This window comes from Hyperoodon ampullatus, assembly GCF_949752795.1.
Source record: "Hyperoodon ampullatus genome assembly, chromosome: 15".
Classification (NCBI taxonomy): Eukaryota; Metazoa; Chordata; class Mammalia; order Artiodactyla; family Ziphiidae; genus Hyperoodon; species Hyperoodon ampullatus.
Genome location: NC_136928.1, coordinates 1,126,520 through 1,250,214, shown reverse-complemented (window position 1 = coordinate 1,250,214; position 123,695 = coordinate 1,126,520). Strand labels below are relative to the sequence as shown.

General features: G+C 45.4%; 8 protein-coding genes across 15 annotated transcripts; 3 read left to right on the top strand and 5 right to left on the bottom strand.

The window, feature by feature from the left end:
• Positions 1-6,093: 6,093 nt before the first annotated feature.
• TLX2 (T cell leukemia homeobox 2) lies at positions 6,094-7,496 on the top strand (the record flags this gene model as incomplete). The annotated part of the gene is made up of 3 exons (XM_079721098.1): positions 6,094-6,493; positions 6,940-7,177; positions 7,280-7,496. The coding sequence occupies 3 exons, from the start codon at positions 6,094-6,096 to the stop codon at positions 7,494-7,496; spliced, it is 855 nt and encodes a 284-aa protein (XP_079577224.1).
• Positions 7,497-9,328: 1,832 nt separating this feature from the next.
• DQX1 (DEAQ-box RNA dependent ATPase 1) lies at positions 9,329-15,749 on the bottom strand. The gene is made up of 11 exons (XM_079720941.1): positions 15,420-15,749; positions 14,974-15,167; positions 14,174-14,558; positions 13,589-13,822; positions 13,396-13,495; positions 13,152-13,310; positions 12,883-13,074; positions 10,981-11,100; positions 10,615-10,805; positions 9,863-10,053; positions 9,329-9,647 (listed from the first exon to the last, which is right to left on the bottom strand). The coding sequence occupies exons 1-11, from the start codon at positions 15,654-15,656 to the stop codon at positions 9,491-9,493; spliced, it is 2,160 nt and encodes a 719-aa protein (XP_079577067.1). The 5' UTR covers positions 15,657-15,749; the 3' UTR covers positions 9,329-9,490.
• Positions 15,750-16,803: 1,054 nt separating this feature from the next.
• On the bottom strand, positions 16,804-19,773 carry AUP1 (AUP1 lipid droplet regulating VLDL assembly factor). 4 transcript variants are annotated; one of them, XM_079720893.1, is made up of 12 exons: positions 19,670-19,773; positions 19,451-19,588; positions 19,221-19,371; positions 18,836-19,020; positions 18,516-18,588; positions 18,351-18,424; positions 18,056-18,122; positions 17,858-17,960; positions 17,605-17,724; positions 17,373-17,488; positions 17,067-17,185; positions 16,804-16,981 (listed from the first exon to the last, which is right to left on the bottom strand). In XM_079720893.1, exons 1-12 carry the CDS (start codon positions 19,717-19,719, stop codon positions 16,945-16,947), a joined length of 1,233 nt encoding a protein of 410 aa, XP_079577019.1. In that variant the 5' UTR covers positions 19,720-19,773; the 3' UTR covers positions 16,804-16,944. The 4 variants fall into 4 exon arrangements, 1 of the variants encoding a protein (XP_079577019.1); XR_013811289.1 differs by having other exon boundaries at positions 16,951-16,981; positions 17,067-17,247; positions 17,583-17,724; positions 19,670-19,759; XR_013811290.1 differs by having other exon boundaries at positions 16,951-16,981; positions 17,067-17,247; positions 19,670-19,759.
• Positions 19,774-20,094: 321 nt separating this feature from the next.
• Positions 20,095-23,232, top strand: HTRA2 (HtrA serine peptidase 2; the record flags this gene model as incomplete). 4 transcript variants are annotated; one of them, XM_079720811.1, is made up of 8 exons in its annotated part: positions 20,095-20,600; positions 20,716-20,920; positions 21,010-21,204; positions 21,442-21,474; positions 21,706-21,811; positions 21,955-22,024; positions 22,712-22,807; positions 22,915-23,232. In XM_079720811.1, 8 exons carry the CDS (start codon positions 20,095-20,097, stop codon positions 23,078-23,080), a joined length of 1,377 nt encoding a protein of 458 aa, XP_079576937.1. In that variant the 3' UTR covers positions 23,081-23,232. The 4 variants fall into 4 exon arrangements, with proteins under 4 accessions (XP_079576937.1, XP_079576939.1, XP_079576938.1 ...); XM_079720813.1 differs by lacking the exon at positions 22,712-22,807; XM_079720812.1 differs by lacking the exon at positions 22,712-22,807 and having other exon boundaries at positions 21,688-21,811.
• LOXL3 (lysyl oxidase like 3) lies at positions 23,229-39,228 on the bottom strand (the record flags this gene model as incomplete). The annotated part of the gene is given in 16 exon segments (XM_079720810.1): positions 23,229-23,781; positions 23,943-24,054; positions 24,162-24,298; positions 24,379-24,494; positions 24,587-24,830; positions 25,074-25,236; positions 25,362-25,529; positions 25,760-25,914; positions 26,047-26,227; positions 26,447-26,663; positions 26,852-26,896; positions 28,877-28,936; positions 29,573-29,629; positions 36,154-36,362; positions 37,016-37,182; positions 38,916-39,228. Coding segments are annotated over 16 exon segments (2,418 nt in total). The 3' UTR covers positions 23,229-23,707.
• Positions 39,229-41,510: 2,282 nt separating this feature from the next.
• DOK1 (docking protein 1) lies at positions 41,511-44,349 on the top strand (the record flags this gene model as incomplete). 2 transcript variants are annotated; one of them, XM_079720761.1, is made up of 5 exons in its annotated part: positions 41,511-41,606; positions 41,957-42,256; positions 42,425-42,518; positions 42,688-42,872; positions 43,106-44,349. In XM_079720761.1, the coding sequence occupies 5 exons, from the start codon at positions 41,547-41,549 to the stop codon at positions 43,922-43,924; spliced, it is 1,458 nt and encodes a 485-aa protein (XP_079576887.1). The 2 variants fall into 2 exon arrangements, with proteins under 2 accessions (XP_079576887.1, XP_079576888.1); XM_079720762.1 differs by lacking the exon at positions 42,688-42,872 and having other exon boundaries at positions 41,547-41,606; positions 43,106-43,122.
• A 1,073-nt stretch (positions 44,350-45,422) lies between these two features.
• M1AP (meiosis 1 associated protein) lies at positions 45,423-119,944 on the bottom strand (the record flags this gene model as incomplete). Its single annotated transcript, XM_079721472.1, has 9 exons — positions 45,423-45,608; positions 46,937-47,077; positions 48,141-48,347; positions 63,992-64,133; positions 65,082-65,244; positions 69,078-69,251; positions 99,164-99,332; positions 100,263-100,448; positions 119,705-119,944. 9 exons carry the CDS (start codon positions 119,942-119,944, stop codon positions 45,423-45,425), a joined length of 1,608 nt encoding a protein of 535 aa, XP_079577598.1.
• LOC307064282 (polyadenylate-binding protein 2-like) lies at positions 49,688-50,044 on the bottom strand (the record flags this gene model as incomplete). The annotated part of the gene is made up of 1 exon (XM_079720763.1): positions 49,688-50,044. The coding sequence occupies one exon, from the start codon at positions 50,042-50,044 to the stop codon at positions 49,688-49,690; it is 357 nt and encodes a 118-aa protein (XP_079576889.1).
• Positions 119,945-123,695: the final 3,751 nt, after the last annotated feature.

The following is a 123,695-nucleotide window of genomic DNA, read 5'->3' as shown; positions in this document are numbered from 1 at the left end:
GCCAGCCACCGCCCGTCCTGTAGCCGGCCGCAGTTCGCACCGCTAGCCGACCACAGTGGTAACCTTGCCGCCCTTGCACCTCGTTCCGTAGCGGGTCCATCTTGTACACTGACTGGAGCTGGTTCCGAAGCCTCATCGCGATCGCAATCTGGCCCCCCTGAGGAGACGCCATCTTAAAGGCTGATCCCGGCCGGCCACTTCCGGTGCCGCCTGCGGGGCGGGACTTGTCGCCTCGCAACGAAGGCTTAGGTCTTTTCGGATTCGCTGACCCTCTGTAAGGCCCCGCCCATGTCCCTTTCTCCCCGTGTGCTCACCTGAGCCCCACTGGCCCCTCCCCCTCCTCAATCTGTAATTAGGGAGTCGGGGGGTGCCTGGGAAGGGGTCCTATCTCTTTGAGCTCCTGTAGTAATCATCATAATAGACCCTACACGACCTCGGGACTAACTTTTGGAGCCTGCAAAAGACGGCCGCCTTCAACTCCCAAAGGCCCGGCGGTCTCCTCCCGCCACCGCTCAGGGTCGTCGATCTCCTGTGATGATGTCCCTGCTAAAGAAGCCCCTCCAGGGCCCTCTACTTGTGTCGCCCTCCGCGGCTGACTCGTCCGCGTTACGGAGCTTCATCCCGATGGTGGGCCTTGTCCCGGCTCCACAGCGGGGGTTTCTCGGAGCTTTGCGGAATCTCGTAGAGGGTGGAAGGGAAGGAGGGACCCCCAGGGACGTGGTAGTGATCGTACCCCCGCCCCCACACTCCCCCCTGCCGCCGAGGATGGGGGAGCAGGCCCTGGTTAATGATGATGATTCAATCATCGGCGCCTGCGGAGGCCTGGGACAGACTAATGCAGAGCAGATGCCCAAGAAGGAGGGGAGGACGGCTAGGACACTACCACACACGGACACGCTGAGGCAGCGAACTCCTGCGGTAGCACAGGCCCAGTTCCGTACTTGGGGAGGACGCAGGGGCCCTAGAGCTGGTACACCGACGTCCCTAGGTACTTTTTAAAAAGTGGGATTAAAATAAATAAATAAAATTACTGTGGAATATTAACATCAGGTGCAATCGGAGACTCAAGAAGGGAGAGATACCAGTGGAGACCCCGAAAGACTTTCTGGAGGAATTGGGTCTTTGTGTGGCCACAAGTTAGAGACGGGGGTGGGGGTGGGGAAAGGAGTGTGGTGGAAATAGAAGAGAAAGGCAAAGGGGAGGGGAGTGAACGGAGAGGGACTGGACTGAGGCCCAGGTGTAGACCTGAGAGTAGTGATAGAAGCAGCAGAGCCTTGTGGAGTTGGGACTTTAGCCTGAGGGCAATAGGGAGCTAAAAGACGTTTTGGAAGAGAGGGAGTGATCCTATGAAAGAAACATATTTGTTCATTTATCTTCAGAGTGAATTAGCGGTAAGGAGTTATGAGATCAGTGATATTTTAATCAACTACTTTTCGCTACAGCCACTGCTTGCCTCTCTGTTCCAAGATGCCATTATCTCTTCTCTGGATGATTGCAGTGGCTTTTTGCCTGCTTTCCTTGCTTTTACCTTTACCCCTCTTTAGCCTATTCTAAACATAGCAGCTCACAGTGATTCCGGTAAAACATGAATAAAAAAGAATACATGGGAAGTTTTTTTGAGTTGATGGATGTTTATTATCTTGATGGTGTTGATGGTTTCATGTGTGTATACATATGTCAGTGTATCAAATTGTACACTTTAAATATGTACAATTTATTGTATGTCAGTTTTGCCTTAAGAAAGTTGCTTAAAATAAAATTTAAAAATGAGGTTTCTTACTTTTCTGTTTAAAACCTTCCAATAGCTTCTCTTTTCAATTAGAATAAAAGTACAAGTCTTACAATGGCCTTCAAGGCCTTGCATGGTCTTCCTCAGTCCCTCAGTCTCTCCAGACACGCTGGACCCCCTCACTGTTTGTTCCACAGATACACCAGGATGTACTCTTGTCTCCCCAACTTGAAATGCTCAGCTATCCAAACGGCCCTTTCCTTCCTTCAGGTCTTTACTCCGTGAGGTCTTCTGTGATCAATCTAGATAAATCATAATCCCCCACTCTTACACTTCTTCTTCCCCCTTCCTTGCTTTATTTTTCTTCTTAGCATTGTTATTATTAAGTTTATTGTATATATTTCCTTTTTCACCTGTCTTCCCCACTAGAATGTAAGCTGCTCAATGGCAGGAATTTTTGTTGTATTCACAACTATATTTCCAGTGCCAGGATCAAAATTTTCTGGATGAACACATGAATGTACGTGGTGGTGATGATGGCCTAGACTAGGCTTTTATCTGTGGAAATGGAAAGGAAGGACTGTGTATGAAACATTTCAAAGAAAAGAATAATAGGAGGAAGTGGATAAGGAGCTTGAGGGGAAGAATTTCCTCCAGCCTGTTGGACTTAAGGTGGCTAGAGTGAAAGCAGGCGGAGCTCGCCGGAAAACTAGAATGGTGGGGTGGAACACAGCAAGTGTCAGAACCAGGGACTGAGGTCTCAGCGTTTTCTGGGTGGCTGTAATAGATGGAACTATTGGAATGGATGAAACCTGAGCAGAGGTAGAGATGGGTAAAGCTGAAGTCTGAGCTCTGAAGAATGCTCACAGTCTTTGGTGGAAGAAGAAAAGTCAGTGGAGGAAAAACATAAGCAGTGACTGTGAATGTTCCAAAGATGTAGAATAATATGATATTATGGAAGCCAAAAGAATGGACATTTCAAGAAATAGTTGATGGTCAACAAAGTAAAACATGTCAGAGAAGTCCTGGATAACAGACACTGGACACGGGAGCTTTCTGAGAAAGGGTCCATGTAGTGAAGCCAGCTTGCGGTGGGTTAAAAGAATAAATAACGGGGAAATGGAGGCAATGGGTATGGGCAGTAAAAGGGGAAAAGAAACGCATACTTTCTCTTGAGGAGTTGGGCAAAGACTTTGTCCAGATAGTAGAGACCTAAGACAGTTGGGGGTAGGAAGGACTAAATTGATAAGAAAAATGATGATACAGGAGTGGGGACATGGCACCAACAGCAGGACGGAAGACAAGATGCAGGAGGATGGGCTGGGAATGTGGCCTCTCCCTTTGAAGCTGCAGGTTTGAAGGCCTGAACACTTGAAGAGTTGGGCAGCCACACGCATGTAAAATATGGTGAGATGGACCCAAGGCAGTGTGTATGAGAGGCGGGGGTGCTGACTCCAGAGCCTCTCTTCAACAGAAACTAGCAGGAACCATCCTGCTAGAGAATCAGGGAACTAGCAAGGTGGAGGCAAGCCGAGAAATTCCTAGGACTGTGGCTGACAGAATTCGATGCCGTTGGTTCTTGAAGCCGAGCACTGAAATCTTTTTCTTTTTTTAATCCTCAGAAGATGTGTATATACTACCAGGTTTGTGACCATTCTCCTCCAAGGATCAGTTGGGTAATCTCTGGGTGGCCGTGCCATCTGTGCTGACCTCAAAAGGCAGGATGTAAAAAAAAAAAAAAAAAAAAAAAAAAAAAAAAGCCAGGATGTAGAGTAAGCAGGTATACAGGTCTGCACGATGCTACCTTTGTCACTTGCATTGATTCACTCATTGATTCATTCAAGAAGGATTTATTCTGCTTGATTGGAGACACACTAGTGCTCACTGTCTCCTGAGGTCCACCCCTGGAGTGGGAACGGGGACTGACAAACTCCTAACCTGCAGGCCAGTCCCCTTGAGAGACTTTATTTACTTTACTGTCTCCCTAGGCTCTGTGTTCTCATCCAGGGAAATCCAGCCCGTTGCTATCTCTGAAGGGTTTGCCTGAACAGTAGAGGTTTCATGCTCTACAGCAGCCCCAACCCCTCTACTGCTGAGAAAAGATGCTTGGAGTTCTGAGAAGGCTTAGGGGAGGTGGTGATATCTGTCTCCTTCACCAAGACAAAAACAGCTGCCAAAGTAGCAGTACCCGCCCTCCCACCCCCCAGCCCTGGCAACCCTTTCAGAAGGGATTGTTGGCAGAGTGGGGGAATAGCTGGAGAAATGGATGATGGAGGTGGACGAGACTGGGGGAGGATGTCACATATTATTGATGCCCACGGCCTCCCTCCCCCATCGTTCACCCCCTTCAGATTGAGGTTTTCTGAGAACACTGAGGGGCTGGTGGCTTTGTGTGAGGAGAAAGCCTCCTCCCTTTTCCTCTTCCTTATCTTCCTGCCCAGATGCCCAAATATCATTCCTGGTTCCCTGGAGAGAGAAGACCCCTTACCCTGCCGTAGGCGCCAGGCTGCCAGCCCATCTGCTAGGGAGAAAGGAGGGGCGGAGTCTTCCCCAGGAGATCCTGGAGAATCAACTGGAAGATCCGTGCTCCCAGGGAGACCCACCTACTAGACTTAGAAGGCATTTCGGCTCACACGGGTAACTGGCAGCCTGTAGGGGAGCACCGGAGTGGGCTGCAGTGGAGGGGTTAGGGCAGGCACGGTGGGGCGGGGTACTTTGGCCACCACGTGCCGAGGCAGGCCAAGCTGCTCGTCGGTGCCCACCCTCCGAGGGACGGTAAGAACATCCCCCTCCAGGCGCCCAGTCTCACCGGCTCAGAGGCGCCAGGAACCAGCCCCCCCAACCCCGGGGTCCGGGGCGGGCCGGGGAAGGTAATGTAATTCCGACCCAGCTAACCCGATTATGGCGGCCTGCACCGGGCTGGGTGGCGGCAGGGGCGGGTCTAAGGCCCAGGGGCCCGGCCGGCCCCGGGTCCCATCCCGGGGAAGGATGCAGAGTTCACACGCTCCCAGCTCCTGGGTCCTCGGCAAGAGGTCACAAGGTCACCGAGCGGCTTCTGTCTTTCCCCACCTCCCTTCTCTGACACGCTCCAGGCACAGTTTCCTGGGCTTGGGTGGAGTGAAGCAGCTATGCGAAGTGAGGCGGTTAGGATCCTCCGAAGACTTCTGTGAGGTCCCAAGTGTCGCCTGTGGCGATCTCGTCCTCCCGCCTTTGGGGGGTGGGGTGGGCGGGAGTGTGTGAGAATAGACTTCCTAGGCGCAGAGTGGAGGCGCACAGTCCCGCGTTGGTGGTTCCCTGTCGGGGGCAGAACGCCAGCCCCAAGTCCCCACCGACCTGAGTGAGCTCGGGTGGAACCACGGGTCCGCTTTACACCGATTTCAGGAAATCAAAATTCTAAGCAACACTGGGCACCCATTACGGGCGCTCCCGAATGCAGCTGGGGCCCCTATGGGAGAGGCCGGGAGGAGCACCAGGATCACTGGCCCAGAGCAGTTGTTCCCCGCCCTAGCCCACCGGACGCCCTGCCACCGCCTTCCCACACCTGTCCTCTTCCCGGGCCTCCAACTCGCCGGCCCCGTTCCCCAGCCGCTTCCCATCTCAGCCAGAAAGCCACAACGAGATTTGGTCTTCGAGAGCATTTAGGCGGGGGCCACAACGAATTCGGGAGTCGTCAGGCAGGACCCATCGGGAGGCGAAGAGTAGGGGCTGTGGGAGGAGGCACCTGCCAGGAAGCCGGCGAGGCCGAGGAAACCCCAAAGGCGGAGGCCAGCGAGGATGGAGTTGCCTTGCGCATCTCGGCTGACTCAGCGCGCAGCGGCCCAAGCACCGGCCCCTCCCGTGCAAGTTCATAACACCCTCGCCGCCTTCCCCCCTCCAACACCCCCACCATTCCCGCCGGCCAGTCTTCCCCGCGCTCAGAGCAAACAGGCGTCTCTTCCCCTTTAACAGGCCCGGCCCCGCCCCTGCCCTACCCCCAGCCCCCACTGCCCACCCGAGGCTGATCTGTCAGTCACTGCCCCAGCCCGAGCCGGCCAGCCCTCTCCACCCCGGACTCGGGCAGAGGCCCCGGCAGTCCAGCGTCCATCTGCTCTTCAGAGTCAGCAAGGGCGCTCCTGGGGCCCCAGTCGGTCGTGCTCCCCCGGGATGCGAGTCCCTGCGCCGACGCCCGGCAGAGGCCGGCACGGGCGCGGTTACTCCCCGTACACAGGGATGAAGATGTCCTGGGGGGCCCGGCGCCTCTCCATGGCCAGCCCCGCAGGTCCCTGAGGCCACCGCCCCAAACGCTCCGCTGCTGGGCTCCCAGAGCTGTTTGGGGCGCGCTCCCCAACTGCCAAGCCTCCTGCGGTCCTCCCCGACCCGGACCCATGGAGCCGGCGGTGCTGGCCTCGCACAGCCTCCCGCACCACGAGCCAATCAGCTTCGGAATCGATCAGATCCTGAGCTGCCCGGAACCCCCCGGGAGCGGCCTAGGCCCGGGTCGAGCGGGCCAGGGCCATGGGGAGAGTGTGGCGTTCTCGGGTGGATTTCACGGAGCCTCAAGCTACGGCCCCGCGGGCTCGCTGGCCCCGCTACCAGGCAGCTCTGGTGTGGGCCCGGGCGGTGTGATCCGCGTCCCGGCGCACCGCCCGCTGCCAGTGCAGCCGCCCGCGGCAGGCGCGCCTGCTGTTCCTGGACCCTCGGGTTTGGGCGGCGCCGGGGGCCTAGCGGGACTCACCTTCCCTTGGATGGACAGCGGCCGCCGCTATGCCAAGGACCGGCTCACTGGTGAGGTTGCCCCATCCCTCCAGCGTCATGCCCCACACTGACCCGGTTTCCTCATCTTTGATCCTTCTGCTCCAACTCAAGGTCCCCTTTCGTACCCTCCGCCCCTAATCCCAGGGGATCCTCCCTCAATTGTATCTCTTGGTCCCGCTGCTGAGAGGCGCTGGGGAGGTAGCTGCCGTCGATGCCCGCGCCCTCCTCTGCAGTTCACTGTCCACACCGCGGGAAGGGCAGGGTGAAGCTGCGGGGGACGCCTCTCCCTCACCCGAGTGGGAGGGCCATTTCCGAGGCCTTTTCTTGTCTAGAAGCCTCTACTGGTGCGGGGTCGAGCTTGGGGCACCGCAGGGACCGGGCGCGGGAGCTCTGCAGCCTCGGCAGCCGCGCTCCCTTCTCAGTGACACCTCGGGCCGCCCCGAAAACCCTGCCTTGCTCTTTCTTCCTCCCTGTAGCGGCGCTCTCGCCCTTCTCCGGGACGCGCCGTATAGGTCACCCCTACCAAAACCGGACCCCCCCAAAGCGGAAGAAGCCGCGCACATCCTTCTCCCGCTCGCAGGTGCTGGAGCTGGAGCGGCGCTTCCTGCGCCAGAAGTACCTGGCCTCGGCCGAGAGGGCGGCGCTGGCCAAGGCCCTGCGCATGACCGACGCGCAGGTCAAGACGTGGTTCCAGAACCGGCGCACCAAGTGGCGGTGAGGCGCGGGGCGGGCGAGGGACCGGGCCGGGCCAAGTGGCGGTGAGGCGTGGGGCGCGCGAGGGCCGGCCTCGCTGACCCCGCGTCTCCGCCCGCCCAGGCGCCAGACGGCCGAGGAGCGCGAGGCAGAGCGGCACCGTGCGGGCCGACTGCTTCTGCACCTCCAGCAGGACGCACTACCGCGGCCGCTACGGCCGCCGCTGCCCCCGGACCCGCTCTGCCTGCACAACTCGTCGCTCTTCGCGCTGCAGAACCTGCAGCCCTGGGCCGAGGACAACAAGGTGGCTTCCGTGTCCGGGCTCGCCTCAGTGGTGTGAGCGACGCCTGCCCGACCGGCCGAGCGCTCTTTTCCGGACCGAGGCGCCGCGTGGAGCTCCGGGCCCGGGGCCTTGGAGCGCACGGCCGCCCACCCCGTGGTTCCGTAGCAGTGGAGCGTGCGAGGAGGAGGTGGCCTTGAGGCTATCGTCGAGGGCTCCTCGGCCACTGCCGGCTCCCAGGCCAGCGTTGTGCTGTTGCCCTGCGCGCTTGATCGTGACCTTTCCCGCCATTTTTCACTCAGACAGTTGCACCGCGGCTGGAACCCGAGGCGCTGAGGGGGCGGGACCTGCAGTATGATAGCCAATGTGGTGCGGGGAGGGGGGCGGGCTGGCCAATGGCTGCTCTCTTGAGGGACTCCGGATTCTTCCGTGGGTGTGTTAGAGCTGGGGTTCTGTGTGGCTGGAGTAGGTTTACAGACCCGGCTGGAATCAGGAGGCTGCAGCCCGCACGGGCTGGGTCTGTAGCAAAGGTGTGAAGGAAGGAAGGAAGACGTCAACGACAGAGGAGTAATGGAGGAGGTGCTGGAAAGCGAGTCTGACTGACCGCGATGGGAGCCAGAGGGTTATCTACGCTGGGCGTCTCATCCTTCAACTGTAAAATAATCGCTAAGGACTTTGAGCCCCATGTTGTCTGTGTGTTTAACCTGCTGACTACATCCTCTCACTTGAGCCTCGCAAGTGGGTGGCAGGCGAGACGGATACTTACACACTCGATGGAAGAGAAAATCTGGGAACACTAATCTGGCTCTGGTGTCCCTCGGGGACAGAGAGGGAAGAGGAGGAAGCAATGGACGAAGTTAATGGGCCCAGTGGAGTTCGGGTGAGCAGAATTTGGCAAATAATTAGGAAGTGATAGGCCTAAAAATAATCAAAGATAATTCCCAGGTTGGAAATGTAAAGGATCAAGAAATCAATGGTGTTGTGGATGATGGAAGGGAAATTGGGAAGATAGAACCAAGATTAACTCTGCAGGCACAACTAAATGCTAGACCTAGAGAGAATAAATTCTGGAAAAATGCCTTTTGGGGGAGGTCAGTAGACATCCACACAGAGGTAGGAAATAGATGGAATGATGAGAACAGACAGAATCTCCAAGGGAGGAAACTCTGAGGCGAAAAGCAAAGTTCTAAGGATTAAAGGTTCCTTTCCATCAATTTCTATAAATACATTTACAGTGTGCAAGATGATTGAGGATATCAAAATTAATAGTCCAAAGGAAGAAAAGGGAACGTAGTACCAGCTGGAAAGAGAAAAGCATGATGTCCCTGAAGTTGTTGGAAAAACTTGTGAGTGGGCTAGGGGCTGCTGGGAAGCTTATTGATGGAAAGCTAAGAGTGTGGGTTTGGCTGCAGTAGCCTTGAGGTTTAAGAAGGAGCAGGATTTAAGTGGTATGAGAACAAAAGGGAAGACTTTGTGGGATTCTTACAGCACCACCTTTCTTTCTCCCCTGGAGGCCAGAGCAGTGTGATAGAGGGAGGTAAGCTTTAGGCAGGGTTAGAGGCCAACTGTAGCCAAACTACTCATGTTCCATGTTAGAGACAGCTAGGTTAGTCACAGTACAAGTCTTGACTAGAGGTGGGAACCAGGCAAGAGGATATCACTGTTGGAGTTGACTCTGATTCTTTCATACTAACCCATCTCTAACTCATGGATATTGCAAATGCTGCCGCAGAACCAAACTCAAATTTGACACCGTATAAAAAGAACTTTTATAGACCGAAAGGGAACACAAGGATGGGTTTGGCATAAGTTGGGTATATGAAAGGCATGTTAGTTCCTCTTCAATAAATAGAAGAAAGCTAAGGAAAGGGTCCTACTCTGTTTAGACTGTGCCTTACCCAATTCGCTCCACTCCCAGCCCACCATTTCTTGGGACTCAGGTTCCAGTATTTGACCCTTAACGTTGGGCTTCTAAATCTGGCTGGCTGCCTAGGTGCTAGCCTGAGGGAAGGTCTAATGTGATGAGATGAGCTCAGCTTCACTCCGCAGGCAGGTCACTGCAGGACACAGGCAACTCCAAGCTCTTGGGTGGAGGAAGATTCACTCCCTGTTGAAGAATCTGCCATTTCTTCCCTCAGCTGGTTCAGGAAGTCCCTGCTCTCACTAGGGGGCAGGTTACTCAGGAAGTATGGAGGGGCCAATTCCACCAGCCTGACAGAGACAGTCATAATTAGATGATTTCTGTATCCTCTTTTATAAGCTGTGAAACTTCTTATTACCCCTCCCACAAACCCTGTCTCCTCAAATCATATATTACTACAAACCACTAAGACCCCCTCCTCTTCTTAGGGTCTCTAAATCCCTAGCTTTAATTTTGGCCCCAGGAAGAGGAATGGGTAGTGTAAGAGGGTTGTCAGGGAACTCACATCTGTGGTTGAATCTCAGAAACAATGGAAAGGCAGTTGTCTTTGGAAATGGAGAAATTGTGGTAAAGCACCCAGGGTGGGGGTCTGGCAGGAGCCCTGCGGCTTCTGTAGCAGCAGTATGGGGAGAGGTGGGCCACATGCTTATGGGTTAGGAGCAGGTAATTTCCAGTTCCATCTGTGTCTCGGGCCACCTCATGGAAAGACAAAGATATCGAAGGAATAAGTGAGAGTGAAGTGTCAGTCAGTAGAAGAAAGAAAAGGGGGTTGAGAAAGAATTATTAGCAAGGGTGGTGAGAGTATTAAAAGTAAAGCATAGGGCTTCCCTGGTGGCGCAGTGGTTGAGAGTCCGCCTGCCGATGCAGGGGACACGGGTTCGTGCCCCGGTCCGGGAGGATCCCGCATGCCGCGGAGCGGCTGGGCCCGTGAGCCATGGCCGCTGAGCCTGCGCGTCCGGAGCCTGTGCTCCGCAACGGGAGAGGCCACAACAGTGAGAGGCCCGCGTACCGCAAAAAAAAAAAAAAAAAAAAAAAGGAGAGCATACCTCTAGGTGTTACAGCCCTACCATACTACCACACTGTATGGCATCTCCATAGCCCCTTGTACCCAAAACCTCAAAGGAAAAGTTTCTCCTGGTTCTAAAGAATCCTTTGTATGGCCACCGGGACCCCAATTGCAGAGGTGACATACACCGATCCTTGCTTCCTCTACCTTCTGCTCCTTTTATGACCCTCACCCCAACTCTTTCCCCTAACCTTAAGGAAGTATCCTGACACCAGTGCTTTCTGAAGGTCTCTGCGATTCTGCTCAGAGCCAAAGGCTGGTTGAGACAAGGGAAGTTCAATCCGTTGCATGAGTTCTAGGAGTTCTCCCCGAAGTTTATGGGCTTGGCACAGTGCTGCCCAGTTTAGACCCCGAGCCTGGCACCAAGCCTTGTCTGCTCCACCTAGGAATAGAAAGGGACCAGCTATAGCTAAAGCCCTTGAGACCCCCAGAAGAACCCAACCCTTGGCCAAAGGGCTTCCTTTTCCTGGGAAGAGAGATCTGTCAGCTGGTTGCACACCACTTCCTCTCTTTGGAAAATCTGGATTCTGTAAGAGGATGCAGATTGGACCACTCACTCTGTATAAAGGCTTCATACACCTGGATCAGAGAGCTGTGATCACCATCCACGTGTTCTAGTGCCCGACGCAGGGCAGCTTCTTCTGCACAGAGCGGAGGACGAGTAAACCCAGGGGCAGCTGGAAGCAGAAGAGAGGAAGTTCATTTTGGGGAATGAGAAAGGACAGCAGTGCACTGAAGAGGGAGAAGTGTCACTTTGGGAACTTTATTCAAAAGACTTCTAGAGGCGATGCAGTTTATTAGACATTGAAGATAAATAAACGAAAAACAGTCCCTGCCCTCAACAAGCTTGGGAGAGACCAACAAGTAGGCAAACTTGATAAGCCCAATCGGTGTGCAGGCCAGTACCTGAAGTCTGAGTAGGAATCAGTTCAGTGGAGAAGGGGCGGAGTGGGTATTCTAGACCACGGGAATAGCATGTTGGAGAACTGCAAGCACCTAGTATATGAGTGGGGGGGACGGCGTGTGTGGCAGGGTGGCAGGAGAGTAAGCTGGAGAGGTCGGTGTGGGCTAGGTTACGAGAGGCCGGATGTGCTGTGCAAACGAGTTTACATTCTGTGTGGAAGGTGGAGAATAGCTGATGAAGACGAGTTTTTAAGAGTCCACGTGTTTGGAAGGAGTTCACATGGTTAGTTAGGAGGCTACGAAAGGAATCCAGCTGAGTAGTGATGAGGTAACGCTGGCACTGACTGTGAGTGTGGAGACGAACAGGTAACTTGTTTAAAAATTAGGAAAAGTGAAAAATAAAAATGAAAAAACCTGGAGAAAGTTTAGTCTAGAAGGATGATAGTGGAGCTGCAGAGATGATTGTATGATTTTGTGGTGGTGGTGGTGGTGGTGAGGGGGTAGTTTAAAAAAGTGCTCAGGCTTGGGCTTCCCTGGTGGCGCAGTGGTTAAGAATCCGCCTGCCAATGCAGGGGACACGGGTTCAAGCCCTGGTCTGGGAAGATCCCACATGCCACGGAGCAGCTAAGCCCGTGCGCCACAGCTACTAAGCCTGCGCTCTGGAGCCCGCGAGCCACAACTACTGAGGCCGCACGCCTAGAGCCTGTGCTCCGCAACGAGAAGCCACCGCAATGAGAAGCCCACACACCGTGACGAAGCCCGCGCGCAGCAACCAAGACCTGACACAGCCAATAAATAAATAAGTAAAATAAATTTATTTTAAAAAAAGTGCTCAGGCTCAACAAAAACAACGACAACAAAAGCGCTTGAGTTCAGTTCTGGGTTGAAGTATTATGGACAATTCTGATAGAAACGTCCATCAGGAGTTAGATGTATAAATCCAAGATTCAGAAGAATGATACTGTGGCATTTCAGACGATGGGGGTGAATGAACTTGCTCAGAGAGTTCAGGGAACGGGCAGACAAGAGGCAAGGACAGAAGCCTGAGGTAACCGCGGAGGAGCGGAGGAGGAAGAGCTCAAGTACGAGATTAGGGAGCGGCCAGAGGGGCCACAGAGGCGCAGGGAGGGGCCCTTTTCAGGTGGGAAGGGTTGGTGGTGCTCAAGTGTCAAACGTGTTCATTGCGTTGGGTCTCTAGGAGGCCACCGGTGAGCTGAAGGCTGTGTCAGTGTTGTGGTGGGCCTGAGCTGGAATGCAGCGGGCGAGGAATACCCTAGACTGAACAGGATAGAGATTATTCTGTGTAGCCGAAGGCGAGTGTAGGGCTGAGGAAGAGGGGTGCAGTTTTAGTAACACAAGGTAGGAGAGATTTAAACATATTGAGGGACGAGAGACAGCAGCGAGATCGGAGTGGGAGAAGTGAGGAAGCCTAGCTCCTCGGGCCCTGGGAGCGCTGGGAGCCCGAGCAAAGGGGGCCGGGCTGGCTTTAGGAGCACCGGAACGCCAGAGGGAAGGCGGAAGTGGCCGTAAGAGCCAGAGAGAAGAGCGATTTATACCAGTGAGCATGGCGGCCAGGGTGAGCATCTCATCCACACAGTCAAACTCGCACGAGGCCAGCAGGGCTTTGGCCAGATCAGGGGCCAGGGGAAATTCGGATAGGATGACTCCCAGGTCTGACAGGTCCCCATTATCATCCAGGGCTGCCAGATAGTCTAAATCTTCCAGGGCCTGCATCAGTGCTTCTGGAGCTGGAGAGGGAACAAGGCTTACAGGGCAGGGGGTCTCAGAGGCTGGACAGCAGGACTTGGGCAGGAGGGGTGCTCACCAGGCCGGTCCAGGAAGTGACACTCCCCTGGCTCTGCAATCTGTCTCCTCTTTAGTAGTAATATCAGGGGGCTCAGATTCTCCTCACACACCCTGGGCTGGGGCCGCAGGGGAGCCTCTAGTTCTAGGAAGGACTTAGGGTACAGGCAGAGGCAGGATCCTGAGGGGAGAAGGACCTGGGAAAGAAGACCACTGCAGACCTCGCAGGGCGCATGTCTGTGCTCATTGAGGGCAAAGGCTCTTACCTGGCAGGATCCCTGCTGCCCGCAGTCGTCTGGCCTCTGCCTGACACTTGCTGATCGGTCTCAGCACTTGGGATTCTGCTCGGATCTGAGGACTGTAAACCTGTCACCGCCCCCCAACCAAGGCCAAGACACATGAGAGAAGGCTATTTCTATCTTTAGCCCCCACGCGTCCCCCCACCTCTCTTTCACTCACACTTCGAAGCTCCAGTCCTGAGTCAATGACATGTCGGATGGAAGGGAGGGAGAAGGAGAAGTCGGCCAGCCAGTGAGTGACCACAACCTTTCGGGCCCCCGATTCTACGTCCTCATACACAGCCTGAGCAGCCTGTCCACAGCCCGGGTGGAGGGGCAGCACCCGTGGTGGAGGCCCGTGGTTCTCCAAGGACCCCCCGTCCCTGGACAAGGACGCACAGCACAGGGAAATCTCCTGAGGAGAGGGGTGGGGTATTAGGGCAGTTCTCACCTGTGTGGGTCACAGACCCCTTTGAAAAGCTGAGGAAACACTATGGCCCTTGACTCTGAAAACATGCACATACTCAGAAAGTTGGGGTGTTATCATTTCAGGAGCTCACTGAACCACAAGCCCCTGCATCGTATGGAATCAAAGAGAGTGTGGTAGACCTTTTCACCCCGAAACCCCCGAGTTTTTCCTCAGGACTCCAATGGAGAGTAAGTACTAGAACTCCAATGTTCCTAACAAGCATTGCTCACATCCCCCCCGGGACAGGAAGGGACGGACATGAGACACGAGTACCGCCTTTGGCATCCCAGTTTTTACCTCCTCACTGGGCAGGTACACTAGCACATCTCCTGGAGCCTCCTTCCGACACAATTCAAGCACAGCTTGGCAGGCAGCTTCCACTCTATCAGTAGGGACAGTGTCCCTGTAGACGGGAGTGGGACACCTGCCAGTCTCTCCAAGTACATGTACAATAGGAGGATTGTCCCAGAAGGCCTGGAGCTTAGGTTCGAGGGCTGGGTCAGTAACTACAACCACTCTGGGGTCCCCTGGCAGGTTTCCCAGCCTGGCATCTCGCAGGAGCCCCTGGAGCAAATCTGAGGCCACTGACCGCTCCTGAGCCTCATCCAGCACCAGCACACCCCACGCTCCAGTGCCCCGGGTCGAGGCCATCTCCTGCAGAAGCAGCCTGTCCCAGCAGAACCTGTTGACATTGGTAGTGGGCAGAGGAGTCAGTGTAGACACTGACCAGCCCCAGAAGTCCAGAGGAGCTTCTCCCCAGGGGGCCTAGATTCTGATAGTAAAGATCAGAAAAAGACCCTGTGACTGACTTCCTGAGCCCATGGACCTTTACCTGTGACCCACAACCCCACTGGTCACTGGTGACACTGTTCACAAGCTGTACTCCAGTTAGGAAAGTGAGACTTTCATGATGAGGGTGAGGTTGAATGTCTGAGGTCCCTGGCTGGGGTTAAAGGGCTGAATTCAGCAGTTGCATCATGCATGATTTAAAGGGTGAGCTAGGCTGAGGGAGGGAATGGTGAGATATCAGAAGACTGGGCTTGTTTCTACTAGATGAGGGGAAGGAGATCTGGGGTCAGGCCTGCAGGGGGCCACACCTGAGCAGGGTGTCAGGCCCAGTGCAGTCCTCTTGGGGGATGCTGTATCCAACCTCATGACCCAGGGTCAGGTCCATTTCATCAGCAACTTGCAGGGCCAAGCTCAGGGCTGCCAGAGGGTAGGGCTGAGTCACAGTTACCCGGCCCTTCTGGAAACCCCTGGCCAGCACAAACTCTGCACACCACTGTGGGATCTGGGGTAGGGTAGGGAAGGACAATCAGTCAGCGAGATACAGAACTCCAGTCAAAAGTGCTGGGGGAGCTGTGGCCAGTTTAATCTCCTATTTGGGGAGTCCCCTGGTCCTTCACCAGCTACCCTGGGGCCAGCCTGTCTCCTTTTACCCACCTCCCTTATTACTCCACACAGCTCCGCCCCCCGCACCTTGTCCCGGGAAGAGCCAGTTCCCTAGCCGCCCCGTTTGTCCACTCCCAGAACCTTCCCCAACCTGGGTGCTCTTGCCAGAGCCAGGCTCTCCAGACACCAGCACCACTCCACTGGGGCTACTCTCCAACTGTTCCAAGAAGATAAAGCGAGCAGCCCAGATAGGCAAGGATCGGCGCTGCTCAAGCAGCTCGTAGTAGCGGGAAGAGAAAGGGAGCCCGTCAAAGGGGTTCACAGCCAGTTCAGAATCCCCAGGGTTTGGGCCAGACTCTTCTTCCAGCCCGTGAACCTGAGAGGCCATGGTGGCTGTCTAGCAGGACCTACAGAAGGCAGGGCAGACATCAAGGCCTCGTATTTGGTGACTGACACCATCTGCCCACCTCAGCCCTGATCCCTAACCTGTACCCTCAAGTGATAATGCCCCGAGGTCCACCCTTCCCAGTATTTCTTGCCTGCCAGGAAACAGTGGAGAGGTGAGTCTCCAAGTAAGGGACTATCAAAAGTGGACTATTGGGCTTCCCTGGTGGCGCAGTGGTTGAGAGTCCGCCTGCCGATGCAGGGGACACAGGTTCGTGCCCCGGTCCGCGAAGATCCCACATGCCGCGGAGTGGCTGGGCCCGTGAGCCATGGCCGCTGAGCCTGCGCATCCGGAGCCTGCGCGTCCGGAGCCTGTGCTCCACAACGGGAGAGGCCACAGCAGTGATAGGCCCGCGTACCGCAAAAAAAAAAAAAAGTGGACTATTACCCTGTAGTCAGATAGTAAAAATCCTTTGACTAACACAGGGGTCCTCAGGGGCAGCAGGAATTCTATGAGACATGGTAATCTGTGGGAAGGTCCCCAAGGGAACAGAATGAAGAATCGGAGGAGGAACGGGGTAAGAATCAGGGACCAGGGCCACAAGGATCCTGGATTCAAACCTGCTTGCAGCTCTGAGACGTGTCAGGACGGCAGCCAGTTCCAGACCCACACAGCAAGTCACCAATAACCCTGACCTGCTGTGAAGTACAAAGGTAAATTCCGGCTCCACCCTGGGGTGTGCCTCAACAGTCCTAAAGGCTGTTTTGGGGTGGGGCCATGTGCTCCACCTTATTTAATCTGGTCAGTGCCCTGTGGAAAATAGGCTCAAGCCACCACACTGAGCATGTGTGAACTCTGCAGACTTCGTGTACAGTGCTCCTTAGTGAAAGGCATCCTGGGACTTGCAGTTTTGCAGCTTTTTCCTCACATACCTGGGCTGAACACCCAAGCTAGGGTCCAGTTGCTTCTGGGCCTTGAGCTCAGTTACATTTCCTTAATATCACGCATCTCTTGACATGAGGAGGTGACTGCAGACAGCTCCATTCTGACCCCCACAAACCCACAAGGAAGCCCTCATCCCTGATCCCTACAACCAAGGGAAAAGGAACTTGCTACGGGGCTTCTGAGACCCAGAGAGGCAACAGAGACCTTGAGTGAAAACCCTGAATTTAATGTGATATTGGGGGGAGCCCCATCCCTCCCTTTTTACCACCCACCCATCCGGCCTGTTGTGAGTCGGGTGAGGGCTGCCCCCAGTCTCCGTCCTGCGGCTCTGGGCGCCATCCTGTACTCAGTCAGCCTCCTGGGCCTGCCTCTCTGTGAACCTCCTGCGGGACATAAGGAGAAGACGTTGCATGGGTTTTGCCGTATACAATCTGCCCGGTCCTACCCGCTGTTCTCTAAGCCCCTCACCTTCTTGCGTATTCATACAGCGCCTGCTTGCGCTCCTGCAGACTCTCCTGCCGGGCCCAGGAGGACTTGGCAAATGTTAGGGCTGTGGGCTGAGGGGTCGCCGGGCCAGAGCTGGGGAACTGAGGTGATCACAATGTCAGAGGGCTTGCGAAGTCATCATCATTAAACACGCATCGAATGCCTACTTTGCAAGAGAGGCACTGGGCTAGGGTCTCAGGATCAAAAAAACAGACGTCAGGGACAGGGGATATGCAGACCGTCCCATCCCACCCCAAGTCTCGGACCTGCCCATTTCCTGGGTCTCACCTTGGGCGTGGAGGCTGTGGGAAGGGCCTGGGTCCTCTCAGTGATGTCTTCAGGCATGAAAGTTACAGCTCCCTCAAGCAGATTAGTGATAGTCAGGTCTACACAGCCAGTCCTGGCTGGGCAGGAGGGAAGAGAGGACAGGAGAGTGTGCTTCTCTGTTCACCTTCTCCCTTCGCCACCCATTCTCCCTCTCTATGCCTGTCTCCTTACGTGAGGCTACCCTTTCTCATACCCAGGTCTCTCTGGATGACACCCAGTGGCACATGGGGTAAAACCTCCTTCACCCTCTGAGCCAGAGTTGCCAACTGCACATCAGGAGAAGGGCCAGGGGAGGGAGGGAAGGACGACTGGGCTGCAAAAAAGAAACCCGAAATAAGGTGAGTGGAGAACTAGGAGGACAGAGAGGCTGGCTAGTACAGGCGTAAGGAAGAAAGCACAACAGGCGGAAACAAAGCTAAAAAGCGTTGTGTCCAGGGACCACACACCTGACTGGGGGCGCAATCTGGGGTGTCTCTGTCGCTTCATGTGCTCTGCTTTGTCTGCTGGAGTGAGTTGTGTCCCTGTCTGGCCCAACTCTTTGGCCACCAGCTAGGGAGAATTGGAAGATTGGAAGTTTCTTAAGCCTTCCTCTCCTTCCCCATAAGGAGAGGACCCACCTCCACCCTGCCTGTGTCCCCTACCACCTGTTGTACACGGAGGGAGAACTCCTCACTGCCCTCCCCCAGCTGTCGATGAACAGGACGAAGCCACCTGCAAAAGACAACCCAGGACCGTGTTGGGGGCACCCACTCTCCACTCTGATACCTCTTTTCCTGGAACAGTGGTGGTGAGGATAGGGGAGATAGTAAATACTTTATATTGCCTCTGCGGTAGGACCTTGATATTAAAAGATCTGCAAATGGACAGGGCAGAGGCAGCTACTTCCTTGACCTTGAGACGAGTTTCTCCCAGCCACCAAAAAGTAAGGACAGTTAATACCTTACTTGATACACCGTGAAAGGGACGAAAAGTGACCACAGCAGTTCTGAGACCCAGGAGGCATCTGACACCGTCTGAGGGGAGGGCATGAGTGAGGTCTAAGCCAGGGCCAGGAGTGGGAAACTTCCCCTCCAAACCCAGAGCTTCCCTGTTGAACGCACTCACCACAGAAACGAGAGGTCTCTGGACTCGCAGGGTAAGAGGCTGTACCACATCCTGGATAGAAAATGGCCAGGAACTAGAAGAGGGAAGAGATAGTAGGATGGGATTCCAGCCAACCCAGTCAGCAGCTCATACCCGACTTAAAAATGGGTAACTGTCAAACTGGACAAGTAGAACTATGGGGAATAAAGGGATTCAGGGGAAAGAACTAAGAGTGGACAGAAAGGAAATGAACTAGGAAGGGAGGGGGCAGGGCTGGAAAAGGCTGTGAAAACCCAAGGGCTCCCAGGCCTGACCGCCTACAGAGTTGGAGACACACCCACCTGAAGCGCAGGAGCCCCTCCCGGCCATTGGTGGCCTCTTCCTCGGGGAATAGCAGCAGAGGGGTGGGGGGAAGCCTCGCTGAAGCACAGAATCTCCTGAGTGACTCCACCAACTCCCCGCCCCCATCCATCTCCAGGAAGCCCCGAGACCAGCACACAAAGCTGGGGGGACTATTGAGTAGAGGCTGGGAATGGGAAGGAGAGAAAGCAAGAAGAAAAGAATGTTGGGAAATGAGAAAAACGGACAAATGGGGAGAACAGCGGGGTCAGAGGTAAGGGTCAGTATCTTGTGGTCCCCAAAGGAAACCCGCACATGGGGAGGGGAGCCTTGAGCGGGGCCCCGGGGAACCGCCCCGTGGCACTCTCGGCTTCGTCCCTAACTCACGGTGCTACAGCTGGTGAGCAGGTTGACTATGTTGTGGTCGAAGGGGGTCACGTGGTTGGAAATGAGGACCCTGACGCGGTGATCTCGGAGTCCGGAGTCCTCCTGCCGGGCCACGAGCCCCAGCACTGCACACATGGTCCGCACCACGAACCTGGGGACGCCAGCAGTGGTGACTGCGCGGCCTCCGGCCAGGCCCAGCCCCGACCCTCCCCGAGCGCCCGGGTCGGAACCTGCGAAGGACGCTGTCTGGCAGCGCGCAGCTGACCAGGAAGACGTGGATCCCAAGAAAGACGCGCAGGACGAGGAGGCAGAACCCGACTGGAGCGTAGAGCAGCAGCGCGAGAAGCAGGAAGCCGTCACCCGGGAGCCTGGGGGGCGAGAGGCGGGGTGATCGGGTGCCGAAGGCCAAGTGGTCGCGGGAGCCGGTCTCTTCCCTCCGGGGCTCTTACCGGTGCGAATCAAAGAGCCGCTCCGGCCCCGGCGACGGGGGAGGCTCCATTGCCGCCGCTTTAGGGGCGCCGGGCCGCCGCCGCCGCCATCTTCGCACCCCGCCGCAGGGGCTCTTGGGAAGGCGGAGTCTTCGGGCGTCCGCCCAGGGTGCCGGGACCCGAAATCCTGAGGCGCCCCGGAAGGGCTAGCGGTCCCAGCATGCCTCGCGGGCCCTTAGGCCACCTCATAACTCGCGTCCCACTGGGACCACAATTCCCGGCATTCGCGGGGCGGGGGCGGAGTCGGCCTTCCGGAATCCCTGGTTCCGGCGTGCGCTTCTCGAGACTTCAGGTACCGGCGTGCTCCGCGTCCCGCTGTCCGCCCGCTCGCGTCCAGGGCGCCTCCTCTGTGCAGGGCGGGCGACGAGGCTTCCGAGGCGGAGCTGATGGCTGCACTGAGGGCGGGGCAGGGTGCAGTCTGGAGCCTCCGGGGATGGCGGGCTTTGGGGGGGGGTCGCTGGGGAAAGGGACCCCTGTTGACCCCTGACCTCCGGGCCTTGCTGACGTCAGGAACTCCTGACCCTCGGGCCCGAGTGACTTATGGGACCCCCAGTTTCGGGGCCCGGTTGTCTGTGGGAGTCCCTGAACCACGAACATATCTGACGTCGGGGACTTCGGATCCCCGAGCACGGCTGATCCAGGGGACCCCAGATCCCCGGATCCGGGAAGACTCAGGGACCCCTGGAACCCGTCCGCGCGTGTGGCTGGCGGTGGCGCTGGGCGCTGGAGGGGCAGTGCTCTTGTTGTTGTGGGGCGGGGGTCGGGGTCCCCCGGCCGTCCTCGCCTCGGTCGTTGGCTCGCCGCCTCCCTCTCCCCGGAGCCAGTACAACTTCATCGCGGACGTGGTGGAGAAGACGGCCCCTGCCGTGGTTTATATCGAGATCTTGGGCCGGTAACGGTGGGGTGGACCCGGAGAAACCGAAGCCGCGGGTAGAGGGCGGGCGAGAAGGAGGGGTCCGAGCCTCCTCACATCCGTGCTTCCCCAACCCAACCCCCCCCCATCCCAGGCACCCTTTTTCGGGCCGCGAAGTCCCTATCTCGAATGGCTCAGGATTCGTGGTGGCTGCCGACGGGCTCATCGTTACGAACGCTCATGTGGTGGCTGATCGGCGCCGAGTCCGTGTCAGGCTGCCTAGCGGCGATACGTATGAGGCCGTGGTCACAGCTGTGGACCCCGTGGCAGATATCGCCACGCTGAGGATTCAGACCAAGGTGGGGGTCTGGGCAGGCCATGTCTGGTTGGGGCTCTGAATTTGCTTACATCTCCAGATGACAGGTCTCTTGTACCCATTCTCCCTTAGGAGCCTCTCCCCACGCTGCCCCTGGGACGTTCAGCCGATGTCCGGCAAGGGGAGTTTGTTGTTGCCATGGGAAGTCCCTTTGCACTGCAGAACACGATCACATCCGGCATTGTCAGCTCTGCTCAGCGTCCAGCCAGAGACCTGGGCCTTCCCCAAACCAATGTGGAATACATCCAGACTGATGCAGCTATTGATGTGCGTCCTGATACGAGAGAAATGACAGACTAGGTTGGGGGAGGGGTAGAGGTGTGTGGTGCAAGAACCAAGCGTGATGGATGGTGTATTCGCCTGTACACAGAGGTTGGGTGGCAAAAACCGTGCCCACTCCATGGGCTGGTAAAGGAGAGAATTTGGAGAAAGTGCCTCCATCCTGGTTTTGCCCCCAGGCATAGAGTCCCTGGATCTCTTCCATATTTTCTCCTTGTCCTGCAGTTTGGAAACTCTGGCGGTCCCCTGGTTAACCTGGTGAGTGGGACATCCTTTCCGAGAATCCCTGCCCCAGGTCAGTGTGGGAAGGGGTGGGTTTTCCCTAATTCAGTGACGTTTGGTCAAGTTTCTGAGCAGTTTCTTGTTGGCTGTCTCCTGGAATCCAACCAGATCTCCCCGACTCCCCAACACTGCCCGCTCCTCTTGCTCAGGTACCCCCATCTCCTACCATTTGTTGGGGCTAGAGAATAGTGGGTTCTGTCCCAACAGGATGGGGAGGTGATTGGGGTGAATACCATGAAGGTCACAGCTGGAATCTCCTTTGCCATCCCTGCTGATCGCCTTCGAGAGTTTCTGCATCGTGGAGAAAAGAAGAGTAAGCCTGGCTTGGGGGTAAAGGGTTTCCTTTAAGTAGTGGGGGGTGGAGGTGGGGGCTTGCTGGAGAGGGGTCTGTTAGGAGGAGCACGAGGGGGAAGGAAGGATGGAGCTGGCTGGGGCTCATTTGTCCCTCTGTCACAGATTCCTGGTTTGGAAGCAGTGGGTCCCAGCGCCGCTACATTGGAGTGATGATGCTAACCCTGACTCCCAGGTATGAGCTATAGGGGTAGGGCCATCAGTGTAACCAGTGATGGGCACCTGGCACTTCACTTCACACCTGGCACTTCTGTTGAGCTTCATTCTCAATTCTGTCTTCATCGGAGTTGCCTCATACTTGGAACTATCAGAAGAGCTGTCCTCTCTCATTATCTTGATTTTCTCACCCCACTCCACTTTGCATACCTCCCACCTGATGGATTTCATCCTGTTATTGCTTTGATTTACAACCTCCAATCCATTAGCCTGGTGTTTAGGGGCCATTTTCCATGTCTTCAACTCAACCTTCCAGACATGGCTTCCCTGTGAGTATATTCTGTTCCGTCCAACCTGATTTCCTAATCCCATGTTTTTGTTTATGTTGCTCTCATTTTATATAAATATCACACCGATCCTTCTAGGTTCAGCTAAAGTTAGACCACCTCCTTCTAGCTTCTCTTAGGATTTTAGAATGACATTAGTGCTATTGATTTAATACCGTGTCATTTGGAATTAGTTACCTTTTATCTACATGTCTCACTTCCTAACTGCTAGAAGGCAGAAAGTGAATTGTTTTTGTCTCAAGAGGATCCAGTGCGTGCCCGATCCATAACTTATCAGTGTGTTGATGGGAGCTTTGAGGCGAGCACAGACTGGGGAGCGTGCCGTGGTGTGGTTACCAAAGGGATCTGTGTCCTTGCAGCATCCTTGCAGAACTGCAGCTTCGAGAACCCGGCTTTCCCGACGTCCAGCATGGCGTGCTCATCCATAAAGTCATCCTGGACTCCCCTGCACACCGGTGAGGGAGAGACTGCGCTGGGAGGTGGAGACGGGTGAGGTGTTCATGTGCCCTTGAACTGGGCCATCTCTTCCCTCCTTTATCTCTCTGTCCACTTTTTGCCATAGGGCTGGTCTACGGCCTGGCGATGTGATCTTGGCCATTGGGGAGCGGCTGGTACAAAATGCTGAAGATATTTATGAAGCCGTTCGGACCCAATCCCAGCTGGCAGTGCGGATCCGGCGGGGACCGGAAACATTGACCTTATATGTGACCCCTGAAGTCACAGAATGAATGGATCAGCAAGAGTAGGAGGCTCCTGCTCTGATTTCTACCTTGCTTTCCTGGCTTGGGTTCTCATGGCACCTGGGTGGAGGATCAAATGAACCAGTTGGGGGCAGGTCCCTCCAACTACCAGCACCAATCCCTGGGCCCTGAGGAATCACAAAAACACTTTTTATATAAAATAAAATTATACCTAGCAACATGTTATACTCAAAAGTGAGGGGAAGGGTGGCGCACTGCTCTTTCGCCCCCACAAAAAGGCTAGAGGTAAAGCCGTATCTCCCTGACCTGAGAGGAGATACTGGAGTTGACCATTCTGACCTCCCTATTCAAGAAAACGAGCTGTTGCCGTCTGTTTTTCTGGGCAGTCAATCAGGTGCGCCTCTTTGTGGCGTGCTTAGTTTCGTGCTGGGCCTGGGAGCAAAATTCCCCATGCCTGGCCACAGATCCAGACAGCTGGCGTAAGAAGGAGGGCAGTAACTTCTGCTTGACAGTTCTACACCCACAGTGCACAGTGGATGAGCGCTGTGGGCCTGCTGACGTCAAGGATTCCTTGGTAAGCTCCTGAGGTAATGGCAGCCTCAGACCCCTGCCATTAGGGGCCAGTTGTGGTCTGCAGAGGAGGGTGGTGGCACCTTAGATGATCTGGTTGCTGGTCTGCCCAGGGTAGCGTTCGAACCTCCTGTTGGCCTCTTCACTGAAGGCATCACCTGCAAGGTGAACAGGTGGTTTGGGCAGGAAGATAGACCCGTTGTGGGGATGGGTGGGTAGAAGTGGGTGGGAAGACATAGAAACAACCTATAGGGAGACGAGAATGGAGGCCTTTCCCTCCCGTCCCCCAGTCTTTCTGCCTTCTCTTCCCACCAAATACCAATGTGGCAGTTGTGCACCCAGATGCGATGTCCATCATATTTGCAGTTACATTTCATTGCATTGTTGGTGAAGTCACTTTCTGCTACTTCAAAATTGGGGTTGATGACCACCTGTGAGTGGGAAAATGCCAGCTTAACCAGCTGCAGTCCTCAAATCCACATGTGTCTTTAATAAGCACTCCTCCCACTCAATAGCTGGAAATCTTAGATCCCAGCACCTGCAGAATGTAGTTTCCTGGCTTCACATCTGTGATGTCGATCCACTGGCAGTCGATGTCATGCCGGTAGAGATCCCAGCAGCCCACAGTGATGCCCTGCTCTCCGAAGTTGGCACACTCGTACCTCTTGGAGACATCTGAGGAGATGAGCACACGTCAGTGTGAGGCAAGGCTGTGGGGATGAGGAAACTGTCGTCTACTCTAGGCCCCAACTCACCCTCCTGACACTCGGTGTCTTCTAGACAGAAACTAGCTTTGTGGCCCTCAGCCACCTTGGTGCCGTTGGGGGTCAGGATATCATAGTGAGTGAAGATGTCCATACTGTGATAATGCCTGTGGGGACAAGGGGACCCCTGTTTCCTTCCCTGCCCACAGCAGGCTTGCCCCGTCCCCAGTGGCCCTGCCCTTCTACTTGACCGTCTCACCCATGACACTCATGCCACACCCAGGAGTGGCGCCCAGCCTTGGGCCTGAAGTCAGCGCGTCCCAGGTTGTGGATCTGGGAGGAGAATCGGAGCAGACGCCGGTGGCCGTAAGGCCAGTTGGCTGAGCGGGCCGAGCTGGCCAGGCAGTTCTCTTCGGCAGCGCAGTACAGCATGTGCAGGGGCCTGTCCTCAATGTACGCGGTCTCCTGCACCAGTGCCGAGTGCAGCAGCAGGTCTGACGCGGCTGCACCGAGGAGGGAAGGAGGGGGTTAGAACTCGCTGCTGAGGGGCAGGGACAGACGGGAGTGCGTCCGTCCTCGGCCCCACCCCCCGGCCCGCATCCCCTTCCCCCACCCCCAGAAAGTCGGGTGAGACTGGCTTTCCGCAGGGAAGGCGGACCCCTCCAGACTGCAGCCCTCTCTCTCCCTGCAAAGGGGTGGCCCAGAGCCTCCCTTGCCTGGCCTGAGTCACCAGACCCTTCACTCACTCTCAGAACAAATGACTCCAGCAGTGAAATGGCTTCCTGTCCTCTTGCAGGCGACATGGGTGCCATGATGAGCACATTGATCCAGGGACAGCTCAGTCCCTGTGCAGTGCACTCCACTCATCACCACCTCTGTTATATTCCCTGAGTCCCAGTACCAGGTCTCCTGGGGACATACAGAGGTGTTTGGTGAGGGCACCGTCCAGCCTCCCAGGCCAGGGGGCTGACGGTCCTCTGCCCTAAACACAGCCTTCGGAGGCAACAGCCTTGGTTCCTCTCCTTCCCACTCACCTGCAGGCCATGGTTGGCATAGCCCAGTCCGAGTTGCCTGCAGGCAACCATGGCCTCCAGTGTCCCCCAGTCATCCCCGCAGATGAGGCCCCAGCGAGGGGACCCAGGTCCTCCTGTTTGCACCTCGACTCGCCCTTCATGTCGGCTGCGGCCCCCACTGAGTCGGATCTGTAGTGACACAACGGAAGTTCTGGGGAAGCTTCTAGGGGTGGAGTAGTGGGAGTCTAGCAGGCCTAGGGCTGAATGGTGATTCAGAGGCACTTAAAGGGCTAGCAAGTGGTGGCGTCAGGTGGGAGCTGCAGGATGGCAGGGGCATGGGGCAGTGGGCATCAGACTGCAGATCATGACCAGAACTGGATAGGATGTGAGATACCTGAATCAAGGTGGAAATGACTGACCTTGGTCTCCACCCCAGTGTAGGGCAGGTTGCATCGGACCCCAGCATCCTGGCTATGGGAGCAGTCCTCAGCCGTGATGTTCCTGTGGGGGCACTTCCAGAGGGAGGGCTCCCGGCCAGAGCATCGAGCTTCACTCAAGTGGATGGCACCCATGCCTAAGGTCAGAGGGCAGAGATCAGGAGGTCCTAACTTCCGTATCTGTCCAGGGGTCTCCTGCCTAAGGAACGTACCTCCCCCAGGAGTGTGCACCTCCTCCTTCCCTGTCCCTCCCACCAGCAGCCCCTCACCCTGCCCCATGCGGGCACCGCTCAGAGCCTCTCGGGCACTCCCGAAGCCCAGCTCCCGACACACCACGCTGGCTGCCTGCAGGTCCCACTTGCGGTCACAGACGGTGCCCCACGTGCCAGCCTTCAGGACTTCTACCCGGCCCTCTCCTGGGTGGGCTCCACCCTTTAATCGCACTCGGGCCTGTAAAGGAGAGAGAGGTGCCCGGCCGTGAATGGAAACATCAGCGCAGAGAGGGCTGAGTAGACCTGGGAGATGAATGAGATTCTGGTGGGAGGGAGCATGGGAGGTAGGAGGTTCCTCTCTGGCCTCAAAAGTCAAGGCTGTGCTTAATCAGGGGGTGGCCAGGCTAGGGGCTTCTCCGCCTGGGGTGGGGAAGGACATAGTCACTGTCTCACACACCTCCCCCTGAGGCTTCGACTGTTGCTTCTTCTGGCCACTGGACGCTGCGTAGAGAGGGCCTGGCACACAGCTCACCACCGCGGGGGCCCCCCCAGGGCACCTGGTGGTGTCATTGGCACGATAGAACTCCAAGGAGCAGAGAGAGAGGTGGGCCTCCGTGCCCACGCACGCCACCCCATGCAGACCAAAGGAGTGTTGCTGCCGCCGGGCCAGCAGCCTGGGGGGACAGGAGTGGGAGCAGTCGGGTAAAGCAGTGCTCCTGCCCCGTTGCCCACACCCCTCCCCCCAGCCGTGCCTCCACCCACGGCCGCGTTCGCCCCTCTCCTTCCCCTCTTCTCTGCAAAAACACAGAGACAGAGAGACAAAGGGAATGGCAGGTGTCTAGGCTGAAAGAGCCTAGATCACCTGGACGGGGGCTGGTCCTTGGGGACCTTCTGCAGCAGAAGAACCCTATGGGAAGGAAGGCTCGTCTTGACTTGCCTGACAGAAACCCTGTTCTGTACGGTTTCAGGGTGCTGGCCCTAACGGAGGCTGAGGCTGATGCCACTGTGCAAAGACGATAGGAAACCAGGACTGCCCAGCCGGAAGAGATGGGGAGGAGGGAGGAGCTGACACAAACAGGGAGCCTCAATAGCCAGAGTGAGCAGGTCCTCCTGTTACGTTGTGACTGAAATAACTAAATGAGTCAGGATGCAAAGGAGTGAGTACGTCTTGGGTCTACGTGGCTTCTTAGAGGCCAGAGGGGTCTCCAGGCCAGAGGATGATGGGCAGTTACGCAAGAACAGACCAGATGGTGAACACAGAAAAGACTGGAGCTGGTATATACAGGAACGAAGATGTACAAGTGCAAGACAGACAAAGAGGGGCCACGTGACCACAGAAGGAGAGTGAATATGAACCACAGAAGGGTGAAGACATCCCCAGACCTGAGCTGAACTGTATGAGTCTTTAATGAGGTAGTCCATGCTTCTGCAGTTTAAATGTAACAGAAAGAATGTTCCATAGCCACTCAAGTGGGAAAACGGGACTAAATTAGAGATGTTAAAACTTGGAAACACAGCAGAGAGTTGCTAGAGAGAATGAGGAGACCTGCTTATTGACACCAACGGAATGAGATACGGCAGTGAGCCATGTGATGAGAGAAGTACTTTCTTCCCAGAACAGCTGGTTTGAACCCAGAGAGGAAAGGAACCAGATGAGGCCTGGTGCTGGTGGAGTGGGCCTGTGAGGCTGGTTTGGCCGTGAATTATTGCAGTAATGTGCTCCATTACTTGATGTCAGAGGAAGGAAGGAATATGACGATTTGAAGCCATTGGCTGGGAAGACACAGAGAGATGGACAAGTTATAAACAAATCAGACAAAGGAAGCCTGGAGACTTTACGGAATACCTTTGCGAGCTCAAGATAAGTGGATTCAGAGAGACCAGGTATTCTCCCAAAGTCCTGTCTGGCTGAAAATAAAAGTCAACGAGGCCATCAGAGGAAAAAGACATCTCTCTTCTAAACTCTCTCCTCCTTTTCCCCGCATAACTAACAAAATAAAAACACCAGTGTGCATTTTAATGTGGGGGTCAGGGAAGGCCAGAGTATGGCCATGTTGGGCAAGATGGCCCTAAGCTGGAAGGGCACTACGAGAACACCCCCAAATTCCAAGCCCCTTTGAAGGCGCCAGAGGGAGGAGCTGGGGAATGAGGGGTACCAGGGGCCACTGGGTGATCTCGAAATGCTGTGAGGAGAGGAGACGGTAGAAAGGGATGAATTCTCTATACCTCAACTACTGCTGGAGGAGCCATCAGAGAGACTGTTCATGCACAAACTGCCTTTAGAAACCAAGTGAGACACAATCATTGGGATTGGAAGCGTTCCATTCCCTGGGGTCCTGAAGGAACCCAGGAGGAAAATGATGGAACCGGGAGCCTAACTGTGTAAACTGGGCCAGAGATCAGGACTTTCATGTGACTCCATCCCTGATAAAGTTTCCAGAGGGGATCCTCAGTCTCACTTCCAAGCTGGTAGCACTTATTTTTAACAATTAAATAAAGGTAGTATGGGAACACGGATCCCTTAGGCAAACTTAACTTCCTGGGGGCGAGGCAAGCGTGGCATCTGAAGGACAGGAGTGCCCGAGTGTCTACCGAAACCTGCTGGGGGAAGGTAAATACGCATGTGGAACAAGGGTAGTCAGTGGGTGAACTTCTACTGAGATTTTCAAAAATCCTGTGACAAGCGTAATTCCTCAGAGAACCGCATAAGGGCCAGTCTTACTTTACGTCTCGGTGACTCATCTGGAAGGTGGCTTGTAACAGTTGCTGCTGCTCGTCCACCTCTCGGTGGAGGCTTCTCTCGGACCCCTTCCTGACCACAGCCCGACGCCCCTGCCTCGTCACGCGGCACTCCCTCTCCTCTGCACTTAGCCTGAACTTTATTTACCTCTTGGTGGGCCCCCTGCCCACTCGGGGTTTGGGTTTGGCTTTAAGCTTGATGATTGGTCTGAAAAAAGAAAGAAGTTAGTGGAGGTAGTGGTCAGGTACGCTGCCAGGGAGGAGTAAAGGATGATGATGATGATGATTTTCGGTTTCTAGGAAGGACCCTTCATGCAGAGCACGGGGAGGGGCGAAGCAAAGGCAGTCAGGTTCTCCACATATACTGCTGCACGTACCACTGAACTACTTTTGGAATACATGCTGCTCTCTGGATTCAGCAACCGTTATGAGAAAACTAGTTATGTCAACCCAGGTGGTGAGGGGAGAGGAGATAAGAGGAATGGGAAAGGGAGACGAGAGAACGGGAAGGCAGATGAATCAAGGGACGTTAGGAGTTGGGGCGGGGGAGGAAGCATGCAGGAGCCTGAGGCTGGAGTCCAAGCCATCTGGGGGAGGTACAAAGATGCAGAGGCTCTTCCTCAGCCATTCCTGCACTATCTCCTCCTTGTGCCTCCTAAGGTCAAAGCTGACCCATCCCCATGCCTGCCTCCCTTCCCCTCCCCCCTGCAATGGCCATTTTCCAGGCATATCCCTGATTCATCAGCTTGGGTTCTGGGATGGACATGGATAGGCTGCCTTCCATCCATCCACCTCCTGGGGTCACAGGGATGAGCAGGAGGTCCCGGGGCTCTAGCCCCATTACCTTCCAAGGGGCTTGGAGCGTCGGGCCGAGGCTTTGGCCGCTCGCTTCCTCAACTTTCTGTGAGGATAAGACAACAGCAGGGTCAGGATCAGTCTAGAACGAAGTGGGAAAAGCTAGTGCAACTGGGACCCGGGGCAAGATTTCTTTTCCAAGAGTTAGAGGGCTCCTGGTGGCAGGATCTTATAACATCAGGTACCTCCAAAGTTCAACCCTTCACGGCTGTTTGGCCTCATAAGCACATAACCAGACAGGTGAGCAGCAGTGAAGGACATGGACTCGGGGCTGATAAAGACCCTATACCAGGACCCACAGAAATTAGGTTAAGGCAGACAGGGAATAAGGACTCTTGGGTTGATATTAGGGCTGATCTAAACCTGGGGGGAGGGCTACGGGAACGGGTGTAAGTAGAAGGGTGTTAGATTGTTAGGATTGCCAGAGTGACTAGGCAAGGAGAGAGAACCGGCCTGGTCACACCTAGAGAGGCTATGGATTGTTTTCTTGGATGCTCTCTGGCTTCTGGCATGTCCAGGCCTGAGGCCAGTGAACCAGGACCAAGGACCAAGGCTGGATAGTAAGGGACATTAACTTGGTCTGACTGCGGAGCATGAGGCCAGGCTGCTTAGGATGACAGAACCCTTCCTGCTTTAGTTAAATCCCATATGCTTTAGTCATTCACAAACTGAGCTCATTTCCCAAACTTACTTCCAGGGATTAAGTTCTAAAACCTTATTTCTTCTTGATGGGCCTAAATATTTGACCTATTTTATTCTTCAGGAAGTTGCCTTAAGTCTAATGCATGGAAACTAGATCTGTTTCTCCACTCATTCTCCCTTTGATTTCAAAGACTTTCACTTTGCCCCCTTTGTCCTGTCCAACTACGTATAATGAATGCAGGTCTTGTCTGTCCTTACAAAATTTATGGAATTCCCTGTTATCCTGTTAGTTATCATCTCTTTGAACATGTTCCTGCTCTGCTGTTTCTCTGGAGGAGTCATCTTTGGATGTGGTATACTATGTGCAGAAGTGCTAGGATTTTAATAAATAGATTTTAACAGGGCTGAATCTGCTTGGTACCTCCTGCCCTGGCTTCTTACTGAGGATGTACTTAGTTGGTCTTTTTGCCAAAACGTTCAATATGTCCAACATTCCTACAAAAGAGTCTACAATAACTCTCGGGTCCCTTTCCTGAGATGCTACTAAGAGTTTAGAACCTTTCATCATATACGTATAGTGTGAAACTTTTTCTCCAGATGTGTTTTTCTCAAACATGTCTGAAATGAAATATACTTGGCACTTTCTTTCACCAGTAACCCAGAGAGATCATTCTGATCTCCAGCGCTGTGTTCAGAAAAATGTAGTATTACCTAGAAATTTAGAAGTACTTCTTCTCTAAGTTATTTAAGGACTATATAAGGTCTTTATATTATCTATTCTATGGTATATATAATAATATACATTATAAGGCAAATACAGGTTACATGAAGGACCTGGTACTTGTTTAGGACCAGTACTGGTATTTGTCTTGATTGATATTTCTTCATTCACAAATGTGCTTGTTTTCCCTATCATTTGTTCCTTCAACCATCAAACATAAAAAGCTACCTGCATCTGCACATCCTTTTCTCATTCCAACCGTCTCTCTTCTCTAAGGCCCCCGCCCCCAAACGTTTCTGAATTCCTTCCCCTCCGTTCCTTTCTCTCCTTCCCAATCGAATCCTTTTCAACATGTTCAGCACCCCGCCCCTCACGTACACACACACACACACCCTCCACCCCACATCCTTCTCCCTCTTTGTAGAAAAGCTTTTCAGTGGTTGTCAACACTCACCATCTTTCCTCCCACCCACTCCTTAACCCACCTCTTTCTGGTTTTCCCCACCCATCACTCTGCGATAATAAATCCAGACGATTTTGTTTTCTTCTTTTTCAGTCTTCATCCCACTGACTCTTGGTAGCATCTGACACTGCTGTTCTCTCTTTCCCTCCTTGGCTGTCACAACACTACTGGCCTCGTTTGAGTCCTAATTCTGGTTGCTCGCTCTTGGTCTTCTTCACAGGCTCCTCCTCTATGGAGTCATTTAAATTTTTAGAGCTCTAAGGCATTGAGATAATAATGCTCCAAGGCATTCTCCTCACTCCACATCCTCTCTTTCTATGTTCTCCTTCACACCTAACCTTGTATATTCCATTGCCTTCTTGATGTTCCTACTTAGATATCTCAAAGTTATCTAAAATTTAATGTGGGTCTAAAAAATAAACATAATTCTTCCAGCAAAATCTACGCCGGAAACCTAGGAGTCAACCTTGACTCTTCTCTTTTCTTTGGCTCCCAAAGTCAAGCCGGAACCAAGTCCTGTCAGTGTTCTGTCCTAAACAACTCTCTAATCCATTGGCTCTTGCTCTTCTCTAAACCATTCTCAGAAATGCAGTCAAAGTAACCTCTCGGAGCCACAAACCTGATCACGTCCTCTCACAGCCCTCCCCATTAAAAAACTTCAATGATTTCCCATTACTTTTATCATAAAGATCCAAACCCTTAACATAGCCTATAAGGTCTTCTATGATTTGGTGCCTAACTAACTCTCTCACCACCTCTGTATTCTGAGCACCTTTCCCAGTTCTTGGCAAATAGCAGGAGTTCAATAAATATGTATCAAACTGAAATGAACTAGAAGAGTGACTTCTTAAACAGCACTTAAGCTCTTAGAACCTCAACTTCTTTGCCTGAAAAAGGGCAGTAAAGGGTTCAATTATCTGTACCTTGTTTTCCTCTTCTAAAATTCTACAACTTTCACATGTTCTAGAGTAGAACTACCAAGTTTAAAAATGATAAATATATCACATTCTGATTTTCTTATTCTCTAAATCTTACTGACTTCCTCTAAAAGCTAGCAGATGCATCTTCTTTCTCTAAGGAAGGTAGAGTTGTTTATAACTGTCTTGCCTAGCCTTTAGAGGATTCTCCCTCTGTCCGACTTGACCTGTGAAGGAGTATCTATACCATATCCTCATCACAGAATCTCCCAGGACCCCTGTAATCTCTTTCCCCACTAAGAATGACCACTGTACTAAGTATATTTCCTTCGCCAGCCTTCATATCCCAGACTCAGTAAGAGATCCCAATATGTACACAAATATTCCTGATTTCCGAAACTTACTTGAGGCTGTATATACGTGGGGACAATTCCTGGGCCTCAAAATTCCCCGGGATGGCCCACGTCTAAAGTTAGTTCATATTAACTGGAAGCCCAGAGATGCCTGATGGATACCATCCGTCTCTTGAGCAGCTTCAGTATCATTTTTTAGTTATTCTCTTATTTTCTACATTCTATCAGTCATCCTACGTCTATTCATTCCCCTCTCTCCTCGTTGTCATCCTCCTAGTCAGCTTCATTTTTATAACTCCTGACTAATCTTACTGCATCCAGAACTTCCTCTTCCAATTCACTACTATCAAACTTTTAAAATCATTGGCCTTATTTTATCACTGTCCCATACAAGTACTTTTATTTTTTAATTTTCCATAAGATAAAGGTGAAACTCTCCAATCTGGCATTAAGAGTGTTCCATTTTCTAGCCTTACTCTATCCATTCAGATCTTTCTTCCACTATTTCTCAGTATAAATCTTCTACTCTTGCCAACTGTCTTTCAAAATATCCTATTCATTTTCATCTTTGTTGGGGTCAGCAATAACTTCCATGTTGCTAAATCCAGTATTCATTTCTCAGTCCTCATGTTTTTAGACCCATCAGCGGCACTGACACACTTGATCACTCTTCCTTGAAGCACTTTACTTGGCTTCTAGGCCTCCACACTCACCTGCTTTTCTTTCTACCTCACCTCCCTGTTTGCATTTTTTTTGTTGTTGTTGTTTTGTTTTTGGCCACGCCGCGCCACGCCATGCAGCACGCAGGATCTTAGTTTCCTGACCAGGGATCGAACCCGTACCCCGTGCATTGGGAGCATGGAGTCTTAACCACTGGACTGCCAGGGTAGTCCCCTCTTTGCACTTTGCCTTATCTTGGCCTTATCTCCCTGACGCTTGATTCTGCCACATCCCTTACAGTCAATTCTTAACAAAGCAGCCCAAATAATACACAAAAAGTGGAAGTCAGATGTCACACCTCTGCCCAAAACCTTATCTCACACAGAGTAAAAACCAAAGACTCTCAAATGGCCCTACATGATCTGGCTCCCCATTCTTTCCCTATCTCCTCCTGCATCACATGTCCTATCATTTTCTCCCTTGTTCACTCAGCTCCAGCCCCAGGGGTCTCCTGGAGCATGACAAGATTCCCCCATCCCCCACATCATGATACACACCACCACACTCCCCAGGATCTTCTCATTTATGATGCCTCTTCCTGGAGATGCTCATCTAGATTTTTGCATAGCTTGTGCCTTCGCCTCCTCTAAATATTTTCTCAAATGATGCCTCCTCTGACCTATTTAAAACTGCAATCCCAGTCCCACTTCCTAACCCTTTCCCTGCTTTATTTTTATCTATTATGCCCTTTGACATCCTGACATTTTGTAATTTTACTTATTTTCTGGTTCTTCCCTAGTCCATGAGATCAGGGATTTTTGTCTGTTTTGTTCATTATTGAATCCCTAGTATCTACAACAGTCCCTGGCACACAGTAGGCACTCAATAAATAAATGTTGAATGAATGACTCTCTACACTTTTGTTCATGCTACCCTCTTCACCTGAAATACCTGCTATTTAAATCGTACTAATCTTTCAGAACCTGGTGCTTGGATTAGGAAAGGTAAAGAACAAGCACAGGGAAAGAAATATAGCCCCAAGGTAGATAATAACAAAGGAGCACAGCACACAGACGTTTTAAACCGTATGAGTCTCTATGCCAGATAAAGTATACTCCTTGGGGCTGAAAGATGTGTCTCAGAGCCAAGGCAAAGAAAATTTGAGCAAGTAGGGAAAAGACTGGAGGTTGGATAATGTACTGATTTTTGAAAAGAAGGAAGAGAATTCCTCAATCTACAGATAATTAATATCCTAGAATAAGTTATTAAATAGAAAGTTTGTGAACACTGAGGAAAAAACATGGTGATCCTTAGAAATCTAAAAGGATTTCAGTAAAAATTAGCTCAGTCAAACCACCATGATTTCCTTTCTTGGTAAGATTACTAAACTGGAAGACTGCAGAATGGCCGTGAACATAGTATAGCTGGATTTTAGCAAAGACTAATAAAATCTCCCATGATTTCATTACAGATAAGATGGTATAATGTTGGCTACATCATTGTAGTGTTCAGTTTGTTCCCAATTGGCTGAAAAAACATGTTACAACTAATGATTAAAGGTTTGATGTAAATCTGGAGGATTCATAAGAAGAATTAGACTTTGGTTTTAAAGATTTCAACAATTTTAACAGTCACTTTGATGAAGTCAGGAAGCATAGCTATCATATCTATTGAACAGAGGAGGCAGGGAGGGATGACAAGTGGAAAATAATGTCAAGATTCAAGATAATCTCATGGGATCATCATGGCTTTTTAATGGTTTTTAAATGATGTATAAACTAATAGGGTAAACTCAACAGATTTAGCTGCTCTATCAGTATCAGGGATGAGGGAAGACCCCATTTAGGTGATTACAGGGTCGACATGAGCGGTGGGACGCGGCCTCAGCAGAAAGGCAGTGCAAGATCTACACATGCTTTAATTAAAAGTGAGCATTGCTGCTGTACCCTGCCCTGATCAGACCACATCTGAAGTAGTGTGCCCAGTGGAAGGTCACCCAGATGTTAAGAGGTCTTCCTGCAAAACTGATCTAAGGAAGAGATGAAGAAAACAATCACTTAAATTACAGAGAGCTTTCCAAATTTCTCAAAATGCCAAATTAGATGCTCCAGGGAAGCGAGACGCTGTTAAGCACAGAGCCGGTCACCAGTGTGATCCGTTTCCCAGAGGCCGGCGCGTACACCAGGGCTCCAGAGCAGGTGAAGAGGGCCGGGCTTCTGGGCCGAAGCATATTCGGGAAAACTTGCCTAGGAGCCCTGAGGGCTCGCGCGCTCACAGACGCCTCGTGGGCCGCCGGGACCCAGGGAGGGGCCCAGCCTCTCCCGGCGCCCTCCGGCCTTCAGGGATTGGCGCTCTGGCGGGGACCCGCCGCCCCGGGGATGCTCCGGGCCTGTCACCGTCAGACTCCCGGCGTCCGGCCCCGCCCCGGTTCCGCCTTTGCAGGGCATGGCCGCGCCCCCACCCCCCAACTCGGACCCGCGGGCTCCTGGGCCGCGCCAGCGCCGGCACCGTAACCGCCACCGCCCGCGGGCCTGCGGGCCGCTGGGCATGGCCTCGCGAGACCCGGCGCTCGCCTGCCGACCGATGGCGTCACGGGCACCGACGCCACAGCCGCCGCTCACCCCGCGCCGGCTCGGGCCGCTCGAGAGCTCGAGCCTCGCCGGTCCCGTGGCAGCCTCGCCTCGGGGACCGCTTCATGGTCCCGCAAGCTTTCTCAACTCTCCCGTTCAGCAGAGGCCTCCACATTTCCCCAGTGCCCCAGCCCCCTCGGGGGTCTCTCAACACCATTCCTGACAAGCGCCCTCGTCCCATCACCTGTAGAAGGCCACGTTGACCCTCTTTTCGCTAGGGAAGCCCAGCATCCCGCAGACCACGTGGCTGTTGTGGGCGCTCCATCCCTTGTCACACACTTGCGACCAGCCGCCTGGAAGCCTGACTTCGACCAGTCCCTCGGTCACGGGCAGGGGCCGTCTGCCCCGCCCAACGGCTGGTCGAAGTCGTACCTCTTCCACTTGCAGGTGATGCTCTACCTGGGGATGGGACCACAAGTAGAGGAAGGAATCCCAGTGACACCTTCCATATGTCCGGCCACCCTCAAGGAACCCCGACTGAGTGTGCTCGCTGTAAACCCAAAGGCGAGACGGGGCTGAGAGGCAGGACTGCGCCCCACGACGTACTGACTGGGGTGTGTGGGTGTGTTGACTCTCCCGCAGCCACCGGAGTGCAAGGACATGCTGCGCTCTGAGAAATGACTAAGGGTCCAGGAGGAGCTGGGGCGGGAGCGTCTAGCGCTGCCTGGAGCCCGAGGGAGCGCTTCACAGAGGAAGTGGCATTGAAGGAGGAGGAGAAAGTAAGAAGCCAGACGTCCCAGGAGAGGAGGAACGTGTGAGGTAGGGGAGGACAGTGCCCTGAGGACCAGGGGTGAAGCTGGAGAGGCTCATGCCAGGCTTAGCAACCTGAATGCTAATGCGAAAACAAGCCTGGACTATACAGTGTCTCGGAGCCCTATCATTTTGTGACCCCCCGCCAAGTCCCCCACCAACCCAAATTACCCCCTTGGGCATATGGGATCCTCTACCTTCTAGTGTCTGTGCATATAACCACTCCACAGCCCTCTGTGTCTCGCCACCCTGGGTGGGGTGTGTGTGTGTGTGTGTGTGTGTGTTTATGAACTACAGACCTCAATGACATTGGAATCCGAGAAGCCGGGGAGGCGCTCGTCCTTGCAGATGACCCCGGCATCCTCGTCGTGGGTACAGTCACTGTTCCCCCAGCCCCGGGAGGCACATTCAGTCACACTCCGCTCAGTCCCACTGCAGCTCAGGTTGTCCAGCCAGATGCGGCCTGTGGAGGAGCGGGAGATAAGGCGACAGAGGGGCTTGGAGAGGTAGTATGGGGATGTTGGTGAGAATGAGCGTGGAAGCCTCATACCTGGTAAGGTAATGGGTGGGGAAGGGACAGGGGACCCCGGAAAGGAATAGGAAAGGGAGCATAGGGGTGGTGGAGGGTTGATAGTGATCTGGGGATACCCAAGAATTTGGTAGGGCGAATAAAAAAACCAAGAGTCAACACTGAAGTTCTGATCAGTCCTTACCCATTCAATGACAGCTACAATTAATCAAGTACCTACTGTACGTGAGGCAGTCTGCCAAGGTATGTACATATGTGAGCATCCTTAGAGCTGCCAGAAGGTATCATCACCATTTTGTATAAAGAAATTGGAGTTCAGAGAAGTTAAGTAACTTGACTAAGACCACAGCCAATACATGGGGGCTTAGGGATTTGAGCCATTTGTGAGATTTGGAAATGTAAAATCCTTTCACCTCAGCCTTACATTTTCCCATGTGCACGCCATCTGCGTTGCCACGTTGCCCTGCGTTCTTCTCTCTGCCTGGACCAAACTGAAATGAATATCACCGACTTTCTCTCAGAATTGGGTGGCCCCTCAAAGGTTGGTCCCAGCTAATGTGCAGGGACCCCTCATGCATATCCTGACAGGACTTACCCGGCTTCTGCTGGGATACCTACCTCCTGCCCCAGCATGCTGTTGGAACCCTCACAAAGTCCTTGAGACTCTTTTATGACTTCCCCCCTCCAGGTCTGATTCAGTCCTTTGATGCCATCCAGAAAAATCCCTCAGCCAAATGACTGTCCTCACATTTGAAGACAACCATCATGTAAGTGTTATCCAAAGCTTTTTCCTTTCATACCAAATAGCCCTGGTTTCTTCAGCTATTCCTTGAAACTTGGCTTCCAATCTTTCACGTCTGGCCAGCTCTCCTCTGAATGTACTTCCATTTTTAGGATCTTAGTTCCCTGACCAGGGATTGAACCTGCACCCTTGGCAGTGAAAGCGCGGAGTCCTAATCCTGGACCACCAGGGAATTCCCAGTACTTCCATTTTCTACTGTCTCTCTGGAAATGTGGCATCTAAAGTGACACTTCATTCCAGAAGTGATCTACCTAGTGGAAACTGGGGGATTAGCTGCAGACTGCACCAGTTTCTGTCTATCAGTCTCACTATGAGCTCATACAGTGTAAGCGCCCCCAGGTCTCAGAATTGTCCCTAATCCCCTACTACCCACATTCATACTTGTCCTAGAGTTTATACTTGTCTTTGGTAAGTTCCAGCTTGTTGGTTTCAGCTCTGGTCTATAATCTGATTTTGTTGGCTGCAGTATCTGCGATTCCTTCTGGCTTTGGGACATCCAGACATCATTTACCTGCTTTCAGCTTCCCACGTAACCAGTTGTACTTTAATCATACAGGGCTCACCTGTGTCAGGGCTGTCTTTGCACGCGGCTTTGTAGAATCATACTTTTGCAGCAGAAAGGAACTTAGAGTTCACCTAGTCATTTTGCACATGGGGCATCTGAGGCTCAGAGAAGGCACTGACCAGCCTAAGTTCACACAGCTCTGAGAAGGGACTGCTGGTTGGTTTGTCCCCCATGGGTGTACTTGACACTGGCTTTTCTTGGTATTCTGCGTCCCTATGGCTGTGCCATCCTGGTGTTCCCTCTCCCTACATTTAGGCTGCACTTTGGCAATACCTAGGCTGTGCCTGGAGCACTGCTCACCTGTTCCAGGGCCGTATTTGGCACTGTGGGTCCAGCCTGTGGCCTCTGTGAAGCCCAGCTCCCGGCATAGGACATGGGCAGCCTGCAGTGTGAAGTCGTCATCGCAGATGGTGCCCCATTCGCCAGCCCGCTGGATCTCCACGCGGCCCTCGAAGGGCTTCCTGGGGAAGCCGGCCAGCCGGAACCGTAGCCCCTGGCTCCCAGCCCTCTTCTCAGGGGCCGTGGATGGGGATGGAGATCCCAGGCACGAGCTGCACAGCAGGCACAGCAGCAGCCCCCGCAGGCTCCACTGCCAGACACTGACAGGTCGCATGGCAAGGAAGGCCTGGGTGCCCCAGAGAGAGAATATGTGAGAGAAGCTGAAACTGAGCCAGGCCCAGGTCTGAGAGTGAGGTCACGAGAGGAAAAGAGACACTGGTTAAGACCAGAGACAGACAGACAGCACGAGAGAAAGAGAGGGACCCACGGACTAAGAGAGACAGTGAGAAAGGAACACATGCTAAATAAGAGCAGAAACACAGAGTCAAAGAGGCACACAGACTGAGAGACCCAGACTGGGGGGCGGGGAAGGGAGAGAGAGAGGCTCTCCCTCCCTTTTGTGAAGAATGAAACTCTCGCTATTAGTTGTTATGTCTCACAATGTCCTTTCCCCAGTTCTGCTATCATCACCTCCATACCCCGACTCACGGGTCAAGGAGACCCAGTGATCAAAAGACAGAGATTAGAGACCAAGATCAGAGAATGGTCCAGATAAAGAGGAAGAGACTGAGCAAGAGACACGGAGAGGGAGACCCAGACAGAGAGAACGTGAGAGGAAGGGAAACCGTGGGAATGAAAGGGGACCAAACAGAGACAGTAGAGAGAGAGACAATGTTGAGGATGGATAGAGAGGGATCCGGAGAGAGCCTGGCACACAGAACTGGGGGGCAACTGAGAAAGGCAGGCAGTAGGTGAGGAGGAGGAGAACTGACAAGGGCCAAGGAGCAGAGGCAGGAGGGACCCAGAGGATCCTGTTCAGCCAGTCAGACAGAGGACAGATAGCCACTGACTGTGGGAGAGGCAGGCAAGGAGGGGCTTCGGAGACCCTCGGAGCTCAGGGCCCCTGGACGGGAGCCAAGCCGAGAGTCCTCTCTGGGCAGATTCCAGGCAGAGAAGGCAGAGAACCAGAATGCCCTGGAGAACTCTTGCACATCCTACATGCCCTGCAGGGTCAAGGGGCCCAGGAGGGCCGGGCCTCAAGGTGGCGGGGGGGATGGGGTGAGGTTTTCCAAGCCTCCTGCCAACACCGCCATCTCTGTCCCGGGCAAGCGGAGACGAGAGCACCAATCGGCTTCTCCGCCAAGGCCTTCCCTCTGTCTGGGGCGGAGAACAGCCCCTCTGCAGCGAGCTCCCCCTACCCCCCCTACATGCTTCCCCCAACTCAAACAACCCAACAGGGCAGCTTTGTTTGGGGACATTTTGGCTTGGGGACCCAGGGAGAGGGCCTCACAGAGGAACCCCCAGCCTTAGGGCCCTCCCGGCTGCCCTATTTGGAACACCCTGCAGCCCCAACCCCCCCATATCTGCTTCGTTTCCCCACTCTTCTTGTGTTTCACTCCTCTTTGACAATAATAAAGCCCTCAGCAGCCTGACTTCCCTTTGACTCTATCCCACACTCACCCCTTTTCCCAGGTCCCTCCACCATCCTCCATCCACAACTCTCCTTCCTCCCACGGGCAGCGTGACTCCCCCTACCTGTGGCTGAGCGGGGGCCGCGGCGGCTGGGAGAAGCGTCCTGGTCCTGGAGTTCAGTCCTAGGACTTACCGAACAAGTGCTCGTCCAGGGGAGACTGCCCCCCTTCTCCCCCACCCCTTCGTTCCTCCCACGTCCCCGTGAGCCCGCCCACACTCCGCCCCGTCCCACGACCCCTCCCAGGCCAGTGCGCTGCTCTCCTCCTCCCTCCTCTGTGCAGCAGGCCGCAGTCGCCGCTCCACCCGCCTCCCGCCCGCCTCCCCGCCTCCCAGCCTGCTGAATAAAACTTTCCTTTCTCGCGGGTTGGGAGCTGGACACAGAAGAGGCCACGGGGCCGCAGACCGTCCCGGGCTGCGGCCCGTGCAGCGACTCGGCTCCGAGCTCCGGAAAGTCTTCAGTCCCTAGCCCTTCCCCCACGTCCCCTGCTCCGCGGATCTTAAATGGCCCAACTCCGGCCGAGCAGGGGGCGGGGCGGGTCTGGGGAATTGAAGCCGCGAGGGCACGTAAGGTCCCTCCAATGCCCCAGGGTGCCCGTCGGCATTTTCGAGATGATGTCACGGCCTTCACTCTGATGTCACGTTGAGCATCTGACGTAGTACGCAGCCCCCAAGCCTAGGCGCCGGAGTCCTCTGACCGAAACCACGAGGTTTCCTTCGGTGGAGCCACTTGTGCGCGACCCAGGGTTGGGGTGGGGGGCGGAGGTGGTGCACCAGCCAGCTTATCTGGGTACCCCCTCCCCTTCCTTCTGGCTTGTCTTCTTCCTCCCCTTTCGCGGTCCGGGCAGGTTGGGGGGTCGGGAACGCCTCCCGCGCGAGCCCCGCCCCGCCCCGCCCTCCTCCCCGCCTCGCCCCGCCTCCGGCCCACTGGGCCAGGAAGGGCGGAAGGAACCGCCGGGGGCCATGGACGGGGCCGTGATGGAAGGGCCGCTGTTTTTGCAGAGCCAGCGTTTCGGTACCAAGGTAGTGTGGGTAGGGGCTGCCGAACCCCATCAGAGCTAGGGGTGGGCAGCTGAGCCTAGATGGAGGGAGGAGACCGGCAGCGGGTTGGAGCGCGGCGCCCCGAGCCGGAGAGCCTTGTGAATTTCCGGCTAAACTGCTTTGCACACACTCGGAAGAAGCGTCCGCCGGCCTGCGGGTTCGCCTGTCTGGCCCTGGGGGAGACGGAGCGGCATCCTCCTTGGGAAGCTTCGCCTGCCGTCGGGAAGCCTCCGACCTGAAATTGGCCCGCGCAGGTCCTTCCCTCCCCGTCGGGGCCCGGGCCGCCGGTGTTTGCCGGCTCCCTCCCCAGTGTCTCTCCGCTCTTTCCCCAGAGGTGGAGGAAGACCTGGGCGGTGCTCTACCCGGCCAGCCCCCACGGTGTCGCGCGGCTCGAGTTCTTTGACCACAAGGGGTCGAGCTCTGGAGGGGGCCGAGGGAGCTCGCGCCGCCTGGACTGCAAGGTGATCCGTCTGGCTGAGTGTGTCAGCGTGGCCCCCGTGGCCGTGGAGAGCCCCCCTGAGCCTGGCGCCGCAGCTTTCCGCCTGGACACCGCACAGCGTTCCCACCTGCTGGCGGCCGACGCGCCGTCCAGCGCCGCCTGGGTGCAAACGCTGTGCCGAAACGCCTTTCCGGTGAGGGGGCCGGGGCTGCCGGTGAGGGGCTGGGGCGAGCTGCACCGGGCCCAAGAGTCCATGCGGGGTGGGCGCAGTTACAGCGGCAGAGGAACTGGGCTGGCTCGGACCCTGGGAACCGCGGTGAGGGAATTACAGTCTCCTTCATACTCTTTCTCTTTACCCCAGAAAGGCAGCTGGGCCCTGGCGCCTGCCGAGAACCCACCCAAGCTTTCTGCCCTGGAGATGCTGGAGAATTCACTGTATAGCCCCGCCTGGGAAGGTAGACGCCTGAAAAGCCCCAGCAGGGATGGCGTGGAAAGAAAGGGTGTCCTACAAGGGGAAGTAGAATGCTCCTGAGAGCTGGCTTTCAAGTGTATGCTTGGACAACCTGCTCCCTCCCCCGACCCCAGTCCTGGCCAGGTGCCAGTCTAACTGTGTATTCCTTCCAGGATCCCAGTTCTGGGTAACCGTGCAAAGGACTGAAGCCGCTGAGCGTTGTGGCCTGCATGGCTCCTATATGCTGAGAGTGGAGGCTGAGAGGCTGACCCTCCTGGGTGTGGGGGCCCAGAGTCAGATACAGGAACCACTCCTTTCCTGGCCTTACACTCTGTTGCGTCGCTATGGCCGAGACAAGGTGCAGTGCTGTTAGGAAGGACTGGCTCCCTGGGTTGGGCAGCTGTGGGAGGGGTGGGGCAGGACCTGGGAGGTGGGAAACTCTGCCTTTTGGATAACCCTTTCTTGCCTAGCCCATGGCCCCGCCTCCCTTCCCAGGTGGTCTCTTCTTTGTTGGTCCCCTAGCTAGTTCAGCCCCGTGACTCACCTCCTCTGATGCCCCTGATGATGCGTTTCCCTCCACTCCCTCTTCAGGTCATGTTCTCTTTTGAGGCTGGCCGCCGCTGCCCCTCTGGCCCTGGAACCTTCACCTTCCAGACGGCACAGGGAAATGACATCTTTCAGGCAGTTGAGACTGCTATCCACCGACAGAAGGCCCAGGGGAAGGCCAGCCAGGGGCAGGATGTCCCCAGAGCTGATTCCCATGACGGAGAAATGGCAGAAGGGAAGGTGGCTCCCCCCCGGGGCCCCCAGGAGCTCGCGGGCAGCCCTCCAGCCCTGTATGCTGAACCCTTAGACTCCCTGCGCGTTCTTCCAGGCCCTTCCCAAGATTCCGTATACTCAGACCCCCTGGACAGCACCCCTGCTCAGGCGGGGGAGGGGTTACAGTTACAGTTAAAGAAACCTCTCTATTGGGACTTGTGTGAGCATGTGCAGCAGCAGCTGATAAAGACCAAGTTGACAGACCCCAAAGAAGACCCCATCTATGATGAACCTGAGGGCCTGGCCCCAGCTGCTCTCCGGGGCCTTTATGATCTGCCTCAGGAGCCCAGGGATGCCTGGTGGTGCCAGGCTCGGGTGAAGGAGGAGGGCTATGAGCTCCCCTACAACCCTGCTACTGATGACTACGCCGTGCCACCCCCGCGGAGCACAAAGCCTTTCCCAGCTCCCAAGCCCCAGGGCCTGGCCTTCTCTGAATCCGGTGCTGCGGCTGGCAGTGGCAGCAAAGGCCATAGCTCAGACACTGCCCTGTACAGCCAGGTCCAGAAGAGTGGGGCCTCAGGTAGCTGGGACTGTGGGCTCTCTGGAGCAGGGACTGACAGGACTGGGGCCAAGTCAGAGGGCTCCACCTGAGAAGAAGGGCAAGGCTGGCGTTGCTGATAGGAGGACCATGGGGAGGCGGCACTGGGGAGCAAAGAAACCTGTTAGAACCAGCAGGAACCAGACGGGTCTGCGTGTAGAGACCAGGGTACACGGGGAGTCAAGGGAAGGATGATCTGTCCCAAGAGGTCATGGAAGTGGGACAGTTGGCAGGGGCTCAGGGGTTGGATCTGGGGGAGGCCAGCGCCTCTAAGTCATCCCCACCAAAGGAAGGGCTAGCTGCTGGAGCAGTGCTATAGAAAGGGGTGTTTGGTCAGACTAGGTACAGTGTGAGGGGCCTGTATGGAGGCTATAGGGAGGCACTGGGCTGTGTCTTGATCCTTCCCCCTGCGTTGTTCTTTGCCAGAGAGAGAGATTTTTTTTAAGTTGTATCCTCATTAAAGTCAGTTTGGGTTTAAGAGGTCTACGTGTGTGAGTAGTCACAGGGGACGGAGTGGCAGGCTGTGCTGGGTAGCTGTGGAGGGAATCGGGAGGAGAAGCAGGAAGCTGTTGGGGGCCACTGAAGGAGGAAAGGGCCTCGGGCAGGGGGTCAAGCAGTGTGGTCGTTCAGAGCCTGGGTGGTCCAGTCAGGCCCACCTGGGCTTGACCCTATCTCTGTGACTCTGTGTGTAACATCTGTAACCCTCACTTTCCCCCACTGCCCCTGTGCAAAATGGGGAAGCTTAATTACACGTACAACCTCACAGGGTTTTTATGAAAGCAGTTACATTTCTCAAGTACTTAATATGATTTCAAGTGCAGAGTAAGCATTGTATAAATGGTGGTTATCATTCTGTGGATGGAGAAAGCTGGTGGGCAGGTATCAGGAGGGGAATAGGTCTTTTTCATGCCACCCTCTCCCCTGTTCTCAGCTCTAGGATGCCTTCCCTCCCCCTTGTCTCACACACCGACACACCACAAGCACACACACAAGCACACGCACGCGCGTGCGCACACTTTGCATGTGGGTACCAAGCATCAACCACCAGCCTCTGTTTGGAGGCTGAAGGGAATTGCAGTGTGGTGGGTGTAGTGGGAGGGGCCTGGGCTTTGGAATGCGGTTCCGATTTCAATGCTGCTTGTTTTTCATGAACTCTGAAAACCGCATCCTTGTCTCCTGAGGTTCAGTTTCCTGATGGTGGCCTGACTTCACCTACTTACACAGAGCTACAAGGAGAAAGTCGGGCCTGGGAATGCTCCTGACAATGGTGGAGCCTTACTGGTTCTTTAATCTTCATTTGTGTGAACAGTATCAAGCGATCCAAAAGAAAAATGAGTCCCTGCTTGGCGAAGTTCAGTGTGTCTCTTCCCAGCCTGAAGAGTGGGGCAGTGGCAGCATGGGGACAGAGGAGGGGAGGCTCGTTTCCCATCAGCCGCCTGGGGCTCACAGGGGCTCACGTGGGTAGGAGGCCTGTCTGTCCGCAGAAAGCCATTGTGTGAGCCTTGGCATGGATGTGCTCGCACAGGGCAGCTGGGCTGTGGTGCTGGTGACTTAGGGCCCTGAGGGATACTCCTCGTCTGCCTCCTCCTCCTCCTCCTCCTCCTCCATGGAAGGCTGAAAGAAGACATCCGAGGAAGCTTTGCTGGCTGCTGGCATCTTGGGGGCTCTGCCAGGGGCGGGAGTCATAGGCAAAGGGGCCACTGTGGCTCGAGCTCGATTTGTTTGCAGTGGCCCAGCCTGCAAAGAAAGCAAGAAGAGCTTTCTGTGAAGACCAGACAGTCCCCGATCTTCTGTCCTGACTCCTCATGTGTCCTGTGAGTGACAGCCTCAAGGCCCAGGGCAGTGGAGTCCCCTAGGCTCCAGCCTCCACAGTGCCTGTCTCCTGGCTAAGTGTCCTCCTCTGTTTGCTCGTCCACCAGCTAACTTGTGGTCGGTTCTGTTCCCACCTCTAGACTGACTGTACTTTGGAAACGTCTTTCTCTTGTAACTTCAGGTAAGACAAAGCAGGGGTTTTCCTATAGGCTCTGATATTGAGAAACAAGGAAAAGATTAATAAGGGCACAAAAGGAAGCCCAAATACTATAGAACATGGATTTCATAAAAATAAACACCCCCTGGGACTTTCCTGGTGGTCCAGCGGTAAAGAATCTGCCTTAGAATGCGGGGGACACAGGTTCAATCCCTGGTCAGGGAACTAAGATCCCACATGCTGCAGGGCAACTAAGCCCGCGTGCCACAGTTACTGAGCTCGCACGCCTCAACCAGAGAGCCTGTGTGCTGCAAACTACAGAGCCCACGTTCTCCAGAGCCCACGCGCCACAACTAGAGAGAGAAAACCCACAGGCCACAACTAGAGAGAAGCCTGCCTGCCACAATGAAAGATCCCACATGCCTCAGTGAAGATCCCGCATGCCACAACTAAGACCCAACACAGCCAAAAATAAATAAATAATAAATCTTAAAAAAACAAAAAGATAAATCCCCCCTTCAATTACTCTTCTCTCTCTGCTTGTCACTAGAGCCCTGTCTCTAAGCTCCTAACCGTGGCCAGCCTCCCTTTACTCATCTGTAAAATAAGCAGAACACTTACCTTGCGGGGAAGCTGTGAGGATTAAATGAGAAGAATAGGTGTGAGAGCACGTGTCACAGAACCTGGCAAGTGCCTGCTGCTCAGTAAATGCTCATTCCCCTTCCCTTGGGCATTTCTTTTCCCACCTTCCCTTAAGCCTTTTCTTTCCACAGAGGCTTGTGGTTGTAGTTCCAGTGCAGCCAGTTTGCTTAGTGGGACAATGGTCTGTTAAATGACTAATGATTTATCACAAACACTGCAATTAAGATACCTAAACGTTATATGTAAATGCCCAAGCAAAACCAAAGCCCTCTTCCCGGGTAGGGGTGTAATTTTCTTTGTCTAGGGCAAAAGGCTGCTGTTTTTCTTCCTCCCCTGTATGCCGTCTTTCTGCCACAGGAGATCCAGGGAGGCTCCTCCCTTGGATGGGGGGAGCTGGGCACAGGGGAAGAGGACTCTCTGGGATTCTGGGCATAAAGCGCAGGGAGGGAAGTACCTTTCTCAGAGCCCGGCTCTCCCACCTTGGGTGGAGCGGGCCCTGAGGCTTGGCAAAGGTGCTGCTCAGGTGTGAGTACAGGTGGCTGCGAACCTGCAGGGGGTTGTAGGTGGGTTCTAGCTCCAGGTCATCCAGCATGCTCTGAGGAAGAGAGAGGAGGAGCCTCAGCTGGGGGTCTTGAGGCCATAGAACCCGAGATGTCAGGCAGAGACCTGAGTGTGAGAAGCTGGAGGATGTGGAATAGATGCGTGTCCTGCAGGGGGTTCTGTCCCAGGTCCGAGTGCTTGTGAGGTAAGTGTCAGGCAAGGGTACCAGAAGTAGCAGCAACTGAGTGGTTAGGGACACTGAACACTCTGGCCCTGAGAACAATGTCACAGGATTCTGAGAGGGGCCAGAGCGCTATGAAGGTTACAAGGGATCCAGTGTGCGAAGCTGGGAGGGAGGGTGTGTCCCGGCTGCGGTGCTCAGTCTGCACAGCAAGTACACTGAGTTCTCGGCAGCCTTTGAGGTAAGTATAACCAGAGGACATGCCAGCAGAGCATTCCTGAGCAGTCAGGTTTTCCGGCCACAGCATCCTGTGCCAGGAACCACTGGCCCTGAAGTGAGACACTGAGTGAGCCATGGCCACTTGTGCCCACCTCTCTGCATCCCCATGGCTGCCAAGCCAAGAGTACAATCCCAGGCTCTGTGCTCTCTGCACGTAAGTCAGCAACCTAGCAGCAGCAATGTGGTTCCAGTTCTCTGTACCCAGAGGTCCCCCCTCCCCGCCTCAGCCTGGGGAGGTGACAGAGGAAATCCAGAATCCAGATCCAAGATGAGAGGAGGGGGAGGAGAAAGTGGCCTTCAGAGCTGTTCCCTCCTTTGCATCAGTCTTATTTTAAAGCTCTTCCTATTCTCGGTGCCTACATTGGCTGCCTTTTCCCCTTTTTCTCAGATGCACACAAACACAGGTACACACACATGCATACACACATTGCAGAGCAAGCCCCGTGGGAACACACCGGCCCGCAGACGCTTGCTTACGTCCTTCTGTCTGGCCTCGGCTCCTTGCTTTCTCTGCTCCTCTTACCACACCCTTGGAACCACCTCTGCCTCTGCTTCCCTGTCCTTTCCTTCAGGGGCTCACTCCTTTCCCTCATCCCTTTCTTGAACTCTATTCTCTTTTCTCCGCTCTATCTATCCCATGAGATCTGGGCTCACTTGCCTCCACAGCCTTACGGCTGTCATCAGGCACGTCCTCAGGTAGCAGGGGGAAAGGGCTGGGCAGCATCAGTTCCCGAGTGGCCACTGCCTTCACCAGCAGAGTGGGAGAGCGAGACGGCAGGATCACGTAGAAGGTGCTGGCGGGCTCTCTCAGGCTGTGTCCTTGGCTCAGGGGCTCCCCTTTGGCCAATAGCAGCCATTCTCTTTTCTGAAACAAAGACATACATAAACGCTGGTTCATCTTCAGTCTTCGGCGTGTTTGGAGGGTTAGTCCCAATTGAGGCTTCCCCAAGTTCCTCTGGGGGCGTCAGGGCGGGCTGAGCCATTTCACCCTGGCCCTGGGGAGGGAGGGACTTTCTGCCTGAATCACCAGTGCCCTAAGGTACTGCTCTTTTCCCCTGATTAGGGACATACACAAAGGGTTATCAATGCAGAGACAAGTTCAGAGATGAAGTAGGTGTTCACCTTACAGGGGGCTAATATAGTACTCAATGATAAATGCGGCGTTTCAAGAACTGAAATCCTTAAAAACAGAGCCTTAGCACAGAGACTTCTGTGGGATGCTGTGAAAATTCAGGTCTCATTTGGAGGGTGATAAATTTTGCTTGTGATGCACAACTGGGGTTAGAGTGGGCTGATTGGGGAATGTCCCTGGAATGTCCAGAGAGGGCTTAAAAAGAAGGTAGTCAAAGTCACCTGGGAAGAGAGAGGAGGAGGAGAGATCAGGGAGAGGAAAGCTTTGGTACAAGGAGGTGGGTGGGGACAGGGCCCTTGATATCAACTCACGCCATCACAGGACAAAAAGAAGGGTCAAAATTCTGGGGGTGGCAACTCTTTGAGTGAAGGGTACTGCAGAACAGAGGGGTGACACTTTGTCATCTGCCATGGAGATTAAATAAGTTAGCATATGGGTAAGAAGAAGAGACAAGCAGACATATTAGCAGATGTTCTGCATGTACCGTTTTAAACCAGGCATGGAAATGAGACAATTTTCTGTGGTAGTTTTTCAAGGAAAACCACAACTCCAGGAACCATGGAGTCGGGACTGTTACAATCATCTTTAAATCTTTAAATTGTGTTCTATTCCTTGAGGTGATCATCATAACAGGTACATAACAGTCTCCTTGCTACATAAGATGAAAGAAAGCACACTAGCTCTACCCACTCTAACATATATGAAAAGTTGGAAGAAATAATACAAGAGGAAAGGCAAAAAGGAGAAAAAAGATTTTAAGGGGATAGAGGAATTATCAGTGTCTTGTGGAAGACAAGTGGAAAGTGACACAGTGAAGCAGTAAAAACCTGCTGTGGCATTAGAATTATACCCCAGAGCAAATGTGCTGGGGTGGGGGGTGGGGCTGGAGTTCTAGAAACTTCTTTTTTCCTGTTTTTCTTTTTTTAATAAAAATTCTTTTGTCTCCCTTCTTTCCTCTTCCCCCCCCCCACCACAATACACACTTTTTTAAAGTAAGGGGAATACCATGATGTCTCTCTAGCTCAGCCCCTGTAGACATGACCCCAGGGCCTGCTGTTAAAACCACTGTAGAATTAAGAGGGGGAACTGTTGTAGTCGGGGGTCCGGGCTCGGAATCGGACTTGTGGGAAACCCTGGTCTGCTGTGCTGATGCCTGGTCTGTTGGTTCGCTTTGGGATCACCTTGATTTGTCTTCCTCTAAATAGGGAGTCATCTAAGGCCAGGGAAGCCCTCGCTGACTGTTTGTCTGAGAACCCTATATATGCAAACTCTTTGGGATGGCCACTAAATTTGTCACAGAGGATGGTAACGTGGTTGACTGAACCACAGCCATGAAAGTGTGCCTCCAGCTCTTCCGCGGTTGCACCACAGTCCACTTTGCCAGCATAGGTGGAACGGGCGTCGGCCTCCAACTTCTCCTCAAGGGACATGGTCAGTGGGCCGGCTTTGCTGGAGGTGGACTCATATTCATTTGCTTCTGTACTTCATTCTGCAGCTCCTTTAGCTTCTCAGCTTCTTCTTCCATCTCCCGACTCAAGCTTTGATTGCTTCCAGTTCCTTCTCTAGAACAACACATCAACCCTGCTGGGCCCCTTCTGGTGGCTGAGGCTGCATCACGTTATTCTCCGCGACCCCGCCCCACCGGCCAGTCGGTCGCTGGCCTGCTTGCTCGCCCTCCTCCCACCCAGTTCTGGACACTTTAAAGCAGTGTCATCATTCTGTACAGCACAGAACTCTGAGGGGGTCTGGTAAGCCAGGCAGGTGGTAGGTGCCTTCAGAAGTTCATGCTTTCTTAACATTTTCCTTATATCTGGAGATGTGCTGTCTTCCTGAAGAACAGATACAAAATGTATGGAAAGTCTACCTGATGCTTCCCAAGTCCATCAGACTGGAAATAAATGATATAGAAATCATGGTGTATGTGTGCATGGGGAGAATTTGCTCCTGCTCTGAGGACATGGCCTTTTTTTTTTAACATCTTTATTGGACTATAATTGCTTTACAATGGTGTGTTAGTTTCTGCTGTATAACAAAGTGAATCAGCTATACACATACATATATCCCCATATCCCCTCCCTCTTGTGTCTCCCTCCCACCCTCCCTATCTCACCCCTCTAGGTGGACGCAAAGCACCGAGCTGATCTCCCTGTGCTATGCGGCTGCTTCCCGCTAGCTATCTATTTTACATTTGGTAGTGTATATATGTCCATGCCACTCTCTCACTTTGTCCCAGCTTACCCTTCCCCCTCCTCGTGTCCTCAGGTCCATTCTCTACATTTGCGTCTTTATTCCTATCCTGCCCTTAGGTTCTTCAGAACCTTTTTTTTTTTTTTTTTTTTTTTTTAGATTCCATATATATGTGTTAGCATACAGTATTTGTTTTTCTCTTTCTGACTTACTTCACTCTGTATGACAGTCTCTAGGTCCATCCACCTCACTACTAATAACTCAATTTCATTTCCTTTTATGGTTGAGTAACATTCCATTGTATATACGTGCCACATCTTCTTTATCCATCCATCTGTCGATGGACACTTAGGTGGCTTCCATGTCCTGGCTATTGTAAATAGAACTGCAATGAACATTGTGGTACATGACTCTTTTTGAATTATGGTTTTCTCAGGGTATATGGACATGGCCTTTTTAAGCCTGGAAGGGATGTTCTCTGGAAGGGATATTAGGAATTGCAGGGCACTCCATTTCATTTGGCTCAAGTAACTTCCAATGTGGCTCAGGCTTTGAATTATTATCATTATTTTAATCTTCTTTTTTTCATGCTGTTTCATGAATTTGTTTGTAGATTAGTTTGTTTATTTATTAAGAATTTATTGAATGCCTATTATGTCCCAAGCACTAGGCATGGGTATATAGAAATTCATTAGACATGTTCGTTGCCCTCTTAGAGCTTGTAATATAGTAAGCAGAAGGTTTGTAAACTAATGTTTGTCCAAGATTTAGGATGACCAACTGTTTCAGTTTGCCCATCTTTAGCACTGAAAGTCCTGTGTCCCAGAAAACACTTCAGTCCTGGGCAAACTGGGGCAGTTGGTTACCTTTCCAAGATCCATGGAGAATAGAATATCTTGCCACTGTGGCAAGTCCCTGGGGGCTAAAACTATGGCAATATGACATTTCTTCCACCTCAGAGTTATGAAACAAATTCAAAACCACTACACCCTGGAATTACTAAGAAACTTTGAATGTGGCACACAAAAAAATTATGATCTTTAGAATTTGAGTCTATTGACTTTGAGACAATAGCTAAGATTCTGTTAGAGAACTGGTATGCAGAAATATGTGAAGTCTTTCAAAAGTAACTCCTGATGTGTGAACTATCAGAGGACTGGGAAGAGGCTGATTTGAAAGGATTTTACAGAATGCTTTAAAACTTCTGGGCTGATTTACAGAGAGGTTGATGGAAGGCTCTGGAAGGAAGACAGGCAAATGTACTTATTAGAGTTTGATAAAGATATTAATTTATCTGCATTTTCACTTTCCTGAGAAAGTGAGAGATAGGGAAATTGAACTTTAAGGCTTCTATTTTGACTTTGAATTTCTAACCTCTTCCTGGACAGTGATTACTTGAAGTCCAGGACCCAAGCTTGAACCAGGTCATGGGTTGACTTGTTTGTACAGACATTGTACCTGTGATGGAAATGGTTAACTGACAAACCAGGTATCTGAGGCTGAGAAAAGGCAGTGGCATGGTGATGTCCCAGAAGACTAACCTTTGGGGTCCTCAAATTGAACAATGCTTAACGACTGTGGATGACTGCTGAGTACTTTAGAATATGTTTTTGCTAATTCTAAGAAAAGGAGCATGAGTTGGATGCTGAATTTATCAGAAGGCAGGTGAAAATGTGTCTATATGTATGTTGTGCTTAGGGACTTTGCTACAGAAGGTGCCAGGAAGTTTAGATTTTAGGAAGTGGGGATAGATTCTTATTAGAACAGGTGTGACAGGGACAGAACTGAATGCAATGTCATACTCCAAGCTCAGCCTGCTTGAAGTCATCCTCCCCCACTTCTAACTACCAAAGCTGTGAAGGAAGGCGTCGCAGCCATTGCTGGTTTCCCGGCCACTGCTCCTCTCTCCCTTGTCCTCTCCCTTCTCTTTACCCATTTTTCAGTCTTTCAGTGACTGGTGTGGGGTGATATGTGACCTATACTTAAATAATGAGACATCAGCAGAAGTTGCTGGGTGGGGCTTCTGGAAAAGCTTTGTAATACTCTGGCAGGCTTTTTGCCTCCGCACCCTACCCCTTCTTTCTCCCTAGGACAAGACTGGGTCTTAAGGTGCAGCAGCCATCTTGTGGCCATGAGGCAGCAGGCACAAGGATGAAAAGTACACCTGCTGTGGATGCTGCAGTGGGAAAATGGAAAAAGTCTGGGTCCTTGATGGTGTTGATCAACTGCGTCAGCCCCAGAATTGTCTGTCCCTGCACTTCTTGTTACATGAGAAAAATAAACTCTTAATTACTCAAAGTAGAGTTGGATTGGTTTTCTGTTAGTTACAGACAAATGGATCCTTTACAGATTTCAAAGAAAAGGAAGAGGATGTGGTTACTCACTTCTGGGTATATGGGGAAACAGGAGTAGAAGGGACAATTTTAATGGCACTGTCAGAAGGGCAGGCAGGTGGGGGTTTATTATATCAGGTAAAAGCTCTAATCTCACCAAACCAGCGCTCCCTTGGTTTGCCATCAATATGATGATGTGGGACCAAATCCAACCATTAAAGAAGCGTTGACCAACTCCTGAGTGGGAGTGTTCCTGAGAGTGGGGAAGAGCAGGAGCACTCATTTTGTATTGCTTGTGGGAAGAGAAACATTGCATTGTCATGATGCATCTAGGAAGAGAAGTCACAGCTAGTTACAGAAAACCACGCATACCTGGGGGTGTTTGGAATCTGGAAGGACATCAGGAAGAGGTTGTTAATTTGGCATTATTTGCTTATTCTCTCACTCCAGAAGGCAGGATGCAGGAGGGGAAGAAAAAGAAGATACAATATCCACTACTCGGCTACTTTCACACTGGCTTCCACAAAGGAGACCAGGGGAAGATGGTAAAAGAGATTTCAAACCCCCAAACAGCAGATCATACATTCTTCTCAAGTGAACATGGAACATTCTCCAGAATAGGCCATAAAACAAACTACAATACATTTTAAAAGATTAAAATCATCCAGGGCTTCCCTGGTGGTGCAGTGGTTGGGAATCCACCTGCCAATGCAGGGGACATGGGTTCGAGCCCTGGTCTGGGAAGATCCCACATGCCGTGGAGCAACTAAGCCCCTGAGCCACAACTACTGAGCCCACCTGCCACAACTAACTGAGCTCGTGCGCCTAGAGCCCGAGCTCCGCACCAAGAGAAGTCACCTCAATGAGAAGCCCGCATACCACAATGAAGACCCAACACAGCCAAAACTAAATAAATAAATAAAATTTAAAAAGATACTGGATTGTATCTGAAGAACTTAAAAAAAAATCATATCATCCAAAGTATCTTCTCTGACCACGGTGGAATGCAACTAGAAATCAATAATGAAAAGAAATTTGGGAAATTCATAAGTATGTGAAAATTAAATAACATACTCCTAAGTAATCAGTGGATCAAAGAAGAAATCACCAGGGAAATTAGAAAATAATTTGATATGAGTTTAAGTAAAAACACAACATACCAAAACTTATGAAATACAGCTAAAGCAGTGCTTAGAGGGACATTTATAGCTGAAAACTCCTCTATTAAAGTAAAAAGAAGAAAGATCTCAAATCAATAACTTAACCTTCCACCTTAAGAAACTAGAAAGAGAAGACCAAACCAAATCTAAAGCAAGTAGAAGGAAGGAAATTAAAAAATACGGGAGTAGAAAGAAATGAAATAGAGAATATAAAAACAATAGAGAAAATCATGGAACCAAAGTTGATTCTTTGAAAAGTTCAAAACAAAACAAAACAAAACAAAAACAAACAAACAAACAAACAAAACCTGTTAGCTAGATTGATCGATGGAAAAAAGAGAAAATATCTAAGTTATGAAAATTAAAAAAAAAAGGTGGAATCACTACTCACCTTACAGAAATGAAAAGGATTACAAGAGAATATTGTAAACAATTATATGACAACAAATTAGATAACCTAGATGAAAAGGACAGATTCCTAGAAAGACACAAACTGCTGAGATTGACTCAAAAGGAAATAGAGGGCTTCCCTGGTGGCGCAGTGGTTGAGAGTTCGCCTGCCGATGCAGGGGACACGGGTTCGTGCCCTGGTCCAGGAAGATCCTGCATGCTGCGGAGCGGCTGGGCCCATGATCCATGGCTGCTGAGCCTGCGCGTCTGGAGCCTGTGCTCCGCAATGGGAGAGGCCACAACAGTGAGACGCCCACGTACCGCAAAAAAAAAAAAAAAAAAAAGGGAAATAGAAAATCTGAATAAATCTGTGTCAGGGGTCCCCAAGACCACTCCCAGGTTCAGTGATTCACTAAGAAGACTCACAGAACTTAGCATATAGTCATACTCATAAATATTACTTATTACATCCAGAGAATACAAAGGAAAATCAGCATGGAGAAAATCTCATGGGATGAAGTCCAGAGGAAACAAGGTGCAAGCTTTTAAGAGTCCTCTACCTATGGAGTCACACAGAATGTACTTAATTCTTCTAGTGTTGAATTGTGACAACATGTGTAAAATGTTGCCTACCAGGAGAAGTCATTAGAGAGTCAGCGTCCAACATTTTTTTGGAGGCTGGTCACATAGGCACTCTGTACGTAGCACATACCAAAATTCTAGACTCCTAGAAGAAAAGCAGATGTCAGCATATACTTTTGCACAGTTTAGGCACAGTAAGCCACTCTTATTATTTAGGGGATGGTGGAAACACTCCCTAAATCCAAGTTCCCAGATGCCAGCCAAGGGTCAATCTTGCAAGCAGGACTTTCTAAGGAAAGGAATTTCAGGTCTGCTATATTAACTTTTTTGTACAACCTATAACAAGTAAAGATATAGAATTAGCAATCAGAAAATTTTCCACAAAAAAGTCAAGGCCCAGGTGGCTTCACTGGTGAATTGTACCAAACCTTTAAAGAAATAACATTAATCCTTTAGAAATTCTTCCAAAAAAACAGAAGATGAAGGAACACTTTGCAACTCATCTGTAAGGCTAGTATTACCCTGATACTAAAACTAGAAAAAGACATCACAAGAAAATTACAGACAAATATCCCTTATGAATATAGATGCAAAAATCCTCAACAACATACCAGCCAACCAAATCCAGTAATATATAAAAAGGATTATACATAACAAGAGGGATTTATTCTAGGAATACAAAGTTAGCTTCATATCCAAAAGTCAAATAATGTAATAATATATCATGTTAATAGACTAATGGACGAAACTACATAATCATCTCAATAGATGCAGAAAAAGCATTTGATAAAATTCATGATAAAAACATTCAACAGGATGGAACTTCTTCACCCTAACAAAGGCCTCTACAAAAAACCTACAGCTAACATCATAAGTAGTGGTGAAAGACTGGGTGCCTTGCCCCTAAGATTAGGAGCAAGACAAAGATGTCTGCCCTTGTCACTTCTATTCAACAATACTGGAGGTGTATTGAAGACCAAAGGGCCATTTTCCACATTTTCTGGACTGTTAGCCTCCCTAGGATTATGAGGATGACCGTAGGGAGGGGGAGAGGCACTCATAAAGATATTGAGTGTGTCAGCATCCTAGCACTTGGGGACTAATATTTTAAAAATTTGATTTAGAAAAATATAATAATGTGACATTTCTCACATCAGAGAGCTAAGGTGCATATTCCTACCGTTTATCAGTTCTGTGAAGTTCAAAATAGATGTAGCAATAGGTACATGGGTGGGGAAGGGTCAAAAAGGATGAGTGGGCGCAGGTTATGGTGGCGGGCAGGAAAAGCTTCAGATTGAAAGTATTTAAGCAGAATCTGGGAAAAAATTAAAAATTTGTCAGGTTCATAGAGGCAAGGGGAAGGGCTCAGCATGAAAAAGGGTGTGGCTGTGTGAAGCAGCTTAGCATCTTTGGGGGACATTTAGTAATTTATTAGTGTGGCTGGAGGGGAGGATAGAAGGGGCATGGTGAAAGATGAAGCAAGAGAAACAGACAAGCTGGGTCACAAGAAGCTCACTGACACCGTGCTATCCTGCTATTCTAGCCCCTGTCTGTATCCCCTGGAGGCTGTATATGCTAACCTCATTCTGATCATTTTTAAAAAAATAGCTCCTGGGACTTCCCTGGTGGCGCAGTGGTTAAGAATCCGCCTGCCAATGCAGGGGACACGGGTACAACTCCTGGTCCAGGAAGATACCACATGCTGCAGAGCAACTAAGCCTGTACTCCACAACTACTGAGCCTGTGCTCTAGAGCCTGTGAGCCACAACTACTGAGCCTGCATGCTGCAACTACTGAAGCCCACACGCCTAGAGCCTGTGCTCCACAACAAGAGAAGCAACTGCAAAGAGAAGCAACTGCAATGATAAGCCTGTGCACCACAACGAAGAGTAGCCCCCGCTTGCCGCAACTAGAGAAAGCCCGCATGCAGCAACTAAGACCCAATGCAGTCATAAATAAATAAATAAATTTATTTTAAAAAAATGGCTCCTGACCTGCCATCACCCCACTCAGCTTGGATTCTTGCTCTTGACTCTTCGCCTAATATAACCAAGAAATTTCCATTTCCCCACCCATTTACAGCCCAACCAGGTCATTGCCTATGTAATTAGACTCCTGCTGGGCATACCTTGGCTTGAATCCTGTCACTTCTGTGGCCAATTAGGGCAGACATGGCCCGTAAAACTCTGGAACGTGTCTCCAGAAACTCTGACATTTTAAGTATGAAACTGAAAGATCTAGGTGGTATTTTCATTTCTTTTCCTAGTTCAGACAGACATGACTTTGTAAGAGAAATGAGGATGTGAAAAGTGAGTCACTAGCTACATAACTGGGGCTGTGTAGTAGGATTTGGTAATTGAAATGATGTTTTCCTGGTGATGAAAAAATACATCTAGTAAATACTTGGAAAAATTATATATATAATTCCCTACCACATTCCACAAAGTAGTTATCCAAGTTTAGAAAAAGACAACAACAAAAAATATAAAATAAACAATTAGGGGGATTAGGCAAAGGAAAAATAAGGGCAGGGTGATAATAGAGCCAAGATTGGATAAGATCATAAAAATGTAAACCACCCGTTTTTGCCAGAAGCTATGCTTATACATACTTGTAAGAAAAACCAGGAACCTGAAAATGAGAACATGGTGGAACCAGCCAACTAACTGAGGGTAAACCAGAAAAATGTATTATAGGCTGTCTAGCCAGATAAAGGATGCAAAAGGGAATAAATGAACATTTAATAACCATCAACCTCTACATTTGAGTGGGTTGGAATGGCCAGAGGCAGACTGGTTTTCCTGCCTAGTATAACTAGCAAAGCTGAAAAATATACAGAAACCATTTGTCTGAAGGCAGTGAGAAGATGCTGAGACAATAAAAGTGAGCGGTGGCTCCGTCTCTGGAGAAGGAAGAATTCAGAGAGGTGAGGGAGGTATTGCAATTGCTTTTATCCTGAGGGCATATGTTTATTCTGAGTTGGAGGGAGTGGGGGTGGGAGCTGAGAATCTAGGATTTGTACCTCCTGAGGCACTTGTAAGGGAACAGAGAAACTACCAGAACTTTCTGGTGGAGACTTGGAAGGGGTAAGATGGGTGCTCAAGCCAACTTCTCACTCAGCACATTTGCCAAATACTGGGGCTGCATGGAGCAGACAAAAACACCCAAGGAGAAAGAGAGCCTCTAGAAGTAGAGCATGTTCGTAGACTTGGGAAAGAGTGATTAGAGTTGGGATCGTCCACGGGCAGGGGATACCCATTACAGACCAGGTGTTCAGTGGTAAATCCTAGAGGGCAAGGAGCAAACCAGGGTAGATTGAGACTTAGCAGGACTGCAGTCCAACCTTGACTCAGCATAGCTCCTGAGTGGAAAGGGATGATTTGCCAACACCCTATCTGCTTAGTGCAGGGCAGGATGAACCCTCTCAGAAGAGGCCAACACCAACTGGAGCCTCTACAATTTATTTAGACACAATGAGTATCTTTCATCAAAATATTACCGGGTTCACCAAAAGACAGGACCACATGTCTGAAAACCAAATGAAGAAAGAGACAACAGCAACAAGGCCACAGGTGATCCAAGTGCTGAGGTTAGCAAAGTACCTTAAAATAACTATGATTAGTTTGTTCACGAAAATAGGTGAAAATACGGAGAATTTCTCCAGAGAATTAGAATCCATAAAAAATAAACAAATGGAATTTGTAGAACTACTAACCAACCATTATGTACAAATCATATGCCAGATGTATGCTTAGTGCTTTACACATGTAATATTACTTAATCATCTTAAAGACCAGGTATATTTCACGTGAGGTATATCTGTTTTACATGTGAAAGGGACAAGGGTTACTAATATGTTTGTCACGCACCTTCTCCCTTTTTTCCTTCTCTCCCACTCCACTTCTACTCATGAAAGGAGAAGCTGTGTGGGTTCTATTCCTGGATAGTTTAAATAGGTGGAGAGAGATAGGACCTAAGAGGGAGGGGATTATGTCAGAGATATATATATATATCTGAGAGAGGAAGAAGATAGAGGAACAGGGACTGGGGATACAGACAGAGTTTTAGTGTTTGGGTGTGCGTGTGTGTGAAAGGCTCTTGGAACATCTCCAGGTTAGATATGATTGAGGGGTAGAGGAAGAAACTTTGAAACATGTCATTGTGGGTAACGAACTATGTCCTCTTTGGCGTTCTTTGAAAGCACACATAAGTTAATTTTAAAATTACTTTTTGTCCTCTGGGTAGTGCTTCTTTACATGCCATTTATATAGAGGCAAAACCACATGGGACCACTAGATTTGTTAGCGTTACAAATAGATAAATACACTGAGGCTTAGAGAGGTTAAGTATATGGCCTGACTTCACACAATTGGGAAATAATGAAGCTGTCAGGAACCTAGGACCATCTGAGCCCAAAGCCCATGCTTTTCACAGACAATACGAATTACACTTTACCACAACAGATTAGAAAACTGCCTGGCCTTGACTCCCTACAAAGAGAGATAACAAAGGGAGAATTTCTACTCTAAACCTAAATTTGACTAAGCCTGAGGAATTAGTTGGTAAAACGGGGAAGTGGTAGAAATTTCAGGAAAAGGCAACCACGTTTTCCTGGATTCTGGGTAGGCAAACTTATATCATAGACTTTAACCAAAATCATAGGATCATATGTATATATATATATATATATATATATATATATATATATATATATATATATATATTTTTTTTGTCCTGTATGCTGGCCTCTCACTGCTGTGGCCTCTCCCATTGCGGAGCACAGGCTCCGGACGCGCAGGCTCAGCAGCCATGGCTCACGGGCCCAGCCGCTCCATGGCATGTGGGATCCTCCCAGACCGGGGCACGAACCCGTGTCCCCTGCATCGGCAGGCGTACTCCCAACAACTGCGCCACCAGGGAAGCCCCATAGGATCATATATTTAAAAACTAATTGAAATATGCTTGTCTCCAAAAAGAAATAGAACACACAAAGGTCTAGTGATAAATATAGGCATCCAGAAATATAGGCATCCAGAAAGGCCTCATTGCAGAAGCACCATTTGAGCTGGGTCCTTCAGAATGAGGTAGGATTTGAACAGATGGAGATAGAAGAAGGGACAACACGAAAAAAAGTTCAAAGGTAGGGCAAGTTAAAGTTTGTATATTAATTTGGTTGCACTGTATGTACAGGAAGGGGAATAATGGGAGACAAGGATGGAGTTTGAATACCTGGCTTAGGAATATACACTTTAAGTAGGATTAATAGTAAGCCACAAATAGCTTTAAGCTGAAGAGTGGCAGGACCATTGCTGTGTTTCAAGAATATTAATCTGGTGGCAGATTGGAAAATGGATTGGGAAGGAGAAACACTAAAAGCATTGAGACAAGTTAAGAGATTATTGCAATATTAAAGGAAAGAGGGAAAATGGGGGAAATATAAATTAAAGGAAAAAGCAGAAAAAATACATACAGTAGATGCTATGGGGTTAGAGCAGGCAAGACTTAAGTCATTGGGTGAACAACATGTGATAGGGGAATGCTTCAAGAAGATTAATCTGGTCTAATGAACAGGGCAAATTAGAAGAGGGAGAGATTGGAGGTAGGGAAGCTAATTAGGAGTTTACTGAAGAAGTCTTGGTGAGAACGAGCAGCAGGAATGGGAAGGAAAGGACAGTTACAACTTATGAGAAAAAATTTGATACGACTTAGTAATGAAGTGGGTGTAAAGGGAGAGAAGGCTGAAAGTGACTGAGGTTACAAGCCTGGGTGAGTAGACAGTGGTGGTGCTGCTATTAACAGAAAGACAGAAGTTAGAATGAGAAGTTAGCTGGAGGGGAAACAGGACAATGAGAAACAGAAGTCAAGAGTCAACTGATTACATCAGATTTTCAAAGAACATGTGAAAGAGGTGTAAGAAAGAATATAAAACCAAGGATGGACTTAAAGACGTGCTGAAAACTTGTAAAAATAGGATCTGGAAGGTTAAAACGCTAAATAAGTTTGGTCACATAGTAGGGACTCCAAAAATATTTGTTGTTGAATGAATGAGCTGAAGCTTGTGAAGAATTCTTCCCTCCATAACACACCACCTTTCAGGCTTTTTGCTGCTTGGAGATGTCAAGTGAGAAGCAAGAAGGAAGAGCCATTCAAACATGATTTTGCTTCTTCCTTTTCTAGGAAAGGAGAGTGGTCTTTGATCTGGTTGAGGTGAAACATGAGAAGCACAAGATGGGTAAGGAGCTACTACAAGTACCTAGTACTAGTTTAAGGGAATTCAAGTCCAGTGATGTACAGAAGCTTGGGGTGCTAAGTGAAGGGAGAAGAATTAGCCTCAGTGTTGTGATCTGTGTTTATCTGGCTACACCTGGAGTAGGAATTTAGCCAAGGAGTTAAAAGTATGAGATATATAGTCAACAGAACTACATTCAACTACATTCTGACTTGGCCACTTCAGTGGCTGTGTGACCTTTGGTAAGACTTTAGACTGTAAGACCTTTGATCTTTTTAGACTTCAGTCTTCTCCATCTATAAAAATGGGGACAACAATCTATCTTACAGAATTATTGTGAGAATTAAATGAGGTAAAGTATGCAAAGCACTTGGTTAAGTGACTAGCTCTTAGTAAGTGCTACTGAAAATGGGTATCTTATTAGACATGGGTCAACCACATACTTGTGAGTTTCCATGGGAGAGGAGTGATAAAGAAGAGGTCTCTTTGGCCCCTACAGCTGTACCTGGCATGTAGTGCTCAATAAATTTTTGTTGAATAAATAAATAAAGACAGATTCTCAAACCTCAGGTTCAGAGGCAGAGAGACTCTGATCTCATATAATATAAGCCAGGATGGAAGAGAATATTCTTTCCCATCCTTACTATAAACTATTATGGCTACATAATATATAGCCATAATAGTTTATAGCACATATTGTAAACTATTATGGTTCATTGTTTGGCTGAATTATTGTTCCTCTAACTTTTCCCCTATTTCAATTTAACCATTCCTCTATTTAGGACATTTAAGTTGTTTCCAGTTTCTTACCATTGTAAATAACACTGAGATAAACATGTTGGTACCTGTATCTTTGCTCCCTTTTCTCATTGTTTTCTTGGGCTATATTCCCAGTAGTGGAATTGAAGTGTTGAAGGGTACCACTTTCCAGAAAATTTACACTCCCTCTAGCAGTGTATTAAGATGCAACTGTCTGTTTAAAATATCATGTACTATAAGAATGTACTGAAGCCCCATGAGAGCAATTTCTCCCTAGTAGAGCTCCAAGATCCTGAGGAACTGGGTAGAATATAGTAAATGGAGCTCTTGGGCTTTAACATTTAGGAGGTATCTGTTGTCTCTGCTCTGCAAAGACAGGAGATGGGTGTTCTTCAGATAGGAAACAGGAACTCAGTGGGTGGACCTCAAAGGGAGTGTGGGCTTTGAAACAGGAAAAAAGAAGTCTGCTTCTGACAGTGAAAGAGACACACTACTGTGCTGTCTTGATCTCTCATATCCTACTGGGTCAAACTGTTATTCTATATCCACTTAGCAGTTATACACGTCCTTGAACTGTATTTGCAATTGTTTTATTTTGCTTTCTAGGTGTTGTATTACTGTTTCATGTATATGCTCTTTTAGTTTTTTCATTTCACGAAATGGTAAATCAGAAACCAGGCAGTTATTTGATACTTCGCTATTCCTCACTCCCTACATCCAATCCTTCACATGCTCTCTTTCTCTAAAATACTTCTTTAATTGGTTTACTTTTCTCATCTTGACTTCCAACATCCAAGTCCAAGCCACAATCGTCTCTTGCCTAGACTACTGCAGTGCCCTCCTACCTCATTTTCTTGTTTTCATTTTTCTTCTGAAAGTTCATTTCCAAATTTTGGCACAATTAATTGTTTAAAAACTTAAATAGATGATGTCATTTCTAATGATTTCTTTTTGTACGTAAAGTCCCACGTCGTTTGTGGACTACAAATCTTTGTATGATTTGACCCCTGCTCACGTTTGGCTGCTCACCTTTTGGCTGTCTTGGTCCTTGCTCTTTTTGTTTCAGTCACCATGGTCATTCCACGCTTGACTTGAGGACCAGCTCTTTCTGGCCTTTGGGCCTTTGCACATGCCTTTCCCTGCACCTGGAATGCTCTTCCTGCCACCCTTCACCTAGCTAATTCCCATTCATGTGGCAGATCTGTTTAATTGTCACTTTCACAGAGAGGCTCTCTTACAGCAACCTCTTATTTTCCCTCATAAACTTCTCACAATTAAGAATATACATATTTAATTCTGTCTCTTTCATTAGAAAGTTTCTTGAGACCATAGATAATGTCTATCATAATAGACTGAATATCTAGGGCTTAGCACAATGTCTGGCACAGACTAAGTGCTCTTCATTGAAATAAACCGTAATGTCCAGCACAGTGACAGGAAGAAAATAGGGTTTAAAATATAGTTACTTAAGGAAAATTCCCTGTTGCCATTTAAATGTACAACATCAGGGATTTTCAAGTTTAGTGTCATATAACTGAATTCAGGAATTATTCTCTATAGCGTGAAACCAACAAAGGCAAGTCATATTTAATCCACATTTCAGAGTAGGTCCAGTTTTTCCCTGTCCTCTGGAAGACTGGGACAGGTTTGGGATCAGGGCAGGATTAATTAGCTGCTTCTCTGTGTTGGGTACTTTAACACTCTTCCTCTTCTTCACTGGGTGACATGGGTACTCACCAGTAGGCTGTGACACAAAGCATGGAAATGCTGCTGATTTGTTTCCAGCTCATCCCATTCCAGCTGCCAACAGCTTGTGGGTCTGAGGATGAAGGGGAGTCCGTATGTCAGTGACTCACAGACCCCAGTGGATTTTAGAGCCCTGGGAAGAGACAGTGGCAGTGAAAGTCTCCTCAGAGATATCCAGAGCCTCGACGCAGATCCACTTAAATTTAGCTTAAGTATAAGACCCTATTGTGAAATCCTTTAGGTTAGGGCCTGTGAATTATTCACCTTAGTAAGGCTAGCACCTATCAGGGTATGTGGCACACAGCAGAGGCTCAAAGCCTGTTAATCAATGAATGGAGCGGCCCTCACGAGGCCTCAAGACTCTGCTGGATATTCCCTCTCCTGAGCTCATTCTGTCCCGTTCATTCCTGCTGCAGCGACCACATTACGCAATAGTTGCTAAACATCTGCATCCCAGGCCTAGTTCTTCCGGGGCAAGGTGCTGACAGAAGACACATGTAAGAAGAGGGTGCGTTTAAGAAGGTCCCCAGCAGCATCCATGGTCGCAGATCCATGGACAAGCTTACTCAGATAACTGCACATGGTACTGTGACAGGAACTGGGAAGCAGTAAACATGGTCTTTGCCATCATTGCTAATTCCACCCTGGAACTGATTCTTCTGGAAACAGGAATTCTAGTAAAGAAATGGGAAGGTGGGGTAGATCCTATGTGTCACTTGCTCCTTGAAGGTCAGATCTCTGTCACGATGGTATTCAATAAACATTGACTGAATGGATAAACATCATTCTGCTGATCTTTTTTTCTTTTTTCCTCTGCATTCTCAGAGACTATCTGGGTTTCCAGCCCTCATCCAGACTTCAGAATACCCTACTGAGGCACATCTTCCACAGTCTCCTCATTCATCTCCACATACTAAGCAGCCTGACCTTACTCTTTCATGCCCATACCTGTAGTTGCTGCTTTGGAACTGACTCCCTGCTGCCTGACACTTGGGGATGCCCTTTACCTCTGTTCTTCCTAGCTGTGGAACCAATAAGAATAAATATTTGCATGGATGGGAGAGGTTCTCTTGAGCCATACTTGATCACCCGGAGCTTGTAACAAGACGCTGATGATTGGGAAACCATCTGGTAGAGGGTGCTGAAGTCTCCTTTGGGGTCATCCATTCTCAAGGAGCCATCAGCTGTTCCAGGGAGCAGGGACGGGCTGAGAAGTCGCTCTTGGAGATCACATTTCAGGCACACTACAGTAAAAACGGCATTGGGAGAGGGATTGTTTGTCACAAGTTACTTCAGGCTATACGATTAAGAGAGAACATCTGCCACCCAATTCCACTTCCACCCGGCAAGTAAGGGCTGGGAGGAGGCCAGGGACTGGACAGAGGAAAGTACATTGGGAAGGCAGAGCACGTCTGGAACAGTGTTGCTCTACACACCAGGTCGCTTATTTTCTGGGTGTGGCATGATTTTTTTCTTATTTTACTTCTGGGCTGGCTGAGCAGTTGTCTCGTAGTGAGATTTCTGGCTTGAGATCGAGTCTGAGGGGAACGTGTGTCCTCTGCGGAGGAGGCGGCTAACACTGAAATATGCAGGGCCTTTTGGCGATCACAGAAGGAAACGTTGCCCCTCCTGCCTCCCTGTGGCTAAGCTTTGGCAAGACTGCAGGTCAGATGAAGGAAGAACAGGAAAGCAGAAGTCAGGCAGTCAGCTGACAGCTACTGCTTCTCTGTGAGCTCTTCTAGGGACATTCGAGGGAGGGAGAGGAATAAGTTCCTGAAATAGTTTATTTTTAATTCCCCAAGTGAATAGAATCTTTGGGCCTTGGAACATGATTGCGGCACCAGACAACAGTTCTGGGGGGCCCTCAACTAACTGTGTACGGGTTATTCATCTGCTTCTGTGTTAAGCTTTTGCTCCAGCAGGTACATTCACATGTCACAGTGTACAATGTTCTGTTGCACTAGATTTGAATCCTTGATATTATGAAGGTTTTAAATAAAATGTATATCAGGTTTAAAAACTGTTAACAAACTATGAATATATGAGTGCTGCGTACTTGTGAGAAGGCTAGTAGTTGATGTCAGTGATTTATGAAATGACTGTAGTAACTGCAACATGAGGTAAAAATGAAAGTAGAAATAATGTAGAAAAAATAGGATGCCAGAATAGATGTCAGATCTAGCTGGCCCTCCTGGGCCTAGCAATCAGACCTAGACATCAGTTCTGGGTGAGACAGCTCTTGGCCAGGTGTGTCCTAGAGCCCAGGAAGTATAGGAGGGACTTTGCCTAGGACTCCAGCTTCCCCTCGTTTCCTCTGTGCCTGACTGCTCCATTGTCGGGTCCCTGGGCTTTAGGACTAGATGGCTGTGCTTATCTGGCTTAGGTTCTCAACTCTGGTTGCAGTAAGAATCACCTAGTGAACTTGCAAATGATATCTGGCCCCTACCTCACACCAATGAAATTGGGATCTCTGGGGATGGAGCTGAGATTGGTATTTTAAAAAGTTCCTCATGTGATTCTTACTGTAGCCAGGGATGAGAACTACTGGAATTGTAGTCTCAGCAACGTTCCAAAGCTGGGAAAAACATTTTACCAGGGCTAGAGTCTAGAACCAGGTATGCTTCTCACCACTCAGACTCGGGTGCAGAGGTGGCAGACCCCCAAACCCAAGATATGGGAAAAGACACTCAGCTGAGGTAGACTATGCACTGTGAGAAAGAGGCCTCTGAGGGAAGCACCTAGAGAGTGGGTGAAGGGCCCGAGGCAGCTATAGAAGCCGGTGGTGTTGGGTGGAGAACCTTGTAAGGAGCAGTCAAAGTGAACATCTGAGGAGCAGTCCTCAAAAGATTCTATACTAGGAGAGCTCAGTGTTTTTGTCTTGTTTTGTTTTATTTTTTTGTGGGGAACCACATTTCCAGAAATCTACATATGGGGCAATGCATCAGTTTTGTAAATAATGGATAACTATGATATGGTTTTTATTGTGCTTGTTTAAACTCTCATGTGGGTCACACCCACCCCAGAGGAGGCCTACTTTCTCTGGACCTCATTCCAACTTATGCCTGAGCATCTGGATTCCAGTGAAGACCTCCTCAGCAGAAGAGTCTGGATCTAAGTTCCACCACCCATCCTGAAGACCTGTGGTTTCCAAAAAATAATTGCAGATGGAGATAAACATTCTGGCTCTGACCCTGGTGCTGAAAGCCATGGAACAAGGGAGGGCAAAGCAGAGAAACTCTCAACACTACCATGGGCATATGCCATGCAACAGTAGAAGAAAGGCTGGTTGTAGGAGCTCCTGGCTTTGGATGGCCCCAGCCCTCCTAATAAGAGATGTGCCCAGCATGAGGCAGCCCCTTTGCTCAAAATTGCCCAGCATGAGGCAGGTTGCATAGTAGGTAAGGGCCCAAGCTCTGGAAGTGATAGACCTGAGTTTGATGAATGTCCTCTAGGCTGAGAGTAGTCAAATGTATAAAATATAGATTTCTAATCCTAAGGGTTAAGAATGGGATATGGAGTTGCCTGGCTTCAAATTCTGGCTTGACTATTAATTTTCTGTGCAGAAATGTTTAATTTCTCTGTCTCAGTTTTCTCATCTGTAAAACAGGGATAATATTATATTTATTCATTTTAAGACACATTTTTTCTCACTAACAGCTCTATATATGTCTTTCTTTTATTATTAGTTTCTGCTTTATAACAAAATGAATCAGTTATACATATCTATATATGTCTTGCAATCACCATCGATCAGACAGGTACTCTTAACCCTTACTTACTATTCTAATCTAAAAGAACTCTCTTAGTAAGAATAAAATAATATTTCTAAGTGATAAAAAAGCAATGTGTCACATTTAATTGGCATTGTTTTTCTTTCTCAGTGGTATATAAAATAATGGTGTATCTTATAATGGACAGCATCTTAGATTCAATGACATATGATAATAGTACCTGCACCATGTTGTTGTTATGAAGGTGAAAGGGGACGATGCAATGAAAGGAGTTGACATAGTGCTTGGGGAAAATAGATAAGAAGTGAGCAATTGGTATTGTTAGTCTCGGACAAAGTGCGTGGAATGGAGGTCTTGGGAAGAAAATTTTACACACAAAAGAAAGACAGTAAAATCAAGGTAAGTTGTTAAAGGCATCCCAGGCCCTAGATTGAAATGTGGGGGAGGGGTAGGGAGATTAAGAACCCAGTGGCTATCCCCAGAAAGAAAGGACCAACATGTGTCCTCCCCTTCCCCAGGAAGTCTGTACCCATTTTTCTCATTGAGCTCCCACCCCTAAAGGGGAAGACAAAATTTAATCTGTTCCCTTTGGAGCTGTGGCTGACTATACTGATGGGTCCATTTGCAGGCCCTGCCACCCAGGTCCTAGGCCAAGTTTCAAAGGGGATGGAGACTAGAAACGGCTTTATCCCTACAATCTAGTGGGACCTGAATTAAGTAACACTGCCAGCCAGAACAATATCCAGGACCTTGCTGACATGCCTGGAACACTGGTTTGACCTCTTGGTTTCCACAATTGCCAGAACATACTTTGTGAACATGGTCTAGGGCCACTAGTTGTACTCCCTGGGGCTTGCCTCTGTAGTTGCTTTAGTTCCCCTCAGTTTGGTGTCTCCCTATTGAGAAGACCTCTATTTAATCATTTAATTTTGGTTCTTTTCCTCTCCTCACAGGCCCTATTGATATTGTCAAGGTACCAGCTTACCTGAAATTATAATGTCAATAATATCTGCTGCATCAAAAATGAAAACTTGAGAAAACATATGATTCATTGTGCTCTTATGTAGTGTAGCTGATGCCCTATTATTGAGGTGTTTAAGTCTTTACACTGAAACTAACTGGCCCTTGCTGCCTGGGCTTAATCAGGCTCAATTTTCTAACTGTGATGGTTACTTTTTAGAAATTCTTTTCTTACTCCTCATGTTTACATGGAGAGCCTCATCCAAGCCTCCTCCAATCCCTAAACCTCAGCTACTCTGTATTCTGATGACTTTCCAATCTAGAGTCCTAATCCTAGACTAGGATAATTATTATCTATATAATATGTCTTTTGGGGGTGTGTGTACTTGGATTATCTCTGGCTCTGGAAATGTTGCTGAAACTCCGTGAAGGAAGAAGAAGGTGGACATGTTCTTGGTCTGTTCCACTGTTATGCAGCCAGGCTTTGAAGAAAATCTCCATGCTGACAATATCATTGTCTATAGTCTGAAGGTCAATATCAGTTCCCAGGATAGAAGTCTCTGCAGAAGAAAGGGAAACAGTGGTTAAAGTGTTTAATTCTTTTATTACAAATTTTGAAAAATATAAAATATTAAATGCACCCATTTTTGGATCCATCAATCCCACCTCTAGAAATCTAGCCTAGAGACATTCTTGGACAGTACACAAAGAAACATATGCAAAGATGTCCAGTACAGCACTGTGTGATAACAAATAATCAAAAACCCAAACAGGAAGCAATTCAAATGCCCATCAATAGGAGAATGTTTAAATAAATCATGGCACAGACTGTGGAGTATTATACAGCTGTTAACAAAGTAAAGCTAAATGTACTGACATGGAAAGCTAGGAGATAGTAAGTGAATAAAGAAAGTTCTAGAACAGATGTATGGTATGGACCCATTTATATAAAAATAAAACTATTAGCCTAAATGCATACATATGTATGGAAATGCTTCTTACAAAGTTCTGGAAGGCTATTATCAAACTGTTAATAGTGGACAGGAAATGGGGCAGAGTGCTGAGATCCATTCACTTTTTATTATTCATACTTCTATACTGTTTGTATTTTATTGTATTCATGTATTTCTTATATTGAATATTTTTAAAAACTCTAGAATACAAGAACAGCCAAAAATAATATACCAATGCAAGTTAAATACTTAGTTAACAAGGGGGACTTCAGTTTTATGTTGTTGTTTCACAGTGAAAATGTATTCAGTTATTATCTCTGTTATAAAAAAATAAATTAAAAAAAGACCAAAAGAAAAAAAGATGAATTCCTGAGTTCCACCTTCTGACACAGATTATACAAGTTTGCCATTGACATACTATATCTCACAAGTGTGATTAGCAGCCAAGAAGACAGGGATGGTCTGGTGGAGTGATTTGACTCCAAATCTGAATGAATGAGACTAGGTAGGTGGGGTAATGAGGCTTTGATGGTCTACTTCCTTCTTTAGGCAACACTAGCTCAGGAATTGGGATCTAGGTCTGGAGGTAAAGTTTGTCAGTAAAAGCCAAGTATAAGGTGATGGAGGAAGCACTGAGATAGGAAATGAGACAAGAGCTGGAAAGAAACTGAAGAGGAACCTGACTTTTTTTTGCCTCACCATGAGGGACTCTCTGAAATACTTTTACAAAGGGCCTAAGAAAAGCCAGTTGCTCCAATGAATTAACTTCTATGTATGACTCATGGACCCCAAGGAGAAAGCTGGTTTATTTCTAGAACGACATTCCTGAGGACAAGACTGCAGAGGTGGCAGGCTCTCCACAGGAAACAAAGGGCTTCAGTCCAACGTATTGGCACCCAAGCAGGGAAAGTGTGGTGAGACTTAAGTGACTTCATATTATATTTATCGACTTATTCTGTGGCTGAAAAGGGACACCAAATGCATTTCTCTTTGACCAGTATAATTAAAACTGTACCATCGGCTGCTCTCGCCCTCTGTGACGGACCACATTCTGCCTATGGAATGTGTATCTCTCTAAATAAACTCGCTTTCACTTAAAAAAAAAAAACCTCTACCATCTTCTGTGGATAGTTATGAGGGTTCATTAGCTTACTAGCTATTTCATTCATTGCATCAAGCAATAATATTAATTATGTACTACCTAGAAGATGAAATAATATACAAAGGTATATGATGTTCTTTGCCTTAAGGAGTTTATAAAGCAACATTATTCTTGACCATTTCTCCTTAAAATCTCATCTGCTCTACTATGTTTTCAGGTACTACAGTGATAAATATGAAGTCATTGTCAAAGAAACGTTCCTCATGAGTGAAGAGAAACGTTCTTTTTAATAATGTGAAACTTATTGTGTCATAGGCAAAACAAGAAGTAATTTTTCTGAGCCTGGACTTCAACTTGGGTAAGAAGTATGGACATGACTGAACAGCTTCTCTTCAGAGAGGCAAAATGGTTATTAAAACATAAGGAGGCAGGGCTTCCCTGGTGGCGCAGTGGTTGAGAGTCCACCTGCCGATGCAGGGGACGCGGGTTCGTGCCCCGGTCCGGAAAGATCCCACATGCAGCGGAGCAGCTAGGCCTGTGAGCCATGGCCGCTGAGCCTGTGAGTCTGGAGCCTGTGCATCCGGAGCCTGTGCTCCGCAATGGGAGAGGCCACAACAGTGAGAGGCCCCCCCAAAAAAAGCATAAGGAGGCAGATATAGAACTAAATAAATGAAATTGAACAAAGGATCTCAAAAAGTAGAGAGGATAATATTGCTTCAAGTTCAAACAACAGAATTTTGGATAAGACAAATAAGTGTTTTTTTTCTCCCCAGGGAAAGCGGTGAAGATTAGAAATTCCTACCATGGGCAGTACATGGGGACAACAGCAAAGCTGAGACTCTGGGAATAAGAACAATAGGTGTTTCCTCAAATAATTAAACAATAAAATCAACACAGAGTGATGAGGTCTATGAAAAACAGTCACCTTACAAAAGGAGAATGGGGATTTCCCTGGTAGCACAGTGGTTAAGAATCCGCCTGCCAATGCTGGGAACATGGGTTTGAGCCCTGGTCTGGGAAGATCCCACATGCTGTGGAGCAACTGGGCCCGTGAGCCACAACTACTGAAGCCCACGTGCCTAAAGCCCACGTACTGCAAGGAGGAGTAGTCGCAGCTTGCCACAACTGGAGAGAAAGCCCGAGCACAGCAACGAAGACCCAACGCAGCCAAAAATAAGTTAAATAAATTAAAAAAACCATATAAAGAATAAATAAATTTAAAAAAAGGAGAATGGCTTACAGACCAGAGCAAGATTTGGCTAGAGCCTATGGATGGTACTGGCTTATCCAAAGAATGAATGTGTCCATTAGAAAGGGAGAGGGTTGGCCAGAAATGGAGCACAGAGGAAGGGAGCAACAGCGGCAGATGCTGGTAGCCATCATCCAAGCATGGCTCAGAGGAGACCACGTGCTGGCTCTGTGAGGCATCCCGATGGCAGGATGTGTTTGTCAAGTTTCTGCTCTTCTTGGTGATTATAGTGGTTATGGTTCTTCCTCTAAAATATTCTGGCTAATACTTTAGTCTTGAGCTTGATAAGATGACTCTGTCTCTGAGAGGATGTTGATAAAATCAACTTTCTGATTCTGTAAAGCTGAAGAACCAGGCCTGAAACATGTTGCCTCTGTGAAGGAAAATGCCAGTCTTCCCTGCAGACACTCCATCAATGTTGCTAAAGTTCGTTCCAACTTCTTTTTTCTCTTCCAGTTTTACTGAGATATAATCAACATATAGCACTGTGTAAGATTAAAGTGTACAGTATAATGACTTGGCTTATGCACATCATGAAATGATTAGCACAATAAGTTTAGTGAACATCTATCATCTCATAGATATAAAATTAAAGAAATACAAAAAATTTTTTTCTTGTAATGAGAACTCAGGATTTACTCTATAACAGCTTCCATATATAATGTACAGCAGTGTTAATTATATTTATTATGTTGTACCTTACATCCCTAGTACTTATTTATCTTATAAGTGGAATTTTGTACCTTTTGACCACCTTAATTCAATTCACCCTCCCCCACTCCCTGCCTCTGGTAACCACAAACCTGATCTCTTTTTCTATGAGTTTGTTGGTTTTTGAAGTGAAACTGACTTACAACCCTATGTCAGGTACTGCTACACAACACAGTGATTTGATATTTCTATACATCCCCAAATGAACATCATGGTAAGTCTAGCCACCATCTGTCATCATACAAAGATATTACGTAATTATTGACTATACTCCCCACACTGTACATCTCATACCTGTGACTCACTTATTTTGTAATTGAAAGTCTGTACCTCTTACCCTCCCTCAGCTATCACTCTGCCCTCCCTACTCTCCTCCCCTCTAGCAACCACCTGTTTGTTCTCTGTATCTATGACTCTGTTTCTGTTTAGTTATGTTTGTTCATTTGTTTTGTTTTTTAGATTCCACATATAAGTGAAATCTGACAGTATTTGTCTTTCTCTGTCTGACTTATTTCACTTAGAATAATACCCTCTAGGTTCATCCATGTTGCTGCAAATGGCAAGATATCATTCTTTTTTTTCCTATGGCTGAGTAATATTCCATTGTGTATATATACCACATCTTCTTTATCCATTCATCTATGGATGGGCACTTAGGTTTCTTCCATATGTAGGCTACTGTAAATAGTGCTATAATGAACATAGGGGTGCATATATCTTTTCAAATTAGTGTTTTTTCTTTGAATAAGCACTCAGGAGTGGAACTGATAGATCATATGGTAGTTCTATTTTTAATTTTTTGAGGAAACTCCATACTGTTTTCCATAGTAGCTGCACCAATTTACATTCCCACTAACAGTGCATGAGGGTTCCCTTTTTGCCACATCCTTGTCAACATTTATTATTTGCTGTCTTTTTGGTAATAGCCTTCTGACAGGTGTGAAGTGATTGTGATGTTGATTTGCATTTCCCTGATGATTAGTGATGTTGAGCAGCTTTTCATGTGCCTGTTGACCTTCTGTCTGTCTTCTTTGGAAAAATGTCTATCTAGGTTCCTTACCCATTTTTAAATTGGGTTGTTCATTTTTTAAAAAATTTTATTTATTTAATTTATTTATTTTTGGCTGTGCTGGGTCTTCAGTGCTGTGCACGGGCTTTCTCTAGTTGTGGCGAGCGGGGGCTACTCTTCGTTGCGGTGCATGGGCTTCTCACCTAGGTGGCTTCTCTTGTTGCGGAGCATGGGCTCTAGGCGCATGGGCTTCAGTAGTTGTGGCTCGCAGGCTCTGGAGTGCAGGCTCAGTTTTGGTGCACGTGGTTAGTTGCTCTATGGCACGTGGGATCTTCCCGGACCAGGGCTTGGGCCCGTGTCCCCTGCATTGGCAGACGGATTCTTAACCACTGCGCCACCAGGGAAGCCCCGAGTTGTTCGTTTTTTGATGTTGAGTTGTATAGGTTCATTGTATATTTTGGATAGTAACCCTTTTTCAGATATATCGTTTGCAAATATCTTCTCCCATTCAGTGGGCTGGCTTTTCATTTTGTCGATAGTTCCCTTCACTGTGCAAAAGCTTTTCAGTTTGTCGTAGTCCCGTTTGGTTATTTTTGCTTTGTTTCCCTCGCCTGAGGAGACATATTCAAAAAAAATATTGCTAAGATTGATGCCAAAGAGCTTACTGCCTATATTTTCTTCTGGAAGTTTTACGGTCTCAGGTCTTACATTTAAGCCTTTAATCCATTTTGAGTTTATTTTTGTATATGGTATGAGAGTTCTTTCCAACTTCTTAACCCACAGGTTCTTGGAAGGACCACAGAGCAGAGCTTCTTCCTTTGAAAAAGTTCTCAGGTAATCGCCATAGAGGTGCTATGCTTCAGATTTGAGGGGACCTTCTCAGAAAGTCACATTATCCAAGCTAAAGACTAATGTGTAAACCAGAACACTTTGGAGAGAGAACTTCTTTTCCGTATTCTCTGTCACTGGTCCAGACAGTCATTTCCTTGTGCCTGGATTATGGCAGTAGCCTCTTAGCTGTCCCATCGAACTCCATTCTTTCCCCTCTGGTACTTCTTACTACCAGTTAATTTTTCTAAGACATAGTTTCGTCAGACCCTTCCTTTCCTAAAGAGCACATACTGCCTTCCTGCTGTCATCTTCATTCCCTCCACTCATTCTGTACCATTTGTTACTACTCATTATTCCTCAAATACCCCCATTCTTCCCTTACTCTGTATGGCTCATATCAATACATTCCTCCTCTTCTCTACCTGTTGAGAACCTATCAACACCCCCACCCCTCCATCCCCCAGCTCAGCAGCTTGCAGAGAGCTGAAGATTAGCAAATACCTGTTGAGTTAAACAATTGCTCCCTCCTCCTCAGCTCTCATTACTTTTTCCTGTAACTCTTCTGCTTCAACTGAGCTAGTCTCCCTGCCACGTGACTTCCTTCCTTAGTGCTTTTGTTACTCTTGTCAATCCATGGCCCGCAGCTCCTCCAGGTTCCAGCTCAGAACTGACTTTGTCCAAGAAGTTATGCTTAATTATATCCTCCCTACTGGTTTTAATCAGTACCTCCTGGGTATCTGTGGACTCCATACGGGCAATACTAATTATACTTGTTACTTTGTTTCTCCTGAACCTTCTCCTGAAGGTTTCCTTAACTTTTTTTGAGTTTATGAAAGGTGGTGGAATGTAGTGGAAAGACCAGGGTTTGAATTGTGGCTTGAAAGTTGTTAGCTATGTGACTTTGGGCAAAGTTAGGATAGCACAATTTATTTCATAGTTATAGGAGCATAAGAAGTGAGATGATTACCTGCATGAATGGCATGCAGTAGGTCTAACAAATGGCATTTTCTTCCTTTTCTCTCATCAACAAAATGATTTGCTCTTACAGGAAAAGAATGTGCTTTCCTTTTTTAAAATTCTTTTTTTTCCAATCACTTATCTCGGTGACTTTCTCCCTGCCACCAACATACGTAAGAACATCAACCCCCGGTCCTGTGTTCCTCACAAATATAACTAAATGTACTAAACCTGGGGAATGGGAAGGAGACTTCTTAGATGTTGAAGAACAGCTTCCATATTGACTGGCTAGCAGGGACTGGTCACACTGCTATGACCTAGAAAGGTCACTGGAGTGAAGGTGGCGGCTCTGAGTGTCTGGGTGTCCCTGACAAGACAGGAAGGCCTAGTCTGTTGCAGTCTAGCTGCAGCCGGCATTCACATTCAGCTTTTGGACTTACCCTGCCTCCCTGTGGCCATAAGCAGTGACATCCTTCACTGAGCTAAGCTTTTCTGGAAGAGGCACAATAATGGGAAAGTCTAAGAAAGCCTAAAGGTAGTAAGGTGATGCCTGCAGCAATCCTTCTCAGAAGTCAACCCTAAAATAGTGTTACAACATTGAAATGTGTTTAAAATGGGAGAATTTAACACTTTAACACATACTTACATATATAGTGGCTATATTTCTCTCTTGACATAGAATGTCTAAAGTAGAAGCCCAGGAAAATGATGCTCCTGGCCAGTCCTGCACATCCTCCCCAGTCCCACAAAGGCCTTGACCTATAGGCCAAACCTATTTCTTTCTAAATGACCATCATGTCACCCGTCCTTGAGTGTTATGGATGGGCTTCAGGGGTTCTGGGAACCCCTGAAATTATATACAATTTTGTCTATATGTGTATAGGTGTATTTTGGAGGGGTGGAGGAGGAGGATAGGACCTTAGCTTTTATCAGATTCTCAGAAGAGCTCTGTGACCCCCAAAATGTCAAGAACCACTACAGAAACTATATAATCATGGTACCTTAGCCTTCCTGGGTCAGTTTACAATCAGTGCTGTCTACTCTGTGAATACAGGAGTGGCTTCAGGATGTTAACAACTAGGATAAGTAATCAGAGCAGACAAAGTTTGCTCAGGAACAACTGTGCAGAGTCATTCAACCACTGTCTTAAAATCAATAACTGCAAGGGGATAGTCTCTGACAGCTCAAAATGTTAGGGGCAGTCTAGCTTGTCTTTCTGAGCTCATATGCCTCATTTGTGGTGGTAATGATTGGACCCTGGGAAAAAGGAGAAGCCCCTTGAAAGGAGGTGGCAGGGGTAGTGGGGGTTAAGGCAGCGTGTCCTCTGCAGAGAAGTGAGCATAGGACTGACCAAGTGGTGATCATCTTCCTAGGGCCCCAGTCTATAAGAGGGGTTAAAGCATTAGTAGAAGTGTAATGAGATAGAGAAAATTTATTTCCCAGAACTATACTCTCCCAGGGAGAGTACTGTGGCCATTCATTCACTTATTCATTCATTTAATTTGTCATTCAAATAATTATTTATTTAGTGCCTTCTATGAGCTAGGCGCTGCTTGGTGTCAACAAAGAAAAAGACAAATTCTCTGCTTTCATGGTTTACCATTCTAGTGGGAGAACAGAAAATAAATAAAACAGAAAACAATTACAGATAATAATAGGTAACTATGAAGAAAAATAAATCAGGATAAGTGTGTGTGTGTGTGTGTGTGTGTGTGTGTGTGTGTGAACCTTTATCTTGGCTAGCCAGGGAAGAAGTATGCTTTAAGAAGGTAATAGTTGAGCAGAGACTTGAACCAACTGAAGGACTGAATCATGAAAACATCTGTGGAAAGATTGTTCCTTATAAAGGAATCAGCAAGGTCAAAGGTCTTGAAGTGAGAATGAGCTTGGTATATTGGAGGAATAGCAAGAAGGCTAAAGCAGAAGGGAGGAAGTGAGGACTGGCACAAACTGCTGGGGTGAAGGGTGAGACCACCACAAAGGAACACACTCGTGTAACAACAGGTAGTCACTACACCTATTTCTAAGAAGGGTGGGCTCCATTACTGCAAGGCTTTGGCTCTGCTGAGGGAAGTGTGCAAGACTGGGCAGAATGGAACCAGCACTCCTTTCCTTTCTCTTCCTCTTTGTAGCCTTTGGCTCCTAAACAATTGTTGAATTAGTATTTTAAAAATATTTGTTTGAAGGTGTGCTGAACTATTAGCTTGTGTGGGATGCCCACATCTCAGCCCAGGCCTCCCACACACGCTCTCCTGTTCTGTGGTGGTAGTGGGCAGTGGTGGAAAGACGGGAGAGGAATCTGGGAGTCCCAAGAGCAGAACACAAGCAGAGATCCCTCAGCTTGTAGTGGACATGCCTCTTTTCCAGCCCTAGTCAGCTACCCAGAGAGTTTTATGATGGAGGGTCAAGCTGGTGCAGCCTAAGGTGGGCTAAAAAAAAAAAAAAGTCTTGACTGTTAACTAAAGAATGAAATACTAATGATTCACGATGGATGATTTACATTATTAGAGACAAAATAGGGACCTGTGGGCACCTCTAGCTCTGAGACATGTCCTAACCTAATTCCAAATATTTCAGCCCTTAGTAAGAAGATGAATCAGGAAAGAAACTGTTTCCAGAGCAATTACTTTGGCTGGGAAAGTAATCTTCTCAGAATTGCTTTTTCTCAGGCCTGTGTGTTTCTAAGGGTGAAGAAGCCTGTGATTGGTGGTAGGGACTTCTCTAAGGGAGAAGCTGCACTGCATCCCCACACATCTGGAGCCGTGGGAGCAACACCCTGTGACAAGGAGTCGACAATATTCCCTGCCATCCCATCTTGCTTTTTTTTTTTTTTTTTTTTTGGTCGAGCTGCATGGCTTCTTAGTGCCTGACCAGTGATTCAACCCAGGCCCCCTGCAGTGGAAGTGCAGAGTCCTAACCACTGGACCACCAGGGAATTCCCATCCAATCCTGCTTTGAGATGCCCGACTTGCCCTTGCCCTGGCTAGCGCAAATAGAAAGGAGATCCTGCAGGTGCAGTAAAGAGGGTCCTGGTTATGGAAGGGTGTCTCTATGCCCGTGGATACCAGATGTAGCACCTTATCCACCTCTGCACCCTCAGCACTAGCACAGTGTCTGGAATACAACAGGAGCTCAGTAAATGCTGCACTGCACAGAAGAAACTAATCTTAGCCATTCTGCTCCTAACTTGCTCTGTGACCTTAGACCAGTCACTTCATCTCTCTAAGTTCAATTTCTTCATCTGTAAAGTGGGAATGATAATAATACCTAGGCTTAGTGTTCATTTGAGTAGGAAATGATGACACCTGAAAGCACTTTGTAGACTTTAAAGCATCATGCAACTATAATGGATGAAAGATTAGAAAGCTCCCTCCCAGCTGTCTACACACGAACATTTTAGTTACTAAATGCCAGTGCCATTTCTTTCTTTCTTCTTTTTTTGGTGACATTTTTCTCTTAAAGTACATGATTCTAGGTGTAAGAAAAAATATTTTATCTATGGGTCTCAATTAGCTCTATTTTCATTTTACTGAGGGAAAAATGCAACCCACCTTCAAAAGGGTTTGATCACTACTGATTGAGATTTACCAAAATCTAAAGCATAGTTTGACCTGGGAAACACTAGACATAGAAGGTATTTTAAAAGCCTTCTTTTCCTGCACAAACTAATTTACATATTCTATAAACAAAAAGCATTTAATGTAGATTGCAATGCAAATTAGAAAAGTGGACTGGGAAGAAGTGTTTTGATAGGCACTGAGGTGGGGAAGGAGGGTAGGGAAATGGTTATTTAGGAAAAGGAGGAAGTGGGGCTAGGAAGGCATTAAATCTGTTGGTGAGGCCCTGAGAACTAGACCAAGGAATTTTGCCTCTTTAATGCCCAAGCGAGCTGAGAGATCTACTCTGAGGTGAAAACAAAAGTAGGAGGAACCAAGAAAGAATATAAGACTTACTGGGGAGTTAGGTAGAGTAAGGAAATAGTAAAAAAAAAAAAAGGCACAGAAACTGAAGAAAGCCCTAAAACATATCCTGAACAACAAAAATAAAAATCTAGAAAGACTGTATAATAGCTTTGTAATCCTGTATATATGTTTGCATTTTTATATTGTTAGAGGTATATCTCCAGGGTATTGGATTCTTAGAAGTGGGAATGGTGAGTCAAAAGTAAATGCCTAAGTAGTTTTGTTAGATACTGCCAAATTCACCTCCAAATGTGTTGTACCACTGTGCGTTCTACCGGCAATGAATGGAAATGTAGCCTCACCAACAGAATGTGTTGTCATACTTTTTAACTTTTGTTGATCTAAAGGTGGGAGATGGTATGTTGGTGTAGTCTTAGTTTTCATTTTTCTAATTATGAGTGAAGTTGAGCATATTTTTATATGTTTAAGGACCATTTAAAAATATTTTTTGAATTATCTGTTTATGTCTTTTGTCCATTTTTCTATAGGGTTTTTGGTCTTTTTTTTCCCCTTGATTTAAAAAAAATAGATCTTTATTGGAGTATAACTGCTTCACAATACTGTGTTAGTTTCTGTTGTACACCAAAGTGAATGAGCCATATGCATACATATGTCCCAATATCCTCTCCCTCTTGAGCCTCCCTCCCATCCTCCCTATCCCACCCCTCTAGGTCATTGCAAAGCACGGAGCTGATCTCCCTGTGCTATGCTGCTGCTTCCCACTAGTTAACTATTTTACATTCGGTAGTGTATATATGTCGATGCTACTCTCACTTCGCCCCAGCTTCCCCCTCCCACCCCGTGTCCTCAAGTCCATTCTCTATGCCTATGTCTTTATTCCTGCCCTGGAACTAGGTTCATCAGTACCATTTTATTTTCTTTTTTCTTTTTTTTTAGATTCCATATATATACGTTAGCAGGAGGGTTCCCTTTTCACCACACCCTTTCCAGCATTTACTGTTTCTAGATTTTTTGATAATGGCCATTCTGACCAGTGTGAGGTGATACCTCATTGTAGTTTTGATTTGCATTTCTCTAATAATTAGTAATGTTGAGCATATTTTCATGTGCCTATTGGCCATCTGTATGTCTTTCTTGGTGAAATGTCTATTTAGGTCTTCCACCCAATTTTTTTTTTTTTTTTTTTGTGGTACGCGGGCCTCTCACTGTTGTGGCCTCTCCCGTTGCGGAGCACAGGCTCTGGATGCGCAGGCTCAGCGGCCATGGCTCACAGGCCCAGTTGCTCTGCGGCATGTGGGATCTTCCCGGACCGGGGCACGAACCCGTGTCCCCTGCATCAGCAGGCGGACTCTCAACCACTGAGCCACCAGGGAAGCCCCACCCAATTTTTAATTGGATTGTTTGTTTTTTGATATTGAGCTCCATGTGATGTTTGTATATTTTGGAGATTAATCCTTTGTTCGTTGTTTCATTTGCAAATATTTTCTCCCATTCTGAGGGTTGTCTTTTTGACTCGTTTATTGTTTCCTTTGCTGTGCAAAAGGTTTTAAGTTTAATTAAGTCCCATTTTGATTATTTTTCTTTTAATTTCCATTACTCTAGGAGGTGGGTGAAAAAGGATCTTGCTGTGGTTTATGTCAAAGAGTGTTTTTCCTATGTTTTCCTCTAAGAGTTTTATAGTGTCTGGTCTTATATTTAGGACTTTAATCCATTTGGAGTTTATTTTTGGGTATGGTGTTAGGTAGTGTTCTAATTTCATTCATTTACATGTAGCTGTCCAGTTTTCCCAGCACCACTTACTGAAGAGGCTGTCTTTTCTCCATTGTATGTTCTTGCCTCCTTTGTTGTAAATTAGGTGATATGTGCGTGGGTTTATCTCTGGGCATTCTATCCTGTACCATTGATCTGTATTTGTTTTTGTGCCAGTACCATACTGTCTTGATTACTGTAGCTTTGTGGTATAGTTTGAAGTCAGGAGCCTGATTCCTCCAGCTCTGTTTTTCTTTCTCAAGATTGTTTGGCTATTCGGGGTCTTTTGTGTTTCCATATGAATTGTAAAATTTTTTGTTCTAATTCTGTGAAGAATGCCATTGGTAGTTTGATAGGGATTGCATTGAATCTGTAGATTGCTTTGGGTAGTATAGTCTTTTTCACAATATTTATTCTTCCAATCCAAGAACATGGTATATTTCTCCATCTGTTCATGTCACCTTTGATTTCTTTCATCAGTGTTTTATAGTTTTCTGAGTACAAGTCTTTCACCTCTTTAGGCAGGTTTATTCCTAGGTATTTTATTCTTTTAGTTGCAATGGTAAATGTGATTGTTTCCTTAATTTCTCTTTCTGATTTTTCATTGTTAGTGTATAGGAATGCAAGAGATTTCTGTGCATTAATTTTGTATCCTGCAACTTTACCAAATTCATTGGTTAGTTCTAGTAGTTTTCTGGTGGCATCTTTAGGATTTTCTATGTATAGTATCATGCCATCTGCAAACAGTGACAGTTTTACTTCTTCTTTTCCAATTTGTGTTCCTTTTTCTTCTCTGATTGCCGTGCTAGGACTTCCAAAACTATGTTGAATAAGAGTGGCAAGAGTGGATATCCTTGTCTTGTTCCTGACCTTAGTGGAAATGCTTTCAGTTTTTTACCATTCAGTATGATGTCTGCTGTGGGTTTGTCATATATGGCCTTTATTATGTTGAGGTAGGTTTCCTCTATGCCCATTTTCTGGAGAGTTTTTATCATAAATGGGTGTTGAATTTTGTCAAAAGTTTTTTCTACGTCTATTGAGATGATCATATGGTTCTTATTCCTTAATTTGTTAATGTGGTGTATCACATTGATTGATTTGCGTATACTGAAGAATCCTTACATCCCTGGGATAAATCCCACTTGATCATGGTGTATGATCCTTTTAATGTGTTGTTGGATTCTGTCTGCTAGTATTTTGTTCAGGATTTTTGCATCTGTGTTCATCAGTGATATTGGTGTATAATTTTCTTTTTTTGTGATGTCTTTTTCTGATTTTGGTATCAGGGTAATGGTGGCTTTGTAGAATGAATTTGGGAGTGTTTCTCCCTCTGCAATTTTTTGGAAGAGTTTGAGAAGGATTGGTGTTAGCTCTTCTCTAAATGTTTGATAGAATTTGCCTGTGAAGCCATCTGGTCCTGGACTTTTGTTTGTTGGAAGATTTTTAATTACAGTTTCAATTTCATTACTTGTGATAGGTCTGTTTATATTTTCTAATTCTTCCTGGTTCAGTCTTGGAAAATTGTACCTTTCCAAGAATTTGTCCATTTCTTTGTAGTTGTCCATTTTATTGGCATATAGTTGTTTGTAGTAGTCACTTATAATCCTTTGTATTTCTGTGGTGTCAGTTGTGATTTCTCTTTTTTCATTTCTAATTTTATTGATTTGAGTCCTCTCACTTTTTTTCTTGATGAGTCTGGCTAAGGGTTTATCAATTTTGTTTATCTTCTCAAAGAACAAGCTTTTAGTTTTATTGATCTTTGCTATTGTTTTCTTCATTTCTATTTCATTTATTTCTGCTCTGATCTTTATGATTTCTTTCCTTCTACCGACTTTGGGTTTTCTTTGTTCTTCTTTCTCTATTTGTTTTGAGTGTAGGGTCAGATTGTTTGAGATTTTTCTTGGGGTGAGATTGAATTGCTATAAAATTCCCTCTTAGAACTGCTTTTGCTGTGTCCCATAGGTTTTGGGTCATCGTGTTTTCATTGTCATTTGTTTCTATGTATTTTTAAATTTCCTCTTTGATTTCTTCAGTGATCTCTTTGTTATTTAGTAGTTCACTCTTTAGCTTCCAAGTATTTGTGGTTTTTACAGTTTTTTTCCTGTAATTGATTTCCAATCTTATAGCATTGTGGTCAGAAAATATGCTTGATATGATTTCAATTTTTTTTTTTTTTTTTTTTTTTTTTGCGGAATGTGGGCCTCTCACTGTTGTGGCCTCTCCCATTGCGGAGCACAGGCTCCAGACGTGCAGGCTCAAAGGCCATGGCTCACGGGCCCAGCTGCTCCGCGGCATGTGGGATCTTCCCGGACCGGGGAATGAACCCCTGTCCCCTGCATCGGCAGGCGGACTCTCAACAACTATGCCACCAGGGAAGCCCCGATTTCAATTTTAAAAAATTTTCCAAGGCTTGATTTGTGACCCAAGATGTGATCTATCCTGGAGAATGTTCCGTGTGCACTTGAGAAGAAAGTGTATTCTGCCACATTCAGGTGGAATGTTCTATAAATATCAATTAAATCTATCTGGTCTATTGTGTCATTTAAGGCTTGTGTTTCCTTATTTAATTTCTGTTTGGGTGCTCTGTCCATTCGTGTAAGTGGGGTGTTAAAGTCCCCTACTATTATTGTGTTACTGTCAATTTCTCCATTCATGGTTGTTAGCATTTGCCTTACGTATTGAGGTGCTCCTATGTTGAGTGCATAAACATTTACAATGTTATATCTTCTTCTTGGATTGATCCCTTGATCATTATGTAGTGTCCCTCCTTATCTCTTTTAACAGTCTTTATTTTAAACTCTATTTTATCTGACACGAGTATTGCTACTCTAGCTTTCTTTTGATTTCCATTTGCATGGAATATCTTTTTCCATCCCTTGACTTTCAGTCTGTATGTGTCCCTAGGTCTGAAGTGGGTCTCCTATAGGCCACATATATATGGGTCTTATTTTTGGACCCATTCAGCCAGTCTGTGTCTTCTGGTTGGGACATTTAATCCATTTAAATTCAAGGTTATTATCGATATGTATGTTCCTACTACCATTTTCTTAATTGTTTTGGGTTTCTTTTTGTGGGTCTTTTCCTTCTCTTGTGTTTCCCACCTAGAGAAGTTCCTTTAGCATTTGTTGTAAAGCTGGTTTGGCGGTGCTGAATTCTCTTAGCTTTTGCTTTTCTGAAAAGCTTTTGATTTCTCCGTCAGATCTGAATGAGATCCTTGCTGGATAGGGTAATCTTGGTTGTAGGTTTTTCTCTTTCATCACTTTAAGTATATCTTGCCACTCTCTTCTGGCTTACAGAGTTTCTGCTGAGAAATCAGCTGATAACCTTTGTGGATTCCTTTGTATGTTACTGTTTGTTTTTCCCTTGCTGCTTTTAATATTTTTTCTTTGAATTTAATTTTTGTTAGTTTGATTAATATGTGTCTTGTTGTGTTTTTCCTAGGGTGTATCCTGTATGGGACTCTCTGTGCTTCTTGGACTTGGGTGACTATTTCCTTTCCCATGTTTGGGAAATTTTTGACTATAATCTCTTCAAATATTTTCTCAGACCTTTTTTTTTTCTCTTCTTCTTCTGGGACCCCTGTAATTCGAATGTTGGTGCATTTAGTGTTGTCCCAGAGGTCTCTGAGATTGTCTTTAATTCCTTTCATTCTTTTTTCTTTATTCTGCTCTTAGGCAGTTATTTCAACCATTTTGTTTTCCAGCTCACTTATTCATTCTTCTGCCTCAGTTATTCTGTTATTGATTCCTTCTAGTGTATTTTTCATTTCAGTTGTTGTGTTATTCATCTCTGTTTGTTTGTTCTTTAGTTCTTCCAGATCTTTGTTAAACATTTCTTGTATTTTCTCAATCCATGCCTCCATTCTATTACCAAGATTCTGGATCATCTTTACTATCATTACTCTGAATTCTTTTTCAGGTAGATTGCCTATTTTCTCTTCATTTATTTAGTCTTGTAGGTTTTTACCTTGCTCCTTCATCTGTGACATATTTTTTTGCTGTCTTATTTTTTTTTTTTTTTTTTATGAGTGGGATTGTGTTCCTGTCTTACTGGTTGTTTGGCCTGAGACTTCCAAAACTGGAGTTTGTAGGCTGGTGAGATGAGGACCTCCGTGAGATCTCACTCTGATGAATATTCTGTGGGGTCTGAGGTTCTCTGTTAGTCCAGTGGTTTGGACTTGGAGCTCCCACTGCAGGAGCTTCAGCCTGACCCTTGGCTTGTGAACCAAGATCCCATAAGCCACGTGGGGCGGCAAAAAGAAAAAAAAAAGAACAATAACAAAGTAAAAAATAAAATTAGACTGGGAAACTAACAGATGTTAGTAATAATATAAAAATAAAAATATAGATGAAAACAACAACCGGACGGTACAACAGTGCTGCAATAGTAAAAAAGAGGAGGAGGGGGCTTCCCTGGTGGCGCAGTGGTTGAGAGTCCACCTGCCGATGCAGGGGACGCGGGTTCGTGCCCCGGTCTGGGAAGATCCCACATGCCGCGGAGCAGCTGGGTCCGTGCACCATGGCCGCTGAGCCTGTGTGTCAGGAGCCTGTGCTCCGCAACGGGAGAGGCCACAGCAGTGAGAAGCCCGTGTAACGCAAAAAAAAAAAAGAGGAGGAGGGAAAAGAAAAAAAAAAGTGGGGGGAAAGGCCTTGGCTGTGGAGGGCGGGGCCTGAGCAAGGGCGAAGTTTGGGCAGCAGCCAGGGCCTATGCTTAGGACCCTCAGGGCTGGAAAAGGCCCTGGGGGCTGTGGGGGTGGGGCTTAGGCTCAGCTGAACGGAAGGGCCCCGGGCATGCCCCCCTGGGACACCTGGTCTCAGAGGGCAGGGGACCTCACCTGGGAGCCCAGCAGGCTTCGTGGGCTCGAGTGGGCAGGGCAAATGCCCTCCTTTCCTCTCCTGCTCCTCCCACCTGCCTCTCCTGATCTCCCCGACCTCAGGGGTGCCGATCCTGTCCAGCCTCCACTTATCCTCCCCCTTCAGTTCCCTCACGTCCTACCAGTTTGCTTGGGGATTCCTCCCGTCTCTCCCCTTGATTTTTTTTTTTTTTTTTTTTTTGCGGTACGCGGCCCTCTCACTGTTGTGGCCTCTCCCATTGTGGAGCACAGGCTCCAGATGCGCAGGCTCAGCGGCCATGGCTCATGGGCCCAGCCGCTCCGCGGCATGTGGGATCTTCCCAGACCGGGGCACGAACCCGTGTCCCCCGCATCGGCAGGCAGACTCTCAACCACTGTGCCACCAGGGAAGCCCTCTCCCCTTGATTTTTAAGTATTCTTTATATATTAGAGATATTTGTCTTTTTTCCCCCTGAGATATAAATTGCAAACACTTTCTCCTAGTTTTTCAGTTGTCTTTTGACTTTGTTTATGGTGATCTTTGCCATGCCTAAGATTTTTATTTTTACATAATGAATTTTTGGTAGTTAAATAAATTATTGCACCTGGATTTTGAGTCATAGGTAGAAAACCGTTCTCTATGCTGAGATTATAAAAAAATTCACCAAGGTTTTCTTTAACTACTTTAAAAATATCCTTTACATTTATATCCCTGATCCATTTAGAATATTTTCTAGATGGCTAACCACTTGACCCAGACCATTTTTGAATCATCTTTGCTCTAGTGATTTGTCACCTTCATTCTACACTAAATTTATATATGTACTTGTGTCTGTTTTTGGCCACAATCAATATTTGTACTGTGCTAACTAGTGCTCTAGTGCTAGGTATACGATAGGCATGATTTCAGATAGAGAAGGAGCCAGATTGTCCTAAGGTTGGGTGGGGAGCAATATAAGTCATCTGCCAAGTAAAGCAGGGGTGTGTTTGTTTCTGAGTGTCAGGAGATGAGGGGGAAAGAAGAGGAGAAATTAAGAGTTGGGATTTAATCAGAAGAACTTCTTTTAAGTCATAATCTCCTAAAGACACAGAGAGAAATGATGAAAAACTTGACCTTATTAACCTGAACAGAAGACGGAAGAAGAGGTAAAAAGAAAGAACCAAACTGATCAAGAGTGAATAGGGCCTTCTAATCTGGTTAGGTTCCAGTACCTAACAAACTGATCTTCCTGTAAATAACAGACAAACTCTGGATAGTATTAAAAAACAAAACAAAACAAAATAATTACCCGAGGGCTCTTGAGACTGAACAAAGATAGGTTTGTGAGAGGAGTTGAAACTTGGAGTAAGTGACCAGCAGGGAATGAGTTCCCCATTTTTTGCACCTTTGCCCTGAGTGTAGCCTCGATCACAGCAGTGTGGGGACAACAAAAGCTTCAACAGAAAGCCCTCTGTCTTTCACTGGCATTACCAGGGGAAGCAGCCTGGGGCAACCAGAGCCCCTGGAGAGCGAGGAATAAATCCAAGGAAGGAGAAAGCCAGAGCCAGAGAGCCTTAAATTATGTATTTAAACTCAGTCCAGGCAACTAGCTGAATCTAGGTGGGACAAACTGAAAGCAGTTCATAGTTTAGGCTTAAAGAATGGAACTGAGATTTGAGGGAGGGGCCTACTACAGGCCATGAAATGTTGCAGTTTGAGTCTAACAAAGTTAATTGTCTGCTAAAACAAATATTTTTCAGAGTAATACAATAGATTCCAGAGTCTATACAATATAATATTCAGAAAATACAATCCAAATGTTTTTGGCATACAGGGTCAGAAAATATGGCCCAATTTCAGAGGAAAAATACAGTCCACAGATGCAAACCCCAAGATGACAAAGATGTTATAGTTAACAGACAAGGACTTTAAAGCAGCATAATTAAAATTATGGTCATAAGGAATGGAAAATATGTTCATAATGAATGAAAAGATAGGAAATATCAACAGAGAAATAGAAAATATTAAAAAGTACCAAATGGAAATTTTAGAACTGAAAAGTACAACACCGGAACAAAAAATTCACCACATGAGCTTAACAGCAGACTGGAGATGAGAGATGAGAGTCAGTGAATTTAAAGGTAGGTCAATAGAGATCATCTGATCTGAAGAAGAGAGAGAAAAAGTTTGGACAAAACAAACAGGCAGAATACCACAGAGCCTTGGGGAACTGTGGAATAATTTTAAAAGTTTTAACATGTGGTAATTTGAGTCCCAGAGGAGTGAAGAGAGGGAATGAGACAGAAAAAAATTTGAAGAAATAATGGCAGCAAATTTCCCAAATTGGGTTAAGGATATAAATTTACAGATTAAAGAAGCTCAGTGAACCCAAACAAGAAATCTGTGCCTAGTCACAGCATTGTAAACCTGCTTAAAAACAAACATAAAGAGAAAATTCTTGAAAGCAGCCAGAAAAACGATCCTTTACATAAAGGGGAAAGTGATTTAAGGACTGTGACTTTTATTGAGCAACCATGGAAGGCCAGAAGACAGTGGAGCAACATCTTTAATGTGCTGAAAGAAGAGAATCCTGTCAACCCATAAGTCTATATATAAGAAAAACATCCTTCAAGAATGAAAGTGAAATATACATTTTCAGAAAATAACAGCTAAGAGAATTTGTCGTTACCAGGACCAAACTACAAGAAATACTAAAGTTCTTTGAGCTGAAGGAAATGATACCCAAGGGAAAGCTGGATCTTTAGGAATGAATGAAGAACACTGGAAAGAGTAAATATAAAAACTATTTTTCTCTTAGTTTCTTTAAAATACACATGATTGTTTAAAGCAAAAATTTATAATATTGCCTTGTGAAGTTTATAATGTGGATGTAATACACACAACAACTACAACAGAAAGACAATGTGTGTGTGTGTGTGTCTGTGTGTGTGTAGGGGATAAATGGACCTACATAGTTGCAAAGTTTGTATATTTTCCATGACATGGTACTATGTTAATTCTAAGTAGGTTATAAACAAGTTTAAAAATATATTTTAATCCCTACAAGGTTTCTATATTTTATGTGAAGTACTGTAATCTTGAGGTTTCTACATTTTATGTGAAGTTTACTATATTGACTCTAAGTAGACTTTGAAAAGTTAAGAATGCATAATGTAATCCCTATAGAAACCACTAAAAGTAATGCAAGAAAATTAGCTAACGACAATAGATAAAATAGAATTCTGAAAATGTTTAATAATCCAAAGAAAGCAGGAAAGCAGGGAAAAGATGAAGAAAAATCAGAGAGGACAAACAAAAAATAAAATGACTGACCTAAATCCAACCACATCAATACTTATGGTAAATGTTAATGGAGTATATACTCCAAAAAAAAAGCAGAGAATAGCATAATGGATAAAAAGCAAGACCCAATTTTATGCTGTCTATAAGAGATACACTTTAAGTATAAAGACACAAATGCGTTGAAAATAAGTGGATGGAAGAAGATTAACCATAAACACAGTAAGACCCATGAAAAATAAAAACATATGTCCATACAGAGATTTGTGTACAGATATTTGTAGGAACTTTAGACACTACAGTCAAAAACTAGACACAACGGAAACATCCATTAACAGCAGAATGGTTAAACAATATGTGGCATAGTCATACAATATACTACTACTCAGAAATAAAAAGAAGCTAACAACTACTTGTTGATAGAAACAACATGGATGAATCTCAAAATCTAAATGAAAAAAGCCAGACACAAAAGAAGTATATACCATTTATATGATCCCATTTATATAAAATACAAACTAATCTACAGACAAAAAACAGATCAGTGGTGTATGCCAAGGATGGAGAGAGGGATTGAGTGTAAAGGGGCAAGAGGAATCTTTTGGGATTGATGGAAGTGTTCTGTATCTTGGTTGTGGTGATGGGCATATACAACTGTCAAAACTCATTGAATTGTATACTTTGGATGCAACTTACAGTATGCAAATTATTCCTCAAAAGAGGTGAGGAAAAAATTTAAAAGACCTAATATTCAAATAACTTTAGATTTTCTATGGAACTCTAAAAAAATTCTTCAATTCAATTTTTGCCATTTTTCTGAGACCATGGTTTCTGTTAATAAACGTCTCTCTGTGTTAAAAGTATTTAGGTAGTAAATAAGACAGTGGTTCTAATTTAGTCTTAAAGCCACAGGGAAATGACTTTAATGTAGTTTTCAAAGACAAACTCAATGAATAGCTGCATTTTCTGGTCTATTTTTGAAGACACTGAAAGGAGAAAAAATCAATAAGTGGAGCCTGACAACTGTACTGAAGCATGAATCGTAGAAAAAAAAAATTTTTTTTTTCTGAAACCCTTTAGGAAGCAATGAATCTTTATCTTCTATGTTTGGGTTGTTAACATTTGGTGTTTCCTGAGAACACATATGGATAAAATACCTTTCCAAAAGAGCTTGACATCAATCCCTAGCAAAGACTAGGAGGAAATATTAAACAGATGGTTTGTGAGCACTTAGAAAGGGAACCTGATATCCTTGTGTACCAAGGCTGAGAAATGGAGGCTGGTTGACAGCATCATTAAGATGATTTGTAAATGGTTGAAAGATTTACATACCCAATGAGTACAGACTGCTGTCAACCTGGACAGATGCCCTCTGGATGCCAAAATGCATTGATCACAGTGGCCGTTTTAGTTTTGTCATATGTATTACTTAGTCATTCTTTGGAAAGCCATTATAAATTTTTTATATGCAAATGAACACATGCAACATATATTTAAGCTATGAAGCATAACAGCAAAATGAACACTCATGAAGCCTTTATTCAACTTATAAAGAGATATCTTATTGTCTATATCCTTGGTTATCTGCTTTTTTTTCTCAATATTGAAAAGATTTATCTACATTGTTGTAGGTAGCTATGGTTCACTCATTTCCACTTTGTGAATAAACCTTGTAATACTTATTCATGCCTCATTCAATGGACATTTGAGTAGTCTAATTTCTGGCCTTTTAAATAATGTCAATATTCACATTCTTGTACATGTCTCCAAGTGCACATTTGTAAAAGTTTTTCTAGAGACATTCTCCTAGGAATGGAACTGCTAGGTTGTAGGGTATTGTGACTGTTACTTTACAACAAAATGACAAGTTGTGAACCAAATTACATTCTTTCTGTCAGTCTATAAGAGTTTCCATGCTCTGCTATTGCCAACACTATGGTGAGACTTCTTAGTTTTTTGCAAACTAGTGGGCATAAAATGGGATATCATTGTTTTGTGTTTCCCTGATTACTAATGAGGGTGAGAATTTTTCTTATGTTTATTTTGAGATTTCTTCTTTTGTGAAATACCTGTTCAGAGTTTTTGTTTATTTAAAAATTAGATTGTCTTTTTTAAAAAAATTGAGTTTTAGGCATTCCTTATTCTGGATACCAACTCATTATTGGTCATATAAGTTGTAAATATAGTTATGATTTGTCATCACTTTCTTCATGGTGTCTCTGATGGACAGACATTCTTAATTTTGAAGTAACCATACCTATCAATCTTTTACTTTATGGTTAGCAAACTTTATTCCTCCTCCTTCCTACCTTTGGTGATAAAATTTTCTTCTATATTTTCCTGCAAAAGTTTTAACTTTCATATTTAAATCTTTAATACATTTAAAATATAGTATTGTAAACGGCATGCAGAAGGGGTCAAATTTCATTTTTCCCATACGGAATACTGATAGTTCCAGTATGATTTAATGACTAGATCCATCCTTTCTTATTGCTTTGCCATCTCAACTCAGCCACATATCAAGTTTTCATATAATGTGGCTGTCTGTTTCTGGGCTCTCTCATCTGTTCTAGACTGGACTATTTGCCTTTCCCTGTGTCAATACAACACTGTCTTAATTATAATAGCCCTTTCATCATCTTAATATCAGGCAAGGCAAACCTTTAGCCTTAATATATATCTTAGCATCTAATATATGTATTAGGATCAGCTTGTCAGGTTCATTAAAAAACTGATAGCATTTTGATTGGAATTACATTGGTAGATCAATTTGGGGAGAACTGAATCCTTATGATATTGAATGTTTCTATCCATTAACATGCTCCACTTAATTATATCTTCTTTAAGGTGCATCAGTAAAGCTTTAAACTATTCCCAATAACTATTCTATGCATCTTTTGTTAAAATTTATTTCTAAATACTTTACTTTTTTATTATTGTAAAAGGTATTTCTTTAAAAATTGCAGTTTCTAAGAGTTTGTTTCTAATTATAGAAATGCTATTGACTTTTTAAAAAACATATTTATTGGAGTATAATTGCTTTACCATGTTGTGTTAGTTTCTGCTGTATAACAAAGTGAATCAGCTATACGTATACATATAACCCCTCCCTCTTGTGTCTCCCTCCCACACTCCCCATCCCACCCCTCAAGGTGGTCACAAAGCATGGAGCTGATCTCCCTGTGCTATGTGGTTGCTTCCCACTAGCTATCTGTTTTACTTTTGGTAGTGTATATACGTCCACGCCACTCTCTCACTTCGTCCCAGCTTACCCTTCCCCCTCCCCACATCCTCAAGTCCATTCTCTACATCTGTGTCTTTATTCCTGTCCTGCCCTTAGGTTCTTCAGAACCATTTTTTTGGGTTTGTTTTCTAGATTCCATATATAGGCGTTAGCATACAGTGCTTGTTTTTCTCTTTATGACTTACTTCACTCTGTGTGACAGACTCTAGGTCCATCCACCTCACTACAGATAACTCAATTTCGAGGAAATGCTATTGACTTTTGTATGTTTATCTTATATCCAGCCAACTTGTTAAACTCTTACTAATTTGGTTATTAATGTAGTCAATTAAATATGTTTCAAATAAAAACAGTTTTGTTTCTTTCTTTTCAATCTTCATACCATTTAGTATTTTTCTTATCTTACTAGGCTAGGACAACTATGTTGAATCAAAGAGGAGATGGGGCATCCATGTATTATTCCTGATTTTTGAAGGCAATCTTTCTGGGTATTCTTGGTTATAGGTTATTCCCTTTCACCACTTTAAATATATTGTGCCACTCCCTTCTGACCTGAAGAGTTTCTGCTGAAAAATCAGCTGATAGCCTTATGGGAGTTTCCTTGTATGGTATTTGTTGCCTTTCCCTTGCTGCTTTTTAATATTCTCTCTTTATCTTTAATTTTTGTCATTTTAATTACAATGTGTCTTGGTGTGTTCCTCTTTGGGTTAATCCTGTATGGGGCTCTCTGCACTTCCTGGACTTGGGTGACTGTTCCTTTCCCAGGTTAGGGAAGTTTTCAGCTATTATGTTTTCAAATATGTTCTCCGCCCCTTTCTCTCTCTTCTCCTTCTGGATATCCCCTATAATGGGGATATTAGTGCACTTGATTTTGTCCCAGAGGTCTCTCAAACTGTCCTCATTTCTTTTCATTTTTTTCTTTTTTCTGTTCAGCGGCAGTGATTTCCACTACCCTGTCTTCCAGATCACTGGTTCGTTCCTCTGTAGCATTTAGTTTACTGTTGATTCCTTCTAGTGTATTTTTCATTTCAGTTATTGTATTCTTCATCTCTGTTTGGTTGTTCTTTATATTTTCTAACTCTTTGTTAAAAACTTCTAACTTCTCACTTGTACATCCATTCTTCTCTGATCATCTTTACAATCATTACTCTGAACTCTCTTGGGTAGATTGCCTATCTTCACTTCACTTAGTTCTTCTGGGGTTTTATCTTGTCCCTTTGTCTGGAACATGTTCCTCTGTTGCCTCATTTTGTCTAAGTTGCTATTTGTATTTCTATGTATATGTTAGGTTACTTTTCTTGACCTTGGAGAAGTGGCCTTCTGTAGGAGATGTCGTATGCATCCCCTCAGCACACATTCCTCTTGTCACCCAAGTTATATGCTCCAGAGGTTCCCCCCACGAGGGCCGTGTGGGTGCTTCTGTTGTGGTGGGTTACGTGGGCAGTCTGGTAGGCTTTGTTGGCCCCTAGCCAGGTTGGTTGCCAGGCCCTGCCTTGTGTGGATGCTACTAGCTGCTGGTTAGTGGGTCCTGGTCACAGGGTGGCTAATTATAGAACCTCACGTGGCCCCGGGGCTAGTGCTGGCTCACTGGTGGACAGAGTCAGGGTCCAGAAGACTCTAGGTCTGTTGCCTGCCCACTGGTGGGTGAAGCCAGGTCCTGGGGCTAGTGCAAGTCTATTGGCAGGCAGATCCGGGTCCTGGAGTCTAGCTGTAAGGCCCAGGGATCCCAGAGCTGGTATCAGGTTGCTGGGGGGGCGGGGGGGCGGAGGGCGATTCCTGTCACAGTTGGGTATGGGGTCTGGGGTGTCACAAAGCTTGTGTTGGCCTGGTAGTAGGCAGGGCTGGGGCCCAGCTGATCCTAGGGTAGGGTCTGGCCTGTTGTCAGTGGGCTGGGTCTGCAGGCTGCAGGATTGTGGTTTTCTTGCATTTAGTGTCTGGCCCCTGGTGGGTGAGGCTGGTCTAGAGGTTACTGCAAGCTTCCCAGAGAGCAGGGCGGGAGCTGGGTCTTGGCCTTCTGGTGGGCAGGGTTGTGTCTAAAGGCATATCTGGAGGTGGCTGTGGGCTCAGGTAGTCTTTAGGCAGCCTGTCTGCTGATGGGTGGGGCTATGTCTCTGCTCAGTTAGTTGTTTGGTCTGAGGTGTCCCAGCATTGGTGCCTACAGGTTGTTGGGTGGGGCCAGGTCTTGATGCTAATGAGCTAGAGGGAAGATCCCATGATGGTGCCTGCCTGCACCAGTGTCCATATGATAGAAAGCTCCCAAATATGGCTGCTGCCAGTGCCTATGTCCCCAGGGTGAGCTGCAGCTGCCCCCCATCTCTCTGGGAGACTCTCCAAGACAAGCAGCTAGGTCTGGCCCAGGCTTCTATCAAATTACTGCTTTTGCCCTGGGTCCCAGTGTGTGCGAGATTTTTTGTGTGTCCTTTAAGAATGAAGTCTCTATTTCCCCCAGACCTTTGGGATTCCTGAAATTAAGCCTGCAAAGCCAAATGCTCTGGGGCTCATCTTTCTGGTGCAGGACCCTGGGCTGGGGAGCCCGATATGGGACTCAGAGCTCTCACTCCTGTGGGAGAACCTCTACAATATAATTATTCTCTGTTTTGAGGGTTGCCCACCCAGGGCATGTGGGACTTGATTATATTGTGAGTCTGCCCCTCCTACCAATCTTGTTGTGGTCCCTTCTTTATGTCTTTAGTCGTAGAAGATCTTTTCTGGTAGGTTCTGGTCTTTTTCATTGATGGCTATTCTACAGATAGTTGTGATTCTGGTGTGCTTGCAAGAGGAGGTGAGCTCAGGGTCTTTCTACTCTGCCATCTTGGCCACTCTCCTTTTTTTTTTTTTCCTTTGTGCTTAGTCTAGTTTCACTTGCTCATATGGTGCTGCATGTAAAGGCCTGAAGGTAATCTTTCACCAGTAAGAACCGTATTGTAGATTTTTGATAGAAACATTTTGTCAAGTTACAGAAGTTATTTTCTATCCCTAGTTCACCAAGATTCTTTTCTTAAATAATGAATGGATGTTAATTTTATCATATGTTTTTCTGTATCTATTAAGATAACATAATTTTTACCTTTATCTGTTGATGTGGTAAATTATATTTATACATTTCTTTCTTTTTTATTGAAGTATAGTTGATTTACAATGTTATATTAGTTTCAGGTGTACAACATAGTAATTACAAAAAAATTACATACATAAATTATAACTCTGAAACCTAAAAATGATTGTGGACAACTGAGAGGTAATGTGCAAAAACAAAATCAGTGTAATGGGGTAGTGGAATTGTGAATGATTTTGAATTAAAAATTATTCTATAGTCACATCTTCTTTTCAAAAAAAAAATATTAGAGCCTGAAATTTTCTCAATAAAAAGGCATATATAAATTTTCTCAGTAAAAAGTTTGTGTGAGGGCTTCTCTGGTGGCGCAGTGGTTGAGAGTCCGCCTGCCGATGCAGGGGACACGGGTTTGTGCCCCGGTCCCGGAAGAACCCACAGGCCGCGGAGCGGCTTGGCCCGTGAGCCATGGCCGTTAAGCCTGTGCGTCCGGAGCCTGTGCTCCACAACGGGAGAGGCCACAGTAGTGAGAGGCCCGCGTAATGCAAAAAAAAAAAAAAAAAAGTTTGTGCGAGGACACCACCTCTCACAAACTCTTACTACTACTATTAATATCAACAGAAAACATTTATGCATTGCTCACATGTGCCAGGTACTGTTTTAAGTACTTTACATGCAAGTTATATTTAATCCTTGCAAAAACCCTATAGGATAGCTGCTATTATTAGCCTTATTTTACAAATGAGAAAATTGTGGGATGAAGAGTTTAAGTAACTTGTTCAAGGTCACAGAGTTCAAATAAAAATTCAGTTGGATGGTTAAATAAATGGTGATGAATTTATACACTAGAATACCTCACAGCTACTAAAAGGAATGGGTTAGATCTCTATATGCCAAAATGAAAAAGTTATTGGATAAATAGCTAAATAAAAAAATGCAGATCAGTGGGTATTATATATTTCCATTTTTGTAAAAGTGGATGATATCAAAAACCCTAATAACATTACATGTATGTTCATGTCCCTATATGTGTAAGGAAAGCAATCCAGTAGAATGTGTCCTACACTGCTGATAGCAATTATCTCTGGAGGGTAGAATTTTGGGTCATTTTGAACTGTTTATATTATACTTCTGTATAGGGAATGTTTACTTGTAATAAAAAATTAAAAAATAACTGGACAAAAACTACCACAGAGACAGCTAGGCAGGATATTTCAGCTAAATTTCTTTTCAAGTGTATACAGATGACTTATTTCCACACTTGCAAGGGTAAGAAATGGTTCTTTAAAGCAAGCATTTACTTGAGTAAATTTTAAAACAATTCCTATGGGGTTACAGGATGGAGAATACAATCTAAGACCATTCTTATAAGCCTTAACATAACTAAATAAGCTTTTCTAAATTGAAGAAAAACATTTTATTAAAGATTCAACATTGCTTACAACTCCGAGTGTATGTATATATGTATACATAGATGTATACATATAGCTGATTCACTTTGTTATACAGCAGAAACTAACACACCATTGTAAAGCAATTATACTCCAATAAAGGCGTTAAAAATAAATAAAGCAATGGTAAACAATTCTATGTGGTATATAATTAAATGCTAAATTGTGTTGTGTAGACCACAGGCTATGTGGTTGTTCTAAGGAGTGAAAATGAATTCAGTAGTCATGAGCCTGAATTAGGCCTTAAAGGATGGGGGGGATTCGGTTGGAAGAGGATAAGGGGAGGAATTCAGAGGAAAAGATGACTACAAGTGGAGGGATGGAGATAGGAGGACAGTCAGTGAGGAGGCTGGCTTGACAAAAGCAGAGGGTGTGTATGGCTGAGAGCTCATACACCACACAGCAAGGCTAGTCACCCTCCCGCCCCAACCAGAGCAATGTCAGTGGTCCATGATGCTGGAAGGATCCACATGTGTCAGAATTTGATGGGAAACACATCCTTAGTTACCAACCCCCTAACCTAATTAGGGCGTGAAGGGAAGAGTGAGGTTATTTATGTGGAACCAGGAAGAGATCAATGGTATCAGAACAGTGGACACCTCCAGGTGTGTATAACCTTGGAGAAGACCAATATAACCAGAAAGAACTGACAGAGGGTGAACTGTAACTTGAGTGTTGGATAAATTAAAACCAGTTAAAAACCTTTTAAATGCTGTAATCTGAGAGTATCTACTTGATCTCCTGACAAAAATCTTCTCATAAATTTCCATTGCTTTAGCATGAAATCCAAATGTCTTAGAATGGGTTTAGGGCATATATGGCCTTTCTTGATCTAACCCTTGCCTGCCTTTAGAGCCTTACTCCTGTCTGCCTGACAGGCTCCTGACATAAGGAACCATGGGCTCATCTCTGAAAGTTGCTTTATCTTGCTTTCTCATGTCCCTGGGTCTCCTTTTTGAGTCGCCCTTTCCTCTTCCTCTGCTTGGTTAATTCCTATTTGTCCTTTAAGACTCAGTTTGAATATTTTCTCTTCTAGGAAGTGTACAATTACTGGCGACTTATGTGGGATTTATTAGCAGGGATCTGAGTGCCAGTAGTCACTGGGTTGGGGCAGGCGGGCTGGGGACATCAGGGCTGGGAAGCTAGTGACTCAAAACCCATCCTGGGGAGGTGGGAGGTAGGCAGGGCACATATGAACCGAGACTATAATCCCCTGGCACATGTTCCATTGTTCCATCAAACTTCACTTACAAAACACTGATTAAGAATTTCAAGACTGCAACCCAAAAGCATTAAATCCTAAGCATAGGGGCTTTATGAACGCAGGGCCTTGTGTGACCGCACTGGTCATAGGCCAATGAAGCCAGGCGTGCATATAAGTCTCTTCATACAGCATTGGTTATAATAGCAAAATGTAATAAACCAAATTATTTATTAATAAGCAATTAAACAAACTATGGTCCAACCACAAAGTAAAAAAAATCATGTATCCAGTAAAAAATGAGGCATGTCTATAGATACTAACATAGATAGCTGTACAACATGCAAAGAGGATTACAGAATATTATGTATGTCATGATCCCATTGAAATATAAAATATTTCTTCCTATTATCTATCTATCTATCTGTCTATCTATCTATCTAATGGAGCATTAAGAGGGATACCCCAATCTCTTGAGGAGGAAGGAATTTTTACTTTTTATACCTATATTTCAGGTTTTACATTAACATATATTGTTTCTAAAATTAAAAATATGATTAAAAAATTAAACTCTAACACCTAGAAACACCTGTCTGAACCACAGTGAAATCTGTTGGCTTCATTTCATTTAAGAACATAAAAAGACCATGGAAGAGGCTTCCCTGGTGGTCCAGTGGTTAGGACTTCCCTTTGCAAAGCAAGTGGTTCGATCCCTGGTCAGGGAGCTAAGATTCCACATGCCTCGCAGTCATAAAACCGAAACATAAAACAGAAGCAATATTGTAACAAATTCAATAAAGACTTTAAAAATGGTCCACATCAAAAAAATCTTAAAAAAAAAAAAGACCATGGAAAATAATCTTCCTGATCTGTAAAATACTACTTATTAAAATCTTACCATTCTTTTAACCTTTTCTTTTAATTCTTACCGTCGTTGCTGGCCTCTTCAACAGGGGATGCTGAGTCCGTACATTCTAGGACTCCCTTTGTGATCTCAACCACCTGAAGCCTCCTGACCCTGACTATGTCTGTATCTTTCAATCCTTCCTCCAATTGTTTGACCACCTCTTTTCCAGGCTGTGAAGTTAGAACAGTAATCTGGAAATAAATAGAAGAATCAACGTGTCTACCTTCCCTGAGGTACAGAGGTTAGAATGTAACAGGTTAGATCTGAAGGATTAAACACCACAGAAATCTGTGGTAGTGGCTATTGTCTTTAGGGCAAAGAAAAAGATTTATATGTAATTTGCAAATCAAATTTCATTTGACAGATTCTGGTGGGAGAGGTCTGGTGGGACAGATCATCACAGGACCCTTCCAAATAGGCTGAACCTACCCCAGAAAGTGACCAATGAGAAGCCATCCCTGTGTTTTAGTTTTAGTTTTTGTTTTCTTTTGGTCATACTGCAGCATGTGGGATCTTAGTTCCTCAACTAGGGTTCCCCGATAAGGGATTGAACCCGCACACCCTGCATTGGGAGCGCGGAGTCTCAACCACTGGACTGCCAGGGAAGTCTCCCACTGTGTTTCAGTTTTTAAGATTGCTTGAATCATTGGCAGTATCCCTCGTGCTCAAAGTGCTTTGATTTCTTGAGGATACAAAGGAAATAGAATCCTTAAATTCCACTCATGAAATGTGTACTAAAGATCGGAGAGCTTATATGCTCTTTTCTCACAGTGGTACTTCCATGTAGATTTCTCTCCTTGCTCAATCTGAATCTGGGTTGAACTTGAAACTCTGGAAGGCAAGTATTAAATACATGCAATTCTCTTTTGTACTTAGACATTTTTAATTGATGAATAAGCATGCAGATGAAAGCATAATTATTTTTAAACTCATTTGTCTGATGCCTGATGTTACTAGAGACTGAATGTGTTTTAACTCACAGTCACTCATGTACCCAATGGAGTACCTAGTCATGACTTTCAATGTGAATGAAACAGAGAACAACAGAAGGATGACAAACAATGAAGGATCTAGATGGACTGAAATGGGAAGATGACTTAGTGTCCTAAGCCATCTTTTACCTCCAGGGAAGTGTAGGCCAGAGCTGCACTTGTGGTCATGTGTCCACTGTACTGTTTGAACTGCTGGAGCCCATCCTTTATTGCCAGCTGCAGGGAAGTGGCTTGTGGTCTGAAACAACCTTCTCTTTGCAATATGCGGAGTTCTGAGATGCAGGCCTGCAGCCTAGCAAAGTTCCCTTTCACTTGCTGCAGAGAAAAATGAATCAAAGATGCAAATCTTCAGTGACTCAGGTTTCAGATTAACTGGCAGTCTAATCTCATTATCAATTACTCCTCAGGAGTACTTTTCCCTTCCTGAAAATCTGTTTATTTGACCAAGATCTATGGAATGCCTATTATGTTCTAGGCACTGCACTAACATCTTCCCTAGACCAGAGGAAGGAAAATTTGCAGCCAAAGGACTTTGATTATGTGGAATTACTAGACACAGGAAAGAACGTGTTTTAACTCATTCACCCACCCAAAGGAAGGTTCAGTTGTGACTGCTTAGTTTTACTTTGGGGTGGTCTGCAAATTGGAGGCCTAGCAGTGTCACTGTTAGACATTATCTTCATTTCTCAGTCAGTCTAGGCACAGCGAGCTTCTCTATTCAAGAGTGATGTTTTATCAGAAATGAGGATTTTGATCATTTTAGAACTGATAAGGTCCTACCTAATCTGCCCCTCAGGATCACTTTAAGCGGAGATGCTTGGCTTAGTCTGCAGTCAGGTCAAGGAGTCAACACGTAAATCTCCTGGCTCTCCTCACTTTCCTTCACAAAAACTTGTTCTCAGGAAGTAATCTAATCTAATCTGACTCTAGATCGACATTACGTCTCCTAAGAATATATGCATTTTGAATAAATGTGGAATTAAAATTTGTGACACTATTTGAAGGAATTCCAAGCATCCATAGCAGGTGGAGGTGGGGTGAGGAGGAATTATATTTGGGGTAAGGAAACTCTCCTGATCAAAGAGCAGAATTGAGCAATATTTGCAAAATGCACATAAAATTCATGAGCATGTTACTTTGCTTACATGCTCCTCTCCCTGATTCTCTGGGAAAAACACAAGAAATAGTATATAACTCTTACACAAAGGGAACTTGTAATCTAGATAGGAAGATAAGAAACCTACTCAAGTACAGACTAGTAGCCTTTGAGCATTTCTTTTCATGTACTCCCTAAAAGAATATGAAAAATGATATACTCCTTTATACGTTTTTAAGTTGACATCTAGATTTTAAGTAAGTACGTAGTTGTTAAGGATATAACTTCCAGCATATTTAAATATCAATATTTCAAAATAAAACTATACCACTACTCTTTAAAACATAATCCAATAGAATCTAAATATCATAGGGGTTTGATACTTGCATTATTCAATTTAAAAAGTACATGAGCAAGCTCTTCTTTCTTTTTAACAGATGGAAATTAATACTATTCCTTTTTCTCCTTGAATTCATATTTCCATTTCACTTTCTCATAGAGTTTTATCATAATGTAATAGAATTTTTTGATTGGCAGCTTTTTATTGATCACCTTATCATACTTCTCTGTGTCAAAAATATTTACATGTTGTAAGATTTTAAAATTTCCTATGACTATAGGCTCTAATTAATAATCTAGATTGAACTATTATTAAAATTATTGTTCATATACAATTGATCAAACAACATATATATTACCTATTTTGATAATTATTGGCATTAAGCATAAACTTTAATTAGAAATGCATCTCTTAATGGCATGAGCATGTTGCGTTCTTTTTTCAATTAGTTAAGGTATGTGTGAGTAAATAAATTACTGATTGAATGGCACCAACATTCAGTATTAATCCTATTCCTATTTTCTAGGAGATTTCTAGTGTTGAGAACCATCGTCCTGATAAACATAGATGTCAATCAAATTGTCAAATTCATTCTGAGCTATATGCCAAAAATTATATAGGGATATAAATACTAATAAAAATTATTTTAATGATCTATCAGCTGCTACTCAGTTTAGTCTTTTTTTTTAAAGATTTTTTTTGATGTGGACCATTTTTTAAAGTCTTCATTGAATTTGTTACAATATTGGTTCTGTTTTTTTTGTTTTGCTTTTTGGCCAGGAGGCATGTGGGATCTTAGTTCCCCGACCAGGGATCGAACCTGCACCCCCTGCATTGGAAGGTGAAGTCTTAACCACTGGACTGCCAGGGAAGTCCCTCAATTTAGTCTTCCTTAAATTTTGTTAAAATTGGAAATCACCTGGTTGCAAAAGATTTTTAACCCAATCATAAGTCATTTACTTTCTTACATTGATGCCAGTATTTTGAATTATTCCTTCTTTGGTGCCCCTGCAAGTTTTTTTTTTTTTTTTTTTTTTTTTTTTTTTGGCGGTACACGGGCCTCTCACTGTTGTGGCCTCTCCCGTTGCGGAGCGCAGGCTCCGGATGCGCAGGCTCAGCGGCCATGGCTCACGGGCCCAGCCGCTCCGTGGCATGTGGGATCTTCCCAGACCGGGGCACGAACCCGTGTCCCCTGCATCGGCAGGCGGACTCTCAACCACTGCGCCACCAGGGAAGCCCGCCCCTGCAAGTTTTAAAACCACATGGCAATTCATCACAGTAAAATTCATAGTGGGTGAAAGATTTGTACCTCTCACCTCTTCCTTTTTATTTTGGATTTTCTTTGTGAAGTGGAAGAAGGGTAATTGTGAAAGGGATGGTGGGAATGACGAAGTAGCCTGACACCCTCATCATAGGCATAATTAGTCAGAGAAATTTTAGAAAAGAATACTAGTGGAAATTGAGGATCTATATATCAATTCTTTAAAATTATATATTCCTGTGTACTCTGGGAAGTCTTATAGCCCTAGTGGTATGTGTATCCCAGTTGAAAGAGACTGTTATAGACTATTGATACTTTAGAGATTTAGAAAAAGAAAGGTAAGTGTTGTTGGAAAGGGGGTGAGATTGGGCTGAGAATTGAAAGGGTGAGATTTGTAAAAAGAATACAACATTTTAAGTGTTTATGTGTGTGTGTTGGGGTAGAGAGGCTGAAAGTTCAATACAAGCATCTATGGAGGTTGAAAGTGAATATAATGTGTCAGAGAGGAAGAGGAAATGTGCCTGACAAGAGTAGAGGATGTTTGTTGAAGAGTAGTGGGCACTTTAGTTAAAGAAGTCCTAGTCTTGGTTCAGGTTTTAGATCCAAATAGACTTGAGTTCCAAACCTATCTCTTCCTCTTATTGACTATGAGTCCTTAAGCTAAAATGTATTCAATTAGAAACTGGGGACAATGGAAATACTTATCTTACAGACTAACTATTAAATGACTTAGTCCACGTCACACAGTATGTACTCAGTGTTAGCTGTGGTTATTATTTTTTATCACTATCAAACCCTAAAAGCACTTAAAACATTGCTGATTAAACAGAAGGGGTTTGTATTGGCTTAATGGCCCTATTCTACAACTGACAAAAATAAGTGGAAAAAAAAATAGTATCTATGTAAATGACATAGGTCCATTCAGTCATCCATTTAAAAAAACATTTATTATTATGTGCTTATGATGTACTAGGTACCTAAAAAAAGACATAATTCCCACTTTCTACTAACTTTACAAACAAGTGAGATAAATAGCCTCAGAATAGAAAGGGATAAGAGTCACACTAGAATGACATTTTCCAAAGTATGTTGACAAGTTATTGTCTGTCTATCTCACTAGAATATAAGCTCAATATAATAATATACTAAAGGAGGAATCTGATCTATCTCTTCATTGCCAGGTCTGGAGGGCCTAGAACAGTACCTGGAACACAGTTTTATTAAACAAATTATTTTTGAATAAATGGTAAATGGATGCACATATAATAAATTTCAGGGGGAAGAAAAATATAAGTTAGAAAATATAGGCATTCTCTGTACTGCCTTTGCAACTTTTTGATGAATCTAAAATTATTCAGTAATGAGAAATTTATTGAAAAAATAAACTAGGAAACTAGTAGGGAAAAAAGGACACTATCTTCTGGTAGGGAAGGCCTTTGGAAACATGACAACAAAGGTAGGAAACCATAAAGGGAAAAATGAAGAGATCTGACCACATAAAAATTAAAATTTTCTGTTAAGTAAAGGAGAATGTGAATAAAGTTAAAGACAAAAAACAAACTGGGTAAATATTTGCAATGTATATGATTAGCATGGCATTAATATTCTTAATATGTAAAAAGCACCTACAAATAAATAAACTAGATATCTGAAACACACTCTTCCACCACCTAACAGTATACATACTAGATAAAGCACAAATATCTTTTATATGCATAGTTGAATTCATAAGAAATTAAGGGAAATCCCCTGGTACCAAAGTGGGGACAACAGGAAATTACAGTGTGAGATAGGTATAAAAGCCTTGGCTTTACTTCTTGATCTTGGGAACCTAGGGCTTTGTGTTGTAAAGGAGAAGGAGACAAGGGCTTAGGCCCTCATAAGGAGAAGAGTTGGAACTGCCATCCTGGCTCAAAGTTAAGATCATTCAAAAGGTTATTTTCTCAGTGAAAAGGTGGGCTAGAAAGAATCTACTCGCTGGTCAAGGGAGGTGACAATGAAACTTGTTGACTTATGTGAGCTCTGAGTAGAAATGAGAAAGAAATCACTGCTGGGACCTAGAAACCACATATCTCCCCTCGTGTGGGTTTGGGATTTGTCTTTATCTGCAGGGTCTAGGAAACCCTAAGTTTAAAACATAACTTAAAGTGGTCCTGGGTTGATAGCACCTCAGGGCACCTGACTCAAGCAAACATAAATCCTTTCTAGAGGTATACACCCTAAACTCAGGCCTCACAGAATTCTCACACATTAAGATCAGCTTAAGGTAGGCTCATAATCCAAAATTACAAAATCAGTGAGGAAACAAACATCATGAGAGAGAGTCTGCAGAAACAACAGGAGAATTAGAATACCAACAATTTCAAATATTAGAATTATCAAATATATTTAAGTACCTTTAAGATGTTTAAAGAAATAAAAGAGGGATTCAACACCATGAACAAAGAATTAAAAAACTATCAAAAAAGGACCAGAAAGATTTGAACATTACCAGGGTAACTGTACACTGAAGTAAAGGGGATAATCAGACATTTCAGGGTCTACTGGACACTGGCTATGAACTGACACTAATTCTAGGAGATCCCAAACATCATTGTTGCCCACTAGTCAGAGTAGGGTCTTGTGGAGGTCAGGTGGTCAACGAAATTTTATATCAGGTCCAGTGGGTCCCCAAATGCAACCTGTGGCTACTTCCTCAGTTTTAGAAAGCATAATTGGAATAGACATACCTAACATCTGGCAGAATCCCCTCATTAGTTCCCTGACCTGTGGAGTGAGGGCAATTATGGTGGGAAAGGCCAAGTGGAAGCCTCTAGAACTGCCTCTACTTAGGAAAATAATAAAAGTAATACTGAATTTCTGGAGGAATTGCAGAAATTAGTGCCACCATCAAGGACTTGAAAGACGCCGGCATGGTGATTTCTAGCATATCTCCATTCAACTTGCCAATATGGCCTGTACAGAAGACAGACGGGTCTTGGAGAATGATAGTGGATTATCATAAACTTAACCAGGTGGTGACTCCAACGGCAGTTGCTGTACTAGATGTGGTTTCATTGCTTGAGCAAATTAACACATCTCCTGGTACCTGGTATGCAGCTATTGATCTGGCAAATGCCTTCTCTCCACTCCTGTCTATAAGGTCCCACAGAAGCACTTTGCTTTCAGCTGACAAGGCCAGCAATACACCTTCACTGTCCTACCTAAGGGGTATATCAATTCTCCAGCCCTATGTCATAATTTAGTTCACAGGGATTTTTGACTGCCATTCCCTTCCACAAGCTATCACACTGGCCCATTACATTAATGACATTATGCTGAGTGGACCTAGTGAGCAAGAAGTAGCACCTACTCTAACTTATTGGTAAGACATTTGTACGCCAGAGGGTAGGAAATAAATTCGACTAAAATTCAGGGGCCTTCTACCTCAGTGAAATTCCTAGGGGTCCATTGGTATGGGGCATGTTGTGATGCCCCATCTAAGGTGACGAATAAGTTTGTTGCTTTTGGAGTAGAAGAGAGCGTCTAAATGTCAAACTGCTTTTTAAACAGATGTTCAACATCTTTCTACTTTTATCCCTACCTTCATTCTTACCTCCAGAAGTACTTGATTTTACCAATTCCTAAGGCTTTGGAGAACTTGGTGGTTTAAAATGCTTTCTTCCTTGGGTCTCCCACTACTGGCTTAAGATTTAGCTCTCTTGGGACTGCTAAGTCAATTATCACTTTTCACATGTATAATAGTTTCCAAAATTTTGTTGCGATTTTTCTTCTCACATTCAACAAGCATTCGAGATTCAAAGGTTACAAAAAATATGTAGAAAAAGTCATCTTCCTACTCTTGTTCTTTAGCTAACCAGTACTTTACTGGAGGCAGTCAATATTACTAGCTTATTGGGTATCTTTCCAGAGATATTTCTTTACATGGAAGAAAATATAAATGATAAACTTGATCTTTCTTCTTACCAAAATAGAAGAGATTATGATACTCTTTCGTATCTTGATTTTGATGCAGAGTAAATTTGGGTAATCGTTACATTCAATATATAAAGAGTGTTTTAATTTTTACGGCTACATAGTATTCCATTAATGGATGGACCATAACTTTAACCAATTCCCTATTAATTAACATTAGGTTGTTTCCAATCTTTTGCTACTGCAAACAATGCTGAAATGAATAATCTTATACTCAAATCATTTTTGCACATATGAAAACATATCTATAGGATAAGTTTCTAAAAACAGACTTGTGAGACTTCCCTGGTGGTCCAGTGGTTAAGACTCTGTGCTCCCAATGCAGGGGGCCCGGGTTCGATCCCTGGTTGGGGAACTAAGATCCCACACACTGCAACTAAGCCCATGCACTCCAGAGTCCATGTGCCACAACTCGAGAAGCCCACGTGCAGCAATGAAGACCCAGTGCAGCCAAAACAAAACAAAACCTATTAAAAACAGACTTGCTAGGCTAAAGGGTATGTAAATTGTGATACCAAATTGCCCACTACAGAAATTGTGTTAAAATATATGCCCATAAATGGCATATAAGGGTGTCTGCTTCTTTATATTCTCATAAACAGTATGTCATTAAACTTAAAAAAAAATCTTTGCCCGCCAAATAAGTGAAAAATAATAGCATCTCAATGTAGTTTTAACTTGCATTTCTTTTATAAGTGAGACTGAACATATTCAATTTTTCAGCATCATGTGTATTTCCTTTAATGAAAACTGTGTATATAATTTCTCACTTTCTATTGATTGTTGGTTATTATCTTTATTGATTTTTTTTTTTTTCCAGTACGCGGGCCTCTCATTGCTGTGGCCTCTCCCGTTGCGGAGCACAGGCTGCGGACGCGCAGGCCCAGCAGCCATGGCTCACGGGCCCAGCTGCTCCGCGGCATGTGGGATCCTCCCGGACCGGGGCACGAACCCGTGTCCCCTGCATCGGCAGGCGGACTCTCAACCACTGCGCCACCAGGGAAGCCCATCTTTATTGATTTTAAGGAAATCTTTACGTGGTTAGGGAAATTAACCCTATGTGATATAGAAGCAAATATTTTTCCTCATATTGTCAGTTGTCTTTAGATTTTACACACAGTATTTTTTTTTTGGCCAAGTGTATATTTTCTATTTTCTATATTTATCAGCTGAATTTATTAATCTTTTATTTTCAGAATTTTGGGTTTTGTGTTATGATTAGAAAGGCCTTTCTTACTGTTATATTTCCCCCATGGTCTATATGTTAATTGTTGACTTATTGCCTCTCAGCTAAAAATTCACCCTTCAGTATATCTCTGCAATAATAGACAGAATTCTACTTTAAGCCTTTCTCCTTTACAGTAATCATGATGTTAAGTTTTCTGAGTAGAGTGTACTGGAGGGACGTTGCAGGAGGAAGGTGCACTCCTGCTGAAACCAGTGGGGTATGAAGTTACCTGGTAGTACTCCACCCACATGCCCAGAACTTGTAGCCCCTTGGTGTTATGGACTGAATGTTTGTCTACCCTTAAAATTCATAAATTGAAGCCCTAACTCCCAGTGTGATGGTATTTAGAGGCAAGGCCTCTGGGACGTAATTAGCTTTAGATGAGGTCATGAGAGTGGGGCCTCCATGATGGGACTGATGCTCTTAGAAGAGGAATAGACACCAGAGCTCTCTCTTCATGTACATGCACTGAGGAAAGGCCATGTGAGCACATAGCGAGAAAGCCGCTGTCTGCAAGATGGAGGAGGACTCTCACCAGAGCCTGACCAGGCTGGCACCTTGATCTTGGACTTTCAGCCTTCTAAACCTTGAGAAAATAAATGTCTATTGTTTAAACCAGCCAGTCACAGCCCGAGCTGACTAAGACATTGGGAACTTCTCAGCCCTAACCTGATCACCTGTCAGCTGTCCACTCAGCACGGACACTGCATGCTTCAGGCCTCCTGCCTGCACTGATGCCTGATTCCCTTTGCTCACCTGTCCATCCCCTCAGAAGTTTTGTCTCCTGTGGTCCTCCAAATGCTGCTGTTCTTCCAACACGGACACTGCTTACTCCAGGCCTCCTGCCCACATTGGCTTCTCCACTCTCTGCATGCCTACGCATCAGCCACTGTGCCTACACCTGGAGGGTTGCTTCCTGCTTTCCCAGTAGCCATGGATCAGCTCTGGCTTGAGCAAACCAGTGAACTTCTTTTTTTTTTTTTTTTTTTTTTTTTGCATTACGTGGGCTTCTCACTGCTGTGGCCTCTCCCGTTGCGGAGCACAGGCTCCGGACGCGCAGGCCCAGCAGCCATGGCTCACGGGCCCAGCCGCTCCGCAGCATGTGGGATCCTCCCAGACCGGGGCACGAACCCGCGTCCCCTGCATCGGCAGGCGGACTCTCAACCACTGCGCCACCAGGGAAGCCCCAGTGAACTTCTTTGCATCCAGTGAGCTGCAACCATATATTCTCCAACTGGGTCTAAACCCCAGCCTTGGGAAAGGGGTCCCCTTTCCAAGTTTGTCCTTCTTTGAGATCTCTCCCTCAGCCCTAGGGTACCACAAAAAGCTCTCTTATATCTTATAATTGCTATATTATCATAGTTTAATATGTTAAACTATGTTAAAATACTCTATATACTTTTTCCTTGTTTAAATCACTGTGTGGTTTCCGTTTCCTGATTGGACCCAGACCGATACAGTCTGTTCTAGTACTTAGGTATTTTCAATTTTTACATTTAAATCTTTGATCCATCTGCAACTACTGAGCCTGCACTCTAGGGCCCGCGAGCCACAACTACTGAAGCCTGCACACCTAGAGCCCATGCTCCGCAACAAGAGAAGGCACCACAATGAGAAGACTGTGCACCGCAACAAAGAGTAGCCCCCACTCTCTGCAACTAGAGAAAGCCAGCGCGTAGCAACGAAGACCCAACACAGCCATAAATAAATAAATAACTAAATAAATAAATAAATATATTTATTTATTTATTTATTTATTAAAAAAAATTTTTTTTTTTGGAATTTATACTGGTGTAAGCTGTGTGTATGACTCTAACCTAATTTCTTCCCACATGGCTATCTAGTTTGTTGAATAATTTTTCCAACTAATGTTAAATAGCATCATTATTATACACTAAATCCCCCCATGTATTTGGGTCTATTTCTGGACTTTAAATTGTATTCTATTGCTCTGTTTTTTCAATTTCCAGTATCACACTGTGAATATGTTTAATATTTGAGAGGAAGAGTCTCTAGCTATCCTTGTTTGTTTTTTGTTTCTAATTTTAACTTTATTATCAAGATGTCTAGTTCTTCTGTTAGAAATTTTACTGGGAATTGGATTACATTTATAGATTAATTTAGAGATAACTGACATCTTTCTGGTCTGAGTCCTCCCAAGAACTAAAGACTTTTCATTTGTTCAAGTCTTCTTTTGTGTTTCTCAATAGCATTTTAATTCATATAAATCTTGCGAATTTATTATTATTTTCATTCATAAGCATTTATTTGATCATTTTTATTATTGTGATGAGAACTTTTCTGCCATTTTAACTTCTGGTTTGTTGTCCTGGAATAATATAAAGGGTACATATTATTATTATTTTTTTAAATAAATTTTATTCATTTATTTATTTATTTTTGGCTGTGCTTGGTCTTCGTAGCTGCGCGGTCTTTCTCTAGTTGCGGCATGCGGGGCTACTCTTCGTTGTGGTGCACAGTCTTCTTATTGCAGTGGCTTCTCATGTTGCAGAGCATGTGCTCTAGGCACACGAGCTTCAGTAGTTGTGGCATGTGGGCTCAGTAGTTGTGGCTCACGGGCTCCAGAGCGCAGGCTCAGTAGTTGTGGCACACAGGCTTAGTTGCTCCGCGGCATGTGGGATCTTCCCGGACCAGGGCTCGAACCCTTGTCCCCTGAATTGGCAGGCGGATTCTTAACCACTGCACCACCAGGGAAGCCCTAAAGCGTACTTATATCTGTATTAATATTTGTACCTGACCATTGTCATGAATTCTTTTGTTGTTTTAAGTAATTTTCTAGTTGATTCTTTTGGGTTTTCTAGATATATTACCATTAATCTGCAAATAACGATCATTTTATCTTTTTCTTCCTTATTTCTTTTTTTTTTTTTGGCCATGCTTTAGGGCATGTGGGATCTTAGTTCCCCGGATCAAATCCGCGCCCCCCTGCAGCAGAAGCGCAGAGTGTTTTTAACCACTGGACCGCCAGGGAAGTCCCTCCTTTCCTTGTTTCTATATTCTAACTTCTTTTTTATGTGTGCAATTATATCAGTGAAAATCTCTAAAATACTGATAGATAACAGTGATGATAGTAAACTTACTTGTCTTACACAGGAATATATTCAGTGTCTTTTCATTAAGTAAGATCTGGTTTTTGGGTTGTCACAGACATACACTATGGGAATAGCCACCTGTTCCTAATTTTTTAAGGTTTTTAAAAATAAGACTGGATGTTGCACTTTATTAAACACCATTTTTAAACTATGTATGGAAATAAACACGATCATATTTTTCTTAGATATAGTAACATAGTAAACTATATTAATATATTTCAATACTGCACCATTTCTGCATTCCTGTAGATGATTTTTTTTTTTTTTTTTTTTTTTTTTTTGTCGTATGCGGGCCTCTCACTGTTGTGGCCTCTCCCGCTGCAGAGCAAGGCTCCGGACGCGCGGGCTCAGCAGCCATGGCTCACGGGCCCAGCCGCTCCGCAGCATATGGGATCCTCCCGGACCGGGGCACGAACCCGTATCCCCTGCATCGGCAGGCGGACTCTCAACCACTGCGCCACCAGGGAGGCCCCCTGTAGATGATTTTTTAATATGAGCTGGATCCTATTGCCAATACTTTATTTGGGATGTTTAATAGATAGTCATAAGTGAGACTGGTCTGTAGTTTTTCTTTCTGTGTAATGTTTGCTGGATTTTAGGATCAATATTACATTATCTTCACAAAAAGAATTTGGAAGGATTTTTTTTTCTTTCTGTGGTATAAAATGGTTAAAAAACTTTAACAATCTGTTCCTTAAAAGTTTGGAATTATTCCCCTGCAAAACCATTTGGTTCCAGTACTTTATTTTGGGGGAGGGTACTTCTTTCATAACTTTCCCTATTCCTTTTATGGGAAATGGCAGGTTTCTATCACTTCTGAATTCACTTTCGGTAATTATATTTTCATGGAGAATTATGCATTTCACATAAGTGTGGTTACTTTCTCCTTATCTTATTTTGGGTATATGTGCCTTCGCCCCCTGCTCTTTTCCAAAAACTAAGTTAACTAATGGCTGATCTATTTCCTATTTTTTCCCCAAAGAACAAATTTGGATTTATTCATTTGTTCTACCATTTTCTATTTTCATATTCACTACTGTTTGTTTTTATTTTTATTATTTCCTTCCTTTAGCTTTCCTTAAGCTTGTTTCTTCTTTTCTTCTTGAGTTGCTTGCTTCATTTATTTTCAGTTTTCCTGGTTTACTAATATAATTTAAAATAATGAAATTTATATTTTAAAGATATGAATTTTTCTCAGCATTAACTTTTTTTTATCACATAGGTTCTGATATGCAGTGCTTCATTATTATTATTCTCTAGATATACTGCAATTTTTGCCTAATTTCCTCTTTGATTCAAAAGCTATTAAATAGCTTAAAAATTTCCAGGAGGTAGTGACTTTTTGTTCTGTATTTGCTATTTATTTCTAGTTTTATTGCATTGTATTCAGAGAATGTTGACTGATCTACTTGTACTTTTTGGAATTCATCAAAGTTTTGGGGTTTATTTGTGGCTTAACCTATGGTCAACTTTTGTGACTATTCCATGAGCACTTCAGGAAGGTGCAGACTTCTTTCATACATATCATTACATTTCTTTAAAAATTTTTGATACTATGTTATTTGGTACACTGGTATTCAAAACTGATATACTCTCAATAGACTCTCCCTCCAACAAGCTCTCTTACTGAATATATTTCTTATGCTCCTCTTGATAATGCTCTACTCTTCTCTGCTTTGTGTCCTAGCATTAAAGTGCCATTCTTAGTCGTGTTTAGTGCTTTTTGCTCTAAATTCAATGATGTCTGATATTAAAATCATGCTTTTTGTTTTTTTATTACAGGGGTGCACTTGCCTAGTATACCTTTGTCCTTCCTTTTATTTTCAACCTTTCTGAATCACTTTGTTGTAGTCTCTTGAATACAGTAGAATTTTGTTCTTCAATCAAATCTGTTTTTAAAGTACTTTAATAGGTAAGTTTAGTTATTTTTAGTTATATTATTTTAAGGTATACACTGTTTTCATAGCTTTTGAAAAATCACTATACTGTGTAACTTTGTTTGCCCTATATATGTTTCCCTTGTCATAATTAGAAAGGTTTGTATTTGTTTTAGGGGTTATCTTTATAATTCCATGTTTATATAATTCCTCTAAGTTATTTCTTTAACAATATCCATTAATGAGAGATGAAAATCTCCACTATACAATAATAAAATTTGTATATTTCCTTTTCTTACTCTCCCCACCCTCCTGCAGCACTCAATTACAGTTTATTATCTTTATTGGAGTTTACCTGAACACTATTCAATATAATATATTCTTATTATTTGCCGGTTTTAAATGATTCTATTGAAGATCAGAAAGTAAGGATAAGAAAATAAATGTAATAGGCAAATTAGACCACTACTGGTCCTCAAATACCATTGTAGATCATATGTGATTTAAGTAACTTCTTTGTTCTCATGAAAAGGTAAAAGAATTGGTAAAATCTTCACAGTAATGGAATTCTTCTGAAACTCTGCTTTGAGAGATTAATCATTTTGGTCAAATTTATTTATATTAAGGGCACAATAGATATAAAAGGAATTCTAATATTTTAATTATAATTCCTTTGTCAAGATTTCTCATAAAAAGTTCAGAATTATTTTATTATACTCATAAATTAAATATGAGGAGATAAATTGAGGTGTTCAACTCAGGCAAGATTTCCTACCTGCTGTCTTCCTCCAATTACATTTTGAGCTAACTCTGCAGATGGAAAACGTCAGATACTTATATAGGTCAGAGAAAATGGATTTAAGGTAATATTTTTTTCTTTAAACAAAGATTGGACTGTTCTATACATAAGGTAATGGCATTGTTTCAGTGATTTTCTTGAGCTTTTGACCGTGGTTGAACTTACTGTTCGTTTGGATGGAAATTTTGGCTGGCAATTTTTCCTGAGTTACCAGAGGCTGTTTTTAGTCTAGAACTGTCTGTCTTTCCTAATGGAGTGGATAAGGGATCAGGGATTCATCTAAGGCCAGATGTACTGAGGAGTACCAGAGGCATAGAACATAGTGAATTGAAGAAGGTAATGAAATCCTTTTGCCTTTGTTTGGGACATGAGCTCATCTCCCAAAAGGCCTCCTATGCTGAATATCTTCATTTGCCCTTCCAGATCACTCTCAACTTTTCTTTACCCCTATTGCCTGACAGAAGATAGATATCACAGCCAAATGTGGTCATGGGACAGACATGCACGAGGAAGATGGCACAACAGAGGAACACACTTGCTGTGTGGCGGTAAACATCAGTATCACCTTCACTCTGTCCTCAGTGTACTTGTAGGAAACTCCAGTTTTATGGAGTGAGAGTTATACATTGTGTTTATCCATTGACCAGTTAACAGACATTTGCAGCTCTGTTGTTTAGTGGGTACGCATTTAAGATTGCTGTCTTTTGTTGGATTGACTCTTTTTTTTTCTTTTGGAAAAAATTTTTTAAAAATTATACTTGATATACAACGTTGTATTAGTTTCAGGTGTACAGCAAAGTGATTCAGATACAGTTGTGTTAGTTTCAGGTGTACAGCAAAGTGATTCAGATACATATATATGTATACACACACATATATATTCTTTTTCATATTCTTTTCCATTATAGGTTATTACAAGATATTGAATATAATTCCCTGTGCTACACAGTAGGCCCTTTTTGTTTATCTATTGTATATATAGTAGTGTGTATCTGTTAATCCCAAACTCCTAATTTATCCCTCCTCCCTTTCCCCCTTTGGTAACCATAAGTTTGTGTTCTCTGTCTGTGGGTCTGTTTCTGTTTTGCAAATTCAGTTTGTATCATTTTTTTTAGATTCCACACGTAAGTGGTATCATACAGTATTTGTCTTTGTCTGACTTACTTCACTTAGAATGATAATCTCTAGGTTCATGTTGCTGCAAATGGCATTATTTCATTCTTTTTTATGGCTGAGTAAAATTGTATATATATACCACATCTTCTTTATCCATTCATCTGTCGATGGACACTTAGGTTGCTTCCATGTCTTGGCTATTGTAAACAGTGCTGCTATGAACACTGGGGTGCATGTATCTTTTCAAATTAGGGTTTCCTCCAGATATATATGCCCAGGAATGGGATAGCTGGATCAAATGGTAACTCTATTTTTAGTTTTTTAAGGAACCCCCATACTATTCTCTATAGTGGCTGCACCAATTTACATTCCCACCAACAGTGCAGGAGGTTCCCTGTTCTCCACAACCTCTCCAGCATTTATTACTTGTAGACTTTTTTTGATGGCCATTCTGACTGGTGTGAGGTGATACCTCATTGCAGTTATTTGCATTTCTCTAATAATTAGCAGTGTTGAGCATCTTTTCATGTGCCTGTTGGCCATCTGTATGCCTTCTTTGGCGAAATGTCTATTTAGGTCTTCTGCCCATTTTTTAAATTTATTTATTTATTTTTAATATTGAACTGTATGAGCTGTTTGTATATTTTGGAAATTAAGCCCTTGTTGGTCACATCATTTGCAAATAGTTTCTCCCATTCTGTAGGTTGTCTTTTCATTTTGTTTATGTTTCTTAGTTTGATTAGGTCCCATTTGTTTATATTTGCTTTTATTTCTTTTGCCTTGGGAGAATGACCTAAGAAAACATGGCTACAATTTAGGTCAGAGAATATTTTGCCTATGTTCTTTTCTAGGAGTTTTATGCTGTCATGCTTTATATTTAAGTCTTTAAGCCATTTTGAGTTTATTTTTATGTATGGCATAAGGGAGTGCTCTAACTTCACTGATTTACATGTTGTTGTCCAGCTTTTCCAGTACCACTTGCTGAAGAGACTGTCTTCTCCATCGTATATTCTTGCTTCCTTTGTTGAAGATTAATTGACTGTAGGTGTGTGGGCTTATTCCTCGGCTCTCTATTCTGTTCCATTGACCCGAGTGTCTGTTTTTGTGCCAATATCACAGGTGTTTTTTTCTTTTTTTGTGGCTGCACCACACGGCATGCAGGATCTTAGTTCCCTGGCCAGGGATTGAACCCGTGTCCCCTACTGTGGGAGTGTGGAGTCTTAACCACTGGACCGCCAGGGAAGTTCCCAGGCTGTTTTGATTACTGTAGCTTTGTAGTATTGTCTGAAGTCTGGAGGGAGTGGGGGGGCGGTGGTTATGCCTCCAGCTTTGTTCTTTTGCTTCAGGGTTGCTTCGGCAATTCTAGGTCTTCGGGGTTCCATATAAATTTTAGGACTATTTGTTCTTGTTCTGTGACTCTTTTTATCATTATGTCTACATAATTTGATATATTAATAACGTTTTGATTGTTATCATGTTATATCTTTTTCCATCCTTTTACTTTCAACCTACTTTTATTGTGTTTGAAGTTAGTTTCCTGTAGATAGGATATAGTTGGGTCATGCCCCCACCTCCGCCAATCTCTTTTATTTATTTATTGCCACACCACGCAACTTGTGGGATCTTATTTCCCCAACCAGGGATTGAACCTGGGCCCCTGTCAGTGGGAGCACAGAGTCCTAACCACTTGACCACAGGGAATTCCCTCTTTCTTTTAATTGGTGTATTAAAACCATTTACATTTTAAGAATAAATTTATTTATTTTATTTATTTATTTTTAGCTGCTTTGGGTCTTCGTTGCTGCATGCGGGCTTTCTCTAGTTGCGGCGAGTGGGGGCTACTCTTCGTTGCAGTGCATGGGCTTCTTACTGTGGCGGCTTCTCTTGTTGCACAGCATGGGCTCCAGGTGCATGGGCTTCAGTAGTTGCAGCACGCAGGCTCAGTAGTTGTGGCTCGCGGGCTCTAGAGCACAGGCTCAGTATTGTGGTGCATGGGCTTAGTTGCTCCGTGGCATGTGGGATCTTCCCAGACCAGGGATAGGTGCCACCAGGGAAGCCCATAAAACAATTTACATTTAATGTAATTATTGGTATGTCAGCCTGTTGATTTATTTGTTGCTTTCTGTTTGTTCCCTCAGTTTTTCATTTCTCTGTTTTCTTTTACCTATCTTCCTGTGGGTTAATTGAATATTTTCTTAGAATTTCATTTTGATTGATCTATAGTGTTTCTGAGTGTATCTCTTTATATAGATTTTTTAAGAGGTTGTTTTAAGTATTGCATTATACATATACATCCTTATCACAGTATACTGGTGTCAATATTTTACCTTTTTGAATGAAGTGTAAAAACCTTAATTTTCTTTAAGTCCTTTTATCCTCCCATTTATAATGTAATTATCCTAAATAGTTCCTCTAAATACACTAGCACTAACAACCATATCAGACAATGTTATAATTTTTGCCTCAATTGTCAAATATAATTTAGAAGACTCTAGAGAAAGTCTATTATCTTTATTCATATTTTATTCTTTCCACTCTTCTTCCTTCCTTCTGGATATTCCAAGAGTCTTTCTTTTATAATTTCCTTTCTGATTCAAGAACTTCCTTTAGCCATTCTGTTAAGGTAGGTCTGTTGGTGACAAATTCTCTTAGTTTTCCTTCATCTGAGAATATCTTGATTTCTGATTCATTCCTTAAGGATATTTTCACTGGATACAGAGTTCTAGGTTAACAGTTCTTTTCTTTCAGCATTTGAAAAATGTGACACTTCCTCTGGCCTTCATGGTTTCTAATGAAAAGAATCTATCATTACTTTATTGTTTCTCCCTTATAGGTAAGGTGTCAGTGTCCCACTCTCAAGAGTCTTTCTTTGTCTTTAGTTTTTAGAATTTTGATTATGATGTGTCTTAGAATGGATTTCTTTACGTTTATTCTGTTTGGGGCTCCACCAGCCTCTTGAATCTTTAGGTTTATAACTTTTGCCAAATTTGGGAATCTTTCAGTGATTATTTCTTTAAATATTTGTCCAGCTCCACCCTCCTGTCCCTTTCTTCTTGGACCGTGATGACATAAATGTTAGCTCTTTGTTATAGTCTCACAGATCCCTGTGGCTTTGCTAATTTTTTTTTTCCAAGTCTCTTTTCTCTCTGTTGCTGAGATTGGGTAATTTCTATTCTGTTTTCAAGTTCCTCTGTCCTCTCCATTTTGCCCATCCATAGTAGATTTTTGTTTTTAAAATTATGGGTATTGCATTTTTCAGCCTAAAATTTCTATTTGGTTTTTCTTTATACTTCTATTCCTTTGGTGAGACTTTATATTTTTCCATTTGTGCAAGAACGTTCATAACTGCTTGTTGGAATATTTTTATTATGGCTGCTTCAAAAGCATTTTCAGATAATTCTAACACCTGTGTCATCTCAGTATTGGTGTCTGTTGTCTTCTCATTCAAGTTGGGATTTTCCTGGTTCTTGATAATCATGAGTGATTTTTTTTTTTTTTTTTTTGTATTCTGGACATTTGGGGTATTATGCTGTAAGACTCTGGATCTTGTTTAAGTCTTCTGCTTTAGTAGGCCTATTTTGACACTGCACCAATGGGGGAAGTGAGGTTTCCACATAATTACTGTCAGGTTGGGGTGTGACTCTATTTGGCCTCTAACTACATCCCAGAAGGGAGGGTGCCTTGTTACCTCTGGGTGGGGGTGGAAGTTCATCTTCCTCATATGCCCCCCCACTGACATGCTGGGGGTAGGTAAGCTTCATTACCATTAAGCTTTCCACTAGGAAAAATGTCCTAAAAGTCCTGGCTTCCCACTAGGCCTTCACTGACACCATCCTGCCTTGGAGATAAAAAGATGCCTCACTGCCACTTCCCACATGGCATCCTCTGACACCACCTCAATAGGGAGGGGGAGAGATAGAAACCTTGTTAATGTTGGATGGGTTGGAGGGAGTCCAGGCTCCCACATGGCTTCCATGGACACTATGTGGGAGGAGGTCTTATTCACACCAGGTAGGAATCAAAAGTCCTGGCTCTCCATGAGGTCTTTTCTGGCTATCCCAACAGCATGGCTGTCTTAGGAAGAGGATTTACTAGAACCTCTGAAGTCTTTCCCACCCCTGAGATTCTGAACTTTGTAAAGGGGAGAAAGTGAAGATCTGAATTTGTTTGAGGAGGAAAAGAGATAGTTGTCTATGTGTGAGAGAGCTTTGTAAAAGCATTGCCCTTAGCCCAGCCTTTGCCTTCTGAAACCCTAGGGGGAGTTTCATCTAAGTCCTATATGGAAGTATAGAGAAAAAATATTTTCATATTTCTGCACAGTTGGGGCTTTCTGAGCAAAAAATCCTGGAACCTGGGTTAAAGGACAAGTCTTAGAAACTTAAAGGGAGATAGAGTAGCCAGAGATCTCTAAAGAAATTTAGAGATTTACTTCCCTGTGTTTACATTTCAAAGAGGGATGAAAGAGGTCAGTTGCTTACATTCCAAAGGACTGTAAATGCCAAATTTTCTCTCTCTCTCTCAGGAGTGGAGGTGGGGGGGGGTAAGATGTGGCCTATATATACTCCCATATTAATAATTTTGGGGTTCCTCTTCTGCAGTACAAATCCCCCATGTGTAGGATGACATCGGGCTCTTTCTGTTGCCTGTGGGGTATTGGGTATGGGGAATGGGCACAGTTATTACTGTAAGAATAAAAACTGTGATCTCTGCTCCAGAAACCTCATATCTGCTTTCAGGATAAAATGAACAAATATAGATATACTCACCACAAAGGGGAGGATGCACTCGTGCTGATTTTGTACAACGTATAAGCTGAAGAGGGACATGCGGCTGGGGCCCATCAAGCTGCAGGCTAGAGAGAAAAAATTCTGCAGAGCCTCACAGAGGTTGGAGCAGAGGTCAGCCCAGGACGGTAGAGCGATATGCACAATGAGAAGCCTTGGAGGTTGCTGGTAAATCTGCATGGAATTAGACGGCCCTTTACTAGTAGTTTGCCCATGATACATGGCAGCCAGACCAGGGGTGGAACTGTAGCCACCAGTTAGATATTCTCTACACCTATAGGGAAGAAAAGAGAAATCATTGGCTTTCATAAAACTGAAAGTTGAAACAATGCACACAGGTCTAGGGGACTAAGTCCAGAAAAGAGTCAAACTAGGTACTAACTCAAGCTTCTCTAGGCTATCCCATCTTAACAGCTGCCAAGGGATCTAGATGTTTGCCTATAATGTAAGGCTGAGAATGCTTAGAGATGTTGAGTGGAACTAATCAAAAAGTCAAACTTCAGTCTCAAAGTAAGCTATCTGCCCTCATGACTTTGTTTCTTGATTGGCATTGTACTATATTATAATTTGTTTCTATGACTGCCTCTCATAATGTATTGTGAGCTTCCCAAGGACAGAGAACCTGTCTTGTCAACTCTATTTATCAAAGGTTAGCAAAGTGTTTATTTGGTACATAGTAATTCTTAAAAATGAAAATATAACCACATTTTCCCCTTCAAAACCCACTCAAGACCCTTTATGACTTGACCTTCAGCCTTATTAGAGGCTTTGTTTACCTCAAGTTTTTTACTGAAATAAAACCAAATATACCATTCACTTCAGTGCATTTGCTCTTGCTGCTTTCTCTACCTCCAACATCTTTGCCTTCTTTCTTTACTTGCTACTTACACTTATCCCCAGGGCTCAGGTTTGGAAAGGAGAACAAATGAGAACTTGGAACAAACATCAGGAATGAGAAGGGAACATCATTATAAACCCTCAAACATGGAAAAGGTTACAAGAGGATATAATGAACAACTTTATACCAGTAAGTTTAATAAAATGGACGAATTCCTAGAAAACCATATTTAACCAATACGAAATCAAAAAGAAAATTTAAAAACCTAAATAGTCTATAACCACTGAAAAAATTTAATTGGTAGTCAAATATGTTCCCACAGGTAAACTACAGGGCCACATGATTCCATTGATGAGTTCCATATTACTCTCAAAGACCAAGAATTTCAATCTTAAACAAATTCTTGCAGAGAATAGGAGAGGAACACTACTCATTTAATTTTACTAGGTTAGCATAACCTTTGATACTAAAATCAGATAATTTTTTTAAGAAAAAATATTATAGAACAATCTCATCCATGAACTTAGATGTAAAAATCCTAAGCAAAATATAAGCAAGTTGAAAAACAGCAATATATAAAAGGAATGACACATCATGACCAAGTTGGGTTTATCTCAAGAACACAAGGTTGACATAGCATTAGAAAAAGTCACTGTAATTCATCACGTTAAAATATTAAATGAGAAAAATTATATGATCATCTCAATAGATGCAGAAAAACAATTCATACATGATAAAGAATCAGTCTTAGTAAACTAGGAATAGACGATAGGAATAATCTGATAAAATATGTTTACAAAAATCTAGAGCAAATTTCATTCTTAATGGTGAGGCTGAAAGTTTTCCATCCAAGACAAGGAGACTGCTATCATCACTTCTATTCAACACAGTAGTGAAGGTAGCAATAAGGCAAGACATAAATAAAAGGCATTGCAATGGAAGAAATAAAACTGTCATTGTTTGCAGATGATATGACTGATTGTTTATATAGAAAATCTAAAAGAATCTACAGACTTTATAATTTCATACTTTTCCCCAAAGGTCCCATCTTTTTAAAATTTTATTCTTAGAGATCTGTTTTTTTAAATGTTAATTTATAATGACATCTTCTTAAATTGCATTTTTGTTTTGTTGCTAATGTATAGAAATAAAATTGATTTTTGTATAATGATGTTGTATTGCACAACACTGCTGCACTCTCTTACTAGTTATAATAATTTATCTGTAGATCCTTTTTGTTTACAATCATTAATCTGTGAATAACGACATGCACCAGAATACATGAACGAAGTCAGATCATAGCAGCAAAAAGACTATTCATAATAGTCTCATTCACAATTACCCCAGATTGCAAACAACACAAATTTCAATCAATATTAGAACGGATAAATTCTGCTATATTCACACAACGATGAAAATGAATGAACTAGAGTTACATGCAACGACATGGATGGCTCTAAGAAACATAATACTGAATAAAAGAGCAAGATACAAAGAATACATATAGTATGATTCCATCTACATAGGTTTTAAAGACAAGCAAAAATATATTGTTTAGGAATGTGTACATTATGCTAAAACTATTTTTAAAGAACAAGGAAATGATTATCACAAAAATTTAGGTAGTGATTTTTCTCTAGAAAGGAAGGAGGGCTTTATTAGAAGGGACAAAAGGGGAGTTTCTGGAGTGTTGGCAATGTTCTATTTCTTGACCTTTATTGTGGTTACATGGGTGTCCACTTTATAATTATTAAAGTATATATTCATATTTTATGAAATTTTCTCTAAATTGTTATATTTAATAACAAAAATATTTCAAAAAAACATTAGGACAATCATAAAAGAATATATTTTTTAGATTAAAAAATATGTCTCCACCTCTGGGAACTGAAATGATTCTGTACTACTGTGTTTTAGCTAAAGAATGCAGGGAAAATAAAAGCGTCTTTGATTTCCCCTGGGTCTAAGAGAAAGATGTCAATATTTATGATAATTTTCAGAAACACTTTGGAATTTAGGATTTTTATAAGTGATCCAAGAGTGCATAGATAGATGTGTTTCTCAAAATGAATCTGTGAAGTTATTCCCCTTCAAACTTTCCTTTTTGGATAAAGGAAGTCAGCATTTGTTCATTCAACAATTTTTTTATTGAGCTCCAGTTGTGTGCTCTGTACTGCTGAACAAATAAATAAATGAATATGCTAATCTATTGAGAGTAATCTTGAACTAGAAATTCAAATCAACGAGTAATATATTTACCAAGAAGGTACATATCGTAAGTATCTCTTAACTATACTTTTAAATCAAGTACCTGAGACCAGTGCAATGCTGAATTTCAGGCTGACACACAGATTCACAGACAAACAAGCACCCAGACAACGGCCTTATTCGATGCAGAATGAGCTTCTATGTCCCCTGTCTACCTTCCCTAAAATCTGAAACTCTTGTCATTTTAGAGTATAGGCACTTCTTATTTTGCATGGTTCCAATATACACAAATCTCGGTTACTACAATTTACTTAATTAAAGTCAATCCCCCATCAACACGGTTCTAATTTCAGTTACCATGGAATATTAACTATAATTACACAAAAGTAAAAACCACAGCTAGCTCTTTAGCCCACAAATCACTACATAAATAACAGATACACATCATGATCAGTGATCAATTACGTCACTTCTTTCAAATTCTGTTGGTGACTGGTCCCTGCAGACCTCTTATTCAGGTTAAGTACAGACAGCAGAGGGTAGTTTTACTTCCTTGTTTCCTAGTGATAAACCCTCACTGACATCTTACAAAAACAGATAATTGAAAGAGGGAATTGGCCAAAAAAGATGAAAGTGTAGCCAAGAAACAATAAGTGGTAAGGCTGAAAGTGAGAGTTGAATTAAACATAAATGAACCGAAGAAAGAGCTGAGTGTGAGAATATTGACAATGCCGTTGTTGAATAGACTCTAGACAGGCAGAGAGAGGAATTTAGTGAGGTGAACTTAACATAACTGAGGAAAGTGGTTATGACAAAAAGCATGAAGATGTCTCAGAGAAAGTGCCTTTGGCAAAAAACTTCATATAAAAGGAACTCTTGGAGATATTTTACAAAATTGAAAGTGCAAAGGATAAAATGTTGGAAGCT

Bases quoted from the DNA above. Each gene is read 5' to 3' on its own strand.
- DQX1 (XM_079720941.1), bottom strand. From the start codon at position 15,656: ATGGCCTCTCAGGTTCACGGGCTGGAAGAAGAGTCTGGCCCAAACCCT. The intron at 13,823-14,173 runs GTAAAAACTGGG...CCCTCTCCTCAG, and splicing joins TGTACCTGCCCAGTGAGGAG to GAGATTTCCCTGTGCTGTGC. The intron at 9,648-9,862 runs GTGAGTTCCCTG...TGTCTCTGTCAG, and splicing joins TCTGAGATTCAACCACAGAT to GCTGGTGGAATTGGCCCCTC.
- AUP1 (XM_079720893.1), bottom strand. From the start codon at position 19,719: ATGGAGCCTCCCCCGTCGCCGGGGCCGGAGCGGCTCTTTGATTCGCAC. The intron at 19,021-19,220 runs GTGAGTTAGGGA...TCCCATTCCCAG, and splicing joins TGCTCACCAGCTGTAGCACC to CCTCTACTCAATAGTCCCCC. The intron at 17,186-17,372 runs GTGAGACCCAGG...TGATCACCTCAG, and splicing joins CCACAGCCTCCACGCCCAAG to TTCCCCAGCTCTGGCCCGGC.